We start from the raw sequence: 144,179 nt of genomic DNA on the forward strand, positions 1-144,179 counted from the left end.
AATATTTCTAGATGTTCTTATTTGATACTGGCACCAGGCATAGTTTTTCTGTAGATGGGAAGGAGAAAAACCTAGTGGGCTGAAGTACTTTCCCAGACGGTTTAATATTGTGAATAGTATTTGCAAATTATTGTTGAGAACAGAGGAGATATTCCATAAATCAGGAAAAGCTGAGTTGAGAATTGAAGGTCATGGAATTACTGAGCTGCTAGTGGAATTCTGTGAACTAAAATCTAATAGTGATTTTGGAGGGTTGAGAGGAGATATCCTGGCATATGAAGTGCAGCACAACTCTATTTGTTTTTACTCTTAATGAGAAGCCAAGACCTTGTGCAACCTGGAAAAAATCAGTGGCAGTGTAGAACCAAAACAAGCCTAGCTCCTGGAAAATGTGGAAATAAGACTAACCAAGAAACTTCCAGACTTCCTGTACTTCTGGCATCTCTCTTTTTCTCTACCTTCCTCTGCATAATTGTTTGTTTCTCTGATAATCATAGCTCAGTTCTTCTGTACACATTCATTATGCTCTGTGCTTCAGTCATATGATCAACAATTTTTTTTTTAATGGCAGAAAACATTCAAATGCTAGGAGGGGATTCAGAAAAAAAAAAGGAATATTTTGCAGTATGTGAGCTAAGAATAGAACAAGATCTCTTTAAATCTAGTGTACTTTCACATGGAAATAGAATTCCTCTCAGTATGTTGTGAATTAATTAAAAAAAAAAGAAAGTCTTTTTTATCCAAGTCTCGGGTCTTGTATTATACCTTGCTCTTTACCAAGCATGAGTACCAAGAGCTCTGCTGTTTTGTTTCCCAGTCTTCCTCATTTTTATTTTTTTCCATCTCTAATCAACACTGAGTGCTGGAAATTTTTTTGGTAGTAATAGATAAAGTGTCAATTTTTCTGGGGCTGTTTAGAAATCAGTTATTTGAAAGATTAATTTTAAAAAGTGTAGCCATAAACTGCTCTGAACAGCAGAGAGATGAAGTTCTGTTCTTACCTACACACATTTTCTTCAGCCATTTGCACTTTTAAAGAAATCAAAAAACAAAGGAATATATTTTGTTTCAGGTATTTTCAGATATACGACTGTGTTGCTACTTATTCCATAGATTCTTTCAGTTTTAGAATTTCCATTATTTCTATTAAAAAAAAAACATATAGCATTTTTTTCTAAGATGACCTGTAATCAAAATTACATTATAATTACTTTATACATTGTATTTCTATCAGTCAGAAAAGCATTGCAATGCAATCTCAAAATTATGTTAAATCCAATGTAAGGCAATACCTCCTGAATAACAACCTTTATAGATCTATTTTCCACCAGGGCTTACCAGATCTTCAAATAAGAATGTTTCTTGTAGTCATAGCTGAGCTTAGCTAGGTTCAGGTTCTAATGAAGGATTCAGCTATTCCCACATGACCAACAATTTTCTGTCCTCTAAAATGTCAAGCTCAAGGGTCACACAAATTTGCTCCCTCTGCATGTGCTACTTTTCTCCTGCTCTAAATACAAACTTTTTTTTGTACTCCTGTGATCCCCTAACCTGCTCTATCTGATTGTGAGCATCCTGAAGGAAAGTATCCTGAAGGAACGCAAGGGCATGTTTGAAGTTATGTTGGTGGCTTTCCAACTGCATGTGATCTCTATATCAAGTGAAACAGCAAATAGCAAACTGTATGATTTACTGAAGGGGACAGTCAAAAGCTGCAGGTTATGATGGAAAAAAAAAAAGTGTTGGTTTATTACATCCTAATATTTGCTTGGGATTCACTTATTAATATAATGTGGCATTGATGTGTCTGGCTCTTTTTATTTGGAATGGAAATTACCTCATAAAAAGAGAAGTGATAAGCAGGGTTTTATTCATGTCAAGGGAGATGGGCAATGGATTGTTCTTCCCTCACTCCAATGTGTCTGTAAATTTTAATTAGAAGGCAAAAGTCTTGATGTCTGAAAGCCGTGCAAAATACGTTAAAAAAAAAATCACAAAATAACAATAACAAAACACAAACTGAGAAGTAAATAAAAGTATCGTTGTCTTGTACTGATGAAAACTATACTCTTCCCTTACTCAAAATATGGTTTATTCTAGACTTACTTTAATGTTCAAGCCAGAGAAAGTCCTGACACTCACAGAAAGATATCGATTGAGATGGAAGGGGCAAATGAAGAGGACAATGACTTTAACCATTAAACAGAGACAACACAAGCATACTTATTGAACTTCACAGGAGAAAAGTATTAAATAGTGATAACTGAATATTCAGCTGAATTCAACTATAAAATGGTTTTAACAGTCCAAAAAATAGCCTGTAGTCATATCTGCTTATTAAAAAGCAACCTGTCAGCAAGATTCTGAATTCTTTATCTTGTTGATCAGATAAAACATTGCTTAATTGAGGGATTCCTCAGGTCCTGTGAATGTGAACTTTCTTTTTTTTCTTTTTTTTTTCCTTTTTTTAGTACATATATATATATATATATATATATACACATATATATATCCAATAAGTAATATTGTTCCAAAAGCTCTGGTCTAAATTAAAAAGTTGTTTTAAGGTAGTGTGACAATACTTCCCTTTTAAAAAGGAAGCTGTAGCAACTTGCTGCGGTGAAAGAGAACTATGTGTGGTAAGGGATGAAGCCAAGTTCATGAAGAACAGACCGTAAGGGCAGGAAGTTAAGTTTATGTCACTTTTTCTGGCAAGTTACTGTCTGACACCTATGAATTACAACATGAAAACAAACTTATATATATAAGTGGTAATACAGTCTAAAAATACAAGCACACAAGAATAATCTGTTTTGGGCTGTGTTCATTACTTTGTCTTACGGATTGTACCTTTCAGAGCACTGTTCTAAAACTGAGTTGATCTTAAATTAGTCACAGTATTTCCCTCTGCCTTTCTTACTGCAGTTATTAGGGCATACTGTATAAGTATATATAAGGAAAGGAAAATAGATTTTTTGGAATGTGTCAAAATGTTTTCTGAAATCACTGCTGACTTACACATTTCTGCATGCCTTCAAGTAACTATTTGCTATAGTTTGACTTTATATTTTCTGTTGTGATCAGTATCTACTCATGCTTCTTTGTTTTAGTAATAGGATGCTACTAGAACACTAAATGTTCTAGAAATCATTTGGTAAAGCCACCTGCAATACAGAATTTTGATATCTGAAATACAGAAACTATAAAATCAGTCTGAGTTTCTGATCACATACAGTGAAATATTCCCTTATTTACTTTTTCAGCAGAGGAATATAGAATAGATTATATTTTGGATGCTGAATCCTTTGGTTCTCATTCTCATACACAGTCTGAATTGACTTATGATTTTTAGCAACTTACACTTTCTTTGTAGGAACAATGAAATCAGTAGTTCTGCGTACAGTTGTGACTCAGAAATAGAAAGCCCTGTAGAAATGCTTAACAATATATTTCTTGATTACATACATTTTCTTTCAAGTGTTTGACAGTCATACATACAGCATAAATGAGATTTTTTTTTTACTTAATATACCAGAAGGTGTGTCGTATTACTTTCTTTTCCTTCTCTTTGATCTGTCAGAAACATAACTGCTTCTACCTTTGACTGTTTAGTTACTTCACTTGTTTCTACTGTATCTCTCACACAGAAGTGTATAATGAGCAATATTCTAGGCTTTTTAATCCTACATTGAAAGAAAAGATTCAAAATTATAATAAACATCAGAGATATATAAATGAATTTGAAGGCTTTTTTTTTTTTTAAATTTGATAACTAGGCATATGTTAACCACCACCCCCAGCTCATATTAATTACAACTACTGAAGCTGGTCAAGCTTCTTTCTGGGCCTTAGACACTTTGTGACATCTTGTTAGTTTTAAGACCTCTTAAACTGAGCATGAATTATATGTGTTCATTTAGACTCCTCTAACACCAGATATAGATGGAATAAAGCCTTATTAATTTGATATTTCACTTTTTATGTGAAATTCAAAAAAGGATAATGAATTCAAAGATTTTTTCAGACAGTATAAAGCTCATAATCCTTTCATTCTATGATGCTGCTTATCGCTGTTATTTCTTTTTATCTGCAAATGCAAGTTTGTATTATAACAAAATAATAATAATGATAAAAAAATAAATAAAAACCAGTTTTCCAGGTTCAGAAGCTCAAGGCAAAACTTAGTTAAAGTTGAATGGAGATTTGTAAAGAAAATATGAAAGAAAACTAGAGAAAAAGCCCAAGTTGTTTCTTAATTATTTTTTGAGCTTTTCTTCAACTGTTTCCCTTCACTGCTAAGCAAAACCACTCTATTTGAGTACTGGCATGTTATAAATGGATTAGAAGTAGCAAACACTAGGCTGTATATAGATGTTTATTTTTTATATTTACTATCATTGTTGGCTGTATCCTTGTAGGGAAGTCTGACAGAATATGACAAGAGGTGCATGCATGTGTGTGTGCAAGTGTGTAAACAGAGGAACAGACCAAAACAGCAGACTTACTGCTTGATGTAAGTGAATCACAGCAATTGCTCCACTGATTCATGGTATGATTACCTGCATGTATCATGCAGTAGGCAACTGCGGGCATGCTGGTGTTCATGTAGACTGCTGCACTGCCGTGAGTCACACTGCAATATGAAAAGGTGTGTAAGGTCATGAAGATGAAAAGCATGCTACTTGTTTGATGCATGCTTTGTAAAAGTAAAAGGTAAGTGTTTAGGTTATAAGTTCTCCACAGCAAGATATACTTTATCTGCACTTTCACATGATACATCCTCCTCCCTCCAGTGAAGACTTAAAAACTCATGAAATTCTGCTAGTTACCAGGAGGAACTACAAAAAGGATAACACATTCACCATTTGCTTCTTATTGCTCTTTCAAAATATTGAAATATTTTAAAGTAGATATCTAAAGAATACATTTGTATTCCAATCCCAAAATTCTGTTACTAATGGAAAACTTTTCAGTATCCTATTTCTGTGTGTGTAGTAACTGTATACTTAGTATCTTATTGTCTTGATATGATTCTCAGGAAAGAAAGATAAAAAGCAGATTTTTTATACTGCTAAACCACAGTGTCAAAACTTCCAGATGACGTGGTGTTTTTTTCTTGATCTCAGTTCTCTCCCTCTCTTTAAGACCCTTCAAAACTGCAGATTAAATTCTAGTACCATTTTGGGCATTTTTTCTTAACACACATTTAAGTTAGCGGTAAGTAACCATTTTGATTTGAACTTCTACTAGATTTCACAGACCAGGTTAGAGAAGAGGTTGAATGTTACAATACGTCTTTCAAAAACAAATTGTGTATAAGAAGAGAAAAGAGAATGAAAGACAGTGAGATCGCAGGAACAGACATCCATGTGGCTTTCTGTCAGTAGTAATGGAGCTGTCTCAGAAAGCAGTTTATTCTTGCTAACAAAATGCACAGCATCAGCCAAATGTAAACAAACCTTCAATTATGTTAAGGAGAAGCAAATGGCTGAACTAAATCAGTTGGGAGGGAAAAAAAATCAAAGACAAAAACCTCTTTCAGCCAGGCTAAGACATGCAGAGCAACATGTGATATTGCACTGAACTTTGAACATAATGAAGCACTCCTAACAAGATGTTAAAGCAGAAAAAGGAAAATAAATAAATAAATAAATAAAATCCAAGGCTAAATGAAATATTAATTTTGATGCACTGTGAGATATTTCACAAGAAGTTAATATTTCTGAACTTGATATGACGTATTTCACTAAATTATAGTTTTAATGAATTATGTATTTTAGCTGAAATTTCAGTTTAAAAAGTAATTGGTTTACATTACTGTTTTCATCATTTGTTGATGCTTCTTATTGTCTTCTTTCTTAAGGAGACTCTCCTCTTCATCCTTATAAATATCTGAAAATATCTTGCATTTTGCCATGCTGCTGTAGTTGCAGCAATTGTCTGATAATAGATTCAATTATCTCCAGTTCTCGTTGCTGTTGTCTGCATGCATAGCCATGAGGTAGGAGCTCTTCTCTGCCTCTGCTTGTGTTTAGATATCAGTGTGATTTTGAAGGAAAAGAAGTATATTTTGACTTAAATTTTGGCTGTGTTTTGGCCAATAAACACTTTCCTGTTAATGTTTTTTGTTTTCAGGCTTAATTAGTTTTGTTACAAAATAATTTGTAAGCGATAGTAAATTCTAAGCTTCTATGATCCTAAAATGCATTTTGAAATTGATGGATTTCACTTTTCTTCTTGTGGATACCATTTGCAGAGACATTGTAAAAAAAAAAAAAAAAAAAAAGCTAGAAAGTTAAAACCTTTTTTTTTTTTTTTTTTTTTGCCTAGAGGTGTTCTTATCATTAGGAAATAAAGCTGTATGTTTGAAGTCACCTAAGCCAAGAATATTCATTCCTTTCTCAGGCGCATAGGTTAAAAACTCTTTTTCACAGTAACATTCAAGACTGGTTTTTATTCTGTGTTAGCACAAACCAAAATTTATAAACTTTTTAAATGAATAAAGTTCCAAACACTCAAATTTATCCCCTATATTTTACAATGCAAGAACTAGGTTACGTTTTTAAAGTTATTGTGTGATGTTCAGATGAGCTGGGAGCAGAAGTATTGAAGATTCACTGTATTCCACACTACGTAAGCTAATACATACTTTTACCCCAAAAGATTTGTAATTGTGTTTTGGAAAAAATGAGTGAGCAATGAGAGACTATGTTTTAGATTCAATACCTATATATATAACAACACTTGAGCATCATATATTGGCTTATGATTTATAGCAATAAAAAGAATTGCAGAATTAAAGAAAATTGTTAAACAGAAAAAAAGTTCATTTCCAATAAAGACTTTTTTTTTTTCCTTATATACTTTATCTCTTTTTCTTTTAAGTGGACTTATAGCCATATCTAGCAGAAGTACCTCACTACTTATGGAAGGGGAGGCAAAAGAAAGGAAGATCTTGAACAGCTGTCAGTGTGGTAATGACTTTGTTGTGCCAAAGATGTAAACTTCAAGGAAAGACAGGAATTGCTTACTTACCTAAGCTATGATCAAACCACATGTGAATTTTCACCACCCAACAATTGCTATAAGCCAATGGTGAACAGATTTATGTGAGAAAGATGACTTACTTCTTTGGCACTGGGAATGGGACCTTGTACTTATTACCATGGCACTGCAGAATGAGTGTACGCTTCCTCAGTGCATGCCTAGAATCTTGAACCTGGCATCTAAAAAGGAAGTTCTGGATTTCCTGTCAGATTATCTCATTTCTGAAGGAAGATATATCCAATTTGTTGGCACATTTCTACTCTCCCAATATTGTCACTCAAAAAGGAAAAGACAGATGGGTTCTGGTTTACTTTATTTTATTAGTAAATGTGGAATAGTCAGGGACACAACCTCATTTACCCAGTGTCCATGCTTCCAGGGTCCTGCTGTAGGTTTCCTTGCTCCATGCCACAGAGTTGTAGCACTGAGACAGTCCCTCATGGTCCTTTTTTTTTCAGCATAGACATTAGTGACAGTAAGATTTTCTACTTCATAACTCAACACTCAGCTTGCAGATAAGAAAAAAAAAAAAGACGACTGAATTATGTACTGGAAAAAATAGTATATTTAAGTTGACATATGAAATGTGTCCTACTCTCCACACTTCAAATGCTGAATATTTCATTGAAAAATGAAATCTTTGTAATAAAAATAAGTACAAAAGTTTCTGTGGTCAGAAATCTGTGCCCTTTTTAAGTAAGGCATGCCTATGTTTTTAGCTTATTGGACAATCCAATTGTTAAAAGGTGTGATTGAGTAGTAATTTCATGCCTTCCTCTGTGATATAAGAGTGGGAGTGCTCTCTATAATACCACCCTAAATTGATATATCATCCGAGATTTGTTTTTTCCTCAAATAATAAAACAAGGTTATGTGTAGTTTCAAAAAATGATATATTTTTTCATACATAGAAATGATGCAAAGATAAAAAGTAGTCTATGTTCATGTACTGGAGAATCTGAGTGTACTTCTACTGAAGTGAAAGGAAAGTAATTTTAAAGTATCTCCATATTTCAGAGGCACTGATCTATTTGCAACTGATAAAAATCATACTTTGAAGTAATTCTATGCTTTTAAAAATCATAGCCAGGAGCAAATACCTATTGTTAGGAGAATAGCATTAAACCCTAAGGGAAAAGATTGTTATCTGGCAAAACATGCCAGAGTAATATACAACTTTCCTGCTTGTTTCAGACAATTTTATTTCATATTTCATTTGGCATAGATCTCCAAATCCAACAGCTTTCATGAGGAATTTCTTCTAGTCCACAGGAAAAGAAAGAAATGAATAATAAAACAATAAATGGTGAAGTTTATGCTTAACCTAACAAGATGCAGAATGTAAATCATTTCTGCATATTTGCAAGTTACGACAACATTTTAAAGTTGAATTTTGTGTAGCCAGAAGACAACGTTTATGGCTCACAACTGGGAAGCTGGCAGGATATCATTCTTTCTGATTATGTATATCAGACATAATGTCTTCTAATATATGCTCTAGAAACTGGCATTATCTGCTCAATTAGGCCAGGCAAATAAAAGAATGCAAATATATGAATTAAGTAGATTTTCCTCAAACTGTTTTACTGTCACTCTACTGTGACCTGGTTTTAAGTCATGCAAAGATGCATTCTCATAGACTCTAGAAGCATACATCATTTCTACCGTGTAAAATGAGCAAAGTACTATTTTACTCTGATAACTTCTTTAGGGGATCAGTCTCTCCAGGCTCCTTGTTGTTATGGGTAGAAAGAGGTTCCTCCAGAGGAAGATACTGAGCTCTAAATTGAACACCACCTTTTGCCTAATTCTCTTCATTGACCATTAGATCTGACCACCGAATGTTGCCAAGTGATGTCTGCAGCAAATCCATGTTGCGCTTAGTGGTGGCATGTTGTTTTTAAAACAGACAACCTTATTTTTCACAGCCAAGCAAGTCAAAGGGCTGTGAGTGTTAGTGGACTTGACAGCTGGATATGCATCTGTATCTCCATCTCTTTCTCTCTCTGTAGTATACGATCTATCCATAGGTGATTGTATGTATGTATATGCGTGCACATATAGATACATGTATATACATGCATGTATAAATATGTGCAATTGTATATATGCAGATGTACATACACACTTTATGTATTCATTTTTACATATTTAGAATATGTTAGCTTCCATTAAAAATAAATATATATTTTTAAGTGTTAGCTGATAAGAATACCTGCCAGCCATCTGGACTTAACTTTTGAAGCTGTTATCATGGTACTCTATTGTTTGTAGAATGGTTGATCTGATCAATGCCAGACTTGCAATTAAGAATAAGAAGCAAATGATATGATGTTCAGCAATATAATCACTATCCATTTAAGTGTCCCAAAAGTACAGTCATACTTGTTCTTTCACCCATCGTAAAACAAAGTCCATTTGCTAGATTAAAACACTACATGTTGGATTACTAACCCATTTGTGTTCAATGAACTTGAATTTGAGCCACAGGTATTTTATGTTATGCAGAAGCATTTCATAACAATATTTGTTTATTCAAAGACTTGATTTAATTTCATACAGTTTATAATTTTCAAAGATACTACATTTCTAAATGCATTTATAGAATGATAAACTTTCTTTTGTATGTACTCAGAATTTTACCAGATGTCATATTATGAATTCACATCTATTATGTTCTTGATTTTTCCCTTTACTTGCTAATCTGTATAAAAACTGCATTATTTATTTATTTATTTTCACATTAGATATTAGGTATTTTCACATTAGGTATTCTGTACATCATAAATATCATTATTTGACTGGTGTGCACTAGTAGGAACCATCTTTTTTTTTTTTTTTTTTCCTAGAATACAAACTGTATGCGTTTGTGTTTCATAGCAGTGCATCCAAATTCATCTAGACAATTCTTCTATACACCTAATAGATTCTTCTTGCAGAAATGAGAAGATCTACCCCTCGAATATATACTCGAATATACTCGAATATACTACAATTCTAGCAAAATTCCAGCTGAATTAAGGAGCTGGCCTAGTGAATTTACATGACAGTGCAAATGTTTATATTTGTACATTTTTGCACAATAAAGCTGAATTCTTAAAGACATGAATAATCTACTAGTACAGAAAGTATTTATGTTAAAAAAAATGAGAGAGGTTCAAATCTTATCTAAGATTTTTGAAGCCTTGTCTTGAAATTTTTGCTTTTTAACAATTTATTGTTTTTAACATGTTATGAAATGTCTGTAATCTTGTTTTTAAAGTATCATTATCATTATCAAAGTAACTTGAGATAAGGAAAATAATTAAAGAAATTCCAGTGACTGGTATATTCACTATTTATGCAAATCTGCAAATGAGCACGTAATTTCTATTGATGAACACAAACTAAAGGACAAGACATTACACTTACATAAACCTGAAAATGTGAATGTATATATTTGAAGAACTAGACCTTTAAAATAAATTGCCTCCTTCAGCATAGTCCACTCTTGGCTCTTCCACTAAATGCTGAGCTGAGCCCTGGATACTGATGTTTCTTCATACCCATCAATTGTGCTGATGTTCCAGTCAGTGCTTTACTCGTTATATATATACATGTCTGGCTGCCAAAATGGCACAAAACTCAAGTCACTACCATAACTCAGTAGCAACCCCACCTCCTGGCAATTTAATGAGCTTATTTTTATAGAAAGAAGCTCTGTTCTTGATTCATTTTTTTTTCCTGACTTTTGACAAATTTATTAAAAACCTTCAGAAATACTTAATCCTCTGTAAAACAGCTGGACAAATAGCCAGATTAATTCTGTAGCAGTTCATTTCAATTTGATAATCATGGCTGTAATTCTCTGCCCCAATCAGAATAAACTTTTCCCCTAATTAAAGACTAATGTTTGTTTGTGTGTAATTTGTTTACTTTCATAGGTAAAACTACATTATTTGCATACTTTCTTGCTGGGATCCCTTAGGAAATCAATAATACATTTTCATTTTTTTAATAAAAAAATCCATCCTTTTCATTAATTAACTGATGGTATCAGTACTATGAAGTAGACAAGGCTTGTTTTGCAGTGTCTTGTCTTCATTTGTCATGTCCAGGTAAGACCAGAGCATTTTAAAGATAAAGAGACCAGGAAAAACAGCTTTCTAACTGATGTTTCCATGTGAAAGCCGCATTAATCATCTCTTTGTAAGTATTAACAATAGATTCATTACTTTGGACATAATATTTTTGTGAACGAAACATGTATTTGTAAATAAGCTTTCTGTTTGCTCATTCGTATACCTCACCTGAACAAAGATAACATGCTTGCCATACTTTCTCAGCCTGTAACTGAAGTGGTTGATCCTGCAGCTTGAAATGTGGTTGGGTCTGAGTTCTTACTTCCTTGGAGACTGGGGGCACTTTTCGCTCAGAGCAAGTCTGGTGCATAAGGCAGCAGCACCATAACTGTCTGCCCCGAGGCACGCATTCCTGTGATGTGCATTCCTGCCTACTTCTCCTGCTCTGGGGAGTTATCTCCTGCTAGTTTATACCTGTAGCAAATTAAAGCTTTTTTTTCACATGTACTTACAGACACATTGCCAAGGGTGGAGAGACTCTAATTGTTATTTACCATGGAAATGTTGCCATTGACTTCACTAAGCACATGATCAGTCTCTACTTTCATAACCTAGAACCCATAAGATAGGCAATACCATAAGAAAAGAATATTTGTAGAGAATTAAACTCACAGTCTACTCATTAGTTAGTGATTTCATTTCTGCAGTATAATACTGCTCTCAGTTATACAGTAGCATCCAGGGTAAATCAACAGCTCTAGGAAAAATAAACAAGCAAACAAATAGAGAAAAAAGACCCTCTTAGCACTCCAAACCCTGCTCTTTCATATAAGCACTTACAAATTGCATTGACACATGTGTGACTTGCATTTGAAGTTTGCTTTTGAGTCACAAGCACTGTATAGCTGAATATCTCTTATTGAAACCTTGTTCTTAAACTGCACTGTAAGAGTGACTCTTCAAAGTCTATGTACAATTGCACAGAGGATTCTCACTAAAATAGTATAAATTCCTTGATATGATGCCATTTGTTCAGCAGTAAAGGGAAACCAAAATAGAGTGCTCTATAAATAAACAACCCTGCAAAAATATTAATGTAAATGCTGCATATTTTGATTTCTGTGTACAGAAAATAAATTTTACTGTATTTGCAAGAAAATACTAGTTGCTAATTTCTAGCATTTATGAACGTACTCCAAAAAAAGTAATTTGAGCAAATTTTATGACTTAATTGAATCACTGTAGTCTTTATATAATATTCATATCAGTATAATATACAGAATGCAAAATAATACATAGAATCCAGAATAATCTACACAGCCAATATTTCTATAGCCTATTTTTTATTCTTAAGTCACAACTTTTGCAGTCTTGCAGTAAATATTAAATTCTAATCTCACCATTTTTTTAATCCTTCCTCTTCATAAATATGAATTTAGTCAAAGTATGCAACTATTCAGTTCGAATCTTGAGCTTGTCAAAATATTTCTATCACAATGAATCTAATCTACAGAACTGGGATCTCAAAAGCCATACCTATGTAAGGCATGTGGGTGGAGGGTGGAATTATTTCAGCTGCCTGGAAATTTGGTGTCTGGATTAAGCTAGGATTTTGTCTTCTTTTCAGCTGCTGGACAGAACAGGTATCCACAGAGCAACTTAACCCATCCCATAAGAGGAATGTAAGTTACAATAATGTTGCGATGGTTGACATAGGTTAGATAAAGCCTACCTTTAAGTAATTGTGATACACCCATATGTGATGCATTTTCTATGAAGAAAAAAAAAGGAAAGGAAAGGAAAGGAAAGGAAAGGAAAGGAAAGGAAAGGAAAGGAAAGGAAAGGAAAGGAAAGGAAAGGAAAGGAAAGGAAAGGAAAGGAAAGGAAAGGAAAGGAAAGGAAAGGAAAGGAAAGGAAAGGAAAGGAAAGGAAAGGAAAGGAAAGGAAAGGAAAGGAAAGGAAAGGAAAGGAAAGGAAAGGAAAGGAAAGGAAAGGAAAGGAAAGGAAAGGAAAGGAAAGGAAAGGAAAAAGGAAAGGAAAGGAAAGGAAAGGAAAGGAAAGGAAAGGAAAGGAAAGGAAAGGAAAGGAAAGGAAAGGAAAGGAAAGGAAAGGAAAGGAAAGGAAAGGAAAGGAAAGGAAAGGAAAGGAAAGGAAAGGAAAGGAAAGGAGGGGAGGGGGAGGGGGAGGGGGAGGGGAGGGGGAGGGGGAGGGGGAGGGGGAGGGGGGAGGGGGAGGGGGAGGGAAGGGAAGGGAAACGATCAAGTATCAAGTATTGTTATGGCTTTATAAAATTATAAAACAATTTATAAAAAGCATTATAAAATACTACCAAATTAATCAGTGTTACTATTTAATGGTCTTTATAGATTAACTTCTTGCTAAGAAAATATTTAAACAATAGATAAAATACAAGATCCAGGACTTTTGTATACATATTTAACTCTATTTGAAGCTTTTCAGTAAATAAGAGGGGAAAAAATGTGTTGTCAAAGATAAAACTTTATTTTCAATATTGTTCTCATAGGTAAATAGAAATAATGAAGTAAATGCAAAATGAGGAAAACCAAATTTTGAATAAATAAACTTGTGCTGATATTGCTTACCCCAAAACTTTTGATTAATTACTATAACATAAATTAGTACATTATTAGTTGGGGGTTTACAACAGCGTGATTAACCTCATTTCATATACAGGGAAACTGAAAGACAAAAAACTTTAAAATACTTGTTCAAAAGATACATGGAAAACTGATAAAGACAGTATTAATGCAAAAGGGGCAAAAGTTTTTTTTTTTTTTTTAATAATACCATTTAGATGACTAAGAGGGATTAAAAAAAAAAAAGAGGATGGAAAGGAAAAGGAGGAGGGAAGCTCATCTCAATAGTAAAATCTAAGAAAGAGAAGAGACAATCATGAACCAGATGAAAAGTCAAGACAGAACAGTACATTAAGAAACATGATAATGCCTACAAGACAGAATGATCAGTAGACAGAAATAGGCCAGATGGGAAAGAGTCTGATAATCACTACAAGATCAAAAGAGTCAGGTCTTTGTGGTTAGAAATTCCAAATGAAGAAGAATAAGGAGGCCTGCCCATTGAGCAGATTCAGACACAATAAAGATTTAAGATATTGACTGTAAACTGAAAAGATCTCAAATGGAGAAAAAATTACTGAGTGTTCTTCATGTCTGGCCAAACAGCTTCCTGATTTCTACTGAAAAGCATGGATAAGTAGCAGACAGGCAATATTCATAGGAGTGGAAAGTCAATGAACACAAGAGTTCTGCCAGTCCAGCAGTTCTCATAGCAGGAATCTGATCACAAATGGAGTTTTAGCACCTTGGAGTGAGAGCAAAGCCTTGCTTTGAGTACTCACATTGGTATTTGGGGTTATAAACCCTGCAGATGCAGAGCCTGCAGGCAGCAGTTTTTGGAAATCCAAATATAGTTAATGAGGCTGAACAGAAGATTTAAAGGAGATGCCCAACTGCTGGGAGGAATTTTCAGGGAAAGGACTGTTCCCAACAGATGAAGTTGATTCTGAGTCTGCAAGTAAGCCCAGGTATCCAAGATCAAAGCCAATTCCTCAGAGAATGGGGTGGGAGAGTCTCAGATAATCAATCTGCTTACATTTAGTAAAGAAGAAGAAGAAAAAAATGATAAACGGAGTGGTAAAGAATACAGAAGACAAAGAATAGTATTCTAGGAGAAAGAAAATATGAGCAGTGATAAGAATAGAACAGTAGCAAGAGCAGAAGTCAGGGATGCAAGACTGTTAGAGGAAGATTGCTTAATTTAGCTAGGAAATTGGATGAACCTCAGAGAAAATAACATATCTTTACATTAATGCAAAGACCTCTGAAAGTAAAATGAGAGACTTAGAACAGCTAGTGTAAGATATGGAACAGAGATCAAGTTAAAGATTATGTGTAGTATTCCGGAAGCTGCTGTTGAAATCCTTAATTAAATGAGAACTGAACATAAATAAAATATATTTTGGTTAAAAACAACTCTAGAGAAGAATTCAGTTTTTTTTTTTTTTTTTTTTGGAAGGAGGGGTGGAGGTTTTTTTCATTTTGTAATGTCACAGTTCTACTATGAGCCCTCAAAATGGGACACTGATATGAAGAAATTAATATTAGTGACAAGATAAATATTAGATCAGACTGTGCATACAGATAGAAACCATGGATAACTTGAAGAGGAATTATTACTCAATATTCAATAGCAACAGTTTCTGAGCAGGACATATGATAGATTTCCTTATTGACAAGTAATTAATGAAGCAAAAATAAGCGATTTACTTTTTTGGGGGAACAGTGAAGTTGTAAGGGAAAAAATCAGTTAAAGAAAGTTACGGAAAATTACATGTTGAGTCATCATTAACTAGTGCACTGGACTAATCAGAACGGTTAAGTAATTCTGTGACTAACTATATTGGTCTTAAAGGACCCAAGGGTAAAAATTTAGGGAAAGTTATTAGGAAAGCTTGTAGACTTATACAACGAGGAAGTACAAAATCTCTTTAAGTAAAATACACAAGAACTACGAAAGCTTGCCTGAGCTTTCAAGAAAATTGATGGTGAAACTCCTGGTGGCAAAGAGAGCTTTGCTAATGAGAATGATTAAAATGGAAATAAACCTCTACATTAAATGTTCAATTTCTGTGTAGCTGAAGGCAGCTGAGGGAGGAAAAAGCCACATTATTTCCATCTCAGAATATCTAAAGTACTATGCATGATTTTAAACACATTTTAGTAAATGTTTTAAAGAATCGTCTCAGCAATTAAAATAAATATATATATTAAACTCAAGGTTTGCAAATATGTCTGCAAATAACAGGATAAACAGTGAGACTACTCATTTCACTTCAATTGTATGCAGATTTTTCAAACAAATTTGGAAGAAAAGGTAGTCAAAAAAAAAGAAATAAAAATCAGTAAGATCCTTATGGGTTTACTAAGGATGATTCCTGCACATTAGTTTCACATATTCATCTGATAAAATAGTATTTTCTTTTAACTACAGGAAATATTTTCTGAAATTTGCTAAGTATTTCTCATAATATAGAAATCATACATGCATTGTACTTATACCCTTCTGTAAAAATCTTCTATTTACTACTACCGGAGACAGACACTCTTCATGTGGGCCTATGTCCAAGTCCCGTATATAACTAGGAACAACATATGCTACATCTGTGTTGCTTTGTGCATGAGCTACTTAGCCATTAACAGAGATGTAATAAATTAGCTCAGGTATAACACTTTGCTATTACAATATTGTAGTAAGCTATCACAATGCCTGCTGCTTTTAAGACCCATGCTAAAATCTCTTCACTCTGTGCATGACTAATGAGTGCACATGATGCATGAATATTTTTCTATATTATCTTTCATTGCTCTATAAGACCTACTTTATACACGCTGCCAAAACAAAGGGAGAAAGGGATAGCATTGCTCTCCATAAATACATAATGACACATGAAATACAGAGACAGAAAACTGTTTAAAAACTTTTTGGCACAAGAACAAATGACAGTGAATAGACTGTGACTAGATACTCAAAGAAAGCCTCTAACCATCCCAGGAGAGAAGTTCGGGACCAGCTTTCAGTAAGATGTGGTCATGAAATCTAAGTAGTTTTAAGACTAAACATGATAAACTTGGGGATGTGCTTATGAAGGTAAGTTGATGATGATATAATGGAACTGGATTTGGTAATGCAAGTTCTCCTCTCCGGTTCCTTACTTCTGTGAACGAAACAGAATATCTTGGTCCCCACTCCCTGACCTTAGCTTCTGGGCCAATAACTAAATTCTAATTCTGTGAATATCCTGTAAGATTACTTTTCCTCAGATTTATGACCGTAATGATTTCAAATGAAATGATTTGAAATGAATTGCTTGTGGCTTTTGACAGGATGATCAAGCGGTGCTTGATTCTTAAGGTATTCTGCTTAAGGAATATGGAGTACACCAGTCTGCAAAAAACAGCCCCTTATACCACAGATTTTTAAGGAGTTAAAAAGTAATTTCCATCCTTAACCATCAATAAATAAAGTGGCGTGTGTAAGGCATGGGGAAAATCTAATGCAGATTTCATATTTACTCCCCAGTTGTTTTGCTGCAAGTGGTAGATTCTGTGGCCAGTAATGGATTGCAGGATTGCAGAAATGAGTGAAGACGTACATTTGGCCTTGTCAGTCCTGAGATCAAGAAATGTGTTTGGATTTTCTCAGCCCACCAGCTTGTGACTTGGGGTCATATGTTAAAATTTGTTTAGACTGATTTGTCCTGAAGCCCCTCACTCAGACATGCAACACATAGCCACAGACATTTTGCAGCTTCTCTTTAAAACATACTTTTCTTCAAGCAATGTACAGATTAACATGGGTCTAGCCCACGCTAAATCCTAGATCCATACATTTTAGAATATATTTTTGTGGGGCTAGAATTTCATTCTGGCTCATCTTCTTATAAGATGAAAAAACATAGTAAAACACAGTGAAGGTATATGTTTAAAATAGACTATCTGGACGAAACATAAGGAACAATTCTGAGCATCATGTACTGTTTCAGGCAAGAATTGAGCAAGAATACCATTCAGAACTGAGTCGGCAGTACAATACTCAAAATGTGGAATATATTGTTACTCTACAAGCAAAAATAACTTTCTTTGGAGGGTTATCCTGCAAGCATTAAAACAAACAAACAAACAAAAAAAAAATCGCTTAATGCTATTTTATCACTTCCTTCAAGAGTTATCATATATTCATGAACAGATCATCTTTATGCTTTGCTATATATTTTATGTGATGTGATGCTTATATATGTGTGGCCTAAAAGATAATGATAATATTTTTATTAGCTTCATTTTAAATGTGTTAAAACTGAGGATATGACAAGGTGAAAGCGTTAGACTTTTATTTAGACATTTAATATTATGAATGCAGTGTTGCAACGCAAACCTGCATAGACTGTTGGTGCAGAATTGTGTAGTTCAGTAAAATGCTGGCCTCTTCTTATTCAAAGTAATTGTTGTCTTAAGTCGGACCTATCAATGACATCCATGACAGTGACATCTTCTTCAGTCTTTTGCAGCAGAATTATTTTTTTCTCCATGTCCTGAGTGGCCATGTTAGAACACTCTGTAGAAATGTACATAAACTTGCCTAAATACATTTGAAATTTGTTCAGTTATTTACATGTAATTCTGAATTACGTTAATTGAAATAATAGTCTCTACCTGTTACACTGTATTATCAAAGTACCAGTTTGAAAAAAATACATACCCAACAGTTTTCTGGAAAATGTCGCATCTTGAATATAACATATCATGAAATGAAACTTCTTTGAACTCACATACAATTTTTATCTGTTTCATTTTTTTTTCTTCTAGTCTCAATGAATTTGGGGAATCAGAAAGTATTTCCCTATGGTATGATTTTATTGGCATGATTTTATGTTTTTATAGTAAACCTACTGGTGTTGACGTAATATAATTTCTGAGATTCTCAGTGTCTTATACAAATGAGCATAATACATTGAGTCATTCCTTAGTAAGCAGTAATTTCTGTATTTCCAAAACCAAAATTCAGAAGTTATAGCTATGCTTACAATTTAGTGATGCTTTGTATCTAGCTGAACAATACTTTGAATGCTATTTGTTTCTTTTGTGAATGAAATGGGGTACTTTTAAAATTTATTCTGCTGGAGAAATGACAGTCAATATAATGTTCCATCTATTATACCTACACCTTTAAGTTAAGAGAATATTAAATTTTAAATACAGTTTTTGAAAACTAAGTAGTCAAACCCTCAACTTGTAGTGTTCTTGGAAATGAGTACTTTAACCTCTATACCCATCCAAGCTTCACAATGCATTTTGACTTGCCCCAAACTGGAGAGTGAAGTGCCTTCCTAAATATTTTCAGAACACAAATGCAAGGGCACAGTAAGCAGACCTAGGCTCACTCTGGCCAAAGAGATAATTCATGTCCCAAGGCATGAAAATTTCTTTCAAATCCCAATGAGATGCCACCTCCTAGTGAATGAGATGCCTCCTCCTAAGAACAGATAGCCGAATTCTGCGATAAGAAGTCCTGAGGACTTGTCAGGGGTTCTGTATATTTACTTTCCGAGCAAAAATTCCTCAACAGGTCCATTACCACAAAATCAATGAAAACAGGCAACTTACATAAAATACTTGCACTGTGTCATGTCTGTAATCCTTTTGCTACCATTGGAGACAAGGCATATTATTAATTCCATGAATCACCAGTAGATCACCAGTAGTTAACCAAACAGGCTTACATTTAAAACAAACAAACAAACAACAACAACAAAGTAAAAAAAGGTTCAGATGTGATTTACAATCACTGGATCATGAGGCTTTTTGAAAAATATGGAAAAAAAAGACAGACCCTTGAAAACTGTAGTTATTATACAATATGTTAAAAAGTTCATATTTTTTCTTTGTCTATGATCTATTTCAGTGTTTTGCAACTGTGGCTAATGTTTAGCATAACCTATTTTATTTTTCTACTTGCTGTGCACTTGCTGGGTGATTTATTAACTCCTTGGACTTACCCTCAACCCACTCAACCACATTATTTTTAAGTTTAGTGTCTGGAAATTTCATTTGTATACCGTGATATAAATTCTTGTATTTATACCTGCTATTATATCTTCAAGAACAGAAGATTTGGCTAAGTAGCTGCTAGCTTTTTATGTTGCTGCCATCAACCTAGTTTTGATGATATCTTTCTACACTGTCAAAGGTACAGAGAATGTCTCCATTATTAGAATTGTTATCTTCATTTTCCACATTTTCACAAGTAGTGTAATCATCTTTGTTAGGTATAACTGCTAAACATGATTTTATATGAGTCTTCTGCTTGGTTTGGATGCTAGCTTAATATATCTTTTATCTGTAATGAATCTGGTGGTGCTCTGAGCATCTGGAATTTGTTTATCTTTCCAGTATTCTATCATTTAATAGGATGCTATTGCTTCAGATTAGGAAGTATTTATGATGTTTTGCTTCTCCAATAGGTGACAGAAGGGCACACTTAATCTGGCCAGATTTCTATGAAAGCTCAAAACTTCTAGGACTTCATTTCTAATGTTATTCTCTACTAGAATGAGGTAGGCAGCAACTTCTTAAATTGGGTTGCTTGGACACTGAAATCACCATCAAACCCAGCTTCCTGAGTTGCTTAAGTATATATTTAAGACACGAAGCCTGCAGACAAGATTTAACTTTTAGAATGTTCCTCTGTTTTGTCCTCTAAAATAAGTTAGTAGTTAGAATTTATGGGTGTAATTGTAAAAATATTTCTGTCATCTTCTCAGAAGACTGATAAATACTGCAGTGAAGTTACACACAGTGTAGCAGACAATCCACATTTTTGACAACATGAACAGAGATGTGTTTGATGAGGTCAGGAAAAAGGAGCAAATCTCTTATATCTGTTGATATTTTAAAACAAATATTTAGAGATGAAAATGCAAAAAGCCATTTAAGTATAGACAGACTTTAAGGATTCCATCACTGCTGCAACACGTAGGAACAACAGCCGCAGTTTATCACTGCTCCCACTAGTTGACAAAATCTCAACAGATTCCTTCCCTAGATAGATATTAAAACACCATAGCTTCTGACCTGATCAAGACATCTTGCTTGTAGCTCATCATTCACGAAAGAATCATACTGAAGTGTACAATAATGTTTGTACATCTGCTAAAAATACTTAGCTGTTGTCCAAGGAACTTTGCTTAAGTCATCAGGTTGTTCTATGGTGAAAAAGCTTTGTAGGGTCAGATTGAATGTAATCTTGTCTGATATTTTCTTATTTTTGGAAGGATAGGTCAAGTTAGGCAAAAAATCCAAGAATTTTCTCTCCTATGCACCAGTTCCCATTAATACAATCAGAAATGTGAACACCAGTATTTGGACATGCTTTAATAAACTGAAAAGCTATTCAGTTTTCAAAAAAAGAGTGTTTCAAACTGGTTGAGACTTAGACAGGACATTAACAAATGATGCTGTCTAGAAGTGACATTGGCATTGACAATAGGCATATAGAATTTATATTAAACAGCAGCAACAACAACAGATTTTCTTGTTGGATTTCTATCAGAGTCTGAAAGTAGCACAGGATCAAAATTCAGGCTGAACATGATCCTTAGAACAATCAATTTGTTGTCCATGTACAAAACTCTGGATTTCCTATTGACAACATATCTGGCTTTTTGACGGTTTTGTGTGTAGCATCTACATACTTACTATGCATCAAGTCATTATTTTAAATCTGTAAAAATAAAGTTTTGGTGTAAAGCAGTGTCCCAGAGACTTAAGTCATCATTGTACAGCTGTAGTAGACTGGTGAAATATCTAGTATAGCGGATAATTGCTGATGTAAATCAGCTTACACACTATTCTGAGTTGCAATAGCTGAAGCTAAAAATCAGAGCTAATAATGAGAGAATAATAAGGAGAGAATACTAACAATACTGGCAATTTCAAAAAGCGTGAGATGTGGTATTATCTGATTTCATATAGCCACCATGTGAAAAAGCATTATTTACATGCACTGGGAATTTTACCTATACTTGTATACAACAGGTTCATTTAACAAGAACTATTTTTTAAATGAAGCACTATGCAACAGACTCTACAGAGAAGTCCTGAACAGGTTCAAACCACTAAATAGTTCACGTCCTGGCAGTTCATGCCCTGGACCATGAATGAACCTTAGGGACGATTATAACCAGTAATGATGACAGTCAGTTATGATTATTTCAATTCAAATTTACTATGTATACTGACTTATATTTATTCCTGTTTTGGTATGTGCTTGTTTACTTCATCTTAGTTTGAAGAATGTTATTTCTATCTTTCACCTATAACAGAACAACATGCCATCACACTAATGAACATAAATAGTTCAGGGCAGAAATGATTTTTATAGATACTTGATACTTGATATTAATTAAGACTGCAGTTATTCAATAGTTAGAAGATTTATAAAAATACGTTTTATTAACTTAGTAGTTTTTTCAGGCATGCTTACTTCCAACAAAACTACAGAAGAACCGGTTGTATTTAAAATTGTTATGCAAGTGACAAGACAGTAAAACCCAGAAGTAAAATAAAGCATAAAATTAGTATAACTGCTATCTAAAACATTTTCCTTCAAACAGGGCACATTCATTTTCTCCACTTGTGCATTTTTTATCTAAAGTTTAGGCAAGGTAGAGGTTTTTATACACGAGCATCTCAGATTTGCTTTAGGATGTTTCTCATGCTGGCATTTCTTGTTTTCAACTTAGGCTGTTTCTCTCTGTCCACAAATCTCCTGAGTCACAAGCACAGATACATTAAGAGTCTAACCAGCAAATGAGGCATTCTTTCTGCATGTGTAGGCTCTTGGCTTACAGAATGATAAGTTATCCTCCAGTGTAGCTCAACACTAAGTTGTCATTGCAACCTTCATGTCCATCAGTGGCTTCTTGTGCTTAAAAAATGGCAAAAAAAATAGCAAGCTACTTTTGTTTCATATTTTCATCGTTTGCACATGGAAAAAAAAGTGCTTCTACTTTATAGGAGCTGGAACTATGTGCCTTTTGAAGATTAAACCAAAGTGGAATTTAAAGATGGTTGTTAAAAGTTCCAATAAACTTAATACAAATATTACAAAAATTATTGCAAGATTTTCAGTAAAACCATCTAATTTACAAGAGCTGCAAAGCTCTAGCCCACCTATTCAGAATGTAGATTGCTAGTTTAAAGTAAGTCTGAGGAAGATGAAAATATTGCTGTTGAATGGTTACTACTGTGTTGTTTTATATTTGCCTCTTTAATTATAATAGTATGTGAAGAACTGCAATTGCTGAAAACAAATTCTAAATAACTGATGATATGTTTGGTGAACATTAAAAACTGCATGATGCCTTTCTCACGGTAAAATTAGTCATCAGTCAATAATTGATGATATCATTAAAGATCTAAGCTTGTTGTTAACCGTACACAGAATTTAAAAGAATCCAGGAATGACCTTTACTGTGTCAATTAACTATGCAGTCATATGATACGGTTATCTTTATTAGTTAATTTACTTTAAAAAGTGTAACTCTTATAATCTGGCAGTAGAAAACATAATTTCCTCCCCTTTAGTATAAAGAAGTTTAGCTCACAATTAGAACCTTCTTGAGGTAATTTCATTTTTACTGAGTTCCAAATAAGATTAAATCACGAGATGCAAAATATATTGCTTACGGGAGTATTTTTAGACATAACTGAAATACAGCCTGTGGAAATTCTCAGTTGAGTGTACTAATAACAACATGGAGAAATACACCATAGTGTGACGAATTACTTTTGATGATGGAGATGAAATAAGAACATAAGTTTGCAGGACAACTTTCTGAGTAAGATAAATGGGAAGTGCAAATCAGCTGGTGAGTCCAAATTTCTAACTCTTTGAAGAAAAATCTCTTCTTGTTTGTAAGAAAGTTTTTTTTTTTTTCAGCATGTGTTAAGATTGAAGTTGATGCAATAGTTATTCAGACAACATTAAAAAGGTTTGGTCTTCATTTCATCATGCCTATCTTCATCAAAGTAAATATCCCTTTCTTTTCTGGCTGACATGCCTTTGAACTGCTTACTTTCTTGGTTTTATTATAAGCCTTCCTTTATAGCCAGAATCAATATATATATATATATATTCCAGAAAAATGCACACACACACACAGAAAACCAAACAAACGACAAAAACAGAACCAAACAACAACAAAAACTGGTAGAAGGCCAGTGGACAGGCTTAATGACAGGAAGTTTCAGGGGTGATTAAGGAGGAATATCCCAACTTCATTGTCATGCGGTTTGTGGCAGCGGTGAAAGCCTGAGCTGCAAGACTTGTGCGCCATCACCACGGGCGATGGTTGGTGCTTCTGTCCTCCCCAAGCTTTCTCTCCATCCCTTCTTCACTCAACATCCCTCATCCCCCCAGCTGCCTGCCGCCTTCCAGCACGCAGATGGACCCACTGCGGCCGCCCTTCTCCTGACCGATTCCCGTCCTTCCTCAGCCCAGCGCTCTCAGCCCCCTCACTCTTCCTCCGGAAAACCTCCGCTATCTCCCAGGAAACCTACACCCATGCTGCCGTGCCGGGGCTCCGCCGCCGCCCTGTGTCCTGCTCCCCCAGCCCAAGGGGGCACCGCGGCGTCGCCTCTCGCAGCGGGGTCCTGCGGCGAGGCCGCGCTAGAGGCGCAGGGGCGGCGGCGCCCGCGGCGGGCGTCTCCATCCTCCTCCTCCTCCTCCTCCCTCGGCCTCCTCTGCCCTCCTCCCCGCCAGCCCCCGGCGGAGGAGATGCTGCTGCAGGCAGTGTGTGTGTGGGGGGGGCGCGCTCCTCCCTGCGTCAGGAGGTGCGGCTCCCCCGGCCCGCCGCTGCCCTCCCCCTGCCTCTCCCCCCGCCGCTTTTATGTCTGTCTTTAAACGCCGCCGCAGCCGGGGCTGGCCACATGTGCCTGCCGTCGCCGCCCGGCTGCCGCTGAGCCCCGCGCCCGCGCAGCCCCGCTCGCCGCCCCGCGCCCGCGGGGGCACCCGGCCCCTTCCCGCTGCCGGCGCCCGGCGAGCCCCGCGGGCGGAGGAGGTAAGGCGGCGGCGGAGGCGCAGGCGGCAGTGGCCGGTCGGGTCCCTCGCGTGTGCGCCGGGCCGCCAGGAGGGGCCGGGGGTACAGCGCGGTATCCCCCTCGGGGGACAGCAGCGAGAGACCGCCCGCTGGAAGCCGCCCATGCGGTTTTAACGCAGCGGTGGGTTAGGTTATAAGGGAGCGCGGTGCTCTTTATTTATTTATTTATTTATTTATTTATTTATTTATTTATTTATTTATTTATTTATTTCTCTCATTACTATGGCGAGGGATTTGCATCCTTTGCCTACCACGAGTGACAGCAACCGCATTCATCTCCCTCGCGTGGCGCACGTAGTGACTGTGCAGTGTGCCTATCGGGGAAGGACGGGGCGAGGGCCGGCAAGCGCGGAGTGGGGGTGCTGCCAGTCCCGCCGGCAGCGGCCGCCTGCATCCTTGTTCCGCTCCCTTCCTCCTCCCGCAGCCGCGGAGGCAGCGCCCGCAGGCTGGGCGGAGGCCGGTGCGGAGCCCGGCGCTGCAGGGGCGGAGGCGCCGCCCGGAGGGGAGAGGCCGGGAGCCTTCCTGCGCCGCCGCCCCCCGCCCGCATCCCTCATCCCTGGAGGGGCCGGCGGGCTCTGGGCTGGTGCGCCCCGGTGTCAGCCATGTTTGGGTGGGTATTGTAATGAGGACCTTTTCCCAACCGCGGGGCGTCTGGGGCTTGTTTTCCGTTCAGGATGCGAATGGTTGCAGCCCACTGCAACATTCGCACGGCGACGGGTCCACGGTTTTCTTACCGTGATTATTTTTTTTCCCTACTCTATTTTCTTATAATTCCTTTTAGTTTCCTATTCCCGTATTTGGTGGTTTTGTTCCGATTTCGCTTGTGTTAGAGTGAACTGGGATTTCTTTGAGGTGCTTTGCTTTTCCTGTGGAAGTAAATGAGATGACTGAAATATGCCTTCACCGTCACAGTCTTGCCAAGGAGAGGTTGTAATAGGATTTATTCCATTTCAGCAAATTGCACTATGTTTTATTTGTAAAAGATGTAGTCAAGACCTCACCCTTATCAGCCATTTTATTTTGTCTGCGTGATATTGCTAACATATCAAGCTCAGTGCTGTAGTATTGATTTCTAAGAGAAGCCTAATTATTTTCAAATAGTAAGGTACTGTGAATATGCTGTTGTCATATACTGTAGGATTGGGAGCCACATCTCTGCTCCCCTCTCCAAGAAAAGTATAAATGAAGAAAATAAAAATTTAATTATCTGATGTAATGTACATATGCACTGGATGTATTATCATGTGTATATGATGTATATTCTGCTTTCTCCAATTGATAAAAACTTACATCAATATACCTTTTTTTTTTTTTTCTTTTCTGTTTAGCAGTGTGGTTTCTAGATACTCATTATCAAGATCTTATTAAAAAGGAAACTTTACAAAATAAATAGATAAAGAGAGCTTAATTTTGTCTTGGCTAATATACAAGATTTTGGTTTACACATAGAATATGTTAAGATAATGTTAGAATTACAATGTGATTCTCCATTTGATGCATATCAACAATTCCCTTGGGATTCAGTTTTGCACTTCAGATTCAAGAACAGAAAATCCCATTGGTTTTGATTTGTGGATGAAAAATGAAGCCATTTAATTGCTGTTCAGGTCTGCCACTGATAGTGAAATTGAAGAAGTCAAACTGCTGAGACACCTCAAAACTACTTTTGTGGGATGAGCTGATTCATGTTGACCTCTAGTGTGTTGTCATTTTTACAGTTTTCTTTTTTCTTACAAGCAAAAGTAGTAGTGCAGATTAGGACCATATAGTTTGAACAACTCTGTCAACTCTTTTTTCTCTTCTGTATATTGCAAAAGCCTGTATGCACAAAACCTTTTAAAATGTTGAATTTATTGGAAAAGAAAAAATAATCACAGGTTATTAAGAAAAATGTTTGGGAGATAGCAACAAGAAACACAATCTACTAATTACAGGTAATTCTTTTGGTATGAATTGCATTGTTATGTTTTATTGGAATAGTTGCTGTGTGAGTGGTATAGAATTAAATTGCTTGAGAAGTATTTGCAGCAGGAATCTTTTTGGGAAGATAGTTTTTCTTCTGAAAATCTCTAGTACACAGCCAAGAGTGTCCACGATTTTAAGTGCATGTGCATCTACATCCCCAGATGATCCATCGCACCAACTTTTTCACTCATATAAAGGTATAATGTTCTTGCTTGAAAAGACAGTATCTATTGGTTTTTGGAAGAACAGTTTTGGGTCCTTTGCTCATAAATTTTATATATCTGCATGCCAATAGATTGTAATAAATAAATAAATAAATAAATAAATAATGATCAGTAGCAGCTTTTCAGTGTGACTAAAGATCTCTGTATTCTCAATTGGTTGCAGAAGAACTTTGACATATCAGTGGGTAACATCTCAAAACTTAAGCAACTCCATTCTTCCTTGAAATTTAATTCAAAGTAGCCTTGCTGTTACTCGGGAAATGTTCTAGGAAAAAATACAATGACAAATGTTAGCTGAATGTTATTCTTCTAAGGAGCTGGGTGCACAAAATGTGGCAAGCGCATACTAAGTAGCATGAAATAACATTGGTAACTGTTAGAAGAGTTTTAAGGGAGTGGTAATAACTGATCCGAGCTACCCAGAAGCCTGCAATGTAACATAATTCTTCTTCACTCTGAGACTTGTGGTTCCATATTTGCTATATGGAAGAAAGAAAAGAATAAGGTCGTGTAATGCTATGTACAGCAAAGCCTTGAATCTAGTTCATGGTGGCAGTAGTCTTATCTTCCACTTTGGGAAAATAGACTTCTGCTGTTGGCAAATGCTATTATTTTTGTATTTCAAGTGCCAGAAATTCATACTGCAGTGCTAATGATTCAGCATGCTCTTCTTATGCTAAAATGGAGAAGTGATGGGAAATGGGAATAGGGAGTTTCCAGCATAGGATTTTCTATAAGGGAATTTGGATTAATCACTTTCTTTTTAAATTCAGGGATTTACTCTAATTTAAGCTCAAAGCATGATTTATGTCATTAAATTAAACAATCAGATCTGAGGAGAACCAAGATTTGTGATAAACTGTCTATGAACAATTCATCTTTTTTGCTTATGTGTAGAAAACAAACGAAGAAGAAATCATATATATATACATAAATATATATATGTATTTTTCCCCAAGGACAACCTGATTTACTTATTGATCCATTCAGATGCACAGAGGGGAGAAAATTAAGGTCTTAGGGCAACTATATATCTGATAACGTCTAGTTTTCAATACTACATTTTGAAACTTAATAACTTCAGTGTTTAAATGAATTCTTTAATATATTTTCATATTCCCATCTCAAAAGCATGATAAGATTTTACAATAAAATCATGGTCATGGTATAGTTTATATGGTTAATATAGAAAATAGAGGTTTTATTTCATGTTGCCAACAGTTATGACTTTTTTACTTCACCAGTGAAAAGTGAAGTATCTTCAGAATTGCTAGCATTACTTCACACAACTTCAGCTGGAAGAGCAGGATCTACTAAATTTGAGAGTTTCCTCCATCTGAATGGGAAATTACAGATAGCACACCCCGCAAGTCTGTGAAGTATTTCAGTGAAGTTGACTGTGAGAAGAAAATGCTGAGAAATCTATGAAAGCTGGTGAGAAACTACTGTAAGAGGAATAAAGTTCAAAGATTACATGCAATGAAAAGGAAAAAAAAAAAAGGCCATTCAAGAGCTCTAAGTTGTTACATTTTCTCAGATATTTCTGTTCAGACATTGATGTTGAAGAAATTGAACATTTCTGGGAAGAAAATCTTACTCTTGTTATCAAACCATTGTGTTTTTCTTAAAACTGTAGAGAGTGTTCTCCAGTAACTAGACTTCAGGGAGACTAGTCTGAGGTAAAAATTTTCATCAGGTTCTTGATGCATGACTGGAAGAACATTTTATTGGAACTGAGAACAAATTTCCCGGTAATATTAAGCAGACCCAATGTCACTGAAGTTTGTATAACTACCCATATTTACAGCAAGACTGAATTTAATCTTGTGTCTTTAAATATGGTTGATTGCAAGAAGAAAATGCTGAGAAATCTATGAAAGTTGGTGAGAAACTACTGTAAGACCAATAAATTTCAAAGGTTACACACAATGAAAAGAGCAAAAAATTATATTTGCTATAGTCTAAACGATTTAACTTTATAGAGATACCAGAATCAAGAATATTCTTTTTGTTGTTGTTTTCAAGTTTCCCATACCCCACAGGTTTTTGTTTATTTATTTTTTTAAAACACTGTAGTGTAGTGTCTGTGGTGTGCATTAGAATGTCTCAGATACATTTATCTACACTCTTCAGTGATGCTGTTTCATTGCTCAAAATATAATTATCTTTCATTATGGTCGAGTTAGGTACCTCTTGAATCTATATCTGTTACTAACAGGCTGCATTAAATGGACGAGGGCAAAGTCCTATATCATGTAGTTTGATATACTGAAGAGCAGAATAATGGCTGCTTGAGTACGTAGGTAAAATGGACTTGACTAGGCAAAAAGAGTATGGTGCATATTCTTGCTTCCGCCAAAAGACATAATGCTGCATTGCAGCACTAATTCAGTCTGTTAAGTGTGTACTGTAACACAATATAACTCTTGCTGAAATAATTATCTATCTGTACACAGATTCCCCCAGCAATAGCCATTCTTCACAGTTCAGTAATCCCACAAAACCAGGTTTGCAGTCTTCTTTCTCTCTTAGTCAGACATGACCATTAGCTGCACCAATTGTCTGATTCCTTTTTGCCGACTCACAACAGTCTTTTTCTGCTAAAATTTAGTCCTCCCATTTTCTGTATTGGTTGTTTCAATACACTGCCTAGCTTTTATAGGTTTCCTTTAAGGTGCAAAATCTCCTCTTCACTTTGGCATATAATTCTCAACAAGTAATTTCATTGACTGAAACCTTTGACATGAATGTCAGTCAAGATATTTTCTGAATGTCTGCCATGGTGAGCGTTTTGACTTTTAGTTCTGTGTCCTCTACTGAATCACCTGTTTCATCACTTGGAGTCAAGGTGGAGCTTTTGTCAATAGGAATATATAAGCTTGTGGTAATGCTCGTGCACTGTGCTGCAACAGTCTACCCTCAAATCTGAGAGATATATTGCTTTTTGGTATCCCTCCAGCAGCATGGTCGTATGTTGACTGCTTCATCTGAGAAGATCAATGAGCTCCAAAGAAAATAACTTTTATTTTTTTTCCTTTAACGTCAAACATTGAATTAAAAAAGGTATCCATTCTTTCCTTTTTCCTATTTTTTATTATGGTACAGTAGCATATTAAGACTTCTAGAACGTTATTTTTTTCTGAGCTTGTTTGATATTCCTTTATGAAGTACAGACACATTATTTCTTTTCCTTTTTTTCTCCCAATTTAGGTGAAAATTGAAACCATTTTTGATCAAAGATTTGAGGATTATGTCATTTATTAAAATCTGAATGTAAATAATTCTACTGAGATGCTTTGATTAGATGTAGAAACATGATAACAGAAATAAATTACACTATGTTAGAAGAGAATGGAGGGTTTATTGGGCATTGCTTTTCAGAGAAGAATGCATTCCTTTTAAAAATGTAAAAATAGTCATGTTTTAATTTGTCAGAAAAGCATCTCTAGAAGTTCCTTAATATCAGTTATATTAGCTGTTATTATGGCATTGTGGGATGTTTACACAAAATTGCTTTGAAAATGGCTTTTTATAGTGGCTTGTTTTGTAATTGCAAGAACATGGGGCAGTTGTACTTATTCTACTTGCAAATTTGCCAGCGAGTTTTTTTTTTTTTTGGTACCTGTTTTTCTGTACAGGTTTGAAAATCTCCAGCATCATAACTTAATTGTTTATTGGTACTATGCAGTTGAGAGAACTGAAAGTACTGTGTTGGTCTACGAAGTGTCTATATATTGGCATGCAGATCTGACAGTGTCTAATGAAGATGTGTCAGAAAGGAATCCCTCACTATAACCAGTGTAAAGGTGAACAGGAGCAGGCAGGGTTGAACAGAACTATTACAAATCCCTTACAAGAAAATACATATAAGAAAAACTAGGAGAAAAGGGTATGCAACAAAATGTTTCTGAATGTGTCTTCCACTGTTTTGGCTCACAGAATTCCTTTGAGTACTGCTGCAAATGCCTGCAGTTTGGTCAGCAGAGGCTTTGCAGGTCTTATCTCCCTGTGCTAGCATTTCAGAATTTGTTCCTGAACCTGAAGTAAAAAGCTGTATAGCAAGCTAAGCTCCAGATCTCCTAAGGAGCTAATTTAGGTCTAAATTCCATATTGTAAGGGATTATTATTGCTTAATCTGCTAATAATGTGGCAGTCTAATCAGGTTACTTTTCTTCTGCATGCTGATCCATTAAAGCTTGATTCTTCTCCCACAGAAGAAAATAACAGAATTCCCACTGTCTTCTGAGAAGGAAAGTTTCTTGATGTGTCAGAAAAGACTCACTGTTTTATCTTTCACTACCAGAAAGAAATAGGAATATTAACATATCAAGAACAATACTAGTAAGACATCCTAAAAATCCAGGTAATTTGATTTAGCAACTTGTTTCCCAAAAGTTTGCTCATGCTAACTCAGATTTTGATTACTGTTAACTCAATGAGAATTTTTTTTTCTAAATTTCTCTTAACTGAATTTTGATACTGTTCAGCAATTTCTGGTCTTTTAAATTCCCTCAAACAATAAAGGCAGTTGTCAGGTCAATTTAAGATTAATTTTGGATTGGAAGGATTTTACATAAGAAAAGGGATAGCATCTTTCTTTTCTGCTTTGAGTTGAGGAAAAGTCCAGAGAAAAAATATATTCTCCAGTATATGTGATAATAAAAATTTCCCTTCCATGTTTTCGTCTGACACATGACATCAGTTGAATTATGAAAAGGGTGAGTGAAACTGCCTGGAAACCAGAATTAAATCAGTGCACCTAATCCCATGACGCAGATCTAATATAGAAAAACAAAACAAACAAAACAAAACATAACAACAACAACAACAACAACAAACAGCAGCTTTAATAAGGCTAAGTTACCTTTTAGGCATTTTACTTCTAATCCAAAGTGCTGGTAGTCAATAGTATCGTGTAGTAATATTTTACCATATGTGGCAAGATTTAGGAGTTGGAGCTTAAAATGATGACAGTAATGGCTGAGTCTATGCTACCAAATTCTGTAACTTGTTGGTAAATATGGTGGTTTGTTATGTACATTTATTAATGAGATCATCAAGGAGAACCAGTCCAATCACATAATGCTGTATTACTGCAGAAGTCTCTGTAGAAGGTAGCTAGAATTGGAACTGAATGAACAATTTAACAGAATTTGGCATGATATTTCCTAGTTATTACTTGATGCTAATGAAGAACTTCAGTTCTGTATTTGACTAGAGCCAAAGTATGTGGGAAGCTAAAATAGTATTTTATAGGTAGAAGTGCTAATGTTCAATAGTATGTTACAAAATAAAGCTTGTTCACTGATTCCTGGTTAGCCAATTCTGCTGGTGAATAACTTAACTAGATATCTCCTTATTGAGCCTTTACTTGAGGGCATTCATATCCAGACACAAGTTGAGTGTTTTCTTGTTTGCCTTCTGTATGGGTTGATCAAAGAAACAGGCTTCTGTGCAAGCCTCCTAGGGTATGTGTTAGAAGTTCCTAACATAGAGTCCTTGCACAAACCAAGTGGGACTGCGTTTTGAAAAAGTACACCTGATGGTACTGTCTGCTGAGGTAGGACTTCTCATCTGGTTTAGCACAGACTACTAGTACAGAAAACAGATTGTGAAGTCTGACAGTCGGAGACCACTTGTGAATTTGTGATGTATCTGAAAGACTTTAGCAGTGAAATCTTTGATGCAGTCTGGACAATGAAACATACTGAATTAGAAAACCAATACAGCTAAAAAACTTGCATTGTCGCACTAGTCTGCTGAGCATGCCTCTGGCATTTTCTCAAATATTGCAGTCTATACTGTGATATTGCTATTGATAACATCCTGCTTAATGGAAAGTTAATGAAAGGAAAATTAATATGATATTGTGCTAGGGCTTGATGTTTTTTATTTCAGTTTATTCTGAAGTGTAGCAATGCAGTGACTCATCTGTGAGAGCAGCTGATAAATAATATTGCTGCCCTGCAAGTCACTATATCTAAAACATTTATAGAGATATGACCTTTTAAAGTATTTTAATAAATTCTGATAAATAGCTGGTCTTTCAGACAGTAAATACTGTTTCTTACAGTTATAAAAGGATTTCAGACATACAGACAAATACCAATGTAGGTTCACCAATGCAACTTTTGTATTAAATACTTGTTTCATTTTCACTTGCAATCCCAGACTTTATTACTAATTACTGCAACTGAGAAGCTGCAGAAATTTACACTGGTGGATCAAAAGGAAAGGAAAAGTTTGTAATGTGACTAGAAGTAGTAGTTGAAGTACAAGAGTCCGAAAGCTCCATTAGGATTGTGTAAATGCTTCAACTTAATGCATTATTAGTGTTTGCATCCTGGTTCTACTTAAATATTTCAGTCACAACTACTGAACAGCGACTAGAACAGGATGTAAGGTGGTGTGCCAGAGGTGGAGTTGTTGAGAGGAGGCAGTAAAGGGAAGTAGAGGAAAAGTGACAAGGCAGTGACTATGAGTCTAGGGAATAAATGGGAGGAGGTTAGAATGGAGTGCAGTATGCAACTGGAGTGAAGTTTAGTTTCAAAATCCTAGGAAATTATTGGAAAGGTAATTGTGCTGTCAGCCATGAGGCTGGTGATAATACTTTTGCTGACAAAGGTTTTAGTTCAGCTTTTCTGAAGTATCTTCCGGATAAGGTGTGGGCTGCATTCCAGTGGCTTAACTTCTTTCTGTGTGATCTGTCACTGGACTCTCAAGCAGCCTTGAGGTGCTTGATCTCATGAGATATTGATCAATTATGATAATCAATTATTGTGCTATTAGTCCTGTAACATATACAGTTCTCAGCTATCTATGAGAAAAAGAATATGGGAGAAAAAGTCTCCCTTGGTTTTGAAGTACTGGGTTCATACGATACATGAACATCTTAATTCAAGTATGATTTTCAGAAATGGCTCCCAAAATTTAATCTACTTTTTTTAAAATGTATTTTTAATAAACTTAACAGCTAAAGTAGAGATATTAAGTCAGGAAAGAATGGAACTGGAATCCTAAATTGTATATAAGGTGCATGCCTCATTGTGCCTACTAAGAAGAATCTGGTTATGCTGCCAGATTGAAATATGAAAAATTAGTCTATCAGTCTAAACAAAGCCCTCAACAAGTGAATGAAATGCATTTTATACAAATATTTAAGACCAATAAGTGAACTTAAGTCTTACAGTTTTAAAGTAGTTTAATATTCCTTTCTTCTCTTTTTGTCCTCAAATCAGAGATAAGCAGAAATGGGTAAAACAGAGCATATGATTTCTTAATTTTCTTCTGCAAGGTGTAATAATATTCTTTAATTGTTATTATTATTATTTTTCCACAGATACTTTCAGTAGGACAAACAATCAGGAACAGAAGTGCTTATTCTGATTTCCTACTATCAAGGACTCAGTTTACATCATAAATCTATTTCTTCAAGATTTTTGTCCAAGCAGAGGGAGAGCTTTCTTCAGCGCTTCTCCACCTGTCTCAATTGAACTTGACTTCTGTATTTTTCTTAGAGTACAAATGCCTAAGAACAGCAAGGTAGTGAAAAGAGAACTAGATGATGAGGTCATTGAGTCGGTTAAGGACCTTCTCTCTAATGAAGACTCTTCAGATGATGCCTTTAAGAAGAGTGAGCTTATGGTTGATGATCAGGAAGAAAAAGATGTAGATGTTGAAGAAGGCTCAGATGTGGAAGATGAAAGACCTGCTTGGAACAGCAAACTCCAATATATTCTGGCACAAGTTGGATTTTCTGTGGGACTTGGGAATGTGTGGCGATTCCCATATCTGTGTCAGAAAAATGGTGGAGGTAAGTCTTGTGACAGCAGTAGCTAAGTGATGAAGCTAACTTTTAAGATTTCAAGGTTAGCACAGATAATCACAGTAGAACCTGCTACAGCTTGTCAGATTTTTCTTTTAATTTATGCCAGAGCCTACAAGGAATAAAGCATATTCTTTTTATTTAGAGAGACATATTGGCTAAAGTAAGTAGCAGATTCTTCTTAGATTTCAGGGCAGAAAGTTTCTTACATTTCTTGATATGAACTTAACCAGGGGTCAAGCAAAGCCATTCTAGGTCTTTCTGGAAGGGTTGCATTATTTAGGACCTGGTTATCGTTGTGCTGAAGTGTTCTGTATCGTATTTGCACAATAAATCCAGTCATTAAATATGCATCCACTTTAAAGAGCAAAGCAGTATTCAGTCTTTAGTATTTAGCAGTACTAAGCTTCACAGTTTTGCTTTTTAATTGCCTTTAGCTCCTAGGCCATTAGTTCATGGTTTACTTCATGGAAGAACAAAATACTGTAGGAGTAAAAAGGATTTTTTACTGATAATTAGTTATTTAGATAATAAAATTTACATTAAGGAAATATATCTGTTTGTGCTGTTACATAGTTCTATTTTCCCAAATAAGTTATCTTTCACTTAAAATAATAAAATCAAGCATTTTATTTATTAGCTCTATGGTCTTGAACGTAGAATGAAGTAGTTGGCTGGAGGCTTTCCTCCAGGTTTAGTGTTTTATCCTATGCTGTACTGTACCCTACTATACTACATTAATGTTCATCCTATTCTAGAGAATTACTTAGCTGAATTTGAAACAAAACTGTTGCTTTTCCTTATACAAAAACTGAATCTGTGTTACAGAACAGAAAATAAAGAATAACATTTTATTCATGCTGGATTTCAGAGGTTGAATGGCAAAACTGATGTAACTGAGAAATATAGAAATGAGCCTAGAGTATAATAAGAGTATAATTCTCTATATGTTCTCTCATTCAATTTAAACAATAGAAATTGAGGTTTTACTTTCACATCTTCCATTTCCAGGATAAAATCTAATTTCTTTTATAGTAGTTGTAAGGTTTTTTCACTCTCGTTTAACTTCCTTTTTGTTTCTCCTTTATTCTGGAGAGAATGTCATTAAATAGTTGATTTAATGGTTTGTGGGGAAGATATTTTTTTTTTCCATCTGTAACAGTGATGTTAGCTGAGAAAACAGAAGTTGAATGTAGTTTCTCAAAAAACGTATTTTCAGTGAATGACAACCTCCTCTAGTCTACTAGACACTATAGACTTGACCATGAATCACTACTACTTGAAAAAAAAAAATGTTCCGTTTGTTAAATTGTTTTAAAACAAACTAATTCTAGTTACAGTTGTAGCTATTAAAATACTTATATTCTAGATCCTTTCATTCTAAGTGTGGCGTAAGGATGTAGCTCAAGACTAATGCATTACATTGGTTTGTTTTGAATATTTGTGTTCTTTCTGAAAGTCTGCGTTTAATGTAGTTAGTTACTAATTTTGCAAGTGCATTGGATTCTGATTCAAACCAACAGGAAAAGATCTGTTGGTAAGTTTCTTAGACTATTGGATTCATATTATCAGGAGCTTTTAAAGTTACTCTGAGAGTGAGTGCAAATTTAATTCAGGTCAAATATAAATGTATTAAAAGTAATTATAATTTTTCATTTTAAAAACAACAGCAACAAAAACCCTTAAGGGAGTCAGGTATTTCATTAATCAAACTTGAAAAAATAAATATGCAATCATTTTACGTGTACAGTGATTTCAGGAACTTTCTTGTGTAGAATAGTTTGTGGAGATGCAATGTTTTCTGCATAAGGCCAGGGCAAGGAGGTATTTTGCTTTTAGCAGTAGTTTTGCATCATTTTAGCAATTTACAAGCTTCAGTGAAAAGCAAGTGACCATTTGAGTGAAAACTTTCTTGGCTTTCAAGTTAACTATAATGCAGGGTAGAAAAGGTGATACAAAACATTGAAGCATATACGCTGGGACATGTAGATGGACAGATAATTCTCACAGATGTGTAAATGAATAAGGGAAGAGGGGGAAGGAAGGAGGGAGAAGTTCAAACACATGGTAAAAAAACTACACACATTTACTTGAGGTTCCAGTGTTCTGCTAAATAAATGTTATTATATACGTTTCATTCTAGGTAAAATTAGTGTTTTTATACAACCCATTCAAAATATCAGTATCAGAACTGTTTTGTAGTCTTTTGCTGAGACAGCTTTACTGTAAGTTACTGTTGAAGCCTCTGAGGATAATGTAAACTTAATGGAGATTTTTATTACAACTGCTTCAGCGGAGTATATGGTAATGTCTCCACTTTTAATCATGTTCAAACATTTTTCATTTTCTTCCCTGTCTTTAAACAACTTTTATCTGGCAAATACCATCAGGCAAGATGAGTCTAATAAATAGTGGTAAACCAATAAATACACTCCAAGCTTAAAACAAAAAGAAGGAGAAAAAAACATAGTTACTCATTAAAGAATTACCTTCACAAATTTCTTCCAACAGTAAGTATTCCAAAGCCAGTAAAAGAAGGTAAACTTAACCATGTAGTAATCTTATTTTTTTTTTCCTTTTTTTTCAAACTACTGAAACATAAACAACAAAATAAACATAGAACAGACACAGAAAAATAAGGCTGAATGGATGTATACTATTAGGGGATTTTGTGGAGAGAATATTTGGTGTCTACCACCCTGCTTACTGGAGAGATTTGGCTTATTTGTGGCTATGGTCTGTGTTGTGCCAACACTATTGACTTCAGAGCTATATTCTGTTTCAGTGAAGTATCTGTGTTTGGTTTGAATGTAACTTCTTTATTGGTACACTGCTACACTATTTGAACATCTATAGATATCTTTCCAATCTCTATTTTTAGTTCTGGTCTGTAGCATGAAAACAAATTTCCTCCACTTTCTTTTTGGAGATCCTTTAACAATCCTTCCTGTTGTTTTAATTCATAAGAACTCAGAAGCGTTTAATGTTTTTTATGCTCATTTAAGTTACAACTAGACTGGGCAGCTCCTTGCTGGCTTTCACGCTTGGCTCTCCCAGAAAAGGTTTATTGTAAGAGGTGACCAAAGAGGCTGGTATGCACCTGTGATAAACTTCACTCTAATCTGGGATGTAGCTGTAATATAGCAAGTATTAAGAGAAAGAAAAAGGCTGGGAAGAGACTGAGAGCCCTTCAGGGTGCTCATTTGCTTAACTTGGGATGAGAGAGCGCTGAAAGGAGTTCTAGGATCTGTGAGTGAGGGGCTGAAAGTGTTCAATAAAGTTTTGAGGAACTGACTATAGATTTATGCCTCCTTCACCCTTATCTTCCCCACAGGTCCCCCTTCTCCCTTGTAGGCAGCGCCTAACCCCCCTCCGGCACTTAGCACCCCTCTTCCACTCTTCGCAGCCTAATAGATTAAAAACCTGTTTCTTTCTTAATGCCTCACAAAGGTGATTTGCATTGGAAATGAGTATACTCAAATTTAAAAGTTTTTTATATTAATCATTTTTACACTATACCACTAATTTGTTCCTATATGAAGACAAATGCATAAGCTTTTACAGATAGGCGCAGTTCAAAACAGAATTTCAAGAATAAATGTCAAGTTAGAAAGTAAAACTAGTAATATATAATTATAGCTTTTATTTTTTTATTTTTTATTTTTATTTGTATTTTTATTTTTGTATTTTAGTCCATGTTGCTCTTTGAGCAAAAGACTATTAATAATAAAATAAATTTTGTAATAATTCCAATAGAAAAATTGACTACTTAGGGTGGACAATATCATGTGCTGGTGAAAACGAGCAGTTTCAGTGAATTCAGAGAACACACCATGCTTTAAATCATCTGGAGCTGAAGCCAGTGTGAATAGAAGGGCAATAATTAACACAGTATGATAACAACTCATTGTTTTTTAGACACTAATACAAGTCTTTGTCTTACAATATTTAATTACAGAGTCAGAGAGAAGTTACATGAGATAGGAGAACAGATATAACAGCTGTTAGCACCACACAGGACAGTTCTTCCTCATACACTCCGCCCAGTTTGCTCATGCACTCAGTCCTGTTGCCTCCTTTCATTGGTTTTGGTGCTTGTCAGAGTCTTTGGATTCAGTGGAACCTGAAGTAGTTCAATCCACATTTCATCTTCACGAATATGTCCTAATCACATTTGGGTTGTTCTGGATGAGGGAGGAATTACTGAAGTTCAGGATGTTGACGGAAGAGCAAGACATTGAGGATAAAATGGAAGAGGGGAGCAGGAAGACCTTTTCCTACTGATTAACACAGTCACTTGTTTTTTGATCCCTATTCTGTTCTCTGCTAGTGGACTTTATTTGTTATTTGATTACTTTCTAATACATCGACTGACCTCAAAACCGGGATGATTCCTCCCTTCCTAACTGTCTATTAAGCTGTGATATCCCTTGTGCCTTCATGTGGACAAGTGACCCTGGCCTTCACCAATATTAGCATGCTGTAGATTCAAAGCTGCCTCAGTTTCCTGTGATTGTGAACCTTAAAAATAAACATCAGATCTACTCAGTCATGCAATGAGGTTAACAAATAGTGACAAAGTAGATCTATATTTTCATGCTGTTCTTTGCAATCATCTTGTGAGTAGCTTGCACACCTTTCACCTTCTTCAAGCAAAGGAAATATTTAAAGTTTATTCTGTTTGGTTAAAGTAAAAAGTTGAACTCAAATGTTACATTCACATATTAGAAGTAAACGAAATATATTTTGTTTTGTAATTTCATGGGCATTAACTTAATTGACATTTTTATTTTATTTTATTTTATTTTATTTTATTTTATTTTATTTTATTTTATTTTATTGTTTTTAAGATTGGTTATTTTAATATTCCTGTAATGTTAGAAAACAAAAGAACTAGTAAATAATGATAAACAGATAAAGGTGTGAGTAGCATGAAGAAGTCTATAGAGGATTACCTTGCAAATACATTTTGAAAAGATTGACACAGGTGGAATCATATCAGGATGTTCTATAGAGAAGTAGTCTGGATTTTACACTGAAATATCATCCATCTGAGCAGTTAAGTTCTGTGGGCTTATAAAAACCAAAGCAGCTATTCCTAAAAAATACTGAGGAAACAATATATAAATGCTTAAAGACTAAGTAGTGACTAGATGCTAGTCTCGTTGTCTAATTTTAGTGGAATGGGAGAAAAGCAAGTATACTCATGTCTTTCCAACACTGATTATGGACTCCGTGACTTTGTTATTTAGCTGTTGATCAATAATTTATAATCAGTGGCTTGAATTCATTGAGATCTTCAATATTAGTTTTTGACTTCTCATTTACCCTATAGTATCAGACTCATGAAATTCAATTGTACCTTATTCAGTACACTGAAGATGTCTGATCTTTATTTTGGAAGCCTAATTCTTCATTAAAGCTGATTGGCAAGAGGATTTTCATCCTTTAGGCACAGTTTTGTAAGTAGGCACACCTGAACTTATTAAAACTGTGAAAGACTACTGACAGGAACTCCATCCTATCAGCTGGATAGACTATAAATATACTGATAAAACCTAAAACCTTTTATTAAAGTTTTCCTGATAAGAGTCATTAGTGTTTTGTAATTGTGAATAAATTCAGTGTATACATTTGGTATTTTGTTGAAACATCAAAAAAACAATAACAACAACAAAAAAGAAAACTGGCTGTTTGTGCACAGTATTAACATTCACTATTTCCTGAAATCAAGAAATCATTTGTATTTTTGACGTTAATTCTAGTGAAGAAGTATGAGCTATATTTTTTATATATTTTATTTCTTACTGAGATGAAAATATGTATTTTATATATATATATATGAAAGTCAATGTTTAAGGCCAAAATATGCCAAAAAAGTGACTTTACAGTAGAAGAATTTTTAAACTGTAGAAAGCCGACGTGGGGATATTGTACTACAGAATTGTAACCACAATAAATTGTTTATTTGGCAGATGTGGCAGACAATATGTATGTAAGTAATTTTAGTATGCTGTTCAAGGCCAGCATGTATAATGTATTGTTCTAATTCGAATAAAAGTGATCCTTATTTAATACTGCTACTCCAAGGACACGTTTTCATGGACTGGCAAATAAGAGACATGCTGAACTGTTTCCATGGTGATTCTGTTTTATCATGAAGTAAAGATATCTTACAGGTTATTGAAGTATGTCTTGCTTCAAGGGAAGGCTGAAACAAAATACTTGCTCAGAGATTCTGTGGTTTCACATGAATTATAGGACACAGAAGCATTCTGAAGCTTTGATACACAGCTGTATATTCTAGCTGTGTCTAAACCACATTGTATTGAAAGCCAGATGTGCACCATTGTCCATTATGTCCTTCTTATGGGGAGGGACACAAGATCAGAAGGGAGCTCAGCAGATTTGAGTGATCAGAGGGCCAGTGTTTCAGGTCCTCTGCACAAGCTCTGCAGTATAGGGATAATCTCTGCTGGCCATCCAGATTGAATTACAGGGTTGTGTAATGTATAACGTAATGTGGATATAACACCACATTTATTTAACTCATTTAGTTGAATCTAATTGATAAATCTTGCTACTTAAGTTGATACTGCACCATAAAGCACCCACATCAGCCCAGTCTTTAAACATGTGCTTAACTTTGCAGCCTTGTGATTAAGGTTGTGGACTGGGACACTGAAGAGCTGGGTTCAGTTCCTGCTCTAGTGCAGTCATCCAGTGGGATACTGGGTAAGTCATTTAGGCCCCAATTTTTTTGAGATGTTTAGGCTTTTCTCTACCTAGCCATGAAACACCTATCTAATTAAGGCATCAGGTATCATTTACAGTAGTGTTACACTACTTAAAAAACTGTTGGTTTTCAGTGAATTATACAACCACATTTTGAAAGCTAGTGATGCCTAAGCTTCTGTATTTCATTTACAATGTGAATTAACAATACAGTTCTGTCTCACAGACATTTTTGGGGAATGATGGTGATAAATGAAGGGTACTTAATGGTATTATATGTCTTATATATTTTTAGACAGATAGTCATCCTCATTTTGGAATGTTGTTACTCTGTTTCTCAGTTTTCATCACATTTATATCTGTCTCGTCTCTTTTTGCACTGTTGAAAGGAAGTCCTTTGTGTTCATTCCATTATGTGCACGTATGAGATGAACCAGAAGAGATGCCAGAGTACTGATTGAGAATGTAGCTGCTGTTGCAGAACAAATAATAATTATAATTGCATACTTAAGTAGACAGTATATACTGTACTGATATTGGTAGATAGAACATGGAATTTGTCTCTGTGAGGTAGCATTGTATCCTCAAAATCAGTACTTTGTTCAGAACATAGTTTTTGAACAAATGCTGATCAAGCATTATCATTGCTTTGTCATGCAAATAAAACTCAAGAAGCTACTTCATTGCTAACAATGGTGTATAGACTCTAGGGTAAATAAGATCAATAGGTTCTTTGTCTGGTCCATCAGTAGTTTTTCTCAGATTTTCTTCCTCTTCTCTTTTTCCTTATTTTTCTTAGTATCAAGACTTCAGTTACTCCACGCTTAGGATCTTTATAAAATCTTTGTAAGCAAAACTGATGTCCTGTTCATAAATATTTCATGAAGAGCAAAATAGCAAATGGACCTAAATAGGAGCAGATGGCACCAGAAAATCTGAGGCCTCTGCACAGTTTACAAAATTTTAAATTTTCTTAAATAAAGCCTATTCCCTGAGAATAAGTCACCTACTAAGGACATGTAAATTTCAGTGTATTTTGATAGATTCATGAAAAAAAAAAAAACACCAAAAAAAACCCTAGAAAGGTGGCACTGAGTAAAGGAACTTAAAGTAGGACTTAGCTGGAGGCGGATAAATCCCAAATTAGCTTCTGAACTGTGCTCAGCTTCTCTCTTGTCACAGAGGTGAATAGGCTGATTGGACAACTTCATAGCTGTGTCTCTGGGTTATCAATTTGTAGCCTTGCTTTGACGTATTACAGTCTGCACCTCTTGTGTTTCTCTTTAGCCTTACAATGGTTGTGATCAACAGACTTAGGCCCTTTGAGCTGGGTGGACAGCACAGTACCCTCCCTATATTGCAGCATAATTGTCACGTGAAAATTAGGTGCCATATTGCTAATTGCTCATGTCTAAATGTTGTGTTAGCTCTAGTCCTAAATACTCCTCATCAGAAAGGATCAAGTTTGGCTCTGAACTGCCAGTGCACTTAGCATATGGATATATTTTGCTTGGAAGTAGTTTTGCTGAAATAAATGGAGATTCATCCCAAAGTTAGAATTGTATATGACGACTTCCTGGGAATACAACATTGAAAAGAGGATTTGTTTCACTTACATATGTCTAAAGATGAAGTAAGAGTTGCGTTTTCAAATGTCTTTAAGAAGAGCTTGTGAGTACTGCAAGGGGGCTATCTGGACCTACAGCATGCCATTTCATTTCCACCTCATGTCTCTGGTATTTGTCTGGAGCCTGGTATAAATGGGCCCATACAGTTCTTTGCTTAGCTGAATAGTATCACTGTTCTGCACACTGGGAAATCCCCTTTCCGAGCATCTTAGGTGCATGTGGAGAGAGGAACACTATGGTCTTCTGAAACTGTGATGAAGATTGGATGTAATTCAGAGTGTTGTAACAGCACAGCATGCTCTGTATTTCCCTTATAAATTCAGTCTGGCTGGTTTGTTACAAACCCAGATTTAGAGTTTCTTTAGGAAATGTTGATTTAGCTCCTGAAAGTTTGACCTAAAACATTTGTGAATATGCCCAAATTTTCATGCAAGCAAACAACTAGATTAGGTAATGACTCACTTTTAGTAAGGTTTGCCTCAAAATATTACAGTGCTTTAGAAATAAGATGCCTATGTGTTTTTCTTACTTTACAAGATTTGTGGCCAAGATCCAGTTAAAAATACTCTTTGCATGCAGTAGAGAGGGCTTTGTCATGAATGACACTAACTCAAACTTGAAGATATTAGATGGTCTCATATGAGTTGTGTTAGATTGTGACTCTTCCTACACTCTCTCTGATTTCTACTTTGTTCCCATTGTAGGTGCCTATCTTGTGCCATACTTAATCTTGCTACTGATCATAGGGATTCCACTCTTTTTCTTGGAGCTTTCCGTGGGGCAGAGAATCCGCCGAGGGAGTATTGGTGTATGGAATTATATCAGCCCCAAACTTGGAGGAATTGGATTTGCAAGCTGTGTAGTAAGTTTTTTACTGTAACTGTGTGATTTATGTCCAATCTGTGTGATCTGAAGTCTGTTTTGCTACAAGAAATGGACAGCGATCTGTAGCTGGGCTTCAGGGTCAATGTACAATGTTTTTGGAAGATACTAAAACTTATATTAGCACATTAAAATGGTTATATGGATGTTTGTAAAACCCATTAACTAGTATTTTTGTATTTTTGAAATTAAGAACTATGGAACACCTTAGACATCTGGGAGAAAAATAGCCTGTAGAAATATAGGTGTCTCATGATAAATAGGGAGAAAAGTGAAAGTGTAACAAATTGACATTAGATACTGTAATGGTGAAAGCCATCAAGTTCTTATTTTAATGAAAAATAGGTTCAGTGTCTGATGAGCAGAAATGTGCAAAAGTAAGTTCAGTAGGTGTTTGTTTGTTTGAATTTACAAATGTAGTTATTAAATGTAACTTTTTTGGTATGTCTTTTTTTTTTTTTTAATAGGTATGCTTCTTTGTGGCCCTGTACTACAACGTCATTATTGGATGGAGTCTGTTTTACTTTTCCCAGTCTTTTCAGCATCCATTACCGTGGGACCAGTGTCCTTTAGTTAAAAATACATCCCATACCTGTAAGTCTGTAATATATTAATGTTTTAAAAATCATCCAAATACAATTCTACTCATTAAGTAAAAGCAAGTTTTTCTGCTGAATTTCACTGGATTTCCACAAAGGCTTACTGGAGAAAAAAATATGAATTAAAAGTCTGCTTTCAGAACTATCTCTCTTTTTAAATATATATATATATGTATACACACATAGCTGGTTGTTATTAACATAACTGAAGAGAACTAAAGAGAAATTTTTGTATAAAAAACTGATATTGAATTTTAATAAGATTTCACATTATGATATATGGAAAAATTTAAAACAAACTCATCTAGGATATATACTGTATTTGGAAAGGAACATCACTGTCAACAAGATTTTAAAGAGTAATAAAATTATGTGTTACTTAGTGTGTTGCAGGAAGAAAAATATGGTTTTTCAAATTTTTTTTTTCTGATTTTGATACTGTTTTTCAGGATTACTTGATGAAAAACAAAGGTGCAAGAGGGGTGTTTCTCCATTTCATTTAGTATGCATCTCCATTTCATTTAGTTTAGTATATTTCATTGTGAGAAAGCAGGAGGCGCTGCATTACAAAAAAAAATAAAAAATGCAGAAGATAGAAAATTGTAAACGTCAGTGAAATGCATGTAATAAAAGCACAGTTTGCTTTGTAAACTGGTAGCAATAGAATCAGTGGTTTGTTGCAATAATAAGACGTATTATGCAACAGCACTAAAAGTTCCACATGCCTTAGTTTTGGTTATCTCATAATATTTGCACACTTTGCATTTGTCTTGCTCTTGAAATATTATTATTATTATTTTCATTTCTTTTTATATTGGAGATTAAATTTTTATTAATAACTTTTGTGTTTTTCCCTTTTAATGAAGAACCTAACCAGGGACATTTGGAAAGCTGTACAGTGTTTTTATTTAAAGAGTCTTTCTGAGAGTTGTTTCCTTCAGTTATTTGAACCAAATAGTCATTTGAAACAAATTCAGTTATTTGAAACAAACATTTGTGAATGTTTTTACTCAGTTAAATCGACTGTATTCCACAAGCTATTGTCCATTAATGAAGCCACAGTTTTTGTCTGATTACATGCTCTTATCCTGCCCAAATCATAAGACATAAAGTCTCAATTGAACTTCAACAGAGATCATTTAAACTAAGCTAAAACACAGAAAAGCACTACATTTGATAACATCCTATCACTTTTGACATTTTATTTCAGAGAAGATCTGACACCTGTGTTAAGTTTCTTAAAATTGCTGTATTTTTCCCTTCTTTTCATTAATTACCTTGGCATAGGACCTAGCTTAGAGATATGATTGGTTGTCAAATAAAGATAAATTATTAAATATATATATATATTTTCTTTGAAGATTTCATTCTATTTCTGTGTTCTACATGTCTAGATGCACAAAATTTCTTAAGCTGTTAACATGAATAAGGCAGAATTTTAGTATAATGAAAAAAATCACTTTTGGAACAGAAAGCAACTTTCATTTGCACATAGCTGTGTAGGAGCCATTTTCTTCTTCTTTCATCACTTTGATATCATTATTTTATTGATTTTGCATTTGTAATTATGTTCCAATTGATTTGAGTGTCATATCAAAGCAGACACAATTGAGAAAGTTTTTAATGGTTTTTTTTTTCAAAATTAAGATAATCCAACTTTCATATTCAGAGAGTTTTTGTAGTATGTAAGTCACAGTTTTGTATATCGAAAATCTATTCTTATGTGTAAAAAATGAAATGTGTTTATCCAGCTCTCCATATTATTTAGTACTTAATTCATAGATAAATTCTGCCTAGGACTTGGATTGACCACATGCAGAGGAATATGTTAAAGTGTTTGAAAAAGCTATATCCAGGGCTTTCAACCAATAGCAGTTTCTTTTTCTTTTAGAGAACATCCTAGGACTCTGTGAATTCAGTTTCTAAGTAAATGATGATAGGACAATTGCAAGTATTGGGAATTAATATAACCTCGCTAAAAAGTGTTGGTAAAATAGTTCTGTCCTGAACCCATTCTTTACTTGCTAACGTCTCTTGACAGTTGTGGAGCCAGAGTGTGAAAAAAGTTCTGCAACAACTTATTACTGGTACAGAGAAGCACTGAATATTTCCAGCTCGCTTTCAGAGAGTGGGGGTTTAAACTGGAAGATGACTATCTGCTTGCTGGCTGCCTGGGTCATGGTATGCCTAGCCATGATCAAAGGCATTCAGTCTTCTGGGAAAGTGAGTATGCTGTTTACCTAAATGACAGTGATTTCCTTTGAAACATTGAAGATCTACTTCGCTAAGTTTTTGTTCACCGCACCCTCTGTCTGCTCTTCCATGAAATGTGTAGGAGTAAGATGGAAACTGTGAGTCACCCCAGTATTTGTATAATCTCTACTATCTTAGTAGTTAGGCATTAAAATTGTAGTAATTCTCATGGGAACTATAGTAATTTAGTGGGAATTGAGATGTGAAGAAGAATCATTTTTGTTCTCATCAACATAACTGTTGCAATTAACTGCACCTCAGCATTGTTGAACTGTTAATGCAGCATGAGCTTGCATGCTTCTGAATATCTAAGGAATTAAGTTTCCATGTATATCTATACTCTCACTGTGATTGCAGTGCACCCAGGCCGTCAAAATTCCCTGTCATTTGCTTTTTATCGTTAATGTCATTGGCATTCATCCTTCTGTCATTATCACAGCTTCTTTTCAGAATTCTGGATTGTTTCTTTTGACTAATGGCTAACCATCCCTTTGGATCTGAGTACATGACTTTGTCTTCTTTCCTGTTCATACTGACAGATAGGTTGGCTAGTGAATGATTTGCTAGCTCTGTTGATCTCAGTGGGATTTTCAGATGAAGACTAATCTGTTGTTAATTCCTGACACCTACAAAATTCTTTGCTATTAGGAATTTTTGAGCTGAGGTGGAACTTTCTGTGGCCTTTTTAGTATATTTCAGTTAAAGAAACAACTTGCAACTTTAGCAAGAGAATCATTTTACATAAACTTTAAACCATGGGATAAATGTGCTTTTCAATGATGTAGAATGAAAAATCATATTTGATTATTGATTTTTTGTTTCCTCTCTTTGTTTGTCTGTTAGTCAAAGCAATATTGCTTTCTTGTTTTTATGTTTCAAACCTATGAGATCTTGATTCGTTTCTGTACATTAGAGAATATACCCATATTTCTTTCTTTCTTTTCTTTCTTTTTCTTTCTTTCTTTCTTTCTTTCTTTTTTCTTTCTTTCTTTCTTTCTTTCTTTCTTTCTTTCTTTCTTTCTTTCTTTCTTTCTTTCTTTCTTTCTTTCTTTCTTTCTTTCTTTCTTTCTTTCTTTCTCTTTCTTTCTTCTTTCTTTCTTTCTTTCTTTCTTTCTTTCTTTCTTTCTTTCTTTCTTTCTTTCTTTCTTTCTTTCTTTCTTTCTTTCTTTCTTTCTTTCTTTCTTTTTCTTTCTTTTTTCTTTCTTTTTCTTTCTTTCTTTCTTTCTTTTCTCTTTCTTCTTTCTTTCTTTTTCTTTTTCTTTTTATTTCTTCTTTCTTTCTTTCTTTTCTTTCTTTCTTTCTTTCTTTCTTTTCTTCTTTCTCTTTTCTTTTTCTTTCTCTCTTTCTTTCTCTCTTCTTTCTCTCTCTTTCTCTCTCTCTTTCTCTCTTCTCTCTTTATTTCTCTCTTTCTCTCTTTCTTTCTTTCTTTCTTTCTTTCTTTCTTTCTTTCTTTCTTTCTTTCTTTCTTTCTTTCTTTCTTTCTTTCTTTCTTTCTCTCTTTCTCTCTCTCTCTCTCTCTCTTTCTTCTCTTTCTCTTTCTTTCTTTCTTTCTTTCTTTCTCTCTCTTTCTTTCTTTCTCTCTCTCTGTTTCTCTCTGTTTCTCTCTCTCTCTCTCTCTCTTTCTCTCTTTCTCTCTTCCTTCCTTCCTTTCTTCCTTCCTTTTCTAGTACAGTCATGTAATCTTGCTCTCTTCTGAAGAGATGAGATGAATGGAACATGTTTTATATATTTCTGAGAATATACAGTTTTCAGTTCAGACATATATCCAAAAGATACAGGATAGAGAATGAAACTGTTGAAAATAAAGTTCATAGGTGTCATTTTAAATTTCTTCTTAATGTTTTTCAGATAATGTACTTTAGTTCCCTTTTTCCTTATGTGGTACTTCTGTGCTTTCTGATCAGAGGATTGCTCCTTAATGGGTCATTAGATGGAATTCGTCACATGTTCACACCTAAGGTATGTTCTTAATTTCTGTTTGAAGTGTGTTTAAACTTTCAGTGCCAGTTTGACCATTTATGACTGCTCTCAGATAAGCTTATTGCCTTCATAGAAGATTGACCATTTTTGTGTCTGGCATAATTGCTGTTGACCTCAGCAACACAGTATCAAGCCATAACATCCAAAGACTCAAAAATGTTCCAAGGGTGTGTGTGTGGAGTTACCTTCCCAGAGTTGGCTGCCTTTACAAATCTAAGCAACCAAAAGTGCTATTTATAGGAATTAAGATGTTTAGAAAGCTCCATAAGTTGGCCAAATGCTTAAAAGAGAAGTGAATCACAGAATCAAAGAATCATAGAGTCATAGAACTGCTTGGGTTGGAAGGGACCTCAAAGATCATCTAGTTCCAACCCCTAGCCATGGACAGGTATGCCACCCAGTTCAGTTTGCCCAGTGCCTCATCCAACCTGGTCTTGAACACATCCAGGGATGGGGCATCCACAGCTTTTCCGGGCAACCTGTTCCAGTGCCTCACAACCCTCTGAGGGAAGAGTTTCCTCCTAATATCTAATCTAAATCTCCCCTCTTTTATTTTAAAACCACTTCCCCTTGTGGTCCCCCTCATTATCAGCCCAAACAAAAAGTTGCTCTCCATCTTTTTTATGAGCCCCCTTTAAGTAATGAAAAGGTGCAGTGGGGTCTCCTCAGAGTGTTCTCTGAATGCTTTTTTCTGGGATGTCACAGTGAAATGCATCACCTTGAATGCTGTCATGGATTTACATAATTTAATTTGAACTTTTTGAAAAGGTTGCTCATTTATTTAGAAATAAACTTCACTTGCTTATCATTGCTTTACAGAGTTCTGGTTCTGCAGGAATTTGTAGACTGCTCAGTCAAATTTGGGGAAATTTGAGGAACAGAGAAATGTAGTGCTTATGGACAAAGATGAATTCTATAGCAGAGATGGAATACAGACCTTTTTGATGTTATAATATGGTTTATCAATGACAGTATTAATACTTTCTTTAACTAGAACCACTAGATACCACTAGATACTGAGAGGGAATCAATACTGAAACTCCTCTTTAATATCAACCCCGCATCCTTCAACTATTTCGTCTTCCATGAGTTAGTCCTAAAATAAGTTGCAGTTGATGCTCACTTTGTAGTTACTTGATAGTTTAATCATAAAATTGTTAAATTGTTTCAAATGTTCAGATAAACAATCTTGAAAGAAATCCCCCTTGCCACCCTTGGTTTTCAATTATATTTCTCAAAAAGTTGTGGTTTAAATTTGAGGTTAGGAAGTCTGTAAGTCACATAGAGTATGTGTAGATATAAACCTTAAAAGTATTTTCATTATAATCCCTGAATATTTCTGTACTTGAACAATAGTTTGGACCTTAGGTTCACTGGAAACTACCTGAAAGAATTTAGACTGTTGTCATTTCCATTTGCTCCATTGTGCTAACAGCTGATTTGGGCAGGTAGACTAAAACGGACGGGTAAAGTGATCTGGGTTGAAAATAATCCAGGTTGATAGATAGGAGAGGGTCTTTGATTTAGCCTCTATTAGTTCAGCAAATAGATCACAACACATTTCCACAAAATAGTTGTGTCAGCACAGCAGAGGACTGGCACACTGGTGCAGGTGTGAGAGCACAGGGCTAATGAAGAAGGAGCAAATTTCTCTCTTTGGCATGGCTGTTGACCAAAGCAGAAATTCAAAATAATAGCCTTAATGAAAAAAAAAAAATCAAATAAAGAAAGGTGCATGAAAAGACCAGTGAATTAATGCAATTAAAATATAGGGCTGTGTATAGCTTAAATACAGAGCTCCCAAAATTTCATAGTTAATATCTTACAATAACAAATCAGTTACAATTTTGCTTTGAAACACTAGGCAATGTTTATCTGAGAGCGTAATACCTTTGATGATACTAAACAAGATATTGAAGAAAGTGAAAAGTGTTCTTTAAAAACCATTTACAATTTCGTGAAATTAAAACTATTCCTATAGCTCCCTCTAGTGGCAAAACTCTAACGTGACTGTTTGATACAGGCAGGTTAACAGGCAGGTTAAAGTAGGTGTAACAGACACGTACAACATAATTATAAAAAAAAATAAATATGTTGGGAAAAAGTTTAGTGTAATAAAACTCTTTATTTCAAATGTATTTTAGCTATGTATGTAAAAGGTTAAAGAAGATGTCTATTATCTATACAGCAGCAGGCTTTTTTTATTCTTAGAGTGAGACAGTCTTCTGATGCTAGCATCTTCATGCTTTTTAGATTTACCGTCTTCAATAAGGTTTGGGTTTCAGAAAAAAAAAAAAAAGAAAAAAAAAGTCATATTTGCAGAAGTAAGGTCTTTTACTGTTAGATGAATGGAGGCCCTGGATCAACTTCCGACAGTCTAATGTTGAAGTCTTGCATGCACTTCTTTTTTCCAGTGCAGACTTGAGAAAGATCTTAGATAGATGATGACTCATAACTTTAAACAAAGATATTTCTCGAAGTCTGGTCATCTGAAGAGCAATTTTATAGAGTTAACATTTAAGCTCTTAGATAAAAGTCTTAGTTGTCCCTCAAATATATCACTCATTTTACTTGATAAGTTCAAAGCATCTAGCTTAAGGGAGATTTGATTTCTGCACTGTACAGGTTCTGGTGGCCAACATTTATTTTACATGTTGCGTTTTTCTTTACATATTTGCATGAATTGTAGTAGAATTCCATATAAACATGTGTATGTATGTCATAGTAACCTTTTTAAAACAAAACAAAACAAAAAGGTAGCAACAACCAAAACAACTTTCAACATACGTATTACATTTATAAAAGGGTTGGCCATCCCCAAATAAATCTTAATTCAAATGTTCATCAGTACAGGTACTGTAATAAAAGAGAGTACCAAAAACAAACCCAAACAGATGTTCTCTGATTTCATGGTGTAACTAGCTGCAAGTTAAATTATTGTATAGATCCATTAGTATCTCATTTTTTGGAACATACTGTATAGCATGTTTCTTTTTAAGGATTATATTGCATAAAATCAATGGAAATTTTGGCCCATAAGTGCACCCAATTTTAGGTGTCACATTCAGCTTTATCACAATGAAAATGTATTTGTAGTGGAATATTAGCATTTTAGGATGTAGGTTTTCTTCATGTTTTTGTGTTCTTTTCATGTAATAGAAATGCATTTTATAGCTGACATCTATTGTATCTAATTTCAAACAGCTTGAAATAATGCTGGAGCCCAAGGTCTGGAGAGAAGCTGCTACTCAGGTGTTCTTTGCCTTAGGGCTCGGATTTGGTGGAGTCATTGCCTTTTCAAGCTACAACAAGAGAGACAACAACTGCCATTTTGATGCTGTACTGGTGTCCTTCATCAATTTTTTCACTTCTGTGCTGGCAACCTTGGTGGTGTTTGCAGTTCTGGGCTTCAAAGCCAATATCATAAATGAAAAATGTGTTATCCAGTATGAATATCCATTTTTAATTACTACTTTAATGGCAAATTTCATTTATGAATGCACACAGATCATCACGTTTGATTTCTTTATTTTGTTGTGTTTCACAGAAATTCAGAGAAGATTTTAAAACTTTTGAAAACAGGCAATCTGAGCCAGGATATGATCCCACATCATATCAATTTCTCAAGCATTACAGCAGAAGATTACAATTTAGTTTATGACATTATTCAGAAAGTTAAGGAAGAAGAATTTGATTCACTTGGTCTGAAATCTTGTCAAATTGAGGATGAACTTGACAAGGTGAGAGTGATAAGTACATATTAATTACAAAGATTATGAATAGAGGAATATTTGCAAGTCCAAAATAAACTGTGGGGTATACCCACACAGAATATTGATACTGTTTACCTATAGAGATTGATATGAAAACATGATTCTGTGCAGGGTCTCACTCGAGCTGAGGTGAGCAATTCTGTGTCTGATGTCTTAATACGGTCTGCTTTCTAGTGTATTTTGATCATAACATTGCTCCTCAAGAGGCAATACAGTTTTAAAGATCTGTTTCACCACAGGCATTTTTCCAAAGTCTAAATAGAGACATATTTATTCAACATCTCAAACTATGGTATCTTTCAATGTCAAGATATCATTGCTAAATATAAATATGATTTTATTGGAAAGGAAAAGTTATTCTTTATTACATATTTTTAATTAACATTATCATATTTGAAATCTTTATTATAAACCAGATCTGGAAAAGAAAGTTTTTGACCTTTTTGACCTTCACTTTGGAGGGAGTTCCAGTTTTAAACACTGACCTCTGTGCAGTTGCATCAACATCTGAAGCTAAAATATCAGATTGGCAACTTAGACATTAAAAAGTTCAGTACTACTTCTACCTTTTTAATCTGAAGCAAATAAGTATAGAAATGAAATCCTTTATATACTAACAGGAGAGACTAGAGTATATTTTGTAGCCATCCAGTATAATAGCTCTGTGCAAAATTATCAGTTAAAGAGCAAAAAAATATGTTGTTAATATCGATCAACGTACAGATTGTCAGCCAAATCCAGTATGTCAGTAAATAGTACTAATTAAATTTGCATGGATGGAAGAATCATATGTTAGATAGCAGGTAACTCTCCCTTCAAGATTTAATCAATTGACAAACATGAAGTCAAACTGTCACTCTAAAAAAAAAATTAAAAAAAAAATACACTGTCTGAATTATAATGTGTTATTTATTTATTTATTTATTTATTCTCACTGACAGGCTGTTCAAGGAACTGGTTTAGCTTTTATTGCCTTTACAGAAGCAATGACCCACTTTCCTGCTGCTCCCTTCTGGTCAGTCATGTTCTTTCTCATGTTGGTGAATTTGGGACTAGGAAGTATGTTTGGAACCATTGAAGGCATCATCACACCCATTGTTGATACCTTCAAAGTTAGGAAAGAAATTCTTACTGGTGAGTTTCACAGCATTTCTTTTCTCAACAGAGCAGTAAGCTTAAAATTGTTTTGGAGAGTATGAAGTTTTGTTTGTTTGTTTATTTTGACATGAAAGTTTTTAGTACTTACATTTAACAGACAAGGAAATCACTGTACATCCATGCAGACTGTACATCCATGCACATGCATGTTAATATCTGCAAGTAAATCCTTTTTCTGAATGCTACAAGAGCGGGAGTACTCTAGAACTTCAATTTAATATAGAATTTCTGTTAGAATTTTCTTTACATTAAGCTGTTCTGAGCTCTTCCAGAATACTTTCCATTCTAGCCTGTGTCACAGAGCAGGGAAACAAAGCCAAAGGAATGATTGAAAATACATTGAAAATCATGACAAATTATTTCAATAAAGCTAAATGGAATCTTAAAATATGATGAAATATTTATTATATTAAAAATAAGTACAGTTACTTCAGTTGCCCTCCAGAGCCACTTTTTTTTTTTTTTTTTTTTTGCTGTTGAATATGTAAAGGGTCTTGAACAAGGATTTTTTTATTTTCCGTTTTCTAATGCCTGAAGTCATGTGAGGTATAGCTTGTTCGTGTACCTCGCATTGTCTTGTAGCAATTTCTTTTTGAAATATGAAATCAGCATAAAATATGAAAGTTAGGTTTCTGAAAATTTTCAGGACAGCTGCGAGACACTTGGTGTATTATGGCAGATTTGGATTTTCTATCAATAGCTAGGACAAGAGGGATAGAAAATTATAAACTGCTTTAATATTTTCTAGCTCTATGGAAGAAATAGTATGTTTTCTAAGAGTTAACCTCTGGTACAGCAGAACCCTGCTCTTTTCTGACTGCTGAGTACTTAGGTAATAGGTAATTAACTGAACGCATGGATTTTTTTTTTTTAATTTATTTTTTATTTTTTGCTTTGTTTGATCTAAGAATAAAATTATTCATAAAGATTAACCAGCTGATTTTTCTTGAGTCTGAACCTATTGAGCACTTTTTTTTTTTAAATATGTTTTTAAATTCATACTGAATAACCAATGTGGCATTTAGAAATTAGCTATTTGCCCTAAGTATATATGCAAATACTACGTTATATGGTTATTACTCTGGAATAATGGAATATTTTATAGTAATTCCTTGTTATGGAATTTGACAAAAAATATATATATTAAGAAGATAATATATAAAGATATAAAGATAAAATGAAGATATAAATAAAAATATAAAGATATAAAGAAGATATAAAGAAATATACAAGAACTGCTTTTCTCTGCTAATATTTTTGTGTTATATATGCATGATTTTTACTACTTCAGTCAGTTGTACTCAAAGTATTAAAACATAACATAATGTTTTTATAATTAACTTATATACTGGAATGCCTGGGTTAAGCTTCATATAATATCAGTGGGACTTAATAAGGATTATGCTTGCACTAGAGTTTGTGTTTAAAAACCACAAATTGTCATTTTATAGAAGTACTGCATTACATTTGCAACTTTTTTCACTATAGTTCCACTTCAGTTTTCAGGGAAACCAACTCATACGCTTAAAGTTAATTTTGTGCTCAAGTATTCCAAACTGGAGTCTGCATGTATACATGCTGAAGAGTGTACCTACCAGAGTGTAGTTTACAACTGAAGGTGCATGTTTTTTGGGTGGGTGGTAAGACGTGATGGAAGAACATAAAAATAACAAGGATTTCTAAATTTGCTTATATGCAGTTCTTCTAAAATTCTTTTCTCAGGGTTAGTAAATAAAACAGTGTAATTAATGAAACTGACATTGGGGAGATTTTATCTGTGTTGTAAAGAGTGATCATCTTATACCACAATATTTTAAAAAGTGTCACAGTCTTCCTTTCATTATTTTAATCAATTACAAATAGCTGGAATTTGTACAATGACTATATTCTGTATAAGGGTATTTCATACTTTTGCTCGGATTTCTCTCACTTAATTTTAGACTGTGTAGGTGCATCCTTAACCTTAGTTCTCAGTGGAAGAGAAAAAAAGGGCACTTCAAGTGGGAGAATCAGTTTTGCTCGGCCTACAGCTGATTTCACAATTTATTGAAATTTGACTTATTTTATAGCTGCTTCAGCATTCAAACCTATTCTTGATGGATTTAGTAGCAAAAAAAGTTATATTGAGATTGATTATGTAGGTGATCTAGTGACCAAATAATATGACGCTCAACAGTTTTCTTTATTTTAGCCTTGCAGTCACACTAAGTGAAATATTTATTGAGATATAGTCCTTTGATTAACCTGTGCTGCTTAATGGGGGCTGCTGTAATATGGCAATTCTAGTAATTACTTCTGGTTTCATGACATTTCTGTTTCATAAGGGAGAGGTAAGATTCCTAATATTCTCAAAATTGCCACCAAAAATAAGGAAAGTGATAACAACTTTCATTATATGAAATAAGGTGTTAAAGTACAACTTTGCTATATCAAACTCTCTCTTCATTTCCTCTTTTTCTGTGGAAAATTGTAATTATTACAGTTTACAATTCTGTCCTTCATTCCAGTCATCTGCTGCTTGGTAGCATTTTTTATTGGCCTGATCTTTGTGCAGCGCTCTGGAAATTATTTTGTCACGATGTTTGATGACTACTCAGCTACTCTGCCCCTGCTTATTGTGGTCATTTTGGAGAACATTGCAGTTACCCGAATTTATGGAATAGAAAAGTAAGTGAAGAAAATGTATTTCCCTGTCTGCATCAACAGTATTCAATACAATATTTATCGTTATTATAATTTTATAGCACCAATTATTTTGTATGTACACATAAATTCAAGCCAATAGAAAGATATCCCAATCTAAGGAGAGCCTTGCAAACTGACTATTACACAAAGATAGGGAAGAAAGCAAAACAAAATGAAAGCAGTAGGAATTAAGGATGAAAACAGGAATTTATCTTTGCAGTTGTTTCTTGCTGGTTTGTGCGACTGTAAAGGTATTATTCTTGGTATGATAAGGGAGTCAAAGTGTGTCAATCTGGACTTGAATCAAGTCTTCCTTTAAGAACAGGTTAGAACCTTAGGATCAAGGTATAATGCATCAGGACAGTGTAGTGAAACTCAAAGAACAAACTACAACAGGGCCACAAAAAGGAGAATAAGGTAAAAAAGAGGTAAAATTAGAGGTAGAAAGGAGTCTGGATGGGTAAGTATGAGGAATCTGTATATGAAAAGGACACCAAGAGAAGGATTTCAAGAAGTAATAACAACGGTCTAAGCAGCAGATGAGGAGGAACATTTTGAACAGATCTGCACTATTTTGCCTGAGAGAAGAACAAAGTAAAATAAGAAAGTTTCCATTTATTATCTAGATTTAGCTTGTGATGTTGTAGCAGTTAATTGTTCTTTGCATTTGTTGTGAGAGAGGGAATAGAGGAAATGATAGCAAAGAACAGGATCAAAACTTACATGGAAGCAGCACATTTGGCAATAAAGTTAAGTAACCTTCTATCAGTGATAACTGAAGAGAAGAGTAAAGAGCATCATGTCTCTCTAATTTATTTACATCATTTGACAGAGATCAACAGAATGTGTTCACCAAGTGCTACACTTTTAAGGAACAGAGGTATTTGTATCAAAAATAACTCATGCCATCCACAGATAAAGCATGCTATGTTAGTATGTTGAAGTAATTTAAACATTGGTGATTCTTTCATATATACAAAGGGTGACATAAATGGGTATTTTTTCTTTGACTTTTCATGTGTTCAATCTGAGTAATCAACTAGTCCCTTGCTATAATGAAATAAAATTATAATAAGCAAATTTAATCATATTGTTTCTAGACATTTTTTCTGGTCTATGCAAATAGTGTCTGGACTACATACTCATTAATAAAGAATTTCTACCAAGGCCGAGTGTGTAAGTCTATAACTGGACACATACAAAACACCATGTAGATGTTTTTACACATGCAAACAAAAGATGATACAAGTCACCTTGGTATCAAGGTGCTATTGTCCAATCAAGTAGAGTTCCACTGTGTAGTGAGGTAGACACTCCAAGAATCACCAATTTACCAGTGATGAACTTGGTGTTTAGGAGTAGCTAAAATACGGTAATACTCTGTTTCTGTATCAGAGGGCAGTTGCTTGATATTTTCAGATGTTCTGACAGAATATAGTAAACAGCTAACAGACAGATTTCTTGTGCCTAATGACCACCTGATCATTTTTCTGGAGTATTCCTCTCATCTCTTCTGATGTATAAATTTCTCCAGAATATTTTTCTTCGTGAACCCAGCATTCTTGTTTGCAAAAACTGCCAGAATGAACAACCTCACGTTGTCATTAGCTGTAGTAGCTCCAAGGGGGGATACTCATAGATAAAGATCTGTGTATATGTAATATTAAAGTCTCTGATCGAATAGGAAAAGAAAAAGGAAAGAAAAGGAAAAAAAAAAAAAAAGCATGCAAAGGGATTACAGCCAAAGGGTAGAAAAAAGGCAATATGTGGATCCTTGCAGCCAGGAAGACATAAAATGTTAGGTAATTATCAGTTAACATCATGAACCCTGGTCTTGCAAAGCAGCAGATATCAAATTTTGCATAAAATTCACAGAAAATAAAAATAGTGAAATGGAGCCAGAGATATTTATGGAATACATCACCCATAGATGGGGGACAATGCTTCTGAAGATACTTGGTAGAAAGTGTAAGGTTAGTGGGATATAAACACTGGAATAAGTGAAGTTAAAGGAGCTTGGTAGCTTATGAAAGAATTACTAGGGTGAAGAAGATGATGAAAGACTGAAAATGAAGAGAACAGATTTATGTTTCATTGGGTGAAGAGCTGGAAAGAGCAGAAAGAAAAGGCTATCTATAGAGAGCACAAACCATTTGTAAATTCAGCTTCTTTTTAACAATATGTTTCAGTGCAATGTAAACAAAGGATAGAATACCCCAAACTATGTGGTTCAAAAAATTTTTAAGTGTTTATTTGACAGTGACTTCACATGTGTAACTGCTTTCAAAACATGTTTATTGCTATAAGAATATTTTCCATGCACAAATTTCAAAAGAAAGTGGGACCACAAGGAAGTTAAAACAGAATCAGGGCTTGTGCACACTCCAAAAGAATTAGCTATAAAAATATTCTCCCTTTTTCTACTGGCTCTGGAACAATGTACTCCTCCATCAGGAATACAAAAATAGGAGTTTTGTTCGGCTCATAATTTGCAATTTTGAGGAACAAGGAGACAGATTTAAAACTTTGCAGTTTTATTTCAGCAGCTTATTTGATGCAAACCAGAGTTTATGTATAAAGTTTTTTTTTACACTGCAACATGCATATAGGTTCAAAATTAATCCTGCAAAATTGATAATATGTGCTGTTTTTTATATGTGCTCAAAAGTGATGACACATACCTTAGCAAACAACTCATTAGACAATATAGGAAGATGTGAAAAAGAATCCTGTAAATTAGAGGTGAGTTTAAATATCTTTCCAGCATTGTCCAGCAAGCAGCCTACATGCTAAATTTGGTCCAATACATGCTCCCATTGGGCCTGCTTCTGAGAAGGAGAGGAGGACTGGTATCATCTCTTGCCTGGCAGATGTTCAACAGAGCAGCCTTACTGCTTTCTAGTGCTCATGTTGACAGTATGGCCAAGGAAGAGTAGGTGAATTGTAGCTATGGCTAGGTTTGGTCTACCTCAGAATTAGTCAGTGTCTCCTTTTTCTTATACCTCCACGTAAAAATAAAAACAGTCATAGGCTATATCCGTGACTTCTGCCTGCATCAACAATAGTAGGTGGTCTGGTCTGCTTCTGTAATTTCACTCTTTCTCTACTGCCTGGAGTACCTAAACTACTCGTGTCTTCTCATTGCAGCATAAGACCTTTCATGTGAGGTGGCACAGGATCTTAAGTTTGTGTTAGCTTCTGTAAAAGTGTCAGGGCAGAAGCAGAAAGAGAGCAAGGATTCTTGTGCAATCTGTGAGGTGAGGAGGTGGGGAAGACTGATTTCTCAGATCTTTTTTGCAGCTAGCTGTTCTCATGGGAGGAATGGCTAGATGTTCTTGGGAGAAGGGAGATCTCTATGCAGTCTCCCTCTGCGTACGAATGGGGCCCTGTGGTCTCACAGCATGGAAGGGGAGTACAGCCTTTACAATATGGAACAGGAGGTGCAGCTTCCAAGATCATCCTCTTCTGAATGATTTTTGAATGTGATAGATGTGATGAGTTTTCCATCACTAACTTATCTTCAAATAAGTATCTTCAAATAATGTTGATATCCATATTGCATTAAAATAATAATAATAATAATAAAAAGGATATGTGCAGTTTTCTGAGTTGTAATCACACTTGGCAGAGTCCTCAAGTAGTTGCAGTATCCACTATTCAGAATAGAGGAGAAGGCTCAATTGTTAAGAATCTTTGCAGTATAGGCTTTCAGAAAATGCAAGCTGTCTTTATGTATTTCCTGTACCACTCAACGTCGTTAATGGAAGCTAATAGAAAGTAGCTTGGTCTTCCAATTTTGCTTTGCTGATTGCATCTACAAGAAAAATTATTCTTGAGAAAATGGTAACACATAGTATCACTTGGATTCACAAATTCGGTGAACCTGTGTTTCAAGGGAATGTCTGAAAATGTGATCTCATTGGACAGGAAAGTTATAGATATTTCAGTTTCACTCAACTCATCCAGGAAGATCCAGAGCTAAAATTATGCATTTAATGCACCTCATGATGCCTCCAGTTTCCATTTTCTCTTCAGAAGTCTAGCATTGTAAGTTGGATCAGGCATTAAACTTGGATTCAAAACTGTTATTGAATAGAAGAGCATCACAGCTCTGTATTTTACTTCCAATTGTATTGGAATTTAAGTCTGATTCTTCAGAAGTCAAAGCTAGTTTACTAACTCACAGCACTGTGGAGTAATTCCTTCTGTTCATCTGTTCAGAACTGGTAATACAAGATCCATTTGTCAGCCCATTGTCAGCTGAAGTGCAGCCATTTGTATACATAAATTTTGTCAGCATGTCGCTTCAAATTAGATGCTCTGTGTCAACTATAGTACTTGAAATTTAAGTGTACAGAGTAACAATAACCTTTTATTCCCTTCACAGATTTATGGAGGATCTGAAAGACATGCTTGGTTTTTCTCCAAGTCAGTATTATTACTACATGTGGAAATATGTTTCACCTTTAGTATTGTTATGTTTGCTGGTAGCTAGTATTGTCCAAATGGGATTAAGTCCTCCTGGCTATAATGCATGGATTGAAGACATGGTATGTATGTAACAGATGTCATCACCATCGCAATGATCATATATGAAGTATTTCAGAAGTATGCGAAAAGACAAAAAAATTATGATTGCAAATTCAAATCATTATAAATAATGAAATGGTGCTTAACTGTCTTTTTAACTTTAAAGTACTTCTTTTGCTTTAAAATATAACTGCTTGACATGAATTTTTGTGTTTTTTGTGAGTTTTAGTTTGTTATATGTTGGAAATGTTCTAAAGGACAAGAGATTTTGTTGACTTTCTTTAAATTTTATTTCATTGCAGAAAGCAGTTGGTAATAATGCTGAATAAATCATTTCAGATATCCCATCTTTTTTTTTTTTTTCAGTTGGAACTAAATATTGAGATTAGCCATGTCATAATTTTTCCTACTTGGAGGCAGGTAGTATCTGCTGTGCCTTATTTGGAAAGCAGATTTGAATCTGTCCTGTGATCACCTTAAATGAATACCCCAACAGTCCAAATCTTGAGTTCAGTATGCCTCTACCTCGCAGGCTTGGGCTGCTCCTTTCCCTGTATAAAATTAAATGTTAATTGAGCTATTAGACAAACTAGTTTGTTGCCCAGAGATTCATGCTTGCAACAGAAGCATGCTTGTGAGGTAGAGCCATTGTCCCAGTAAATGCGTCATATTTTACATGAAGCTTACACGAATTAGAACAATCCTGCAAGGTGATCTGAGACAGTCCCTGCCTACGCTAGCTGTTAGCCTACAGAACAAATACTTTGCAGATATAGTTACAGATGCTACTGTGCACTGCTGTGATGTTTTATTGTGTCTAGAATATGTTCTGAATATGTTTTAAAGGATCATGGAACAAGTACAAACAAATGTAGCTGAAGGTCTGATGTGAAAATCCTGATTTGGTCTCTGCTTCAGTGCTCTGAGCATCTCAGAAACTTTGGGTTGGCATTTTGGTCCTGCTCACTGGCAGGAAGATAGCAATCATCTATTTCTATGATTGTTCAACTTTGAGATCTGCAGTAGTGCCTACATTGTGAGTGCTAGATGACAAGAAAATGAGCATGTGTTTGAAAACTGCAGGCCTTGGTAAGGACTGCAATTTGCTCTTTATAAAGTAAAGATGTATTAATAGTCTTTTTCTCTTGGCTTGCTTAGGGTACAGAAGAGTTCCACAGCTATCCAACATGGGGAATGATTGTCTGTATATCTCTGATGGTACTGGCCATACTGCCAGTCCCAATAGTCTTCATAGTGCGTCGCTGCAACCTTATTGATGACAGCTCTGGTAGCTTGGCATCTGTATCCTACAAAAGAGGCCGGATAATAAAGGAGCCTGTTAATCTGGAGGGAGATAATACAAGTCTGATTCATGGGAAGAGTCCAAGTGAAGTGCCATCTCCAAATTTTGGAAAAAACATATATCGAAAACAGACTGGATCACCAACTCTGGATACTGCTCCAAATGGACGCTATGGTATTGGATACCTAATGGCAGATATGCCTGATATGCCAGAGTCTGACTTGTAACTACAGAAAAAATGTTCTCTGTTTTTCTTGTTGCTGATCATGGCTTTCGTAAGAGAGGTGGTCAGCTTCACTTACTAGGGTGTGATCTCAGGTGCTCTGTAGTGGCAGTCTTTAAGATACCATGACTGACCGTACAGGTTGAGAAAACTCCTTTTGAATTAGTTCTGTGGGTTTTCATTTGCACTGAAGGGAATAAATGAAAAATCAACGGCAGCCTACATCTGCCAGCATAGCTGAGAATTAGTTTTTAAAATTAATTTCTAAATATAAAGCTTTCTATCACTGAAGCCCAAGTCTCACTCAAATGATGTAATATTTCTGAGGTAATATCGCTGCAAATCCTTTTTTTGTTGTTTGTTTTGTTTTGTTTCTGCTTTCAAGTTAACTCCCCAGTATTAAAAGTGAGCTCTGAAGTAGTTCACCAAACCCATGTTGTGCACACATTTGTATATACCCTATGTAGATATGCTGTACTTATTTTGTTAGCACTGATAATTACTTAGGCTATTAGCTGAGTAAAAAACAAACCTGCAAACTATTTTCTTATGTAATAGCTGTATAGAACAATAGTATTAGAAAATCAAGGAGTAGACTTATGGGAAGGTAAGGAAAGACTCCCTGTTCACTGGGGACTGCATAAACTGTCTGTATATTTTGTGTAAAATATTTGCTTTTTCAGTGTGAAAACAATGTAAGAGTGAGTCACTCCAAGAATCTTAAGGATTGTGCAGATTCTGCATTTTTTTCTATGCTGTGTGCCTAAAAATGAACTTCTTGATATTTATTGTGGTTACAAGATTACATATATATTATATTTATATAATATACTTGTAATGTAAATATGTATATTATTCTGTATGTAATCGTTTCAAAAGTTAAAGCAAGATGGCTTTTTTAATTACTCTCCTTCTGTTTTTTGCTTCTGTTTTATGCAGATAATTTTTTTCAGTCAGTAATTGTTAAGAACTATATGGCATTACATTTTAACCTATGAATAAAGAGATTGACAAGGTATTTCTCTGTAATTTGCTTTGTCACTTCCTAGAACACAACCTTTTTTTGCCTCAGTGTACTATCTGAAAGAATTATATTTACGAACTAAGGTGAGGTGCTTAAAGAATCTGAAAACAAAAGTGGTAAATCAGATTGTCCTCTCTTTATATAACTATTGGACAAGGACTTTACTATGAATACAGTAGTTGATGTATCACTGTAAACTGACATGATACTCTGAAAGCTAGAATGTAATTTATTCCGTACCTCAAGGGTCTTTAAAGTTAGATGTAAATTCTGACTGCTACCTATAATAAGCAAAGAGCAGAACTTAGTTGCATTGTTCCAGCATCAGACCAATAAACAAATTACTTCATTTGAGGTAAATGCAAGTCTCAGAATCATAACCAGGTAAGGCTTTCTCACTGTTCTACTTTCCATGACTCCAGTTTAACTGTTTCAGAGGCCAAAAACTGAAACAGATTTCTTACATAGCTCTGATTACTCTTTATCATGTATTGCCCACATCTTGCCCTTTGAAATGGGAAGAAAAATTGGAAGGTTGATTCAGGTTGCTCTCTACACTGCTGGTGACCCTACAGGTAAGTGCCTTCTGCTTGTCCACATGGGAAATACTCTTTTCCAACACTGCTGCTGTGGGTTTCAGATATATAATTCTGAGTATGGAAATGTGAAAAAAATGTGACAAACAAATGCTTAGGAAGAAAATCCTAAACCAAAGTACAACTTTTTTTGGTCTTTAGGATGATATATATTCCATTTACTGCCAGATGTTTGATTCATGGTTTGATCTCAACCATGACTGAACAATATGAAGCGCAGAAGTTCCATGCAATCTCGTTTAGTCTGATGGGTTAAAAATAAATGCACTGTCTGCTCCATAAAGAAACAGAACCAATCCAAAAAGTGCTGGATTTGGATGTTTAATAACATTAGAAATGATCACTATAAGATGTAGCATCCACGTCCTTGTATATTAATGAAAAAAATGTTGAAGTATGGTATGAAATTGTGTGTACATTTGCTATTAAATCCAAAGGAATTCACAGTCCTTTCATACTTCTAATTTGGGTGCAAATTGCTACTTGTTGGCCTTATGGATAAAAAGAAGTAAAAGAGAAGTAGAGGGCAGGAAAGAGAGGTTTCAAATATTTATCACCTTATAAGACAGAATGTCCGTGTGTCATAATGATCATAACCACAATTAATGTACCTTTTGTTAAGAAAAAGATCATTACAAAAGGCAGTCTTGCTTAAAGTTAAAGAAACTCCTATTTGTGTCTTACACAATCAGAAATAGCCTAAGAAAAAATCATCCATGTGGGAAGTGAAAATAATGTTACCAATACAATTTATTGCATAAGGTCTAAGGTTTCTGAAACAAATATGCTTTATGAGATCTGATTTTCCTCAATGGAAGATAATAAAATCAGGCAGAATCAGTATGATTCAAATGAAGGCCATGTCATTACCTCCATACTCTTCAAGAAGTTCTCCAATTTGGTGAAATGTGGAACAGAGATTATACAGTCTTGCTGTCTAGTTTTAGTCTTTCCTGATGTACCAAAGTTTTATTGATACCTTACAGAGTGTCATGCAGTGAAGAAAAAAAAAAAAACTCTGAACAATTATAACCCTGTTCTTAGGGAGCAGCTGATACAAGTTAACTGATGTTGACAGCTGATACGAGCTGATGAATCATCACCCTGGCATAAGAGTGATTTTATCGTGCTGGGCAGGAGGGCAGGGTTCATTTATATTTGTGATAATAATGGATGAGTGGAAAAAAAAGAAAAAAAAAAAGTGTTTGCAGAAGGTTTTTAGATACGCATAAAATACCTGACTCTACTGGACACTCTAAGACTAACATGCATTGTTCAGCTGAGATGCAGTGTACTCAAAAAGCCTCTTACTGCTGCAACAATACCTTTGATAATTTCACAGAAATACAGTCATGCCAGTTTTCAAAAATGCATGAAATTTAATGTAATTTTTAAAACACTTAGATTTTGTGGAGGATGACGGGGGGTAGTGGAATGGAGGCAGGGGGGTGGGGGGGGGGTGCGGAATGGAACATATCAGATGTGATTTACTGCCATTGCCACTGGATGGTGCTCGTATTTCATATGTGCTGGCAAAATGGTGTGTTCAGGTGTTTTTTAAAGGGAGAAAGATGCATTTTTATTTTCTACTAAAACAGAGAACTCTTCAGAATGACCATGGTCTCTCACCAAGAGTCACAACTACAGTAATCTTCTGGACCTTCAACTACCTTCATATATTTATATTATATATATATATATACTCGTATATGTATATTTATATCCAGAAAAGAAAGATAACAAATCTTTAATGTTAATGAAAACAATAATGTGCTGTTCATATCTCACTGTCTAGCAGTACAGTTTTAGATCCTGGGAGCAAGCAGTTTCTTGATTCAATATTTGGAAATCAGTAATTTTTTTAACATGCCTTTTTGAAGCATCCTTTTACTAGCCATTCTAATTTCTGATTTTAGCAAATTAATTAGTGGTATATGATAATCTCAGACTATAAGATTACTAACACCGGCAATTATATTATTAGGCTTCTCACTGCCTTCAACAGTAAATGCTGAAAAATGCAGTGTGGTAGATGAAAGCAGAGGGAGCAAGGGACAGTCCCCTGAGACGGGACAGCAGCTGATAGCTGATGGGGTCACTTGAGCTTGTAACTGCTTCTGAAAAAAGCTAGCACTAACATCTAGTAGTGTTTTAAAAGTAGTGTTGCTGCTAAAACATGTCTCGGGCTGCTGTTTAAACCTTTTGGTAAAGGCAGAACCACTTTGCCTTTCATCTGTGCTGTATCATCATTACTTTACAGTAAATGAGCAAAAGTATGAACTAAGACACTCTTGTCTCAAATGAGCATCAGCAGATGTCTTTGTTGCTGACTTTTTCCCAATGACACACACAGAATGGCAATGTGAGCTCCCATGCCCATGTCTTTGAATTATGGTGTTAAATGATGTTAACATAAAGATGTTAGTGAAAAAAACAGGTGTAGACATTCTCCTCCCCCCCCCCCCCTTTTTTTTTTTTGAGATGCTCTCTGTATGTCTTATATCCAATCCAATCTCAACAGGTGGAAAAAAAAGACTGTTTTCCATCCCTAGAAGTTCTAGGGTAAGAGATACTTTCTAACTAAAAGAAGTAGAACAGATTAGTGAACAATGGTGCGGAAAGAAAAAAAAATAAATTTGCTTTAAAGTAAGTCTAATTGATTTTCATATTTCTGATTAGAGCAAAAAGGAAATACATGCAAAGGAAGATCAGGTTTACAGTTTAAAGAAAAAGGAATTAAGAAAAAGTGTAAGCAAAAGAGTAGTGAGAGGAGGTGGAACTGAAATGGAGCTCATTAAAAGAAAGAAGAGTAAAAGAAGAATGAAAAAGATACTGTGGAAATAAGGGTTGCTCAATGACTGACAAAGTGTAAATTGAATAGGTAGCAGGTGACCAGAAAGATGAAGAGCTGTAGAAAAAAAAAAAAAGAAAGAAAAAAAAAGAAAAAAAAAAAGGACTTCAGGAAGAAAACAGGATTTGATGTCTACGTGAAGTAGAGTGTAATCAAATCTTCAGAAGATACAACCTACAGTTAGGTACAGTTGTTGAAGTGAGGTAGGAATCAAAGGTGTTTGAAGTTGTGTTAGCATATGAGGAGAGAGAGAGAAGGAATGAATCAGGACAGGAGAAGAAAGACTTGGGCTATGTCAGAATCAGTTTCCCTTTAAGTACAGCAGTGCCTTTGACATAATGAAAAGCTTGGTTATTTTTCATAAAGTATTTTGAGATAGTCTGGGAAAGATGTTAAAGAAACGCAGGCTTCCAAAATTATTTTATTTTAGCTGTCTGAATTGAAGACAGAACTATCAGGGTAAGATAGCAGGTAAACTGTGTGATAAATTTAAGGTTTACAGAGAAAAATAAATACTTACAGCACAGAAAACTCTATGAGAAGATGAGGTGAAGAAAAATGAGAGTTTGTGACTAAAAGCTCTGAGTTGTAGACTGCTGCATTACTGTGATTTAACATTGTAGTAAATCTCCTTAGCATTTGCCTAGTGTCAAGGATATGAATAGTCCCAGTCATTACTCATAGACTTGAAATTAGCCAAAAACTTAAAGCACCTAAATGATACGCATTTTACTACCTGGTCCCTGGAATGGAAACCAGATACCCAGTCTCCCATATGCAATGCATCTGGTCAGTGAAGTGTTCCAAAAGTATAGATATATAAACGGGCAACATTTTTTTTGTGGGGACTTAACTATGACAGAAACCCTCGTTCTCAAAAAAGGAGAAACTGAGGCACACTGGAGAAACTGCCAAATCAGACAGTTGAGACGTTTATGTCTGTGGGTCTTTATGGAAACTGAGTGTTCAGATCGTCAACAAAAATATATTTTGAATTAAAAATAGTGTATAATAGCTGATGCTGCATTTAATGGAGATGTCATGAATGGTGACCCCCCCCCTTACCCCCCTCCCCCCCCCCCCCCCCTTAGGCAGCAAAAACATAGAAGTCCTGCTTACGTGACACAAAAATGAAGTGGCTTGCAAAAATGTAAGCAATATATATGTTTATATACATATATATGTGCATAAGCATAAACATTCACATTCAGCTACAAGTCAGCTAACTTTCTCAAAGAGCAGCACAAGAGGGATGGAACTATTGGCACTTAAGGATCTATTTTTACTCATCAAGTAGATTTATTTTCAAGTAAGTTTATGGATTATTCCATAAAGAGTCTTACAAGAGGCCAATGGCTAAAAGGTACTAAAGAGAGGGATTTTGAATTAGAGAAATAAGAGGGTTCTTGAGACACATTTTGAAACTTCATGGAAAACTATAAAATCTTCCCCAGACCTCAGATCCTCTAGGGTCAGTTTAACAAGGCCTCCATATACACTGTAGAAGTCCCGACACAAGGTTAGTTGCTCATACAACTTAGTTCTCACATTGTTATAAGCTTCCTTCTGATTTTCTTGATTCCTCTCTGCTGCCCCAGGATTTCTCAGATGGTTCCCATTTTAGCACAGACTGCACAAACAGCTGTGCTGGCACAATGGATTTGGTGGTGTGGAGACGGAAAGGCTGAGAGAAGAAATTGCTTAAACTTGCACTGGCACTGAAGAAAGAAACATGGAATTTCAATTTCAACTGTGCAAACTGTGATATAGACAATAAAACATTAGCAAAAATATCCATAGTTCTGTAATAGTTTTACATAATTTATTGGTGTCAAGTAGCTGAAAATTAGCCATCACATAATGTACAGATATATGTGCTCCTATCTGTATAAAAAAAAATAGTGGCATTAGATCATAAGTTCTTCCAAACAAACAACAAACAAACAAACAGAATCCACAGAATGGACTGAATTGAAATTCATATACTTCTTTCCACAGACTTTGCTTTCTATTATTAAGGATAACTTTTTCTATCTGTTCACATCTATAATTTCCCTATTGCACAATCATCAGCCTTCAAAACTCACTGAACAGTTCAGTGAAGTATCTGGAATTTGCAGAAGACACATAGCAGAATTTATCACTCACATGTAAATTACATTGTAGCTATCTGCACTGGATTTCTTAATTGCCTTTGAAGCCTGAATGCAGAGAAACTAAGCCTGTGCTGCTATGCTGGACTGAAAATGCTTAAGACAACACTGCACAGGTTACAGAATCACAGAATCACAGAATCACAGAATTGTAGGGGTTGGAAGGGACCTCCAGAGATCATGGGGTCCAACCCCCCTGCCCAAGCATGTTCCCTAGAGCAAATTGCACAGGTAGGTGTCCAGATGGGTCTTGAATATCTCCAGAGAAGGAGACTCCAGAACTTCCCTGGGCAGCCTGTTCCAGTGCTCTGTCACCCTCACTGTGAAGTTCTTTCTTATATTGGTGCGGAACTTCCTGTGCTTCATTTTACAGCCATTGCCCCTTGTCCTGTCCCCACAAACCACTGAAAAGAGGTTGGCCAAATCCCTCTGTCTCCCACACTTCAGGTATTTATAAACATTGATAAGATCCCCTCTCATTCTTCTTTTCTCAAGACTGAACAGACCCTGGTCTCTCAGCTTTTCCTCATAGGGGAGATGCTCCAGGCCCTGTATCATCATTGTGGCCTTCCGATGGACTTTTTCCAGGAGATCCCAGCCTTTTTTGTACCAGGAATTTTTTGTACAGGTTAGAATGAATCTGGTCCAGATCACACCTGTGTATACATGCTTCATCTCTCTGCATTGGCTGGTTTAAGGACCCTGGGATCTAATTCTCATCCCCTGTAATATTTGAAGCCCAAGCACCTTCTTTGGGAATATTGTGATATCAAAGAACAAAATGATGGCAAAATGAATGAAAGTCAACAGTGTGCCCTGGCAGCCAAAAGGACCAACCATATTCTGGGGTGCCTCAAGGACAGCATTGCTAGCCTTCCCTTGACAGGGAAGTGGTTGTCCTGTTCTACTCTGTGCTGGTGCAGCCTCATCTCAGCCATTGTGAACAGTTTTTGGCAACACAATATAAGAAGTACATAAAACTGTTAGCGAATGTCCAAAGGAAGGCTGAAAAGATGGCAGAGGGTCTAGAGGGCAAGACATTTAAAGAGGATCTGAATTCACTTAGCTTCTTAGAATTACAGAAATACTGAATCATTAGGATTGGAAAAGACCTCCAAGATCATCTGGTCCAACCATCCCCCAGCCACCAATGTAACCCATGAAACCATGTTGCTAAACACCATGTCCAAACTTTCCTCAAACACCCACAGGGATGATGACTCCACCACCTCCCCAGGAAAACCGTTCCAATGCTGAGCATCACTTTCTGTGAAGAAATGTCTCCTAATTTCCAACCTGAACCTCTCCTGGTTCAACTTTAGGCCATTCTCTCTTGTCTTATTGCTCGCTATGTGTGAAAAGAGGTTGACCCCCTGCTCCCTACAACTTCCTTTCAGGTAGAGAGAGCAATAAGGTCTCCCCTGAGCCTCCTCTTCTCCAGACTAAACAACCCCAGGTCCCTCAGCCACTCCTCATAAGACCTGTGTTCCAGGTCCTTCACCTGCTTTGTAGCCCTCCTCTGGACACACTCCAGGGCCTCAATGTGCTTCTTGTAGTGATGGGCCCATAACTGATCATAGTACTTGAGGTGCGGCCTCACCAAAGCAAAATACAAGGGGACGATCACTTCCCTGGTCCTGCTGGCTACATTATTCCTGATATAAACCAGGTTGCTGTTGGACTTCTTGGCCACCTGGGCACACTGCTGGTTCATTTCAGGCGAGCATCAATCAGCACCCCCAGATCCTTTTCCTCTGCACAACTATCAAGTCACTCTCCCCCAGGCCTGTAGTGTTGCATGGGGTTGTCATAGTCAAAGTGCAGGACCTGTCACTTAGCCATGTTGAACTTCATCCCACTGGCCTCTGCCCATCGACCAAACCTGTCCAGGTCCCTCTGCAGGGCCTTCCCACCCTCCAGCAGATCAATTCTTCCCCTCAACTTGGTGTCATCTGCAAACTTACTGAGGGTGCACTCAATTCCCTCATCCAAATCATCAATAAAGATATTAAACAGGATGGGCCCCAACACCGACCCCTGGGGAACACCACTGGTGACTGGTCGCCAGCTGGATTTCACTCCATTCACCACTACTCTCTGGGCCTAGCTGTTCAGCCACCTTTTAACACAGCAAAGTGAGTACCTGCCCAAGCCATGGGCTGCCAGCTTCTCCAGGAGACTACTATGGGAGACTGTATCAAAGGTCTTCCTGAAGTCTAGGCAGACTACATCAACAGGCTTTCCCTCATCCACCAGGTGGGTGACCCGGACATAGAAGGAGATGAGGTTGGTCAGGCAGGACTTGCCTTTCATGAACCCATGCTGACTGGGCCTGGTCCCCTGGTTGTCCCGCAAATGCTGCGTGATTGCATTCAAGATGACCTGTTCCATCACCTTTCCAGGCACCAAGGTCAGGCTGACAGGCCTGTAGTTCCCTGGGTCCTCCTTATGACCCTTCTCATAGATGGGTGTCACATTAGCAAGTCTCCAGTCATCCGGGACCTCTATGGGTGACCATGACTGCTGACAGATGATGGAAAGTGGCCCAGCAATCACATCCGCCAGCTCCCACAGCATCCTCAGGTGGATCCCATGTGGTCCCATGGACTTGTCCAGGTGGTGCAGCAGGTCTCTAACTATTTCCAACTGAACTGTGGGGAGTTTCTTATGCTCTCCATCCCAGGCTTCCAGGTCAGGAGGCTGAGTACCCCAAGGGTAAGTGGTCTTACTATTAAAGACAGATGTAAAGAAGGTATTGAGAATCTCAGCCTTTTTCTTATCCTTAGTAGTCACGTTCCCCACCATGTCCAGTAAAGGATGGAGATTCTCCTTGGCCCTCCTCTTTCTGTTAATATATTTGTGAAAACATTGTTTATGTTGGCCAGGTTGAGCTCATGTCCGGCTTGAGCCTTTCTGATATTTTCCCTGCTTATGCTACCAACTTTCCTCTACTCTCCCAGAGTTGCCTCTCCCTTCTTCCACTGGGCATAAACTCTCCTTTTCTCCCAGAGACTCAGCAAAAGTTCCCTGTTCAGTCACACTGGTCTTCTTCCCCGCTGGCTTTTCTTACGGCACAGGGGGACAGCCTGCTCCTGTGCCTTTTGAGACTTCTGCAGCCCAGAGCAGAGGAGACTGAGGCCTCATGGCGGCCTGCAGCTTCCTCATGAGGGGAGCGGAGGGGCAGGCGCTGAGCTCTGCTCTCTGGGGACAGCGACAGGATCTGAGGAAATGGCATGGAGCTGGGACAGGGGAGGGTCAGGCTGGGTGTTAGGGAAAGGTTCTTCACCAAGAGGGTGGTTGGGCACTGGGGCAGGCTCCACGGGGCAGTGGTCACTGCACTGAGCCTGCTGGAGCTCAAGAAGCATTTGGACAATGCTCTCAGACACATGGTCTGGTCTTTAGGTGGTCCTGTGTGGAGCTGGGAGTTGGACTCACTGATCCTTGTGGGTCCCTTCCAACTTTATTCTGTGATTCTATGATTTCTTCAGGGACAATACAAATGTAGCTAAGTTAGATCTTAGATTTTACTTCTAGTGCATTTGCAGACATATATAAAGTTTTGAGTGTTGTCCAGGCAAAATACTTCAGAAAATAAGCATGTGGTGTAACAGACTTTCAGACTGTGTCTGAAGATGAAGAAAGATGCATAATGAAAAATTAACATTTCAGTGTCCTTGCTGGCTCTATGCATAATTATTTTTATACTATATAATGTGCAGAAGATATTACTTGAAGACACAACATCAGGAATAAACACAGAAGGGTTTGTAGCTATGGTAGACACCTCAGTTTCTTCAGATGGAAGATTTGAAAAAAATGCTAAGTATATTGTACATAGGCATAAGCATACCCTGTCTTGAAACATCAGGACCAGTTACTGGGTAGAAGGTTTCTCTTTTAATATCATGGATGGAATCAGCTCCTCAGTAATATGCTTTCTTTGGAAGTACAGAAGTAGCCAGAAAGTCACTGAGATTGAGATATAGTGATCACTTTAGGCAATGAGAAATCCTACACTAGCAACATTAAAAATTATGTATGTAAACTTTCAGATGAAATGGGATAGGCCCACTATAGCTATGTTATGTAAAATAATGCAATATCTTGACTGGTGCTCAAAAAATATTTGCATTCTGGACAACATCAACAAATGAAAGGTGTACAATGGGGTAAAACTGAAAATTAAAATGCAGAGGAAAAATGGGGATCAAATACGGATATATTTGCGTTAGTTTAATTATTAAAGAGGGAAACAAAAAATCCAATGTTATTAACCTTTGTGAGTATCAGGAATGTGGGTCATTTTTTAAGTATGCATTCATACTTCGGGCACATCCCAGGACCCTAGCTATGTTATGAACTCCATTATGGAAAGCAGTATAAAACCAGAAATACTCCATGCCACACACGTACACAAAGGGAAGACTAGTCCCTACACTCAAACAGCCTTTTCTAATAAAGGATTGTAGCTTAGCATTCACAGTCTGGCCTAGCAAACAGTGCTATAAGTAGAGTGCGAGATATATATCGTTCCCTCAAAATAGCAAGGAGAAATGAGTACTCTGCTCAGCTTTAGTGAGACTTAGATATAACTCTTACATGCAAATGGAACAAAAGCCAAGGAAACCTAATTACATCTCAGAAGTTCTGAACACTGCTTTTTATATCAGAAGTAACTCTCACAGGGTAGCAACACTCTGTCCCCCCCAACATGCATCTCCCTAAGCCCCGATGATTTACAACTGTAGAAAAATTGAGAAAAATGCAACAGCAACAAAATGAGATTCCAGATAAGACACTTGGTTATATTCTTCTATGTTTTCCTTTTTTTTAACAGAAAAAACACAGGAGGAAACCCTTCCTACTGAGAAAATAATTCATCTATAAATTCATTATTTTATTGCTTGCATGATGTTAAGAAGGTGAGTCAAGTGTTACTTAATAAACCAAGCAAATTAACCCCCTTTTTTTAACTGAAAGTCTTAAGGGGAAAATACAATGTTCTTAGATCTACACCTATGTACACTACCATGAGGAAAGTACTGAAAGTGGGACAGGAGATTTAAGCTTTAAACTTTTGTTTACTTAGTGGGTGTCATGCGGCCTAACCCTGGAAAACATGTCCCTATGCAACCATTAAGGATGAAGATTTTAATTTCTGAATCTTTCATGTACTATGCATCCTGGCTCACATGCCATATATTTGTGCCAAACTGTGCAGCATGTGCCAGTATCTTTTCTATTTTCAGTGCTCTGGCCCCTAATTTAGGCTGACAGCCTAGTCTTGAACTAATGTAGCTGCATCATCAACAGAATTAGAAAGAATTCATCTGCGTTGGCAAGTGCTTTCTTTCTTCCTTTCTTGTACCTACTCACTGGTAGGTGCAATTAAGAAAAAATATTCCATTTGTAAAATCAAATAAATAAACAAAAAATGTTGGCCTAAACTACATGTTATATGGGAGGGAAGAAGAGTGTGATTTGTAAGTGGTTGCATAAGTGGTATTTCCTCACCTTCCTCACTTTTCATCTCTACCTTTTTACACAGGATAGGAATAAAAATAGGTTTGGGAACTGACTCTAAAGAGCCTAGATTTGTTATCAAATCTGTGAGATTTTCATTTTTGTTATGTGTCCTTCGTGCTTGATAATGATTTAAAAGCCTCCAAGAAAACATGAGTGAGGATTCTCCCAATGCATAAAACATTGTCCATTTTCTACGAGGTTCTCCTCCTTTCCATCAAATACACTGCCCCTGGAAAGGGTAGAGTACCAGCCTACGGAAGATAGGGCACTGTCAGTCTTGAACCATAGAATGCCTGGGGTTGGAAGGGACCTTAAAAATCATCTAGTTCCAATCCCCCTGCCATAAGCAGAGGTGCCTCCCAGTAGATCAGGTTGCCCAGGGTTTCATCCAACTTGGTCTTGAACACCTGCAGTGAAGGGACATCCACAGCTCCTCTGGGCACCCTGTTCCAGGGCCTCACCACCCTCTGAGGGAAGAATTTCCTCCAAGCAACTAATCTAAATCTCCCCTCTTTTAGTTTAAAACCATTCCCCCTTATCCTATTATTATCTGACTGAGCAAGAAGTTGCTCTCCATCTTTTTTATAAGACCCCTTTAAGTATTAAAAAGTTGCAACAAGGTCACCCCGGAGCCTTCTCTTCTTCAGGCTGAACAGCCCCAGCTCTCTCTCTCAGCCTTTATTCATTGGAGAGGTGCTCCAGCCCTCTGATTATCTTTGTGGCCCTCCTCTGGACCTGCTTTAACAGATCCACCACAACCTTCTTGTGTTGGAGGCCCCAGTCCTGGATGCAGAACTCCAAGTGGGGCCTCACAAGGGCCAAGTAGAGGGGCACAATCACCTCCCTTGACCTGCCGGCCACTCCTCTGTTGATAGAGCCCTTGTCAGAATGAGAGTTGTGAGTGCAAAAAAAAAAATACAGTGCAGCACAAAGAGGGTTGCACAACCTACACATGGCTGCCTTGGATGCTGTCTTTATGACAAGAAACTTCTACAGCTTAAGCCTGGGAGAAATCAAGAATGGTTTAGATCATTCTGTGAAGCCTGTGAAGCACATTTTGTTAGTTTTTTTCCCTATATTTTCTTTAAATCTGTATTTGGACACAGCTCTTTTGAAATAGGATGTGTGATCTCCATTTTGCAGGGAAGATAAAGACTGGATTATCACAGATGAAACCTGTGACAGACCTAGATAAAAAGATCAGGCCACACTCATTGGAAAGGAGAGTAAGGAGCTGAAACTTTTCCTCTGAAGCCAAGGAAAGAAATATGTCCTTACTTTAAAACATGGTTTACAGGGACTAGGAGACATGGGATAGTGAAATTGTACCAATTTTGCATGGCTAGTGTGGAGCTGGCTAGCACTGCAGCCCTTGGCCTGTGTATTTCTTCTAGGTTTTATTCTGTACTTGTTTCACAGCTTTTTTGAACAAATAGCAAGACTACCAAGTTTAATTGAAGATTTTAAATATCTTTTTTTTTAATATTTTTTAAATATTAGAAAATACATATATTGCTTTATATCTTTTTTTTTTTTTTTTCCTCACTGCATTTGCTCTTATGGTGGAAAAAATAATTGGGGCTTTTTGCTTTAAAAGTAGAACAAAAGTAGAACATTCAAATGTATGGTTAATGCTTCCTGATGGCACATGCTTATGTATAGCTCCTGACTGTCCTGTGAGAGAATGAGACTGTGTGGCAACAGATTCTGTACAGAGGATGTATCTATGGAGCTATGACATAAGGTGAATGAACCTCCAAACAGCTGAGCACCAAAAAAATGCCATGGCAGGCATAAATTGAAAGCCTGAATCCTATTTCACATTTTCAACAAGCTGTCATGGTTTTAGCTGGGATGGAGTTAACTTTCTTTGTAGAGGCTCACACAAAGCTGTGTTTCGGATTTTTGATGAAAACAGTAGTGATAACACACTCATGTTCTAGTTGTTACAGAGCAGTGCTTGCACAGAGCCAGGGACTTTTCACCTTCTCTTGCTGCCCTGCCTGCAAGGAAGCTGAAGGTGTACCAGGAGCTGGGAGAGGACACAGCCAGGACAGCTGGCCCAGGCTGACCAAAGGGATGTCCCAAATCTTACGGCATCATGCTCAGCAATAAAAGCTCAGGTAAAGAAGGAGGACAGATGGGATGTTTTAGAGTGATGGCATTTGTCTTCCCAAGAAACCATTATACGTGCTTTCCTGAAAGTGGCTGAACACCTGCCTGATGATGGAAAGCAGAGAATGAATTCTTTGTTTTACTTTGCCTACATACATGGCTTTTGCTTTACCTAGTAAAGTGTCCTTGTCTCAACCTGTGAGTTCTCACACTCTTATCTTTCTTATTCTCTCCCCCATTCCACCTGGGGAGAACAAGTGAGTGGTTGTGTGGTATGTAACTGCCTGCCAGGCTTAATCCACAACACAAGCATATACAATCAATTACTATAAATAACTGGCAGGAGATTTCCCTTTACAATATGAAAAAGAATTTCTTAAATTTCAAGTACAGAATTAGGCAATTGTAAATCTAACTTTGACATAGATTTCTTGTGTGAAATGTTTTGATACTTCTCTCTTGATATCTGTTATTTTATCCTTAAAATATAAATAGATAGCAACCCATATTTTAAAATTACTGTGATTTTTTTTACTGACACATCGAAAACAGGATAGGATAATGAGCATTCTTAGTCTATTTAATAAAAGCTTTCTATTTTTAGCTTTAAATTCGTCTCAATAATGGGTAAGGGAGTCCAGCTGCACTTGAGTGGAGGAAAGTTATGTTGTCATTATCAGCAGAGATAAAGTGCTACATCTCTTACAGCCACTGTTAGATTTGGAGGGGTCCACGGGCAGCAGAGATAACTTTGACTTTTGCTTTTCCTGGCCAACATTCACCACTGTCTAATTTAGGATAACACAGACTTTTTGAAGCCTGGGATCTCAGGTAATACTAAGGGTGCTTATATCTTAAGCTAGATACATGGTAGGCCACGTGAATAGCTGAATATATGATCTCTGTCTCTGAAGGAAACTAGCTCTGTTTTTCTGCAATTGTGTATATATTTCTTTTAACATTTTGTTAATTAGGCTGTGGCTAGTCAGGATAGAATCCTGTCATTGCAACAACAATAATAATGATTTGCTCTGCAGAATATATTATTACCCTTCATAGGCAGAAGGAAATTAACATAAATTTTAAGATTTCAATCAAAAGCTTGCTCATAAATTCAAAACCGTATAGTAAAATAAAAGCTGAGATTAATAGATTTGTTAACAAAAGTACCTTTTCATTTCTTGTAAATTAGTTTATTAAAGGACAAAATGTTTTCGTTTTCCTCCCCTCACCAAATACTGTTAAAGTGCTTCTGGTCTAAAGATTTGTTGCTAAGAACACTGTTTTCAATCTATGAAACACACCTCTTCAGCAATAGATCGATGAAGACAGAACAGATAAGTAGTACACTGACAGGTCAGTCAATCCCTATGAAAACTACCTCTCTCAATGACAGAAATGCTTGAGTTGTCTATGACACTGATTCATTTTCTCCATTATGGTAGTACGGAGCACTATATTCTGGGCAGCATGTATACCCATTTCTTTCTGAAGTGTAAGTGTGCATCCCACCCATTCAATACAGACTGATGCATAATACTTCAGTTTTGTGGAAACAGGCTTGAGGTAATCAAATGTAAAGTGGATTGGACAGTACAATGCATAATGGTGGCCCCATACAGAAAGGGAACTTGAAAAACATCCACTGGGGGCATTAGCTGAAGTTCTTCTCAAGCAGTTTAACACCATAATTTGGCAGTCTTACTCTAGGTCTGATTCAGTCAACATTACATAAGAGCAGAGTGAGGGGAATGCAGGGGAAGTTCCAGAAGATTACAGAACAAAAATAAATGTTGATGATTTCAAGAAGGATTTGGGATTTGGTAAACATTCTAAAAAAAAGAAAAGACAAGCTAAAGTTGGTAGTTTAGAATTTTTGTGGAAGAAAAATGCTCATTTGGTACTGAAATTTTCAGAATTTTTTTTTTTTTTCCCCCCCCCAGCCATTTCTGGTAAAACCATTCCAGAAGACAGGGTGAGAACAACATATTTTGTAACCTCATACTAAAGTCTGATTCTATTTGTAATGGGAAGATATATTTCTCTTAGAAAAATTCTACCGCATGTAGACTGATGCCAGCATAATACTTTTTTATTCAGTGAAATAGCATCCCCACAGTTACTGCATGTGCAGATGTTGGAACCTCTGTTAGAGTAGCTCTTCTCAGGTAACCACAGGCTATATCAGGCTTGCTTTTCTTAGTCGGACTATCACATCATGGGGAACTGTGTGCATTCAGCTCTTCACCAAATCAAAGCAGTTGTTTTCTCCACAGTGTTGTGGCTAATAGTCATATCTAGACTCTGGCAGGTTCTACAGTCATAAAAACAAGGTTATTTTTGGCAACTATGATGTTTTGATGCTCATGCGAATGAGGTGTTTTGTTGATAGTTTTTCTCTCAAACCGCTGCAGAAACTGCCAGTGATGGGTAGGTCAGCCAATCCAAGACATTTGCCAGAGCTGTGGATTTCATGAGGCTAAATTTCATTTGAAAGTAAGTTTTCCCTGTCATCATAAAATGTGTTTGTTCTTGGATGATTTCATTCTAACTGATAGGCTTGGACTTCAAATAAAAGTTTCAGTGTATTAGTAATATCCCTGCAGATAACTTGTCAAATGACCACCCACACAAAATAAGGGGAGTCAGAAGTTGTGGCTCAAATTCACCATGAACCACAGAAGATATTGCAGATTGTCTTTTCTGCTGTCTATGCATTTTAAGTTTCTTTAAATCAGACTTCTGAGCTGTGGAAATATTGTACTCATGGACACAAAGAGACAACAGCATAGTCATGTAGCTGCTGAAAATTTACAGTACTGCTAACCCGATAAGTTAAAGAGAAAAAAATTACATTCAATGCTGTAGTCATTCTGTCAAGTAACAAGGGCCTAGAGGAACCTCTCAAAATGCAGAAAAAGCCAGTTATCAATGTATCTTCAATATCTTTTCTCTATATACAGAAAATGAATTTCATTTTAACATATGAAAGGAGATATTTCTAAAGGTGAAAAAGAAGCTTGAGAACTTTGAAGCCATTTATTTCAATAGCTGAGCATAAAATGGAAAGAGATTTCATTCTCTCTGCTGCAGCAAAGAAATATATACTTAGCAGCTGGTCATACATTGCTATGAGCAAAACTCAATTTTTCCTAAATTGACTGCAAGGTCTGTTTTGCAACTTTTCTAGGAAAGCAGAATAACTTTTTATTTTTGTGGAGGAAGATGAATGATTTGATATAAAAATGTTCTGTTTTCATATTTGGAAAGGACTTTTTATCCTCATGTGTAACAGGAGACAAATAATAATTTGAAGCAAGCCAATTCACTTCTCCGTATTTTTATACAAGACATCCTGATCAGTATTCAGCTTTGCCTATTCTTAAGAGACCATCCAAAATCCATTTAACAAAGGCTTTATGAACATTTGAGTAATCATCCTCAATTCTGCAGAGAGAGGAACCAACCTCCACTCCAGCATGGAGACAACAAATAAACTGCTTATAAACGCCATCCAGAAAAGGTGAGATTTCAGTTGGCTAGACCAAGTAGGTCGAGAATAGACAATATCAACTAACACACAATACAGATGACCCTGAAATCTGAACAGCTCTAATATGAACTGTGAAAAACTCTCAGTTATTTGTTGATGGCCTGATTATACTCATTCTTTAAAGACTAACAACTACATAGCAGGAAGTTGAGAAAGATCCAGTAAAACTTCAGACACTGATCTTCCATGAGACACAGTCCTTAAAAGAAATGGTGAACTGCACTGATCAACTTGGTTTGCTCTGTGCCAGACCTGTGGTGTGCAGCTCTTGTGTGCACAGGTGCTACGTGAAAAGTTTGGCTTTCCTCTGGCAGTTTTCCTTGCTATTCCTACTGTGCAAAAGCAAATTTTGTGGGAAGTGGAACAAAGTTGTTGTCAGTAAAGCCTGCATTTAAATTGAAGCACAGTAGGATCCACATGGTAGCATATGGAACAAAAGCTAATCATTAATCAGTCTTACTTTCTGAAGCAGAGCATTTTTATTAATATAAAAAGAACATGTGCTTACTCTGATGGAAGATGTAGTCTGGAAAGTGAGAAACCATTTGTATGGTGCCAGCCACAACAGTCTGTTAGAGCTATTTGTTTAATTTAAATTTGCTTGAGGTTTAATGGCAGACACCTTATTTTTGCTGGTTTCTACTGATGCTGTTAGCAACTGTGTAAAAGTCAACTTCTTATTGACTAAAAGGTCAGGGAAAAATATTGTGCTAGTTATTCAGAGCTGCACACACTTATGATTGATTTCTTCCATAGCTACTCAAAATGTCCTGTAAATATCTCCAAAAATCAGGGAAACTTTCAGCCTAAATCTAGGTACACGACTATCGACACTCATAACGAGTGATATGGGACTGTATGTGCAATATGGTTGGTGATAAGGATGTGGCTTCACCCTTTTTTGGATCCGTTTCTCCACTGATTTCAAATGAATTATGAAAATTGAAGATATTGGGAATCTACCAGACACAACACTGGACATACTGAAATTCTATTAATCTATTTTTACAGCAGGTTGGTATGAGAGGTAATTATACAGAATGGGTTGATGAGTACCCTAAACTATGTTGCATTCATTTTCCTTGTAATTTGTAACCGTTTACTAAAATGTTCCTTTACTTCATAATTACTATCCAGATATGTAATGTACATAATCAAATTCAAATATTGTAATTAAATAATAATAATAATTAAAAAAAAACAGAAAAGAATCTCTATCCTTTGGATTTGTTGATTTTCTTCAAAGTCTTTCTAGTGTATCTTTCCCTTACAATACAATGGCCAGAATAATATGCATAAGAAAATCATTATTCATGCACAGAATCCACACTTTTTGTTTGGCTGTAGACATCTGTGCTTATAAAACAAATCTGTATTTGTCTTTTTCACCTTTGCAAACACCTCACTGTAAATTTGTGCCTAGCTCTTAGTCTTCTTGGCATTTGCTTTTTCAATATATCCATCCCACTTAATAACTCTCTTGAGAATTAGAACAGATTTCAAGTCTACAAGGAATCATTGTAGCTTGACCTGCTTGCGGAAACTGTAGACTTTAAGCTGATAAGCAATGTATCCAGCCTCTATTGTCTGAGCAACAGCATTTTGTAGAAAATGGTCTAGCTTTATTTAAAGAGTGCAGATGATATAGAATCCATTGCATCACCAGGAAAACTATTTCAATGTTTAGCTACTATGTTAAAAAAAAAAAAGTATTCCTCAATATTTGTCTGAATTTCTTACATTAGCCTCCACCTACTATATACTGTGAAATTTCTCCCTATTAAAGTCACTTCTACTTCAGAAATTTATTCACCCACTTACCTACAGAACGTAATAAAATCATTTTTACTTTTCTCTTGAAGAAACACCAGATGTGGACATCACCTTCAAATAATGATTTCACAAATGCCATGCAGAGAAAGGCAGTAGGAAATCATGAGACCTACACTTGCACACTCCACTCTCTTATGGATTATAGTCTGTAGGATTTCATCTAGTAACCCCCAGTTATGTTGAGTAATACAGCTGAAAAATTCGGCATTGATGGTTGTCTATCTTTCCTTCCTTTCCCTCGTTCTAAGACTCTCTTAGTCTGCTATGTCAATACTTTTACACGTGTGATAACCCTATGGCCCTTTATGGGTGTCCAGTGATAGGACATTGGTTATGGGTGAAGGGGTAATTGAACCATGTGAGGTTTCATCACTATGTGAAGAACTTTACAGTTCAGGTGATAGTGTGCTAGAACAGGCTGCCCAGAGAGGTTGTGGAGTTTTCTTAGGAGATACTCAAAACCTGCCTGGATGCGGTCCTGTGTAACATGCTCTAGGTGACCCTGCTTGAGCAGAGGGGTTGGACAAGGTGGTCTCTGGAGTTCCCTTCCAACCTCAGCCATTCTGTGATTCTGTCAGTCCTATGACTCATGATGGATTTACAGACCCAGTGTAAAATATCCTTTCAATTTCCCTTTTCCAACAAAATGAAAAAATAATACTTTTCTCCATTATGAGTCTTTTTGCCGACTGAATTATAGAAAATAGGAAAGTTGTTGTCTGTCAGTATGAAAACATTAGCTAAATCATCAGGCAGTGTTCACCTCCCTAATTCTCTTTCTCAGTGCAAGCCTAGAATAAGACACTATACACTTAAGGATACAATCATAAAAGACAATGTCCTTTCCATTTTGTTTATGTGAAGTTCGAAAATGTTTCCATAGTATGGAGAATAGTTATCATCTTTTCCATGTTGGACTAGGTAATTTTTCCTATTTAAGGATATCTACTCAAGTAACTGTTTGTTCCATACATTTCAGAGTTTTCAAAGGAAACACATGTTCACTGTTATTGTCATCAGAATGAGTTTTAAAAGGGTCTAAAAAACCTTTGGGGTTGCTTTTATAAACCAAAGTTACTACTCTTTGAAATAAAATAGTCTATTCTATTTAAAAAGAGAATGGCATATTATTCCAATAGTAGGAAATACAATACTTGTTAATAAGATTTTCTGTATTGAAAAATCTCTTTCTGACACATATACTTATTGTAAATGTGGATCAGAATAACTTCATACTCTATTCTTAAAGATATTTTAGGAAAATGAAGATTGCATGGTATTTTAATTTTGGAACTGTTGCTTTTCCTTAGTTCTGATCTGTATGATATAACCTGAAAATGACACTGAAATAAGAACTGAATCTATTAATTATTGAGATGGTATAGACAGTACATTCAGGGAAATACTATAAATAAGAACAAGTTATTGGTCAACTGAAAGCTTTAAAACAGAATAAGTAAAAATAGCTGAAATACACTCTGGCAGTCTTGTTTCAGCAGACATGCTGCACAGTTCCTTATTTTTCACCCATTTCATTTTGAAGCTACTAAACAGTTTAAGTGAAAAGAAAAAGGCATTTAAGCCCAGATTCATATCTCCAAGTCTTTGATTTTGAATTATATTATAATCTTTCCTCAAAGGAACCTACAGAAAAACGTGCAATCGTCAGAGCTTTCCATGAATTAACTGAGTGAAAAAAAAATGAATGTGCTCCTACCTCTGATAGGCAAAATCATGTTTATCTTTATTACATGTGATTCTTTAGGCTATTTGGTCGGTTAGGGAACTGTCTGTTTAAATAGCAGCTTTCAAAGGACTTCAGAAAAGCTGCCAAAACCTTAATTTTTCCTCACTTCTCTTTACACTTCGTGATCAGAATTTTGTCTTTTGGTATACAAAGACATACTAAGGAAACATCAGATCCTATATGAACAAACTGTGCCTGGTGGTTCTGACACCCTTGAGGGGTAGGTGCACCTGGGAAGATACAGGAGGCTGTCCTGAATAGCTGGAAATTAAGGACTTTAAAATTAAAGGGCCTCATATTACAAGCTATTAGGGAAGAGGATACTTTCTAAACAAATTAGGCCTGAAAGAGTAATAACTTGGTGTGTTTCAGAGTATGTATTTGCCATTGAAATGCCAGGAACAACGAGAAAAGAAATCTGTTTTCAGCATGGTTTTCTTCAACTTTTATGTTGGAAAACCTTAAATCAAAAAAAAAAAACCACACTATTACAAATGAAAAAAATGACAGCTTGTTTTTTTGCCTATGAAAAAGACTGTTTTCCCATTTCAATTTTTATATTCATAATGAAGGTCAGAAGTCTTCCACTGGAGCTGCTTTTAGAAATGAACACAAGGCTTTTGCAGCTTTTCATGTTATATTTTTTTTTCATTCTGAATCGAATTCTAATTTTATTTACTTGAGGTTTTATATTTCAGTCACCAGAAGTAATTTTTGTTCCTTAGTTCTCTTTATTTAAGCCTTTAGATTTTTTTTCATATGTCCAATCACTTTATTTTTAATTATGTTTCCAGTTTTAACTACACATCATTTCACTTAGGTCAACTTTCTTTTACATTTCAGACTCCTTTGAAAGGCCTTTAGATCTGAAATAAATCTGCCCCTTTATTTCCTCTTTCCCTTGTAAATTCTGCTCAATTTATTCTAGCCAGTCTGGTTCTGATTTATGTTTCGTTTATTTACATTTCATTATTTTCACCTTTTAAACTTTTTCACCCTGTGATTTCTTATTTTCCAATTCTTCTCAACTGCTTGCAAGTGCTTCCCCCACACCTATTAAAAAAATCTTATTTTTATTGTATTTTTCCCCATGCTCAAAGGCTTCCTTCAAAAAAATTTTTTTTCCTTGTTCTTGATCATACTTTCTTTTCTTTGTAGCATCTTTGACTAGTACTTTTGAAAACAGCTGAAAACTGTGCAGCTCTTTATAACACAGCTTGTGAATTTCCTATTATGCTTAATACCTAAGATAGCTAGCTTTTCTGCAAAGAAGACTTGGAAATAGTTTAGGATTTTATTAACATCTCATTTTAAAAAAAGAAAAAAGAGAGGGTGGGAACATATTAGTCTCAGTCTGGCATGTTTCTTCTCACCATTTTTACTGTGTTAAAAAAAAAAAAGAGGATCTGTTTTGCTCTGCATTAAGACTGGCCCCAACATGGAAAGAGAAAAAAGGACTTGTTATGAAGGGAGAGGCCTGATAAAAATCATGACGGAATATTGAAAATAACATTAAAGGCAGTATTTTGGCTCTTTTCTTTTTAACAGCTTGAAGGGAAAAAACAAAAAGAGGGAGAACAAGAACTAACTCTGTTCTATTTCACACTTTTAAAAGAAGTTGGCTTGACTGAGACAAAAAAGACTCACCTCATGTTCATGTTTTCTAGTTTTGTTCGTTTTTTAATTTTGAGACTGCATTTTCATTCGCCATTTCTGAAGTCTTATAAACTTTTAATCTACACATACTGACAATACTATTTTTCCTTTTGGATTTCAGTTTTCATACCATTTCACTATTTGAAGAGGGAATACCTTTTAAACCTGAAGCTGGCATAATAACTATACATTGTGCAGCACAGTATGGGGGACAAAGCTCAAAGGAAAGATCCCCATTTATTTTACAGGACATAAAACTGATACTTACTTTTTTTTTTTAAAGTTTATAATTACACAATGACATCTGGAGCATTCAATGACTTCCACGGAAAATTCCTGTTGCCCTCTGTATTCTGTTTATTGCAGCCTGGTTTGTAGTGTCAGAATCTCTCTGATGAGAACACATGAATTATTTAAGTGTTTTGATCTTTAATCTTTATTGGCCTGGTGAGGTTGGTGTACAGGTGATCCCAAATCTACAGCAGGAATTGAAGTTAGGTTGGCTGGGTATGGCAAACATTGTGATGGCTTACCCAGCCCTCATGCTGTGATGCAGAAAGGGTGAATGCATCGGATTAACAACTCATTATGTTAAATCATACCTTTTGCACTTCATGCAGGACAACTCCCAGTTGGACTCCACTTCAGTTACCATTACTACATGTGCCACAAGGCAGAAATGCATTTCTTGCACTACTATTCATTGATCAGAAGAATCTGACCACATAACATTTAAATGTTTCTAAAGGTCAAAACGGGAAAGTTTTTTTTTTTGATTATAGGATTTAATATTTGTACTTTTAAAAATAAACTACTTTCTCTCCAAAACAAACCTTTAAAATGCAAAAATAAATCATTACTTTTTATAGCAGCAAAATACAGGTTTAAGTCAAATTCTTGTACTGACTATAGGTAACTACATAACCTTAAAAACTCAGGAATCTCTTTCTAAAGAGATAGTATTTACTTGAAAACAAAACATGAAATTGAAGTTTGTATGCAATCAAAAATTTCATTATAAGGATATGCTTTTCTTCCTCCTCCTCCCCCCCCCCCCCCTTTTGAAGCTGGATTTTTCCTTGAAGTGTTTCAGCTGTAGAGAAATAAAGAGGAAAGGTTCCAAGACTTTTTAATAATTCAGAATGGAATCAAATAAAATGAAAACTTATTGTCCTGGCCACCACTCTCATTAAATACTTTCAAAAAAATGTTTGATGACTGAGAAATTGATAAATGGTTGCTCCTTTGGGTAAACAACCTAAATCACATGACATTTGTCTCATTGGTGCTTAGATTTTTTTTTTTTTCTAACAACCCTTTTTTAATAACGAAATTAGTTTTCAATTAAATGGAAAAAAAGCAGTTTCCTCAAACTCTTTTGACTAATACCCAGAAGTCTGGCAAGAATGCTAGCTCTTTAGCCAACACACACACAAGTTTTGAAAGATTATGGATAAAAACGTCCAGGTTTCAGTTTCTTAAAGTAGAAAATATCAGTGTTTGGGATTTTAGGTTTGACAAATCTAAGTTTCCCATTAAAAAAAAAAAAAGAGTAGAGGAAGGGGAAGCATACTTACGAAGAACCTTTTCCATCTCTACTTTCCAATTAACTCTCCTACTTTGCAGGAGTTTGAGTTTATAAAGGTCTGTCTGTGTGAAATGAAATTATACTCTGTAGACTCTGTCATTTGAACTTACTCTATTTCTCAGTTGCTAAAATCTTGAGACTTGCACATTTTTATTAATGATTCAGATTATTAGTGTTAACATACACATTTAAGTCTCATTGTTCTGCCTAAATTGATTCTTATACAAATTTTCACAATTATGAAAACTAGACATTCTACTGATATACATGAGTTCCGCATTAAGAGATAAGTCGTCATATGAGCAATTCCTTTTCTTTGGGAATCTCAGATTTGCAGCAGTTTCAGAAAGGCAAATCTTCCTCAGCAACAGGGATTGGCAGAACTCTGAGTTCACATGCCAATATAGCTTCTAAACAATGGTTTATTTTCAGACTAAGAAATATAGTTCAAAAACATTTAAAAGCCATTCCTTGTAAAACATGCAATATAATAAAACTATCAGTTAAGCAATTTGACTCCATATTTCAGAATATGTACATTTATGTGGATAACAGAGGAATTATATTTTTATGTCTGTGGGTAAGTATTTGAGGTTAGAGTGTGAAACGGTATTAAGCTCACATTTCCTTGGCTTTGCTCAGGTCTCATTCATCTGCTTTTCAGAAGTGGTTGTGTACTATATGGGAAAAAATCATAACAGTTATGTATGTTAACAGCTGTCCTCATTGTCAATTTATTCACATGTAAAGGCATCCCACAAATTTCTTCAAGATAAAGGCAGCAAAAAAGACGTAGGAAAGAAATAATAGAAAACAAAATGACAACAGATGATTAGACTAGAAGTTCTATCTATAAACACTCAGTTCCTTCATTCTAGCTTAAGGCAATAAACTCTACATAACAAAATAATGCTTGAATACAATATATTACATAAGAAAATGCCTTGGTTTATGTTTCTGTATGTTATATATCTACACGTACGTAGCTAGATATATAGGTAGTTAAACTTTAGACACAGATGCTTAGTAAGGGAGTAATCTGCCATCACAGCAAGAGAGAGATCAAGGGAAGAAAGGCAGTAAAAATAAAGGAGAAAAAAATGTCTGTATAACATGAAAACTTGAGTTTGAAGTTCAGTAAGGAGTTCCAGAAGGGATGGGAAACTAGTTATAACATGTTACTGCAGGACAATACTGCCTTTTCCTTTTGCTGGGTGTTCTGGATTTCATTTGTACAAAAAATCGGGGAAAAAAAAAATCAGTATTTGCTTAAGGACAGATTCCTGAGGGATAAAGTGATACAGGAAGTACTGTTAATTTGCTGCTTTGAGCAGCATCCCATTGTGTCAGAAATGTGATATTACAGGTCCCTATAAAAAAGGAAGAATACTGGCTTAATTTGGGGATGGAGTTCTCATTTTTGCTGTTCACTGGTGGTGTGACATACATTAAAGAGGGTATAAATATCTGTTCTGTTCAGAGGAAAGAATAATTGTTTTGCACGTGTTATTTATTAGATGAATTTCCTAATTTAAAAAGGCAGATTCTTAAACCTTTCAAGATGCTAGTAAGTCACCAGGAGAAAATTCAAAAGTGTTATAACTCCACTTGTTTCAAGGCAGTAAAGTACCAATACCATGAGTACATTATCTCTGAACAGCTCTCTAAAAGTTGTCTTCAAATTGCTATACCTGACTATGCCACACACAGGATACAGAGCACAAACTGCTGGGGTACACAGGAAATACTCATCTTTACAGCAGATGCAAGCTTGTGTCAGGACTACACCACAGGCCACCTTTAGCAGCCTGATTTTTAGTCAGGCAAAAAATTCCCCTGTATCAAAACATCTACAACATGTAAACATGTACCACAACTGAAAAGAAAAAAATAGGGGTGGGGGGAGGGCTGTCATTTACTATGTAGAAGTTGATTTAGCATGAATGCAAGCTGAAAAGGTGGTTAGCCATATGATTAGGGGAGCAAGGTACTAAGGTGTTTATGGATAGAGGATGCATGCCATCACAGCTCTAGCATCAAGTGTCTTGGGAAATTTGTGAAAGGAGATTATGTAACAACTGGATTTGGTAAGAAGCATTTTCACACAGAAATACTACTATGCATAGATTACTGTGTTAAGGCATGGCTACCATCACTGAGAGTACAAGAGCACACTATAATAAATACTTTGTGGGCCTGCTTTTTACAATGAATTACTTGATTCCAAGCAGAAGAAAAAGTACAAAGCACCCATCCATAACTTTTTTTTTTGTACTGCCAACAGGAAACAAAAAAGAAATATGCTTGTGTCTAGTTCTGAAAGATGCTTACATCCCTTCACCTCTGGCCTAGCAACAGCACATCCATGAAAACATCTGTGGCACTGCCAGTACCTTGGGATCCCTCTGAAATCAACCTAGAGGATATATTTATGAGCAATAATCTACTTGCAGCTTAATGGAAAGGGAACAGAGGGTTGTCACAGCTGGACTTCAGTCCTCGTTAGACTTCAGCTGACAAAGATAAGAGTTACCAAATGGATCCAAAATATATATCCTAGGTCTTTGCACTCCTAGTCTTGTCCCTTCCCAACCAGCTTGTAGACAGGGTTTGGAGGATGTTGTAATCCTTGATTTAAGTAATCATTCTCTGTTCCCTCAGCCATGTACAAACTGCTTTGTTGCTATAACAGAAAACCATAACAATTAAACTTAACCTAAAGTAACTGCATCTCAGTTGCTACTTTCAAGTTAGGACCATCAGTCTCACTTCATTTCTACTAGGATCATAGAATTTGTTCACCTTTGAGTTTAAGTTGCTTGGGTCTTCAGCTGGGACAGATATACATTAAAGCATAGATGCTCTTCTCCACTTTTGAAGGACACTACATGTTTACACCATTTCTTAAATCACATGGAAACTGAAAGCACACTCAGAGGATTAGCATATCTTATAGTTAACTGCTTTCTGCAAGAAAGGAACTAGGTTCAGACCTACAACAGAAAGATTACTACTCAAACCTGACATTTTACATCACCAGACTCCTTAATCTCAGCTCCAACTACCCAGCCTTCTTACTTAGTACCCTTTGACATAATTGAGAATACTTACAACACTTCATATAGCTATGCTAAGCCCATTCATAGTGGAGAAGGAACAACAAAGAAAACCAACAATTTTTGCCACCTATATTTTTATATATGAAGTACCTCTGCAAGACCCTATCAAGTTGGCTTCTTTGATTACAATTCCCAGCAGCTGTGCAAGACATGGCCTCTCAGTCACTTGATGCTGACTCGTGGTGATTCATCACATCAGACAAGCTTAAAGTAAGACAAATACAAGACTTATTTAGGAAGAGAAGTCTTTAGGTACAACATAAGACGCAAAAAATTGCCAAATAAATAATCAGTTGTGTTGGCATTTGCTATTGTTCATCTTATTTCCCCCTTGACAAAGTTGTATAAGGGGCTTAGATACTTCATTATCTTCAGGACAGTCAGACATGGACTAGCCTAAACAGCACTGGATATGGCATTTCTGTTAACAGAATAGGTTTTTTTTTTTTTTTTTTTTTTTTTTTTTTTGCCTGCATGGTCTAAAAAGGGCTGTTGTGAGACCTAAGATAGGTATTGGAGAGACTTTCTTCTGTACGGCTCCCAGAGGATAGGAATGAGTCATACATCTCCAGTTGCCACAGAAGAAGTTATATACTTCACTCATAATAATTATGTCAATATATTTATTTATACAACACAATATATTTATTGATATGATGTAGTGATCTAACAAAGCTTAATCATAAATAAGACACTGACTTAATGAAATTCAAGGTGGTATGATGCATCCATTATTTACTGCATAGAGCATGGGTTAAGTCAGACACATGAGGAAGACCCTCCTGTTGAAGCACGAGGTTCAGAGTGCACCCCCTTGCTTGCTAAACTCCTTGAACCGAAGAGGTAAGGATCTTAGGCACAGCTGAATCCATTCCTAGATGGGAATCCCATTCCCAGATGGGACAACAGTTATGTCTAAGGATTATATGTGCACAGACAAGCTAAGATATGATCTTTGAGAAGCTTACAAAGTTTAGCAAGCTATTAGTCACTTACTGAGGATCTGCTGCAGCAACGAATCTCTGGTGAGGAATGAGGGACCTCTGCAGCAAGCATGACCTTGAGAGTCAGCCCTACTTAAGGGGAGATCCTGTCATGTAGCCCTCTGCTGTGCAGAAGGGCCTAAAGGGCTCTTGGCCTGCTCACTATTTATTATTAACATGGAGGGCAAAACCCCTGCCCCTCCTTCCCCGTGTATCTCTTCTAAAAAGCTTGTAGCCCTTTATTGCAGTGTTCCAATTTTATGATTTGTCCCACCATGCTTCTGTAATAGAAATTAGGTCATAGTTTTCTAATTGCACCATGGTTTCCAACTCCTCCAGCTTGCTTTTCATACTCCATGTATTGGTGTTGAGGCACTTCAGCTGGGCTCTGAGCTGCTGCACCACCTTTTTAGAGGCCCCTTCCCTGATTCATTTGGGACAATTCACAGGTACTTTTCCCTGTTGCTTCCTAAAGAGATGGGGCCTAAGTTCACTGTTACTTCAAAGACTTGCAAATGCATTGTGCTTGATTCAGAGACAAACTAAGGTCTGTACTGGCTTTTCAGGAAACAAGTCTCAAAAATTGAATGTCACTGCACTGGCTCTCAGGCCTACACTATCTGTTGCAGATATACATGTAGCCCAAGAGTCTTTGGGAGATCCAATCTGGCACATCCTTATCTGCCTACTTATCTTTGAGAACCTGTCTATGAATAAATGCCATTTAAAATTGATCCTTATGATAAGGAGCTGCAGAAAACATGCTGTTTCATATAGCCAACAAGAAATTGTATTGGAATTATAAAAGCAGAAACACATTCCTTAGTATTGTCCACTTTTTATCTGTTAAATATCAGCATTTCAGGAAAAAAAAGAAAAAAACATAAAATCAGACCTGATTCTCATGTTGCAGTCCTTTTTTCTCCATTTATACTTAAAGATTTTTTTTTTTAATTTACTGTTTTTAATGATTTTTATTCCACTTTTCTGTTACACTTAAAATCTTGTTATAAGGAACAAGGAATATACCACTTATGTGGAGATAAAACTTTATTGTTACTACTATTAGCATTCTAATAATTTAATAAAACAGCCATAGAATAGAATGATAGAATCATTAGGGAGACCTAATGATTCTATGGGAATCATTAGGGAGACATAAAAAGACCTCCAAGATTAGCTGGTCTAACTGTCCCCCAACCACCAATGTCACCCACTAAACCATGTCGCTAAACACCAAGTCCAAACTTTCATTAAACAGCCCCAGGGAAGATGACTCCACCACCTCCCTGGACAACCCGTCCCAATGCCTGACCACTCCTTCTGAGAAGAAATGTCTCCTGATTTCCAACCTGAACCTCCCCTGGCACAACTTGAGGCCATTCCCTCTAGTCCTATCACTAGATATCTGTGAGAAGAGGCCGAACCCCAGCTCCCCACAACTTCCTTTCAGGTAGTTGGAGAGAGCAATAAGGTTTCCCCTGAGCCTCTTCTTCTCCAGACTAAACAACCCCAGGTCCCTCAGCTGCTCCTCACAGGACTTGTGTTCCAGGCCCTTCTCCAGCTTCGTAGCCCTTCTCTGGACATGCTCCAGGGCCTCAATGTCCGTCTTGTAGTGAGGGGTCCAAAACTGAACACAGTACTCAATGTGCGTCCTCACCACAGCAGAATACAGGGGAACGATCTCCTCCCTGGTCCTGCTGGCTGCACTATTCCTGATACAAATGAGGATGCTGTTGGCCTTCTTGGCCACCTGGGCACTCTTCTGGCTCATGTTCAGTTAAGCGTTGACCAGCACCCCAGATCCTTTTCCTCACAGCTTTCGAGCCACTCTCCCCCAAGCCTGTAGCACTGCATGGGGTTTTTGTGGCCAAAGTGCAGGACCTGGCACTCAGCCATGTTGAACTTCATCCCATTGGCCTTTTCCCATCGACCCAGCCTGTCCAGGTCCCTCTGCAGGGCCTTCCTACCCTCTGGCAGATCGACACTTCCCCCCAGCTTGGTGTCATCTGCAAACTTACTGAGGGTGCACTCAATTCCCTCATCCAAATCATCAATAAAGATATTAAAGAGGATGGGCCCCAACACCAATCCCTGGGGAACACCACTGGTGACCGGTCGCCAGCTGGATTTCACTCCATTCACCACCACTCTCTGGGCCTGGCCGTCCAGTCAGTTTTTAACCCATCAAAGAGAGTAACTGTCCAAACCATTGGCTGCCAGCTTCTCCAGGAGAATAGTATGGGAGATTGTGTCAAAGGCCTTGATGAAGTCAAATACAGAATAACTTCAGTAACAGTACAGTTAAAACTATCAAACAAAAAAGGCGATTCCTTGATTCTGCCCCTCTTCTCTTAACTTTTGCTCAGCTGTCCAATGCCCCTCTGGATCTTAAGTCTCACCTCATCTTTTCTGTAGCCCTCCTTTAGGTGCTGGAAGGCTGCTACATGGTCTCCCTGGAGCCTTCTCTTCTCCAGGCTGAACAACCCCAACTCTCTCATCCTGTCTTTATAGGAGTGGTGCTCCAGCACTCTGATCATCTTCATAATCCCCCTCTGGACTCGCTCAATCAGGTCCCTGTTTTTCTTATGCTGGAGGCTCCAGAGCTGAATGCAATACTCCAGGTAGAGTCTCATGAGAGCAGAGCAGAGGGTGAGAATCACTTCCCTTTAGCTGCTAGCTGCACTTGTTTTGATGTAGCTCAGGATACGACTGTCTTTCTGGGCTGCAAGGTCATGTTGCCAGCTTTATTTTTTTATTTTTTATATTTTATTTTTTGATCACCAATACCCCCTAGTCCTTCTCTACAGGCTGCTCTCAATCCACTCATCACCCAGTCTGTATTTTTGTTTGGACTTGTCCCAGCCCAGACACAGGACCTTATACTTGTCTTGGTTGAACTTCATGAGAAGTCCTGAAATGCTGGCCAACATTTGTGTCCTTTATTTTAACAGAGTTGAAATCATATTTCCTGAGCTGCATCTACACTGACATCCCATTTTATGCTTGGACGCTCAGTTGCTACAACTGCATCTACTTTAAAAAAAAAAAAAAAAAAAATAGTACTGTATGTTAAGACAAGTTAAGACATATTAAGACATACTAAGACAAACCCTCTTTTATATGTTAGTCATTTGTCTATAAGCAACTGTTAAATGCCTGTTGCATCAGAAAATCCATGATTTCTTCTCTTGTTCACAATAACTATAATTAGGTCACGTTACAAAATACTGCATTTCTTGTTGGAGTTAAGTTTTTTAGATGCTTTACGTCTCTTCCATTCCAAAGCTTCCCTTGCTTTTCACAGAGCAAACAGGCACTTGGAAGATGTGCATGACTGATGTGGTTAGCCCTTGTCTGGAAGATGTGGATAGCAAAGGTGATCAGTGATGCATCTAGGCCATACAGTGTGAGCTGCCAAGTGTGTGTGGTGCCCAGAGGGTGACAACAGGGAATCTGCAGCCTTGTAAACTTATTTGCCCTTATTTTTCTTATCCACACACACAGACAATTCATTGTTCAGCAAGCTGAATTAAATGAAACCTTACTTTGCTATTCTTGAATAGTTATTCTCCCAGTACACTATAACATCTGTTTTGTTTGGTTTCAATTCTTTAAAAAAAAAAAAAAAAAAAAAAAAGAATATACACAGTGCACTGGAGTACTGAAATAATAAAAGAAAAAGAAAATGGTGCAGTCATCTCAGGACAGGATACTTAACAAAGTCAACTTAGAGTAAAAACATGTAGTTGTAAAAACAATTACATTGTGTTAAACCAAACCACTATCTGAAGATACATACTCTCCTTACTAGTGAAAAAACCCTTGCAATATTAGGCTGAAATACATAGAAAAGAAATATTGGTTCTTGGGAAATGTCTTACCCAAGACATTTGATGACACCAATGTCACCAGGTGTGACAAAAATAATTATTATTTGTCTGCAAAAATAATTATTATTTGTCTGATGAAAGATAAAAGTTAATTATTATAATAATATTCTGAAAAATACTCTGGAGAAAGTCCGTGTTATATATTTGGGGATGAATTTATAGCCAAATGTAATGTATTGTATTGTATTTATTGTATTTTATTTTACTGCATTGTATTTTTAATTTAAAGACCAAAAATTTTTGTTGTAACTCAGCCAGTGTTACTTCTTTATTGATCTAGATTGTATTTTCCACATCTTAAGGCGGACTTTGCTTGCAAGAATCCATGTAATACTTTGCTGTATTCAAAGTCTTGCATGGGCAAAAAAGGAGCCACTTTACATATGGAACCAATAACTTTTTCTTTGCCAAATAATACAGTAACAATCTAAATCAAATTTTAAAAAAAAAAAAAGGCAAACAATTATCACTATTCTGGCTGCAATGGGATACACTTATAGTTAGGAATACAGTTAGGGCTGAGGTCCATAAATATCCTACTATCTACTGTGGGGATTATGATGAGTTCCAAGTCTTTAATTTTTTGCATGGAGGAGTGTGAGGTTGATGGCTGGGATTTGTTCTTTCTTGGTCTTGAATTTGCTTGGGTCTGCTTTTATGTTTCCTAACACAGTTTGATTACATGCTATTTCTTCACTGATTTTCTTGCAGGTAAAGTTTGATTATCTTAATCTGTTATTAATTTAAGTTGCCTCTCTCAGCCCCAGTTAGCATAAAGACCTTTTGTGTGTTATGCAATTACTGCTTAGGTTTATTAGATCTTTATCACAGAGCTAAGCAAAAACAAGATATGCAACAGCAATTGATCACTAGACAGTTGTTAAAATTAGCTCAGGATAAGACAAGTCCAGACAAATTCAGAGATGCCCCCACTCCCTGCTAGGTCAATAAAAAGTCTTTGGCCTGTACTAGTAAAGGGAGAAATCATATTTCCTTGGATACAACCTTTCTGAAAAAAGACTCCATGTCTACAAGATGACCAAAAAGCCATGTGCTTGCTACAAAGGAAGAAAAGATTACCAAAAGTGTGATTTCTTATTATATACTGCAAAGTTAAGCCAGCCCTTCTGAGATTCAAACCATTTAAAGAATCATGTGAGCCAGAATATAATATTTAGGTCCAATTTAGGAGCTATTTCTAGTCATATATACTATATTCATCCCATTAACTGCTGCTGTGCAATAGCCATCTGGATGTAAGAGCCTGAAGAGCTTCCTTTATTAATGTCAGTATCTCCTTGGGTATTTTTTTAAAATTAAATTTCAGTTCATTAATCTGTAGCCTCATTGGTAGTAAGTTAGTTAGTTAATGCACTAAATTATTCAGTAAATTCTGTTCTTGAAATTAGAAAACAAACAACAACAAAAAATGAATGAATGAAGGCAAAGCACACCACAGTCTATTGATCACATTTGTTCTAGGAACCTGTTATTTCCTCAAATTTAAGATGCAGACAACCATGTCTGGTCTGTACTTCAGCTGAGCTGCAGATATAAAAATATTTTTGAGGTATTTTTCATGCTATTTTGTGAGAAGATTAAAACAATTAATATTTCAGGTTCTGAAATTTCAGGTTCAGGTTTCATAAGTTTCCATATTTATGGAAGATGGTGTTTTTAGCAATACACAAGTCCATATTTGTCAATTTGTTTTTTACCGTTGCTGCTGATTTTAGGATTGGAAGCAGATCTTGCCTTCTTTACAGTTGTTTACAGCAATTTCTTAATGCATCATTTGTTTTCTATAAGCAACTGGTGATAATGATTTCAAAAACTGTAAAAAGCATTTTACAGAAAAGCAACCAAACAATTGTGGTTGTGCAATGAGATGGGACTTATGAGTATTCTGTGGACACAAGGCAATTATTGAATAAATGGACTGGGGAAAAAATAACATTTTTCTCAGCAGTGATTTTGCATGTGTGGTATTGAAGTCTTTTCAGGCAGATTTTCTGTGGAGATTGTGGGTGGTACAAGGAATTACACCAATACAATGGAGGGAGCACTAAACGTACTCCTTGTAGGTGGAGCGTACTGCTGCTCTGTTCTGTATGTACATACAGAAGGACCAATAGAGAGGAAGCCATAAAGAAAAGTAGAGTCAGGCAAGCTTATAAATGATTCTGTGTTTTAAGAGGAAGGCTTACAAATAAAACAACCTGCAGTGGAGAGACAAGAACCTGCTAGATTTATGTGCAGATTTATACATAGATTAACAATTATGAATACAAGGTTTGGGGCATCCTTACAAGTTATTGTCTAGCTTGAAGGTGACTCCTTTACATTTTATTCTACAATTGAAGAGTTGATTTGGGTCCAAAACCAAATAAAACAAATTTTATTAAAGATAGATTAGGGGTTATTAAACTCAGCTTGCTACCTCTTGCTAAATCATGACACAAAAACCACCAAGATTATCAGAAAAGTGTCACAATATCTGTTTCCTTTCCTTCCTTAGGCCTGGCACCAGCTGAAGGGCACTAAATTTATGGTCTGAGCCATTACAGATGTTTTTATATTCTTATAATTACTTAACATGGCATCAAAATAAAATAAAATAAATCAGAGAAGACGAAGGTAACCGCTGTCAGATTATGATCTGTGAGTTTGGTGAGAGATACTTACCCTGAGTAGGTTTCAGAATATAAGGCATTTTCTAGCTGTGGGAAAGGGAATCTCAGGAAAGTCATTTTGGCAGGTAAGGAGTTTCTACAGAATTTATGGAAAAATCCTAAATCCACTCTGTTCCTCTCAGATTTAATCATAATTAAAGATAAATAATTTTTACTAATTATCAAGTAAATGCTGCTCAGCTGTTTTCTGATAAACTTACACTGAGCAACTTTTCTGTATTAACTAATTCATCTATCTACTAAGCAGATATGTCTAGGTTAAACACCCACCAGTCTTTTCAGTCTTTTTTTTTTTTTCAGCTTTGAATTGTCTTCTATCCTTGCTACCTTCTACCTTCACAAAAGCAAACTGCAACTACCTTACTTTCTGTTTCTAAGAAAAAAAAAAGTATTTTGAACCATACAGATTGATGTTGTTCAGTCAAAAGTGCAGAGTTCAGTGACAAAAACATATTTCTCTAGCTTGTAAAACTAGTTTCTACTGCACTAAAATATTGGTATTTTGAGATACAAACAAGTATCATGTACACTGCACATTGTTGTCCTTAATGTCTAGCTAAAGAGTCTATCAGATTCCAAAAGAAGTAATCTTAACATGTGACCTGGTGGATAATTGGTGTGTATCAAATGAAGATCCTCTTCCAAAAAGCCCAAAAATTTAGTCAGTTCTAATCACTGATCAGGTTTCTGTTTGCTGGAAAAAAAATACATAAATAAAAAATTGTCATCCATTTTCTCACTTTTTAATAAGAGAACGTTGTGAAACCAAGTTGTAAAAACAGCACCTAACACACTAGAGAACCTTAAAATTGTAAAAGCTCTTTTGGGTTTATTTATTTTTCTTGCAGCTTATTTTGCATCTGGCGCACAAGTCCTGTGAGGAGTGGCTGAGGGAACTGGGGTTGTTTAGTCTGGAGAAGAAGAGGCTCAGGGGTGACCTTATTTCTCTCTCCAACTACCTGAAAGGAAGTTGTGGGGAGCTGAGGTTCGGCCTCTTCTCGTAGATATCTAGTGATAGGACTAGAGGGAATGGCCTCAAGTTGTGCCAGGGGAGGTTCAGGTTGGAAATCAGGAGACATTTCTTCTCAGAAGGAGTGGTCAGGCATTGGGACGGGTTGTCCAGGGAGGTGGTGGAGTCACCGTCCCCGGGGCTGTTTAAGGAAAGTTTGGACTTGGTGTTTAGCGACATGGTTTAGTGGGTGACATTGGTGGTTGGGGGACAATTAGACCAGATGATCTTGGAGGTCTTTCCAACCTTAATGAATCTATGATTTTAAGTATTCAGTATTTTTTTCAGTATGAATAGATAGAGCAATTCCTGAAGGACATCAATGCCATCAATATTAAACTTAGTTTAGGAAATAAATCTTACCAACAGAAACATTCCAGAATTCAGTGAAAATACTATTTACACTGGCTTTGTTGAAGCTTTGTTTATAGTGAACACTTAGGAATAACTAAACATATTATATATATTACTTATAAGTAATAACTTAATATTTTATATATATTACTTATATTTATTATTATATATACTTAGGAATAACTAAATATATTTTATAATTATATAACTAAAGTGATGCATATTCAGTCAACATATTTATTACGTGTAATTGTTATAAGCTGAATCATATGTTGAGTTGTGGAAAGGAGAAAACTCTCTCATGAAGTGGGAGATGCAGGTTGTGAAAAATCTTCCACAGTGGCAAAGTTCTAAACTGTTGGTTCCTTAAGCTTCTCAGAGGGACAAAAAGAAGACCTGTAATGTAGTTTATTCAGAAAAAGAGCTGGAGGTTAACTGAGAACAAACTCTGTGCAGACAAAGAAATTAAGTGATGAGAACACTTCTGTGAAGGTATGTTGATATATTTTCTATGAATAAAAAAGGGAAGATCAAAGTTTCTCTACCAGTTGAAAGCCATGTTCTGGTGAAGACTTCCCTCTATCAGATTCTTCCAGCATATAATTTATCAATGAAAGAAAATCTAAATAGCATGCTAGAGAATGACCTGCCTGGGCATTTGGTGTTGTAAAAGCAAAGCAAAGACAAACAAAACAAAAACTGAGATCCAAAGATATGTGTTTGACTGAATGTCAGTTATTTTCAGATTGAAGTGAAACATGAGAATCAAGGAAGAAAACCCTGACTTTGTGACACATTATAAATCACTTCATTTCTACCTTTCAGACTAAATAATGCATCAAGGGCATTACTCTGACTTACAAAAGTTCTAATCTAAGACATGAGGTTTAAGAACATATTTTAACAGCTGCTATATGTATGTCAAGGGTATTTGAATAAAGATAGGCTCAAGAAGAAACTATCCAAATCTGGCCATATGTTCCTTTTCGTAAGGAGCACTGTAACAGAATTTATCAATAAAATGTTGAAGGTATGGGGGAAAAATATATATATATGTATATTTCCAAAGCTTTTGTGTAATTCAGAGCTTGAACTTGCAAAACAACTCTTAGCAAGTAATTCTGTCTACTTTATGAATCTCCAAACTCTGAATAATATAAAGGACTTAATATTACCTAAAAAGTTCAGATGTTACAGAAACATGTAGATTCCCCAAACAGGAAATTAGTAAGGTAAATCAGAGTTTGGGCAACAAAGGTCCAGCAGAGGAGTTTAAGTGAATATGTTACCAGACAGTGACAGCAAAAAAAGGCACAGCATGTACATTCAGAGAAAACAGAAGCTTTGTGTCCAGAACTGGATGAAAATATCACTTTTTCCTCCCCTTTTCTTCTGGAAATGCCTTTCATATAAATTTTAAAATTTTAACACTTTTATTCAGAAACAGATCTATCTTTACTAAGAACTTTGCCTTATTTAGTGCACCAAGAATGGGTGTAGAAGTTAACTGAAGAAAGATAAAAAATAGCTAATCATCTGATGGAAAGGAAGTACTGCAGCAGGTTTCTTAGAATATAATGGGAGGGAAGTTGCAGAGGAAGAATTTCCAGCGTATTCTGAGAAGTCTGCTATATTGAAGTTTTAAATCAGAAGTCTGCTGGAACAGATAGACCCTCCCCAAAACAAGCAAAGCCTAGGTAATATATTTCTGTTGTTAATAAAAACCATGGGTTTTGTGTAAACATTTAGTGCAGGGTCTTAGGACGTCCCTGGGCTTGCCTTGGCCTGACCTTATTTTATGTCATTGTGACAACTGTCCAACAGTTAGGTGACTACTGCCTAGCCTATTGTAACTGAAGCCCTGAGAATACCTTAGGATAATGTTCTGACAAAGCTGGACAGTCCTTGTGTAACAGACAGTAGCCATTTGTGTTTAATGAGGCTAGGGAGTGTATTGTGCACCTTTCAAGTTTTACCAATGAGAAAGTGTCAGACTGTGCTTAAAAGTGTAAAACATAACATCAAGTGTGCCCGTGATTGAGGATAAACCCTCACCTTCAATATCCCACTTCCCCTTGGTGAAGAACTCAGGATGTGGACATGTCTTCATTGCACTGTCCCATTCTGCTTGAGGTGGGAATTCTGGTTTAGGACCCAAAGGATACCTGCATTAGACAGGTGGACAGGTGAGCAAATCCCTAGAGAAGAGAAATAGATGTTAGGAAGTCTTTTCTGTACGACAGTTTTAACTGTATTAGCCTTTTATCTGTTATTTTTTACTGTAATTTAACATATTAAAATTTTGAAACACTGATAGTAAAGTAAACCCTGATCTCCATTTTTGAAATCTGTTCTATTCTGTCCATTGCATTATTTTGAACAAAACACAAATGTTGTTTATATCAATCTGAATATCTCTGTATTGTGCCTTTCTAGTAAAATACAGTATGTGATGGGTCAGATTAACACAGAATCTTAGTTCCGGAGACCAACGGAAGTCACACAGTCTTTGTTTTTACTCTTCTCAAATATTTTTAAAATATGTTGTAAGGAAGTTGGAACTATGGTGGAGTAGTTTGGAAAGGAATTTAATTGCAGTCCATATGGCTTAGAGCTGTTACATTTAATGTTCCAATATATAATGTGTTTCTTTAAGCATATATCACAATATACAAATAAATAGACTAGTTCTTTATATAAGCTAAGGGCTCTCCATTATCTAAATCAGTTTTTGTAAAGGAAACATTTAAAGTAATGATAGATTAGAGTTTATTGGTTCCTTGTTTCAAATATTATATCAGATCAAGAGTTTCTTAACAACTAGAAAGTAAATGCTTAGAAAAAGCCTTATAAGAATCAACTCACTTTTTTCCCCCTTTTGAACTTGTTTGCTTTCTTTGCTGCTTAGTAGAACAAAGGTAGAACCATTTTCTTCGTGCTAAGCAGTTCTCTGTCCTGTTTAACTATTTCTTTAAGACCAAACTCTCCTATATCCATGAAATTTCACAGAAATTAAATAATTCTTATAGGTCTTGAAAAAGCTTAAGAATCACTTGCACACTAAGTTTCTATTTGTGGAATACTTTGAAAGCTTTCTTTTCTAAGCATAAGAGTGAAAATCACATTTCTTTCTCTCTAATGACAGAGGGAAAAGAGATGGGAAACATGTTGATACTGCACCTGCTAATCCAAAAATTTGCTTATACTTTATAATTGCATTCCATCCCTTAGAGTGACTTTCATCAGGCATAAGAAAAGGTCAATCTTCTATTGTCAAAGAGTGTGGGAAAGATTTGTGTTTGTCAACTCAGGGACACAGAGAGAGATTTGAGTAGGCAGCTCCACATCAAACACTGGTACCCTACGGAGAGTGTTTTTGTTCTTACCACAAGGTGGTCTAAAAGCGCTGTCTACTAATGAAGGAAAAGCTGTCTCCTGAAGTTCAAATTTGCTATTCTCATTCCTCTTCAATAGTATTCTAATGGGGGTCCTGCTCTGAAAAGGGAAGCAGTGGTCAACCTCTTCTAAAACAGATGAAAAAGAAATTGCAACACTTTTAGCACTCATTATAATGGTTAGATAAGAATCTGGAAAACTGTTCAAAATCTTCATCATTCAGGATGGGGTGGAGGGAGACAAGTGTTCTTTCATCATTAAAAACTTTTCTCTTTAATTAGCTGAGAATGTGTGCTCTTGCACCTCCTGCAGATAATGTTGCATTTCAAATGAATAATTAAATACTTTATTCATAAGGAGAATTCAAATGTAAACATGTTTCTGCCTGTCCTCAAGATTAATCCATGTAAGTAAAAGGAAGAGAACTGTTTTCGTATTCTTACTATAAAGAGTGATCATATAAAGTATGTTAAATAGTTGATGGATTCAAAAGTGTTGTCATAATCATCCTTTTATTGTTCTGCTCATGCTTTCTCTACCACAAAGCCATTAAGTTTTGTTTCCATATAAACAGCTTTAGTAAGAGGGATTAAAACCATCTTCACGTGCACACACATACAAACACAAAGAAAAGAAAAAAAAAAGACCGTAATTAGAGACTGAATGTTAGATGTTTAATGCTCTCTGGCATTTCCTTTAACAGTCTGACAAAAAAAAGCCAATATTCAAATATGGTATGGAACTGACATTGTTTACTTCTCCTTAGTCATGCTTTGAAGAAAAGCTTCAGTCACAACTGATTATTTATTTTTTTCTATCCCATACTTAAAATTCTGAAAACCTCATGCATTAAGCACTTGAGGTGAAAAAATGCCTAACAGAATTTTTGAGTGAGATAAACAACCAGTCTTGCTTCATTAAGACAGTAACATCTCTCAGCAGTCACAGAAGCTGAAGTTTGTAGTACCCTCAACAATTTTCATGTGGAAGAATAATGAGGTGCTTAAAAATATATGTATTTGAAAATCTTACAGTACCTGTACATCAGTTTTGAAAATCGCAGTCTCTCTTGGAAGTGGACTTAAGTGAGGTTTATCCACATGCTTTGTGTACCAGGAATTACATCCATCACTGGTCCTTGTTCCCTTCTGCCTTTCAGCTTTGCACGTTTCATTGCACACAGATAGGTAGTATGCCCTAGAGATAGGAGAACTACATCTATGCATAAAGCCATGACAGTTTATGTTTTATGTTTTTGTGCCAAATGGGGAAGAGGCTCCAAAATTAATCATAATGAAGATGAACTATTTATCAAACATTCTCAAAGAAGGGTTCCAGATCCACAACTACTGCTATGATTTTAAGGAGAAATAAAAATCCCCTGAAGCTTGTAATCTTTGCAGCAGAAATTCTGCAAGATATTAAAAAGTTAAAAAGAGTTGGCAAGGAGGAAAGAAACACTGAGTATTGATTTGAAATACAAACTTTCTTATTTCCCTCAGTGGAGATTGCTGAGAAGTAGTTGTAAATCTTCACATCTATTTCACACTTCTCTGGAACCTGTCATATTAAATAACCAAAAAAAAAAAAAAAAAAAGAAAGAAAAAGAAAATTGGCTTTGAAGAAATAACGATAATAGTTTCTCTGTTTGTCTGTCACTTTATTTTGATGAGAAATGTAAGTCTTGCAGATTTGACAAACTGTACAGTGTTTCAAAAACTGCAATTTTAAAGCTATCATACATATAAAACCAAAGGCACTGCCCAAAAAGCAATATTTAAGTAGTGATGTGTTTGCTAGTGATTAAAGAGGAAGATAAATCAGAGTGAAGAATGTCTACCATACAATAATATCAGTTTCTGCAGTGATGAGTACATCAGTGCCATTTCTGCAGGATCTACTAAATGCACAGTATTTTTAAAGTATGAATTACTTTGAATAATGTTGATTTACACGTTGACATACTTTTCACAAAAGCTTAACAGCTAATGAGTGACAAGTGTTGGTTACTTTATACAGACAAATACATTGAGAAAACATAAAAGCCAGAACATCATATTCAAAGGAAAACACCTAACAAGTGCAGCTTAGCAGCCCAGCCCCAAGTGACCAAAATTCTCACTGCATTCATTAAAATAAGCCCAATTATTTGACAGTTACATACGTATTGGCTTGTTCAGTGGTTATAGTGCAGGCAAAGTAGACAGAAATGTCTGAGAAACAGTACAGAATGACCAGTAAATGCTAGTACCTAGAGAAGGAAATTTCCTGCAGTTGCAATTGTACATTTCACTTTTATAAACTAGTTGTCTTTAAACAGGATAATTACCCACAAAATGTTGTGTGCCATTTACAATTATATATCAGAAGCTTTGTGAAAATGGTTATAACTATATTGGGCATACTCAGGGAATGCACTTTTAAAAAAGTTATTTATTATTATTATTATTATTATTATTATTATTATTATTATTGTTATTTTATGACAGTGATTTCATGCTTCCTTGGTTTTTGTGGATAAACAACATCCATCATACTGTAGCAAGGGAGTTAATGTATTGAACAGATACTTCTTAATCTCTTTATTTGATTGTCCTGGGAGCTGTATACATCATCTGTGACAAATGCACCTTTAGGACTAGCAGAGTTAGAACATTCAATGAAAGTTAAAGTGCTGTGGTTTGCTGCACATATGTGCAACTTGCAATAAAGATAACACAGATGTGTCATTACTTGTTACATTTTAGAAATTGTAAGAAAATGGTTCTTAAAATTACACAAGTATTGGGAAATATTTAAATTGTTTCTAACCCTACATGTCACATTAAAGAGAATTCAAATTTTTGTTTTGCTGGACAGTTAAAATATTTCAGGATTTTTTTTTATCCTACATCGGAAAAAAAATAAAAATATATGCAATGTCAATATAAAATTGGTCAATATATTCAATTTTTGCTTAGTGAAGTCACCTAAAAACTTTCAGGTTAATGGCTGTTGAATCTTGTGGGCTCGTAGCATTTCCATTTTGGAGCTTTATTCCCTGTTGTCAATGAAGTAGGATATCTTCCTGGACTATATCTTCCATACTACGTTACGCAGACTCACTTCATTCAATAGAGCTAACCCATGGGACTCTTTAAACCAGATGCTATAATATACCAGTGAAATATATATTACTGTGATTAAATAAATATTTTCTGTTTCTTCATCAAAAGTCAGACCAATACAGTCAGAAAAGGTCCAAAATAACATTTTAGTTTCTTAGACACAAAGGATATTTATTTTGACAAAACTGAAATGCTCACAACATTAAAAATCATTGATTTAGATAAACCATATTTCAGTCAGAAGGAGGGTTCAACAGGTTTTCAACTGGTTCCAAGCATGGAGGGAAGTTCCCTTACACATGGAAGTCTCAAGACACTAGATTGTACTCATCTTCTGGAGGCAGCTTTTGTTCTGGGAGCAGAACATCTGCTGCCCCACACAGCCCTGTACCTTAACTTGGGCGAAGATTATATGAGCCTGACCTGGCTCACTTAGGGCTGCTTTGCTATATCTCTGTAGTGTTTCGATGTGCTGTGCAGGCACTGACTAGTAAATTTTTGTAATTAATTTGATCCCTTTCCTTTGGGACCAACCTGAATACAAACTATGTTCCAAGATCCTTTTGATTAGTTTTCCATATGAGAACTTATTGCAAAATTGCTCTTGCAAAATTCAAGCTTTGAAAATATTTCTTATTGGAACAGATTCCAATGAAAGTACATTCTACTTTTTCTTCACTGCTTTGCAAAGGTATTCATGATCAAAGGGTGAGAATCCTAGTATAGCTTTTTGAACTGTAATACATCTACTGGCAGAAGACAACTGAGCCAAAAATGAACTCAAACTTGTAAATCCTTCTTCTGATGTCACATGCTTATGTCCTGAACCAAAACCAGAAAATCAGTACAAAAAACAAAGACATGCTTTTACTTCATCTTGATCAAATTTTACAACCCCCCCAAAAAAACAAACAAACAAAACCACAAAACCAACCAACCAACCAACCAACCAAAACTAACAGGATTTTTTTTTTTTTGTATCTTAGAAAATAATGATACCAGTATGCATTCCAGCATTCTAAGGCAGAAATTTATATATATATCTTCAATCTAAATAAAAGATGAATTATGGATTATCATTATAGTATTTGAAATCCTCATGAGGGGGAGCAGAGATGGACATGCTGATGTATTCTCTGTGGTGACCAGTGATAGGACCTGAGAAGATGGCATAAAGCTGCATCAGAGAGGTTCAGATTGGATGTTAGGAAAAGGTTCTTCACTGAGAGGGTGGTCAGGCACTGGAACAGTGGTCATGGCACCAAGCCTGCTGAAGTTCAAGAAGCATCTGGACAACGCTCTCAAATACATGGTCTGAATTTTGGGTAATCTGTGTGGAGCCAGGAGTCGGACTTTATGGCCCTTGTTATATTCCGATTCCAATTACCCTTCCACTTATACTCTATGATTCTATGATAAATAAGTGCATTTGGTTCCTTGTATGTATAGTTGACTAAGTCTCTCTCAGTTTCTGAATATTTAGTGACAAGCACAGTATTATGAAGATACTAGAGATAGTCCTAGTTTTTTTAAACTTTCAGAATATTTTATAGAGAATTTGCGAAATCTATCAATCTTGGAATCATAGGAGGATAATTAAAACTGATGAGTATTTAATAGAAACTATAGAAAGTATTTTCTTTACACAGTAAATTAACAACAAAAACAACAAAAGAATAAAAGCAAAAGATGTTATTGTTTTTAAAATCAGTACGGTTCACATCTGTAGGATTTGAATATTTTGTCTAAGTGACGAAACATTATTTTATTTTTAATATTTGTACTCATAAACAGATTCACAACTATAAAGAGACCACTAATTTTCAGTAATGCAGTAAAAGAGCTAAAGCCCCATGCTTTTAATACTCAATTCTTAGTTTTAATATACTGAGAAATGTTACTCGTTATGATCCTAATTGTGGCACAGCAAATCCTTTCAAATTGTAGTGTGTGACATCTGAATGAAGGAAGGTATTCAACTGATGCTGTGTGGATTCTCCCGTTTTACCATTTTGCGTAAGAGCAAAAATCCCTCTTGTTCATGAGGAAATTAAGTTTTGCTGGGAAAGTGAAATCAAGAGTGATGTTCATTTGACATATATCTATTTAGTCAGACCTACCCATCTTGAAAACAAATAGCTACTTTGCCCTTTTAGTTTAGTGGGAATATCTATTCTCTCTATATTTCTATAACATTTGTGCTGAAGTATCAAATACGTATAATGGGACAAAAGGTCACCTAGGATAAACAGGATAAATGTACACTTACTAATTACTGGTCCAGGAAATCCTATTCTCACAAAGGAGATTAGCTCTAGCTGTCTGATGCCTTTTAATAGGCAATATCAAACCTTGTACTTTTTATATATGGTTAACCTTTATACTGACATTTCCTTTCTCAAATGACCATGACAAAATATCCTGGGAACTCATATTATTGCCAGTGTAGAATCATCCTGGAAGTAGTAATAATTTATGCACTACTAGCTTCCAGATACTGTTATCATGAGATATGTATACATGTTATTATGCTTCATTTTAGATTTTCAAAGCCTAGTCCACCTTAAATTCTTCAATATTCCAGGAAGAAAAATCCTTAGATATGTACATGTAACTGTACATGCATCACATAACACAGAATCGTTGAGTATCCTTTTGTCTTTCTGCTAGGTGATATGAGATGTTTGAAGCCATGGAGTTCATCATATAAGATACTGGGACAGAACCTGCACATAACATACCATACTTAATTTTCAAACACAAAACAAGCTTGTCTTTAATCAGATGGATTAAGAACATGCATGGTTTCCCTCTTTTTAGTAATGTCAGCATAAGAGTTAGGTCATGAGATATGTTTTTGCCTCCAGTGTCAGTTCAAACTATATAACTAAATATGACTACACTATAACTACTTCAGAAATTTACTTTGTTTGTTTGTTTGTTTGTTTGTTTGTTTGTTTTAATGGCCAACTAAGATTGGCTTGTATCTATTTAACATTCAAAACTTGCTTTTAGGCTTAAATAAAAAAAAGATCTTCTAGATTACAAGACAGCAATCATTGGAGATGCACAACGTCATTTTTTTAGAATGAGATTGTGTAATTAGTATTATTGTTTTCCTGTTTAACAAGGAATCATATTTTTAATGGGACCTTTAAGGGATGATCTGGTCTTGCTTCTCATACCTTTTCCGATGGTGTCTACTAAAAAGGTACAAGGACTGAGATTCTTTCAACCACACTATTGCAATTCCAAGGAGATAAATCATGGCCCTTGCTCTGTGCAAGACTATGCATTCTGCAAAAGCAGAGCAAATATATTATAGCCCTACAGTGATTGTAATTGAAGCATGTTTATGTGCATGTGTGTGTGAAAGGTCTTGGAAGGGGATGAGAGGCACTAAATATACACAAAAAGATAAACAGGGAGATACTAAGGAAGTACTGGTTGGCCTGGCCAATGACCAAGTATGGGGAGCATGAACTTACACCAAGCTAATAATTTTCAGATATCTTCTACTCCTAAAAGAGAAGGGTTTTAACAAGGAATTTGAAAGGGAAATTGGGTGAGTTTTATGAATGTTTACAGGAAATTACTCCCAAGAGTAACAAGCAAAACAAAATCCAACAACAATGATGGAAACAAAGTTTAATGGCCAGCTGAAGGCATATATTGACTTATTAAAACTGAAAAAAGCATCAGCAAGAGTAAAAAGCTGTGTCTCACTAATTATGGAGATCACCAAAATATATTGGAGGTCATATAGAGGGTGAGGACAATGACTGGATTCAGTGAGAAGAGTGATATGGGTAGGCAACAGGCTAGCAAAAGGATCTTTTACATAAGGAATCTGTCCTATATTAGGAGGACAGAAGATTCTGAGATAGTGAAATGCTAGTGAAATACTAATGCATTTTCTCATGCTGGTTGTAGTTCCTTTTAGAATGGTGTATTATAGAACATGAGCAAGGAAGCTCAGTTGAGATTTATGCATGTAGTACATCAGTGGTGCCATCTGCTCACCTTCTGTACTGCACTGAATCCCAAAAAGCTCAATTTTCAATGAAGTCTAAGCGTCACTGTTGGAATGCATACAAACACCAGAGTAAAACAATTTCATATCTGGAATTATGTGAAAAACCTGTTCCAAAAGCCCAGTTTATGTTCCAGAAAATATTTGATACTTTTAAGCAAGGACATTTAAGAAGGGACTGAAAACAGGTCTTTTTTCTGTCTATTTTTTTCCCTCCACAAGTCTCACTTCAAAACACCTCCCTCATGCATATGAACACTGCCCAAAAGCTCTGGGAAGGGCTGAATCTAGGCCAGAAACCTGAGCCAATGCTCCTGCAGCAGGAGGGAGGTTTGCACAACAACACAGGAGCTGCAGGCCCCTTCAGACTTGCCTAGATCTTTCATTTAATGGACAGGAAGTCAGCAGACTGGCTTGTTTGAAAGGATGTAATTTGACTGGAGTGTGATAAGCAAGAAAACAGCAAGCAAGGTATTAGGAAGATGTTGGGGGGATGACAAAAAGGGGACTAGAGAATTCCAGGGATCATAAATACTGTGTGAAAATTTGTTGTGGTTTAACCCCCAGCAGGAAGCTAAGTACTACACAGCTGCTCACTCATTCTCCCAAGGTGGGATGAGGGAGAGAATTGGAAAGGTAAAAGTGGGAGAAGTCATGGGTTGACAACATTGAAACAACAGTTTAGTAAAGCAAAACCTGCGCCTGCAAACAAAGCAAATCAAGGAATCCATTCACTACTTCACATTGGCAGGCAGGTGCTCAGCCACTTCCAAGAAAGCAGGGCTCATCATGCAGAGCAGTTTCTTGGGAAGACAAGTGCCATCACTCCCAACATCCCCCCTTCCTCCTTCATTACCTCAGCTTTATTGCTGAGCATGATGCCATACAATATTGGACATCCCTTGGGTTAGTGTTGGTCAGCTGTCCTGGCTGTGTCCCCTCCCAGCAATTTGTGCACCCCCTGCCTCCACTCTGGCAGGGCAGCACAAGAAGCTGGAAAGACCTTGGCTCATTGCCAGCACTGCTCTTCAACAACTTGAACATGGGTGTGTTGTCACCACCGTTTTCATCAAAAATCCAAAACACATCATTGTGTGAGCCTCTACAAAGAAAAATAGCTCTATGCTGGCCAAAACCATGACAAAATTTAAGATAGTTGGCTGGGAGTATATTTATCTGGTGCTATCAAAAGAATTTTTATTTATTTATTTTTTGATCATGGGGAAGTTTACTTGGCACCTGGCCTGATGGCTGCTTATGGGTCCCACCTGTCTCAAACTGGGAAATAGATCCTACCCCAGGAGCTGGCAGGGCTCGCCGAGAGGGCTTTAAACTAGGTATGAAGGGGGCACAGAGGAAATGAGGCTCAAGAGAGATGAGCCTGAGAGAGCAATGCCAAGGTTGGGGGTGAGGGTAACGACATGACCGAAGTGCATCTATACCAATGCACCCATCACGGGCAACAAACAGGAGGAGCTGGAAGCCATTGTGCAGTAGGCAAACTATGACCTAGTTGCCATCACTGAAACATGGTGGGACCACTCCCATGACTGGAGTGCTGCAATGGATGGCTACAAGCTCTTCAGAAGGGACAGACAACTAAGGGGCGTTGGTGTGGCTCTCTATATTAGAGAGTGCTTCAGTGTTGTTGAGCTCAGGGTTCAGAATGATAAGGTTGAGTCCCTATGGGTTAGGATCGGTGGGAAGGCCAACAAGACAGGCATCCTGATGGGGGTCTCTTATAGACCACCAAACCAGGATGAAGAGACAGATGAAGCATTCTATAAGCGGCTGGCAGAAGTTGCTCAATCACTAGTGCTTGTTCTCATGGGGGTCTTTAATTTCCTGGACATTTGCTGGAAATACAATACAGCCCTGAGGAAACAGGGTTCCTGGAGTGCATGGAAGACAGCTTCCTGACTCAGCTGGTTAGTGAGCCTACCAGAGGGGGTGCCCTGCTAGACCTGCTGTTCATGAACAGAGGAGGATGGTGGGAGATGTGGTGGTCAGGATCCGTCTTGGGCAGAGTGACCACAAAATGGTCAAGTTCTCTATTCTTGGTGAAGTCAGGAGGGTGGTCAGTAAAACTGCTACCCTGGAGTTCCAGAGGGCAAAATTTGAATTGTTCAGGTAGGGAGGGTCCCTTGGGAGTCAGTCCTGAAGGGAAGACGGGCCCAGAAAGGCTGGATGATCCTCAAGAAGGAAGTCTTAAAGGAGCAGGAGGAGTCTGTTCCCATGTGCCGTAAGATGAGCTGGCAGGGAAGAAGACGGTTGTGGCCAAATAGGGAAATTTTGCTGAGAGTTTGGGAGAAAAAGAGTTTATGTCCAGCAGAAGAAGGGATAGGCAACTCGGGGAGAGTACAAGGAAGTTGCCAGCATATGCAGAGCAAAAATCAGGAAGGCCAAAGCCCAGCACGAGCTCAAACTGGCCATTATGCTTAAGGATAAATATATATTTATATATATATATATTTTTTTACAAATGTATTAATGGCAAAAGGAGGGCCAAAGAGAATCTCCATCCTATACTGGATGCAAGGGGGAACATGACTATTGAGGATAAGGAAAATGCTGAGGTTCTTAATGCCTTTTTTACATCTGTCTTTACTAGCCAGACCACTTATCCTTAGAGTACTCAGATGCCTGACTAGGATATCTGAGACGGGGAGCAGAGTAAACGCCCCATGGTTCAGGTGGAGACAGTTAGAGGCCAGCTGCTCCACCTGGACTGTCACAGGTCCATGGGACCACCCGAGGGTGCTGAGGGAGTTGACAGATGTGATTGTTGGGCCACTTTCCATCATCTATCAGCGGTCATGGTCATCCAGATTGGTTCCAGATGACTGGAGACTTGTTTATGTGGTGCCTATCTACTAGATGGGTCGTAAGGAGGACCCGAGTAACTACAGGCCTGTCAGCCTGACCTCGGTGATGGAACAGGTCATCTTGAATGCAATCACGCAGCATATGTGGGACAGTTGGGGGACCAGGCCCAGCCAGCATGGGTTCATGAAAGGCAAGTCCTGCCTGACCAACCTCATCTCCTTCTATGTCTGGGTGACCCACCTGGTGGATGAGGAAAAGCCTGTTGACGTAGTCTACCTAGACTTCAGGAAGAACTTTGATACAGTCTCCCATAGTGTTCTCCTGGTGAAGCTGGCAGCCCATGGCTTGGACAGGTACTCTCTTTGATGGGTTAAAAATTATCTGGACTGTTGGGCCCAGAGAGTAGTGGTGAATGGAGTGAAATCCAGCTGGCGACCGGTCACCAGTGGTGTTCCCCAGGGATCGGTGTTGGGGCCCATCCTCTTTAATATCTTTATTGATGATTTGGATGAGGGAATTGAGTGCACCCTCAGTAAGTTTGCAGATGACACCAAGCTGGGGGGAAGTGTCGATCTGCCAGAGGGTAGGAAGGCCCTGCAGAGGGACCTGGACAGGTTGGGTCGATGGGAAAAGGCCAATGGGATGAAGTTCAACATGGCTAAGTGCCAGGTCCTGCACTTTGGCCACAAAAACCCCATGCAACACTACAGGCTTGGGGGAGAGTGACTTGATAGTTGTGCAGAGGAAAAGGATCTGGGGGTGCTGATTGATGCTCGCCTGAAATGAACCAGCAGTGTGCCCAGGTGGCCAAAAAGGCCAACAGCATCCTCATTTGTATCAGGAATAGTGCAGCCAGCAGGACCAGGGAGGAGATCGTTCCCCTGTATTCTGCTGTGGTGAGGATGCACATTGAGTACTGTGTTCAGTTTTGGACCCCTCACTACAAGACAGACATTGAGGCCCTGGAGCATGTCCAGAGAAGGGCTACGAAGCTGGAGAAGGGCCTGGAACACAAGTCCTGTGAGGAGCAGCTGAGGGACCTGGGGTTGTTTAGTCTGGAGAAGAAGAGGCTCAGGGGAAACCTTATTGCTCTCTCCAACTACCTGAAAGGAAGTTGTGGGGAGCTGGGGTTCGGCCTCTTCTCGCAGATATCTAGTGATAGGACTAGAGGGAATGGCCTCAAGTTGTGCCAGGGGAGGTTCAGGTTGGAAATCAGGAGACATTTCTTCTCAGGAGGAGTGGTCAGGCATTGGGATAAGTAGTCAGGGAGGTGGTGGAGTCACCATCCCTGGGGTGTTCAAGGAAAGGTTGGACCTAGCACTTAGGAACGTGGTTTAATGGGTGACATTGGTTGTAGGGCGATGGTTGGACCAGATGATCTTGCAGGTCTTTTCAAATCCTAATGAATCTATGATTCTATGATTCTGCGAAAAAGGGTCAGTGGCTGGCTAATTAAGGATGAGAGAGGAGCAGTTTGGCAACAGCTTGTACAATTAGTCTTAATATTATCCTGAATCATATCAAAATCAGGAGGTGATTAAAGACATCCTGAAAAATGCTGCCTGGCCACCAAAGCTGGATGCCTTTTGTCTGTTCAGTCTCGTGGATGAGCCTGATATCTCATGGATGATTTACGGAGAGTAAGGGGACCCTAAGTATTTTCCTTACTGAAGTTAAGGCTGTAGCATGGCCTCAGTAATATTAAAGACCTCAAAAGAATCACATGAAGGTAGCTGTTAGACAAGGAAAACACAAGCAACCAGTACAAAATATAAGAGGATGAAACATAAAAGCCTTTATTAAGTAGTCTTGAACTAAAACAAATGTAAAAATATATTAAACATATATTATTACCTTCTATGACCATGACTACATTTGCATCTTTTGCAAATTTATTTTAATCCCAGATGGGTTAAAGATGCAGAAGACTCTGCTCCTAGAGCAACTTTTTTTTTGGAGTATTTTTCTCATATTTAAATTTTATAAGATTTTTTTTTTTTTAAAGTTCTAAAATATAAAAACAAGCTGTTATAATGAGCTGGTTTCAAAAAAAAAAATAAAAATAAATCCATCCTATATTTTATTCTATTTTCTGAGACTTTTACTCAAAAACCTACTAACCTACTGTCTTATTTGTTTCACATGACAGTTTAAGATACTATTGTTTATACAGGAATGGAATAAGTCCACTTATTCAATTTTGCAACAAGTTCAGATTTTTTTGTTTGTTTGTTTGTTTCCTGGGAGAGTATCATTACTAGCATCACTACTAGAAGGAGTTAGACTAATGTTGCTCATTTCCAGTTCAGATATTTACAAGAAGAGCCTGTACATTTTAGCTGAAACCTAATGGTTATGTGCTATGCTTGAGATTTTATTTGGATAATGATTACGAATTAACAGAGTCATAAATCAAGTTTCTTTGAATTAAATATAATTAGAGCAGGCTTTATGGGAAAATATGTCATTTTTTTTTTTCCTGAGTTTTTATCTGTGGTCAAATTTATTGTACTATTTTTTTTTTTTTTCTGAGACCACTTTTTGTTCCTTTTCATCTCATTATTTTCATCTCATTATAGAGAAAGTAGGGAATGTAATCTGGTAAATACAATCAAAAAATTATTAAGTTTATAAGTTAAATGGTATACAAATAGGTCAATACTTTAACCAGGACAACCCAAACCAAACAATGGGAATTCTTGATGTTACCGTTACTTCTTTCTTCTCATTTAATTTTCCCTCTGTTTCAAATTGGAGTAGGCCAGTATGCTAAATATGCTAAACTCACTTAGTAAACACACAGGAAACAACAGTTTGAGAGCTTTTCCTTCTGTCTAGCTAGTAGGATCCTCTCATGGGTGACTCAGAACCAAGGCTATTCCTACGTAGTGATTCCTGCTTTGCCACTGTCTGAGAGCAACCTGTATTAGAACATAGTATTGCAAACCAAAGTGCTAGGTCCTATGAATGGACAGCAAGGGTAAAGTTTTATGCTATATTAAAGTATGGTGAAGCCCATAGTTTTATTGTGGTTCTACAGTGCAGATCTTTGAATCTTTATTCTTCAAGTATGTGTGCAAGTATTAGCCCTTAGAGCTGCAGTTGCCATTTTAGAGCCAACTATATTAGCTATATTAGCTAAAATATAAAGAACCTTGAGGAGTTTATATGCAGCTTGTCCAAACTGTTTACAGTCATCGTTAGTGACTAGATATACTACATTAGAGAATGAGATGACACATAACCTTTTTTGTTTTGTTATTCCACATTTGTCTTAGGAAGGTTATAGGTATGCATCTGGAACATGAAACAGGTAACACTTTTCTTTCCTGCAAATCATCCTAGACAACTTCGTTTCACTGGTATCAACAAAAGAAAGGTCAAGTCATTTCCTCCTTAATGCTTACAGTAACAGAAGATAAGAATTTCTGTCACATAACTGAAGCTTTCTTCAAATCCATGCATAAAATACACATATTCATGCATAAATATTCATGCTGTTCATGAATATTTATGTATTGTTATGTTATGTAGTCATAAACATGCTGTTTTTGCTTTTTACCTGGCTCCTCTTTGTCCACGGCAATAAACAGAAATTATTTTTCTTGATTTTTAATAACAAGCACAACAGAACATCCTGCCAGTAGTCTGCCAGTAGGGATAGTCTTCCTTTTTTTTTTTTTTTCATTTTCTTTTTTCTGATCTTTCATTTCTAATTCCATTGTTCATGAGGCAAGTTGTGTGAAAAATTGATAGTCACGTTTGTCAACTCTCTTAAAAATGAGGTCTGTGCTGATGCCTATTAAAAGTGATTATTAGTTATGTGATATTCTGTGATTGTTCTTGCAATATTATTCATATTATTCATTATCTATCCTCTTCAATCTTATGTTTTCATATCTGCCTGTTGTTTCCCATCATTTCATTCAAATATCTAAGCTGTAATAGATGTATTTGTCTGACCAGAGAGAATAAACTGTCCTAAATCTGTTCAACAACAACAACAAAAAAAGAGAGACCCTGAAGAATAGTCCAGGCACCAAAGACCTCAGCCAAGAAGCTGTGTCAAGCCACAAGAGTTGTGTCAGAGCCAAGGAGGACTGAATACAATATCTTTCTTTGAAGCAGAGTGGGCTCCATAAGGGCCCATTGTGGTAGAAAAAGAAGATGCAAGTGCAGCAGAGATGTGTGTTTTTTGCAGCATTCCTTAAGGGAAGTTCAGGAAACTTCTGGAAGCTTGTTCAGCAGTCAGCATCTGTTAACTACTGTTGGCTTATATACACAATGTATATGAAGGGGCTGAAAGTAGAACATTCTCACCCTGCAGAGGGGAAGGCTCAGTGGGAGACCTTGTTGCTGTCTTTGGCTACATAATCGAAGGTATGGAGAAGATGGATACATAGTCTTTTTAAAGGTGAATTGATAAAACCTTTTTCAAGGTGAAGGTGGAGTCTCTATTCTTGGAAATGCTCAAAACTCACCTGGACAAGGGTTGAGCAATCTCATCCAACTGGACATGCTTTGAGCTGAAGATCTCTCTTTCAATGTAAATTGTTTCATGATTCTAAAAGCAAGCTCTTCCCCTCCCCTCCCCTCCCCTCCCCTCCCCTCCCCTCCCCTCCCCTCCCCTCCCCTCCCCTCCCCTCCCCTCCCCTCCCCTCCCCTCCCCTCCCCTCCCCTCCCCTCCCCTCCCCTCCCCTCCCCTCTCCTTCTTTTGCGTGCAGCCTCTAAGATTGTAGGATCCAAGATTTGAGCTTCCTAGCTGTTCAGAAAATAAATAATAATGAATTCTTGCAACTAGTTCTATTCAAAATATACAACGTTAATACACACTAACGCAGCTTGTCAGCTTCTTGGATTGTCACAGCAGCTACATGGTAAAACCAAAATGCACTAATAATAAACAAATGGCTACGAATTATCTTGGATTTCCTATTTATGGCAGGGGAAAAAAAAAAAAACTTTTTAAAGCAGATTTGTGTAATTAATGCTTTACCATATGTCTTAGTTTCATTAACTCTACTGAAAAAAATGCAGCATTTCTGAACACTTGTTAGATTTGAAATACATGTACCGAACCCAGTAATCAGCATTGAAGCAATGTTTTTTCAAATAGAATATAATGTGAATTACATTTTGAACTTGTGGACAGTTATCAAAATATATCGGCTATTTATTTATTTATTTATTTTTGCTATCTCTAAAGAATTAAAAATATACATTCTCAAAAGTGAAACCTTTAGGAAAGAATTTACTAATTTTGTGTGAAATCTTACACATGACTTGATCACCTTGAAACCATATGATAGAACCAAGGTATCTGATGGTAAATGAATAAGCCATTTCTTCAGGTAGTCAGAGAAGTTATAACTGATTGTACCCTAAGGATATTGCTTGTGAAAGGAATGCTTGTGGTTGCATCAAATTTTGTCTCATCAGCATTCATCGCAATAGAAAAAAATAGATTACTTCTTGTGGTTTCTTCCAGAAGACTTGCAGAATAGAACCAAAGAATAGCCAATGCACAGCACTTCATTCATCATACCCCTGCTTAGATAAAATATATGGAATGAATAGGCAAAAAATGTGCATTCCTATTTCCTTTCCTTCAAATGAGATCATCCTTCATGGTGTTATCCAACACATTTCACCTCACTTGCATTCAAAGCAGCTCTCCAAAAGCACACAGAATGCTGAAGTATTTTGCTACCCAGACAAAATATGTGCCTTTGACTGGTGCTGAGGCAGAAATTCTTCCGCTTTCTGCTTCTATGCAGAGTTTTCACAGACATCTGTTTTTCAGAAGTGAGATGTAACGTTGAATTGGGATACTTTTCTCCTGGACAGCAAAAGTTTTTTTTTTTTTTTTTAATTTGTTTGTTTGTTTCTCTTGTCATTGAATAAGTTTACAGTGTATTAAACACCAATATTGGTCTTTAGGAAAAACTGCAGATACTCACAGTAGGGCTGTCTGAATTTCCAAATCACAGAATCCCCCAGTGGGCAGAGTCAGTCATTTAAGTCTGTTTTATGAAACAGTTCTCATTGTTTCTGTATTGTTTCTGGGTTAGGAGAAACAGTTCCGTAAGGATACTGTTAACTGTGAAGGATAATTTTAGAAGATAAAGCATACCTTTTCACCTTTTCAAGGATAGTAAGCATTCATTTCTAATTTTCAGTTGCAGTTTATAGTTGTGGTAGCAAGATTTCCTGTCTTCCTGTATAATTTTGCATCCTCATACTTCATTCTTGTCTGCACTTGTGAGTGGAGGCATTCCATCTGTTTTCAGATGGAAAGCCTGGACCCAGCATTAGGTTAAATATTTTCTGTGTTATGCAGATGATAATAATCATTCAATTTGTCTTAATAACTGTAACAATGGGGTTAAGAGAATACAATGAGATGAACTTCACACAGACTAATCATCAGAAGTTCAGAAGTTGTATTGTTTTAAATACCCTTTTTAGTGCTCTGGAAAAAACATGTGAATAATCTGTTTCATAGGAAACTTCAAACTCAGTGGCGAAATACACATAAAATGCCATTTCAAATCCACCAGAAACAGGTGTTTTATCCAATGAAACTTAAATGACTGCATTGAACTAATGACACATTTGTGCTAGAAAAGTATTCATAGTAATTACATGTTTATCTTGCAGCATATTGCCATTTGAAACCTCCTTGTATCAAGGAATGTACAGAACAAAACTTGTTCAGTACGTTAAATAATGGTAAGAGGGAACTGTAAAATGGAAGGTATTAACCATGCATTCCTGGGTGACCTAACCAGAACAAAAAGGGGAATAGTTCAGCTGTACTCTAGAGATTGTTGAACAGGTTGACTGCTAGTAATTACTTGTATCAACAGAAAGTTATTCATGATTTTGGAAAGCAAATTCTGGTTCTGGTGGGTACTAACATGTATTACTCTTTTCTGGGACTTAAGAAATTAAGTGAAAAGAAAATGGGGATTAAAATGTTGACTGCATCTCCAGGTTGTTTTGCTTTTTGTGTTACTTTAATGTTACAGAATTGGTGACAGAGAAAAATTCTTTGTATTCACTTTGAGTAGAGCTCAAAATAAATACATACATACATAAATAAAATTAAATTCTTGTAACTCTCTTTGGTGTCTTCCAGAGAGTGCTTTTCTGTAACACCCGCAGAAATATTCGTGTGACTGTCTCCACCCAAAAGCCAGAAAACTGAATGTTGCAATCACATTTTAAGGCAGAGTCTGACATGCCCTCTCCCAGAACATTTCAGTTGAAAACCACTGAAAGAAAGACATTGAATGAAGCAAAGAAACCACTCATTTTACAATGAGACATTGTCATAGAGATTGTCAGAGACTTTCTAAAATTTAGTAACTAAAAACAATCATAGAATCATAGAATCATTCAGATAGGAAAAGACTTCTAAGATCACCTAGTCCAACCTTTAACCTAGTACTGACAATTCCATCATTGAACCACACTACTAAGTTCCAAGTCTACACGTTTCTTGAAAACCTCCAGGGATGGTGACTCAACCACTTCCCTGGACAGCCCATTCCAATGCTGCACAACCCTTTCAGTAAAGAAATTTCTCCCATTATTCAACCTAAACCTCCCACAACTTGAGGCCATTTCCACTTATCACTTCGTGCTTAGGAGGAGAGCCTGATCCCCACCTCACTCTATCCTCCTTTAAGGCAATGGTAGAGGGTGATAAGGTCTCCCGTGAGCCTTCTTTTCTCCAGGCTAAACAACCCCACTTCCCTCAGCTGCTCCTCATAAGACTTCACCAGCTTTGTTGCCCTTCTTTGGACACTCTCCAACACCTCAATGTCCTTCTTGTAGTGAGGGGCCCAAAACTGAGTGCAATAATTGAGATGCAGCCTCATCAGAGATGAGTACGGAGGACTACTTCCCTAGTTCTGCTGGCCACACTATTTAATGACATAAATAAATAACTATGAGACTCTGGAAGTTTTCTGTGAATTAACACTAGATTGTAAAATAAAGAATAGGCAATTCTTTATTTATAGTTCTGAAATGTTTTTAAATACTATGTTTTTCATCTTACAACACACAGCTGTGACAGCGATAACGTTAATATATGACTATTATTTAGCCATGAGCAGTCAGATATGCAAATAGGTGAAGACCACATCATGCATTTTCACAGGGATTTAAATGGTTATGATTAAAGCAGTTTATGATAAGTGCAGAATAAAGCTCAGTTCTTATATAGTTGTCATGATTAGGGCACTGCAGCAAAAACTTTATCTTTATTATGACTGATTTGCAGAAAAAACAGAACACAAGAAAAGCAGATTTCTGCAACAGTTGATTTTCTGTATCAAGTGGTAATATATATATTACCCCCACAAACAAACAAACAAAAACCATCTGTGGACAGTTAGAGCTCTGTAAATTAAAGCAGAGCACCGCATGCTTTGAGGTGATATGGGAACACAGGTAAAATCTCATTCTCTGTAAATATTGCAGAAGCAGCATAGCTCAAAAATCCTAGTGCCAATAGCAGTGGGTGATAAGTGAGAATGGAGTAGAGCAATCTCCAACTAAAAATAGTTAACATAAGTTATAACAGGAAATTAAATTACCTCATATAGAAATAGTCATGACCAGACAAGGTTGTTAAAAGTAGGACCAAATTCTCATCTAGATTAAATGGTTACTTCCACAGAGGTCACTAGGCATTGCAAATTACAATGTTGATGTTAGTATTCATATACCTTGTGTACTCTATTGCAAAGAGGCCAAAGTTGGTAACAGCATAGAGCTGGATTAAATGCATATTCCTTTCTCAACAATAGTATACTAGACAGGAAGATGGGGATAATGGTCCAAAAATAAGTTATGAACAGTGAAATTAAAAGGAAAATTATGTAGCTAATAATAAATATATAAATATATTTTTGCTCCTCAGATTGAAAACAATAACAAGGCAGTTTTCCAGAAGAAAAATACTTATAAAAAAGTACCAAAAACTGTCTGTTCATGGATCTTCTAGTTAGTACCTAGAGCAACATATTCCCAAGGAAACTTTTTCAAATCTCACACAAAGCAAACCAAACGCCTGGTGAATGCTGAAAATAAGGATAATAACTATGCCATCTTTACACGGACAAATGGACAAATGACCAAGCAATGCTGCTATGCAGGCATTGGTTTTGAGCCATGTACTTTGGGACTTTGGGTTCTGGTAATATAAGGCCTTTTAAAAAATTATTTTATTTATTTATTTATTTATTTTGAACAACCATTACATGTGGAATCATTAGAGATCATTTGCACAGGATTTAAGATCTTGTCCTGGAAAGACATGTTCTCTGCTGCTGGTGTCCTTTTGGAATTTTCCAGAGGCCTTAGCCAGCTCAACAGGCAGCTGAAGGTTCTCAAAAATTCAAGGTTTTCTTCAGTGTTTAACCCTGTATTAGTTACAAAGCTACAGTCCAGGAGTTATGGAGATGTTTTAATCATAAAAGTTGTGCAGCTAAAATATAGTAAAATTGAAAACTTAGAAGATTGTATTAAAAAAGATGGGGCAGAGCTCCATTCATTTGAAATCGGTGTGTACAAAAACAACTGAAAATATAAATGAACTAATAAAGTGTGTATAGCAAAGCAAGTGCTAGTAAAAACATTCCTAGTTTTGCTACACATCTCTGCCATTCTCTGGAGAAAAAAAAAAAAAAAAAAATAAAAAATTGTCTTGGATGTCTCTTTATAAAAGCCAGTCTTTAAACCTAAACCCTGACTTTTGTGACACCCTTTGGTGACACACTTCTCAAAATATTTACCTTGAACTAGATACTGTTTAGCAGAAAACATCAATTTTGTATAGCTTATTGCCATACCCTGTCTTTTTTCCATATTACTAGCCTTCAGCACAACCTGATTTATTTGACTTTGAGCAGGTATAGTATTTATCCTCAACTGTGCTGGCAAAATATATCTTAAAATTAGGATTTTTTTTTTTTATTATTATTATTTTGTTTTTGTTGTTCATTTCTCCAAAGCCTGTGGTTAAAAAATGTTTTCCCATAAAACTATTTTTAAAGTACATCTCTTCACAGTTAGCCATGAAATTAGCCACAGTTTAAAACAGATGCTGGGTGCCTGCAATAAAGTTTCTTTCCCTTATGTCTTTCATTTCTGGCTGCTGTTGCACCCCTTGCTGTGGTGACTTCTCAGACAAATTCAACCTAAGAAGGAATTTATGTTTTTATGTAATTTTACTCCCTACTGGTGGCTTAACTCTTTCTTTTCTTTGCCTGAGAAGTAGTATGTTATGTATAAACCTAACATTGGTATGCCTAGCACTACGTATAGACATAAATTCATAAAGGTTGGTAAGGACCTCTGAAAGTCATTAGGTCCTACCTCCTGCTCAAAGCAGGGCCAATATAGTTTGGGTTGGCCAAGGATCAGACCAGCTGGAAATTTTATTCAGCAATTAATGTCTAAATATTTTTGGTAAGATAAAAAAAAAATGTAGCATATCAGGAAATTTCCATCACGTTCTGTTTTTTGCATTGCAAATGAAAGGAAGAAAACTCTGGCAATTGCAGGTCACATCAGTGTCTGGTAGAATTATGGAGAAGATTATCCTTGAAGTTATGGAAGCGCACCTGGGGGACAATGCAGTCATTGGTCCCAGCCAACATGGGTTCACTAGGGGTAGGTTCTGTTTGACTAACTTGATTTCCTTTTATGATAAGATCACCCATCTAGTCGATCAAGGGAAACCATCTGATGTGATCTTTTTGGATTTCAGTAAAGCTTTTGACACAGCTTCCCATAGGATCTTACTGGACAAAATGTCCAGCATACAGCTAAACAAAAACATCATACGATGGGTGAGCAATTGGCTGACGGGCAGGGCTCAAAGGGTTGTGGTAAATGGGGCCGCATAAGGCTGGTGGATAGTCACTAGTAGGGTTCTCCAAGGCTCCATTTTAGGGCCAGTCCTCTTCAATGTTTTTATAAATGATTTGGATGTAGGACTAGAAAATGTTTTGAGCAAATTTGCTGATGACACTAAACTTGGAGGAGTTGTTGACTCTATTGAGGGTAGAAAGACCTTGCAGAGAGATCTGGACAGATTGGAGAGCTGGGCAATCACCAACCGCATGAAGTTTAACAAGAGCAAGTATTGGGTCCTGCACCTGGGACGGAGCAACCGTGGCTAAACATACAGACTGGGCGATGAGATGTTGGAGAGCAGCCCTGCAGAGAATATTCTGGGGTTTGTGGTTGATAGCAAGCTGAATATGAGCCAGCAGTGTGCCCTGGCAGCCAGGAGGGCCAACCATATCCTGGGGTGCATCACCCATGGCATTGCTAGTTGGTTGAGGGAAGCGATTGTCCCCCTCTACTCTGCGTTGGTGCGGCCTCACCTCGAGTACTGTGTGCAGTTCTGGGCACCACAGTACAAAAAGGACATTAAACTGTTGGAGAGTGTCTATGAAGATGGTGAAGGGCCTAGAGGGGAAGATGTATGAGGAGCGGCTGAGGTCACTGGGCCTGTTCAGCCTGGAAAAGAGGAGGCTGAGGGGGGACCTCATCACAGTCTACAGCTTCCTCACTAGGGGGAGTGGAGGGGCAGGCGACAACCTATTCTCTTTAGTGACCAGTGATAGGACCCTATGGAATGGTATCAAGCTGTGACAGGGGAGGTTCAGGCTGGACATCAGGAAGAGGTTCTTCACTGAGAGGGTTGTCGCGCACTGGAACAGGCTCCCCAGGGAAGTAATCACGGCACTAGGCCTGTTGGAGTTTAAGAAACATTTGGACTGTGCACTTAGTCATATAGTCTGAATTTTAGGTAGACCTGTGTGGTGCCATCAGTTGGACTCAATGATCCTTATGGGTCCCTTCCAACTCGGGACATTCTATGATTCTATGATTCTATGAAATAGATGTATTTTTCTTAAAGATATGTGGAAAAACTTGTGCACTGAATCTTGAAATAGAGTCCATTTAGTGGCAGGAACTGTTGTTCATTGTCTAGTAGACTTTATCTTGATTTATTCATTCAAAAAAAAAAAAATCAGTAGAGATTATGTAAGAAATATTAGCTTGTTGTAATATGTTCAGACTGTTAAAACTCTCTCCAGCAATTGAGGTCAGAGTTGCCCTGAACAGACAAAAGATGACACTTTGTTTTGTACAAAAGCTTAAAAATCTGATGTTAAATGATTATTGGTATGGAAAAAGTTGGGTACAATATAAATTTATGAAGCTATATATAAAGAATATCCCATATGTAAAGCATTTAAAAGGCTATATTCCTGTCTCTGCTGAGTGGTACCAACTGTTGGCCACGAAGATTTGACATCCAAGCTTTCATACACAATGTTTGTGACCTGCTCCATTAAAATCTTACCTGACTTAAAAAACAAAAAGGAAAAGAAAAAGAAAGAAAAATAAAAGGAAAAAAAATAAAAAAGAAAAGGAAAGAAAAAGAAAAGGAAAAAGAAAAATAAAAAAAATGAAAAAGAAAAAGAAAAAGAAAAGGAAAAAGAAAAAAAAAAGTACCATTAAAGAAGTCATTTTCTGAAGAAAATTTTCTGTTTCACAAATTTGCTGAACTTCCTTACATTTTAATTAATAAGTAAAATATGTGATGAGCCATTGCAAACAGCATTGTATATTTTTATGAACAGTTGAAGAAAAAATATAACATTTTCATATAGAAACATGACAAGTTAACATTATTAAAGTATTTTTATTTTTTATTTTTATTTTCATATGACACCTGAAACCGTTGGGACCACTGTTCCCTACCACTTCCTATTTCTGATTTTGACATGCAGTACTTTATTCTTACAATATTTTGAAACTTGCAACTCATCCTGCTTATTTATTCATGATTGTTAAGCTATGTGATGTATTTTCTGAGAAGTCAATATGAGAGCATCTGAGAAAAACTTTGTTTATTTTTCTCTCCTTTTCTTTGCTAAAATTTTTATATACATATATATTAATAATTCAGCCAAGAGAAAGCCTTTGTTCTGCTTCACACTCCCTACATTACATGAGGTAACACTGTTTTTTTGTATTCCCCAAATACCCTGAATACCTCATAGCGTCACTAGAGATGACACATGTGCAGTGAAGAAGTCCAGATCATACAGGAAGAAGAAAGCTTGCAGATTTTGTGAAACTTATTTGCCTTTTTTTTTTTTTTTTTTTTTTGAAGGGAACACCAGCATATAAGGCAGTCATGGAAAGGTTATTTAAATAATTGAGTGGAGGTGATGCTAATCAGAGAAAAAACACGGAAATTTAAAAAATGAGGGAGGTGGGCAGACAGTTCAGGAATTGGGCATAACATGAAGGAGAATAATGACTGGTGTTAACAAACTGAAAACGAAACATTGCAACAATCAAATAATAAACAAAGAACATCAAAAAGCTGATTTGTGCTTTAATTTTAGTTTTTCTTTTTGAAAACACATTCACGATCATTGTATCACTGATTTCTTTATGGATTTGTCATGTAAACACTTAGATTAAACTCTGAGTAACGGACTGGAAAAGAGAAGTTAGATCACTAATCAGCTAGCATAATAAATAACAAAACCACATTTTAAAGTAAAAATGAATTAACTCCTTACTTAAAAACAAAACAAAACAAAACAAACAGAAAAAAAATTAACTTTCATAACTTCTATGATATAATATTCATAACTACCCTCTAGAAAAATTCCTATACAATTGCATGTATCTTAATTGACCTGAAGCAGTTCATCTTTCTTAGTTGAACTACTGAATGTTTTCTTTTTTTCTGGATCTACTGAGTACTGTAAAATTGTTATGGCTATCATGAACTCTGCTGATTACAGTGTGCTGACACCTTTACACACTCTCATATAGCTCCTTGCATTTTTTCAGCCTCCTGGAGAGTTAGTTTCTGACACCTGGGTCTATATTTCTTTGCAGGTTCTTTCTCACTACTTCCTCTCTGCTGTATGGGTTTCTGTTCCTGGAAGAGCTGGGTTGCCCTGTACCTTCTTCTCAGTGACATATGTGTCTTTCTCCTTTTCTGTTATACAATATCCATATTTGCTTCAGCCAGCTTGCATCACTGTAAGATCACTGTGGGAAGGGAAATATTTCAGTTTATCATAGAGGGTCTAGAAGGTGTATTGTGGTCTAGTGAATATGTTAAACAGAATGAAGATTGATGAGGAGGAGGTGGCAGAGGGTGTTACACTTGTAGTATAATGAAGAGAGAAAGAAATATCTGGTATTCAACCAAAACCACTTCCAAAAATATGTCTTATCTGAACATAGACAGTATACTGTGCAAACCAAGCAATTAAAAATTTATGAAAAAGTATTTCTGATTTTGACGCGCAGTACTTTCTTCTTATGTGGCTCTTGTTCTTCAAAGCATGTAAATACTGTTCTAAATACATAAAACACTAATATTAATATGGAACTATGAACAAAAGGGCATGGGTTAAAGAAGCCTAGTACAGTAAATGTTGGCTGGAATTGTACCAGGGGTAATCTTTAAATAAGTGGAAATATCATAAAACGTGGCTTTCTCTAATATATTTTAAATGCAATAATGATCCAAATGAAATAAGCAATTTTGACCAAACTCCTATTGATGGCTGCACGCCTTCACAGACACCATGTCAGAAATTTAAAGAGTAGCTCCAAGGAATTTACCTAAATATAGGAAAGGAAATATAAATAGGCATAATTCATATTATATGTCACTGCATCTGTTTGTAAGTGTATTCTGTTTTTTATGTGAAAGGGGCTGTGCCAATGCTCTCCTGCATTTTACTTTCCAAACTTTGATTAGTTTAATCAGTTTGAATGTTTTATAATATTGATTAAACTAATACTTTTTTTGCTGGCATCTTCTACAAAGTCTAGTGTTAGTATCCACATTTGGATTGTCTTATAAGCATTTCTGTCATTTGATTTAGTCTTTATTGTGAAGACTGTTCATAGGATTTGTTTTTTACCTGCAGAGTACTCCTTTTATCACTTCATCATCCTCTGAAGAAAATAAAAATTGAATAACTTATGATGACATTCACGTTTATGGAGCTTCAGAAAAGATTTTGACTTATTCTTGGACATCTGAAAAAATAAACTAACAAAAAAATAGCTAAATAATTTGCTTGATATTTTACACACCCTTTCTGTATATGCACAGTCATGAAAGCCTTCTTGGAACTTAAGTGTAATTCAGTCTGTAAAGGATGACACTATAGTATGTGGTAAACCTCAGGAAACAAATTGTAGACATGAACATTATGAAACCCTTCCTTGGCTAGTAACAGATGGTTAGGAATGGCGCCACTGGGTTGATGGGCACACAGCAGAAAATCCAGCAGGTTAAATTTTTTCTCTTCCTTGCCACAATAAACATTGAAATTTCTTTCATCCATTTCTCATTCAGCAAACAGAAAAACCCTACCTAATCCAAACAAGACAAACAAAACCACATTTCTAACAAAGTACTGCAGCTCTAGCTATTGAGTTTTCTATTATTCTACAAAAGCATATAGTTCATGTGAAGAAAAACACCCAAAGCAATTGATAATGAACTCGAATCCTAAATTTCCTACATATTTGCTTATAAGTTTACTAGGGTCAATACTTTCCAGTCAGTTATAAGAAGGAAAATGATAGCAAATGTTATTTAAGCATTTGCTTGAAAACTGGACAGATTACCTCTATGAATAAAAAGAAGTATGATATCACAAAAATTTTTTCAACTGTACAGATTTCAATGTTGTGTTAAAAATACCTGTTGTTTTACGTAAGATAATTTTTCAGAAATGTAAACTGTAATATTTCAACTGTTGAGTCTTTCACACTCTTTCAGCTAATGAATAGTCAGTTGGTATTTCCACTGTTCAGTAAATCTCTGCAGTCAAAGGTGTACAGATCATCTTTAAAGAATGCTTCTAGGATTCAACATAACACAATATTTTCACTATGGAAGAATAAATGTATAAACAATTTAATTTTACCTGAATAAAGAAGAAATTGTGAATAGAACTTCAAACCAGAGTTTAAAGATCCTTGTTTCTTGTTGTTTATATTATACCAATCAGACTTTATCATAATAAACCCAAATAAACTGTTCCAGTTTTCTTGTATACAAGTGGCTGTATTGTCATTTTAAACCATAAGAGTTCTTCAGTGGTAGCCACATTAATGTAAGCCTTTTCTTTTATTCAGTGTCTTTTTCCTAAATTTTCCTTCATTTCTTCCTTTCAATTGTTTTTTATCTTTCTCGTATGGAATATTTTTTCTCTAACCCCTTCCAAAACATCACTGAAAGTCTATGACAAGTAGGGAAACAAAACAAGGTCCATTATTTTCTCCTTTGCGTTGTCACTGACAGGTGAGGTGGTTTCAGTAAAGACTGTGCAAAAAGTGGGTGGAATTCATACCACCTCTTAATGTGCTTTTTGTTTTGCCTAGCATTCTACCCTCATCTGGCAAACAGAAAGAGATCCACTTGTATGACTTTCCAAGAGGCTGACAGCCTCAATAAAACCTAAAGCCAGACCTGGATGGCTGTGGCAGAGATCAAGAATATTCTGAAGAAAAAGATGAGGTCACTGAAGGCACTTAAGGGACAAAGAAACTTAATAAACTTGCAGTTTGAAAAATAACAGATTTTAGATGAGGAGTAGTTGGAGTGGACTGGGCAGGAACCAAATTTTCTATTTCATAAAAAATTCCATGATTTTAATGTCTTTTTTTTGTTCCAAACCAGAATCTTAAAAGGCCTTCAAAGCAAGTTTAAGCTCCAAAAGGTCATCTTTCAAAATAACACATTTTATTCATACTGAAACTTCTAATTAGAGTTTTATGATTTTTATCTCAATTTTAGGTCTACAGATAAAGAATTTAATTTTAAAAATTAGTGTCAATAAAACAAACAAACAAACAAAAAACACAACATAGCCCATTTACAAAATATGAAATGATGAAAATTATATTGTTTGTGCAAGAAAACTTTGAAATATTTCTGATCATCTCTATCCTGATGTGTTAGAATCAGCTACTTTTGTCAGTAGAACTGGCTGATTATTTTGTAGGTCAGCGTACAGAGTTAGTATTTTTCCCACCTATATGGAATCACACATGACAATATGTTGAATATATTAGTGGACAAGGTACATGGTTTAACCGTACATGGTTTTAATAAAGAATTGATGCACCTTAAATGAGCACTTGCAATTAGAAATGAGTCACTGAAGAAACAGACTAGGAGCTAACAGCAAACACAAGATATCTTTTAAACACCTCCACCACTACGTGGTTTTGTTTTTTTTTTTTTTCCCTGCAGTGACTCTCTTGCAAGGCTATCTGCTTTCAGTTACATGAAATAACCATATGTGACAAACCATATGTCATTTTTTCAAAGGAACAAACAGCCAAGATTAATAGCAAATAAATGAATTAGTGGTTTAACTACATAAATTTAGCAATTATTTGCTGCAATATCATTTCAGGTTCTGCCATTTCTTTTTAAAATCACTTTTAACCGTATTACAAACTATGACATCAAAATGTCTGCATCCTTGAAGTATATATTTCTGACAAAAGCTGGAATAAAGTAATAAAAATGACAGTGAAGAAATGAATCTGACTGACGTGCCAACCAACTTATCTAGTCTTAAAGAGTCCTATGTGCTGTGAGGGCCCAGGAGTGCCTCCCCATTCCTGAGGCAGGTGTACGGCTTATCTGTGACCTGACTGCATGTCAAACTAAGACCAAAGTGCACAGTCCTACAGTCTTATCCTTCATTACCATGTCTGAGTTTGCATGTGAATAAAATCAAACTGTGCACACTAGAAAACTGGTCCTCTGACCTGAATAACATGGGGCACAGGATGGCCAAGCATGCTTGGACGGATCTGTCACATGGCACATTGTCATTGGGTTCTAATTCCAAATTTTATTTGCTTTGTCTTAAAAGTCATTAGTATGAGCTACAAAACTGACTGAATGACTTTGTATGTTTGAGAAGAAATGGAACACTGTGACCTGATTTCATCATAAGTATCTGCATCATGCCAGTTTTAGGGCCAATATAGTTCATAGGAGGGGTATCTTGCTATGTGAAGATAATTATTGAAGTCACTTCATAATTCCTGAAGTAAATTTCAGTTTTTATTCAAGGATAAAATAACATTTACAGAGCACAGGAGAGTTGTTTAGCTTAAAAGGGTTAAAAATATGTTGCTCCATCAATCTCATGTGCCACATTCCAAAGTATCTCATTCATTTTCTCTTAATCTTGGATAATGCCTTTAGAAATTCCTTCTTAGAAAATCCTACAGAAGTAAGGATTTGGTGTCTTTACTACAATTATGTAGTAGTGTAAGTAAGTGAAATGTGCTTAAGCAAGAAGCTTTGGCAGAAGAAAATGCTGAAAATCTGTAAGTAAAAACCTGCCTTCTTTTGGACAAATCATGTAACAAATTTTTAAGTATCCTTTACTCTCTTGCTGTCTTCATTGTGGTGGATTGTAGTTAGGTACTTCAGCCAAGTCTTTTGCATGTCTAGCTAACCATGCAGTAAAGAGTGAGAAGATGCTACACGTAACAAAGCAACGCAAAGTAGGCTTAACCCTCTCTTTTATTAGCCCTGTTAACAGAAATAAAATAGAACCTAGCTTTTTTAGATCCAAGCTAGGATGTTGAAAAGGAAAGCTCATTACAGCTTCATTTATATTTAATTGGTTTTAATTTTTCTTTTTGGAAATTCTGAAAATCTGCTTTGATACACATTTTTGTATCAAATCTGAGTTTTCAACAAGTATCATATGTAGAGCTGGCTTTTTATTCTGGTTTGCTCTTGGCTACCCAAACGATTTGTTCAATACTCACACTTCTAAAATGTGTTCCTAAACCAAGATATTGCATGCCAAATTTCAACCCACAGGAAACTTGCTGTTAAATGTTAAAAGCAGATTGAAGTGTTACAGTTATGCCTGGAACAATACTATGAATGTTGACACCATATTCTTCTTGGAGGTGTTTGAGCCTAAAGTCTTTCAAGTATGATTGTGCAAGTTTCTACATGCAGAACTCCCAGGCAAGCTGATGGGAAGTGATTACAGGACTGAGATTATGGCACATGATGAGAAGATTCCTCAGGGATGAAGCAAACGTGTTTGTTATGTTTTACTGAAACATAACTAGCACAACTATCATATTGTATTACATTCCCCCACATAGAAAAAGCCTTCTATATTGAAGCATTTGTTATTTTCTGGAGAGGGGAAAGAGAAGGGGAGATGGCTGGGCAAAGGAAAGAAAAAGAAAAAAAAAAAAAAAAGCTTAATGTACTTAAATGAGGCTAGGAGAAATACACAGTTGCCAACACATATGGAACTGCAATGTTATTGGCAAAAAGAAACACCATGCAAACTGCAGTATGATTTTAATTTAACATTTTTATAAGGTACCCTACAAACTGAAAAACAGAAAAGCACCAAAATACTGTTCTTGTTTTATTTTTAAAAATTAATTTCTACCTTTAGTTCTACTATACCACAGGTACATTTTGACTTTTAGCCCATTCACAATAATATCCTTAACGCTGTTCAGTCATATTCTTGTAAAAAATTTTGGGTGCTTTTCAGTGTTCATTTATATTAGACTAATAGCTCTCTGACTGTTCTCAAGCTATGATGCCTTCAGTGCTATCTGGTCCAATCATATGTTTCAGCCTTTCATTTTTGTACAGGATGACTTAGTTTGGGCCTGACCCTACTTTTTTTCTTTTTTTTTCTTAAGTAAATTAACCGTCTAGTGTAATTAAAGAGGAGTGAAATTAATAGGGTATGATTCAAATAGTCAACCATCTGCAGTATTTTTTGGTTCCTAAGCAGGATAGAAGATCATTTGCACATTGGCCGCAACAATTACATATATAAAACAGGAAACAAAAACATTTTTACAAATGTTCACGCCTCTTTCAAAGCATTCTCTTAAACTCTTTCTGGTGCAATATGTGTTAAACAAAACATAAACTCCCTAAGTAATGATCAGGACATCAGGTGTGCTGTGACCACATCCTGCCACATCATAACACCACAATGGTGTTGAAGACTTAAAGACCACCTATTGAGATTGGATTACTGTCTTGAAAACTTCTACTTTCCACAGTCAGATGAATACCATAGTCCTAAGAAGGCAGGTTAAACTAAAATGAGATAAATTTAGCCCTGTCTTATAAACTAGAGATATGTTAAATCAGTGGAAGCTTGTATTACTACCTACACATTTTTTACAATTAAAAAAGGTTTGTCAGCTGTAAGAGTAAAGACTTCTGGCCCACACTCACTGCATGTTATATATATATATGTGTATATATATATGTACTAGAAGTATATATATATATACATATATATATATTTTTTTTTTCCAAAACTTGTCAGATTATCTCTGTTGAACTGCTAGGTCAGAGTGGTCTAAACTCTTCTGGAAATTTCAAGTTTCTGAGTGGAATAAGAAAGGAGACGAAACACTCTACCTCTCTGCATTCTATACAGCTGTTCAATGAACCCACCTGTGGTGTGCAAATATCTAACCCATTCCCAAAGGTACAGGAATAAAAACATTGTTTCTTTACACTTTTAGCCTATCAAAATAACCTGAGTTTATTGAAAACAAGATTTAGCTACTAAAATTAAATATATATTGTGTGAGGCTTCAGATCTTCAGACCGTAGCTCAGTGATTTGGCAGTCCAAGTCTAAGTCCCCTTAGTATGGGTCCAGGTTAAGTAATGCCATCTCAGTTTCCATTTTCCTGGAACACTTCTACTACTACAAGTATTTCCTGAAACACACTTCAGACTCTCATATGTAATGGATATCTAACTTAATAAAGCCCTGGATATTATCAGAAAACATCGTGAAATGGAATTCAGTATCTCCATTCACAAGTTGCTTGCTTTTCTTGCCTCTGCCAGATGTGACATCAAGACAAACACTGGCTAACCATGAAGAACAGAGAGCTGTTCACTCACTCTCATCTGGCCCCACTTCCAATTTTGTCAGAAGTCTCACAGAGTTCCAGCTTTCAAAGTGATGAGATAGGTGATGGTGCTGCAGAAAAGACTTGGGAGTAAGAGGGAGAAGAGGCTTGAACACCAAGTTGTCACTGCCTCCTGCTTTCATATTAAAGTCATATCTGAGAAATAGAGGGAAGCCCTTGTTTGGGTTTCTGCCTCTGTAGTTCAGTTGGTTATGAGATGGATCAGCTGGCAAACCTCTAGGTGTACTGGTGGGTTACTTATAATGCTGAGCATTATAGCCACATGATATAGCATGACATACCACATGAGCATGATATACCACAACACACCGGTATGGGTGAGGCAGGGACAGGAGTAGGGACCCTGGTCTTCATTTTTGTAGATGAGTCTTCAAGGACCAGAGTGTTACTTAAAAAGGAATTCAAATTCATCACCTCCTTCTATGTACTAAGAACTTCCAGGAGAAGTTATAGGATTTTTCTGAAGTAACATACTATAACTCTGAGTAAAGACCTGAAACTTGGGATTTATGTTTCACCTCTACCCCCATCGTCTCCATGTTACTTAAGTCTGTGCTGCTTCCAGCAGAACACTTTGTGAGTTTTATGGGTATTTTCAATTAATCTTGAGATACCACCTTCTCAGACACAGTAGGGAAAGTTTGTATGTAGCATGGACTTGTAGGAATTGACTCTCATTTGATCTGATTGCTTCACAGGAATGGTATGCGACATGAGACATCTATCATAGTCATATGTCAATATCATATTCAAATTTTTTATTTTTTTATTTTATTTTATTTTATTTTATTTTATTTTATTTTATTTTATTTTATTTTATTTTATTTTATTTATTTTATTTTATTTTATTTTATTTTATTTTATTTTATTTTATTTTTCTCAATTTATGAATTTATGACGTTCTACATTGCTTCCTTCTACATCTAAACAGGGTAAAGGCACACAACTTTTTGTGCAGCCACTGACCATTCTCTACAATACATTTGCACTCTATCCTGGACTTATTTCTGTGCTATCATCCTGAGTGCTATGCTAAGAAACAACATTTCCACTTCTCTTATAATTCCATCCCCAAGGGGTCCTTCATTGGGTCCCAAGTACTTTCTATGTCAGCTTACATTTTAGATCATTTATAAAAAGTTATAAGCTACATCACACTACTAAGTGCAACCTTCTGTATATAAATCACTGTAATTGTTATTTTTCTTGTTTGCAATAAATAAGAATCCTTATTAATAGATGATTGCCCACATCAACCAAAGTATGAAATTATTTAGTTAGGTCAGTGCTCATGTGATTAGCACCTAAACCAATACTAAATCTGATAAATATCTTCTAAAATGACAGATTCCACCAAGAGACTTAATAAGCAAAATGATTTCAAGGTGCTTTACATATTTCCTGGCTGTTTTTTCCCTGTAATAAATAGGTAATTCAAACTTGCTTTCTTGTTTTATATTATGCAGAAGGAAAAAAATCTAATTCATTTTAAAATTAATAAGGGGATAATTACAGATTTTGCAAAACAACAAACAACAATGATTCAAAATAATTTTGCTAGTATAATCAAAAGCCATGTCTCTAATGACAAAGATTTCTTCTACAAGATTACCTTTTTTTTTTTTTTTGGATTGGAAAGAATATTTATCATACATTGCATGTTTGAAGTTTAAATTAAATAAGTGTTTTATAAGTTGGCAGTGATAAATATGTAAGCACAATATGTACAGACATTCATCATAGCCATTTGAAAGATATTTCCGTATATTGAATAAACATTCTGATTTGGATTAAAGCCCTATATTCAAAAAATTTTAAATTATTTACTTTTAGTACAATGTATCTGCACTTCATCTTGGGATCCAAGTAAATAAATTGGGCAAAATATGTGAACAGTTATGGAAGATCTCTAACAGCTTTCAGACAATTTTATATAGGGAAAAAATGGAGAAAGGAGATTTAAGGTTTCCTTTAACAGGGTTTGAGGTTTTCACTCTGGTATGTGGTTTTCAGGGTTATCTTTTTTCACTCTGGTATGTGACGTTAGAGGTCAGAGACTGAAAGCCTAAAATTGGTTGTTTTTGTTGTTGTTTTTTTTTCCTTTCCATTTTTTTTTTCATTCTCCCATCTGCCAGAAGGAGAGGAAAAAACATATTACTTCTGTATTCTTCCAGACTTTCTGTCATCTCAGAAATCTTATTTAGATTTTTTAGACTTTCAATTGTAATCTAGAAACTTGTATTTCAAGTCAAATGAGTTATAAACGTTGTCAAGTAACTGAGCTAAAAGGCTAGCTTGTTATTTATATGTATATGTATGTATAGCTTTTACTCCCTGAGCAATGAAAAAAACTTAAATATTCTGAAGTTTTTCTTCATAACACTTTTAGGCATCTCAACTAGCTGTCTATAAGTGTGAAACATTTTGTCAAGTACAATAAATTAGAATACATTTATTTAAGCTGGCAGAAAATTTAACAATGTAAATGAACATCTGGGGAATAGTGTAGTACAAGGTCATCTTCCAGCAGAGGTTGATTGTGCCATTATGTGAAACAGGTTTCCATTTCCATTCATTTGACAGGAAACCAAATGAACATAAAGGAAAAAAAAAAAAAAAAGTCATCAGTTTGTAATACAGATTTACAATTTTTTAGAAATTTGAATTCACAAATAATTTTGCTTCTGATATTAAGAAGTAAAAAATCATGATAGGTTTTTTATTATTTTTTGTTCTAAATGCTAATCAGATTCTTTATGAAAAATTAAGAGATACTTATGTTGTCCTTTGAAATGATTTTCTTTCACAAGAAAATAAATTGAGACTTGAATTTAGTTAAAACATATGAGGCCAAAAGTTAGGTTAAGGTTTCTGCAGTTGAGTGATGAGATTTTAACACAAACAAGTCTCTGAATTTTAAAACTAGTAATGTTTATTATAATAATAATACAAATAACATTAATAATAGTAAACAACTTCCACATAAAGCTATTAATTTTGAAAATCTCAGTTTCTGATTGTTAAATTTATACATCTGGCAAAATGGTAGTTTTGTGAAAAATTTATTTAAGTTCTTATCAGATTGCAAGTTTTCAACGTTATGTTTTACTGAAGGAACAGGTAAGTAGAGATCTCTGATTTATTGTCTTTGAGTGTTTCTTATTTTTATTAGCTGTTATGCCATTTAGCAAGTATTACTCATTTCTGCTTAAAGTTAAATTCAACAGTTTCTTTCTTAATCTCCTCAGTGATTACTGTTGTCTCTTGCCTCAGACTTTCTGCTTCTAATGGCTCCAAAGATACCAACTTAATAAAGTTCAACACGTAATAAAATATTATTATTAGCATGACATAAAACAAACTAACATAAAAACTGATACACATAATTGCAACATTATGCAAGGATGCATTTGTTGATTGGTTAAAGATTGGGCCAGAATAAGAGAGTGGGAAAATGAACAGTAGGAAATGTTTGATGTAAATTGGGTGGACAGGAAAAAGAAAGACGTGTGTAAGTTTAGAAGTGAGAATAGAATAGGTCTACATTACAGTGTCTAAGCTCATACTGAAATGGAAGCAGTCTAGCTGTCGCAGTATTGAGATATACAGATACTTTGATACTTTTATTCCACATTAAGTTAGTAAACCAAGGTTGAAGGCAGAAGTTCAAGATAGTACAACCTCATTATTCTCACTCCACTACTCTCACCAAATAAACACGACACCAAAGCAGTGTTCCTGCCACTTGTTAGTGTTGACTGCCACGTGGAAAGCTGCTAATTTCACAGTCTCAAGTGAAATCTCTGCAGTGTCTGAGTAACAGGTATTGAAGTTTTTCTTTGTCCTAAATGAAGAAATAAATCAATATTATACAGATGAATGTTTCCTATTCAGAACATATTTACCAATAGCAGCACAATAATATCTCAATTTAAAGGCAAGCAGATCAGCTCTGCCCATTGAACACCACACAAGATTACTTCATTTCTCTAGAAAATATCACAGTTTTTTTAACTCTGTAGCTTTTTCTGACCATCTTTAATAGTTAGCAATAAGAGTAACAACTCTGCCATGCATATCCTATTACAGAACTAAAATAATCAAGATGTTCTAGTTAGGGGCAATTCTATCATAATCTTCAATGTATTAATTTAGGCGAACTATTATTTTTCTATTTCGTCTAAATTGGAGGAATTTTTCTTATGTTCTTGTATTTGGAATTCTGGCTTTGTAAATGAAATTTCCTGGATCTGTTTTTGTACTGTATATGTACCATTGCACCATGATTCCCACACAATCACATTCATGTACATTAGAAAGGTTTGGAAGTACCACACCAGCCTTTTGACATAACCAATTGTTGTGGTTTAATCCAGCCAGCAGCTAAGTACCACACAGCCGTTCGCTCACCTTCCCCCCTCCCTCTCTGGGATGGGGGAGAGAGAAAGAAGTGAAAGCTTGTGGGTTGAGGTAAAGACAATTTATTAGGACAGAAAAGAAAGGAAAATAATATGATAATAGTATTTTTACTAATAATGTGTACAAACAAGTGGTGCACAATGCAATTGCTCCCCACCCGCTGATTGATGCCCAGTCTGTCCCCCAGCAGCCGGTCCCCCCACCCCAGCCAGCCCCCCCCATATTAATTGCTCAACATGACATCAGATGGTATGGACAGCAGTATTAATGCCCTCTGGCCAGTTTGGGTCAGCTGTCCTGGGTCTGTCCCCTCCCAGCTCCTGCTGCACCCCCAGCCTTCCCACTTGTAGGACAGTGTGAGAAGCTGAAAAGTCCTTGGCTTTGTGTAAGCACTGCTCTGCAACAATTAAAACGTCAGTGTGTTTTTCTCATTATTCTCATCCTAAATCCCAAACACAGCACTGTACCAACTACTAGGAGTAAAATTAACTCTATCCTAGCCAAAACTAGGACACCAATTCAATTCCAGAACCAGATTTCTTAAGATATTGGGTGTTTGAAAGGGTCAATCTGTAACATTCACTCATATCCCATTTTTTATTGTTTACAGTGTCAGGCATCTGTATGTATGTAACAATACTTTAGTAAACTGTTCAGAGTCTGCAGCAGGCCCTGAGAGTTTCTGGTAGCTTTTCCTTTCATTTTCAGCACTGTCACAAAAAGAGAAGCTCTAATGCTTGATTGTTTTGTCAGTCAAGGGCAACATCCTATATATTCAACCTGAAATAATAGAATGAATTAAATGTACTTTAAATTAAAAAAAAAAAAAAGAATTAATGAAAATAAAGGAAATTAGTTGAATGAAATGAATAAAATAAACAAAGCATACTGCTAATTAACAAAATAATATAAAATAAGTACTTTAGTAGTTTTCATTAGAAGAGTTCTCTTGTTCTGACTGCCTGGTGTTTACATCAGGGGAAGAACTATGAAGAATTTAATTTGAAAATACATCATTATTTAATAATGATATTTGGGAAGAGATTCTTCAGAAACCTTGTACAATTTTTGGCATGTTTTTCATCTATGTCCAGACATAATGGAATTCATGGCCCCTTTTAAATTTACTTTCAGAAAGTATGCACACACCCAAGGCTTTTGAGGAAGATTTTCCAGATACCCTTTGTGTTTTTAACTTCTGTTGCAGAAACTCATTGGTGACTGTTATTACAGAAACATTACCCCCATTACCTCTACTCACTCATTCCTCGTTATTCCTACTGTGTTTGGTGGCTAAAAGACATGAAATATCTTCCATTTCTACACTGAGAATGTTATTATGGTAACAGAGTTTTACCAGCCAGTCTGCCTCCTTTTTCCCAGGCAACATATATATTTCAAAACTTTTTTTTTTTTTTTTTTAATATTTGGGACTGCAGTTTATATGCTATTGCTTTAAATTGATCACAGCAGACCCTGTCATATTCTCTTATGTTTTCTAATTTTCTGTTTGTGTGATTAAGTACTGTGTGAGCTCACGTCGATTTAGCCATACATAGAATGTGTTTCTGTCTGAGCAGCAAAATATTTCTGTGTGTCTGTCAGATATACCATAGATATCTGACAGTAATATAGAAAACCCATAAGTCAAGTCACCTCTTTGTCAAAATGACTCAATTTGGGAAAATGAGCTGTTGCTGCTATATTTGCATTACCATATGAGGTTGCTTTAAGTAAGTTTCTTTCAAAAATGAATTCTCACTGTGTTCAGGTACTCAAGAAGCCAATTGTTTTAGGATTAGCCAGTCCCTGATTTATTAGAAGTACTAACTCAATTTACAGCCACTGTAGATTCATTTATATAAGAAAATCTAGAAAGATTAACTTTTGAAAATGACAAATGTTTTGGGTTTTACAATAGTTATATGTTTGCCCTGCCATGCTAAACATTTGCTCAGATGTCAGAAGAAAATTCCACTTAAATAATTAAAAAGTTAAACTGGTATAATGAAGTCTACTTATAGCCAACTTATTGTCATATATATATATGTATATATGAGTTTGTACTGCATGCAATGTCTTAGTAATTCAACTAGAATAAAGCACATAACTGAGCAAAGAGATTGCCCATTATATTTCTTTATCAGTTTAAAAGGTTTTCTTGTGAGAAATTTTAGTAGCAACTTGGAATTCTGCTTACAAGCTCAACAACACAAAATTGTTTTTGTGAAATGCTTCGGGGTCTGGCATGGAAATGGAATCTACTGCTGGATCTTGTATAAATACACACACAAACAAAGGTCATTCTGTGCCATTTCTTAGAAAGGACGTGTTCTAGCCATGAAAGAGTTTTAATGGAAAACATTTCAGGAATACTGATATTTATTTATTTATTTATTCATCACTACAGAATAGCTTGGGTAGACATTCCTTTAGTATTCAGATGACTTTTTTTTTTAAATATGAGTGAACAATTAAAATTTTGTTAAAATGATCAATTTCAGCTAAACGTGTTACATATATATCGTCTGAAAGTGCCCTCTTTGAGACAATTATAAATCTAGGAATGTATTTATTACTTTTAAAGTTCAAGATAACATATTGAAGAACTGTGTTTTAGAAGTTAAATATGAAAGCATTATTGTCAGAGGAAAGCTAAAGCATGTACCATGAGATCACACTGGTATAGGGTAAGTAGAACAAATAAAGTGATTTATTTCCAAAACTGACTTCTCTAATATTTGTGAGTTGTGTTTGGTGTTTATGAAGAACTAAAACAAACTAAGCGTGTCAAGTGTACAATCTAAGCACAGTAACAATATTTATAAAATATTGTACTAGCGTTAAAGATATTGTGAACTACATGGAAATTCTTTAGCATGACTAGAATGTATAAGGTAAAGAAAAGATTATCATCATAAATTTTAAGAACCCTGTGGCAAGGTGATGTATCTTCCCAGTGAGAACACAATTCCTCTAAGAAATTTGGCAAAACTGAGGATAATTTTCTGTAATCATTGTTCCATTTGAAAGGAAGAGCCAAATAGGTCAGTCAGTCAGGATTTCAGAAATAAAAATGTCTGACTGGCTGCAGAGAAGGCAAACATGCCCAAAGCTGGACATGGACCATCACTCATAGTTTGAGACAAATGCAGTATCTTCAGAGCACTCTCTAGGACTTGGGTCAGTCCTATGGCACAGGCACTTTCTGATCAGAAAGTCAGCTCCTGGTCAGAAGCTGGTGAAGAAATTCATGTTTTGCACGATTCCATCTTGAGCAAAGGGAGAGAATGCAAGACATCTAATCTTACATCCAAGTCTGGTGAGTGAGAGATAAACTAAGATGCAAAGATTGCTTTCTCAAGGTGTGTTCTGCATCTGATTTTTTTTTTTTTTTTGAAAAAATAATGGTATTTGTGGATTTTGTAAATGGAACTAAATGAATGTTTCCTTCTTATGAACAGTAATATGAAAAAATGGTGACGACTACCCCATAGATGTAATGCTACTTTCTTAATAACTCTACTTAAGTTCATTTTATAAGTATATATCTCTAGAATTGGTAAATATGACTTACTGGAACAATTTGCATTGTAACAGTTAAGATTACTAAAAGGATTCATAGCTTTTATTTCATGTGAAATATTTGCAGTAAAAAACATTTTTTCTTGTGAGCATGTATGGTTAGCAGTTTCACAGTTTAGTGTGAATAAAATATAATGTTTCAATGACTCACTCTGACCCATGGAGCTGTGGTATGTTTTAGCAAAAACAGCAGTCTAGTTTGTGTCCAAGTTCCTATCCACCAAATGCACCTCAAAGCAACATTTAAAAGCTTAAGCAATAAAATTTTAGTTTACCGCAAGCAAACTACTTACAATGAAATATATTGAATTAACAAGACAAAAAAACAACCCTTTTTTGGAAAACAACTTGAATGATGACGTACAGTTGGGAAAACAATATTCAAGTTAGCCAATGCCTATTAAGAAAAAAAAAATAAAATTCTTCATGTATATGCCTTGCTGAATAATGAAAAGATGTTATGTTTGTCTCATTCTTACCATCATGCTAATAAAAGCTTTGTACAAATTGAGCTCTGTTAGAATCACAGAATCATAGAATATCCTGAGTTGGAAGAGACCCACAAGGATCAGTATGTCCAACTCCAGCATCCTCATAGGACCACCCAAAAATTCGACCCTATGCCTGAGGGCATTGTCTAAACACTTGAACTCCAGCAGGCTCGGTTCTGTGACCACTGCCCTGGGGAGCCTGTTCACAGTGCCCAACCACCCTCTCAGTGGAGAACCTATTCCTAATACCCAGCCTGACCCTCCCTTGTTGCAGCTCCATGCCATTCTCTCAGGTTCTGTTGCAGAGCTCAGTGCCTGCCCCTCCGCTCCCCTTGTGAGGAAGCTGCAGGCTGCCATGAAGCCTCCCCGCAGACTCCTTTTCTCTGGGCTGAACAAACCAAATGACTTCAGCCGCTCCTCATACACTTACCCCTCTAGACCCTTCACCATCTTTGTAGCTCTCCTTTGGAAACCCTATAATAGTTTTATGTTGTTTTTATACTTTGCTACCCAAAACTGCACACAGCACTTGAAGTGAGGCTGCACCATGAGTTAGACAGAATATTGGCATTACAGTAGAAAAATATGTCTTGCATGTGTGTCAGGTATGGTTAAGAAAAAACAGTGGACTTACGTTTTCTTAAGAAACTATAAGCTTTACCTTAGTAAACTTAGTACATAGAGTACAGATGGCACATGCCAGAAATTATTTCTGCAAAAGATTGTTTTCCTTGTTGAGAACATTACATATGTAAGTTTTTTATAGGTTTCTTGCTGTAGTTAATGTAACTCATCTTTCGAAATCCATTCAGGAAGAATCAGAAATTCATCATAATCGATATTTACAAAAAGTGGATAAACACCTTTTCCCTGTCCCCTTAAGAAGGATTCAAGCTGTAATTTCCTTTGTCAGGTTGCCAGTGTCCCCATACCACCAGACTACCCCCCTCCCTGAGCTCTGGGTCCCTTCTGGTGGCACTTTGGTGGTGCCAGTCCATGGTAGTGTGGAGGCTCACTGCTTCCAATGTGCAAGAAGCTCTCATCTACATAGAGGCTCTAGTGATGGTGAAGAAACTTCTGGCAGTGCCAAATCTTATTTTGTCTCCTTCATTTTCCACTCCAAGTTCTCAAATTTCTACCAAATCTGCATGTTTCTTTTATTTTAAATGTTAAGTTGGAAGTTCTGTTTCAGAAGCTGCTTTGTAGCTTGCTGGTTACTACAGCGTGGCTCCCTCTTTCTACAGATATCACTCAGCTCTCATCTTAATGCACAGGCAAGCTGCAGCTGGGGCAAAGACCCTGCAAAGATCACTGCTCTGAAGTCCAGGCCAGATCCTGGACAAGAGAAGACCTATAGGACATGAAATGCACCTTCAATAAAATCAAAAAATTCTGAATGAAACAGTCTCAGAGACATGCAAAAAAACTTCTCAGGAAGCTAGATTATATTTTAGTTATCTTGGTGCCTGTTTAGATCTAAGGAGCAATCAAGCCTTGAGAGCTAAGCCATCCATTTCACTAGCAGTCCTTTACAGACACATGTTGAGTGGGATTTGTGTTAACATAAATCCTAGATTAAGAGATAAAAGGATGCACTAGCCAATTTTCTGCTTTTACTGAGCTTTCAATATGAACAAACACCTTTTTTTAAGGCCTTAGTTTAAACGGTAGAGTAGATCAAAAGCTTGTGCAAATCATAACAGGTCTACTGTAGCAAATCTATCATTAAAACACAGAACATGAAGAAAATAAGGGTTCACAGTAATATATACAATTTATTTACTCTAAATTGTGCTAAAAGTAAAAACCACCCTTGTTAGAGTTGAAATTGGAATATCAAGTATGCCATGTACACTGAACATATAAATCTGTTAGTGGCTCAATAACTATAAGAATTTTTCTATAGAAAAGCAATAAACCTAGTAAAAGAAGATAAAGAGGTAGTAGAGTAAGCATGGTAAAAATACAGAAAAGCCTGTAGCCCCAAAGCT

General features: G+C 36.2%; 1 protein-coding gene across 4 annotated transcripts; it reads left to right on the top strand.

Annotated features, from left to right (window-relative positions):
- The first annotated feature begins 24,591 nt into the window (after positions 1–24,591).
- Positions 24,592–63,586, top strand: SLC6A15 (solute carrier family 6 member 15). 4 transcript variants are annotated; one of them, XM_066995636.1, is made up of 12 exons: positions 24,592–24,765; positions 34,333–34,806; positions 43,886–44,043; positions 44,531–44,657; positions 46,704–46,885; positions 48,764–48,874; positions 52,100–52,341; positions 52,443–52,635; positions 53,610–53,802; positions 56,334–56,493; positions 60,899–61,061; positions 62,200–63,586. In XM_066995636.1, the coding sequence occupies exons 2-12, from the start codon at positions 34,518–34,520 to the stop codon at positions 62,569–62,571; spliced, it is 2,190 nt and encodes a 729-aa protein (XP_066851737.1). In that variant the 5' UTR covers positions 24,592–24,765; positions 34,333–34,517; the 3' UTR covers positions 62,572–63,586. The 4 variants fall into 4 exon arrangements, with proteins under 4 accessions (XP_066851737.1, XP_066851740.1, XP_047917185.1 ...); XM_066995639.1 differs by lacking the exon at positions 24,592–24,765 and adding an exon at positions 24,807–24,925; XM_048061228.2 differs by lacking the exon at positions 24,592–24,765 and adding an exon at positions 25,041–25,414.
- The last annotated feature ends 80,593 nt before the right edge of the window (positions 63,587–144,179 follow it).

The sequence above is a fragment of the Anser cygnoides genome, chromosome 1 (genome assembly GCF_040182565.1).
Source record: "Anser cygnoides isolate HZ-2024a breed goose chromosome 1, Taihu_goose_T2T_genome, whole genome shotgun sequence".
NCBI lineage: Eukaryota > Metazoa > Chordata > Aves > Anseriformes > Anatidae > Anser > Anser cygnoides.

Coding starts and splice junctions, on each gene's coding strand:
- SLC6A15 (XM_066995636.1), top strand. CDS start 34,518: ATGCCTAAGAACAGCAAGGTAGTGAAAAGAGAACTAGATGATGAGGTC. Junction 34,807..43,885: donor GTGTCAGAAAAATGGTGGAG/GTAAGTCTTGTG, acceptor TTCCCATTGTAG/GTGCCTATCTTGTGCCATAC. Junction 48,875..52,099: donor GTCACATGTTCACACCTAAG/GTATGTTCTTAA, acceptor AATTTCAAACAG/CTTGAAATAATGCTGGAGCC.